We start from the raw sequence: 121,203 nt of genomic DNA, 5'->3' as shown, positions 1-121,203 counted from the left end.
GAATGTCTCACACACTTAAATTATCTCTTCCTCTATTACTGAATGAGAATGAGGAAAGGGAAAGGCTCTGCTGCTACTCAGGACACTACAGTACATGAACTGCCTCAGAACAACTCCCAAAGCTTCATTTAATTTAGGCTACAGAGGCCTAAGCCACAGATGACTTGCAAATAATTTGGAGTTTGGGTTTTAAAGAAGCTAAAGCTGATTATTGAACACACTGGGTGTCTCAGAGACCATAGATTTGGAGCTGGTGCTGCAATGTCTGTGTGGGTAATTAAGTTGACATGCATTATTTCCTCCTGTAGCTTGTTGAAATCAGAGCTAGAAAGCAATGGAAATTCTGCCCATCAATACAAGCTGGGCACTCTTACAGGGCAAGGAGGCAAAGGCTGGGGTAAAACAGCTACAGAAAGGAATGGAGAAAGGGGAAAAAAAAGAAAGAAATCCTGCAGCTGTGTCTAGTGAAGCCCTGGAATGCTGAGAACAAATTGATGACAAAAAATTGCATGGAAGAAAGGAAAGCCAAGCAAGACAGCCAAAAAACCCAGAAGAAATAAAACAGAAATAAGCAGAAAGGGATGTGTGGCTGTAAGATGAAAAGGTGGAACTTTTTTTTTTTTTACCATCTGAAAAGGCTTTAGGAAAGGAAAAGAGTCATATCACCTGGGAAAGTATGTTGGCTTGACTGGAAAGGCATCAGCTGAGCCCACTGCAGAACTTTGCTTTTGTTGTTTATTGCGCTGAGAGGTTTAAATTCAGCATCAGGGGTGGGATCCATAGAAATGTGGGTTCCTCACTTCCTCTGCCTGGCTTGTGCAAGACTCAAATGCTTCATTTAAGCTTGGGAAAGAGCAAACATTGTGAAAGGGAATAGAACAATTGTTGAGGGGAAGGTCTGAAAAAAGAACAAGAGGTGCTTGACTGGATTAAGAGTCTAAAAGAGAGGCTAAAAGCTGCATTTCTGGCTAAAAAGAGGAAAGGATTGGCATTAGAAATTTCTCAGGTATCATCTGTCCCTGAGTGCAGGCTTTAGATGAGAGCACCCATAAAAGAGCAGGGTGTATAACAGCTGGCAAAAATATAACATGCTTTTTATTTTGGACTCTTTCAGGGGGAAACCTCATTGATTTTAGGTGCTGGGGTGTGCTGCTGCTGACAGAGGCAGGGTGGGGTGCAGCACTTTGCCACTTCAGCCCTCCAGCTGTAGCTCTCAGGCCATTTTTTTTTGTTTGTTTTGCACTGGTTTAAGAGCAGCAAGAAATATGCATGGCTGGGCCAGCAGCACACCACGAGAGGGCAGAGCATGGCTGGAAATTCAGCTGCAGCTGGAAACCCAGTGCCACAGCCAGAGCAAACTCCTTGTCCTGCATTACAGGTGCACTACAGGACACCTGGAAGGTGGGAAAAGGGAGAAAAGGAGAGACATGTCTGATTGTGTGTGTCTGGTGGGCAAAACCCCCAGAGATTTCACCAGAATTGCAGCAAGTGGTGGAGAGAAATTGATTCTTGTGCTGTGGAACATAAACACACACATAACACAATATAACTCGTACATAACTCAACTCAGGCAAAACATAACTGGGAGAGTTAGACAAAAGGAGTGAAACACACTCACAGTGTAATTTGCACACAATGTAGAATCATGGAAATGTTTATGGTGGAAAAATCCTTTCGGGTCATCAAATCCACCCTCACAGCACTGGTGCTCCTCACACAGAGTCATTGGCATCTTAACCCCACTTCTTTCTCCTGCAGGAGCCAACCAGAACTGGGGGAACTGAAACTCCCTCTGATCCACGCTGCTGAATGCAGATCCCTGCTCAGACCTCAGTGCAATTTTGAAGGTACCAAATAAAAGTCCTACCTCCTTGCTGTGAGTGGCAAACTTTAAGCCCAGCTCCTCTGAGTTTATCATTTCAGTGCAATATTCAGTTATCCTGCACCAGGATATATCAGGAAAGGGGCACATGAACAATTCATCCCTGCTGCAAATTCCTCCTGTGACAGTGGTCCAACTCAGCAGTCAGCTCAGTATTCATGGAATCATTAACAGCATTTCCCAAGTGCTCTGGTGCCTCATAGCGATATTACCAAACCAAGCACTGCTAAAGCTTTTTTTTTTTTTTTTTTTTTTTTGCTTCAGTAGTACTATTAATCCATGGATAAAAAGTTTCTTGGACAGAAAAAAAAATTAAATAACACCTACCAAACTGACAAATATGAGTCAGTCCTTGACAGTGCTGTGTCATACAGCCCAGGGTGAATCCTGGAACATTTGTTCCCAGTCCAAAGCCACATGAGCAGAATGCCTGGCCTATTCCAATGGTTCATATGTGCCTTCCTAAAACTGGATTACAAAATATTTCACTTCAGCAGGTGGTGCTGCAGAGTAGTCCTGCCATTCTAACCATGCCTGAACTTTTGTATTGCTGCGTTTGAGAAGAACTGAATTTATGGATTTATATTGGGCTGCTCTCAATAATTTCCCTTTCTTCTGTACGTGCTACAGAAGTGAATGTTACCTAATGAACACCCCAGGAGGTTCCTCTTGCTCTGGAATTACAGGCTGGGGGGTGAAGGCAGCACAGCAGGAGCTGAGGCAGGTGTTTAAAATGGAGCAATTCAGCAAGAAACTAAACCCCTGAGCTTCTGAATCCAGGAGGTTCAAAGTATTCGGACTAGCAGAAGTGAATGGTTTGTGAGCATGATAAAACCTCAGGAGGCAGGAGCTGTAGGTGCCCAGCACTGCAGGAGGCAAGGTTTGCTGAAGTTAACAGCTTCCAGAGCCAGGAAATAGGGAATTTCAACCCTTACATTGAGGAACTGTTCTGCTGGAGAGCTGAAGAACTCAGGGCAGAGAGGGATGAAAGGCTCCAGGTGCAGCCCTGGTGAGGGTGAGCTGATTCACTTTAGGGAAACTGAGGTTTGTGCCAGAGTGATTTGGTCCTCCAGCTGCAAAGAGAACAAGCAAACATGAGATGTTTGCTCACTGTTCACTCCTGTCTCGGCAGGTATCTCAGACATTTTAGACTGTAAATCTTTAAAATTTGAAGGGCCTTTACCTGTGGGTGTTCAAAGATCTGTTACTGCTTCAAGGACTACTTTTTTAAAGATACATATATTCTTAATCTTTCATGTCTTCTGTATTTTCCTTACTTCCAGAGATGCTGCATCAAGGATTTCCCCACAGACAAACACACCCAGCTCATGGTTGTAGTCACCAACCCTGAAAGGAAGGCAGAAGATCTTGCAGCTACCCTCTTCTTCCTTGGGATTCAGAAGGCCTTAGGGACCCTGTTATCCCCATATTCTCCTCAAACCTCAAGGAAGCCTCTAAGAACAGCCCTGGGCTCTCTTTGCCTTCCCTTAAAGGCTGGCAAACCTCAGGAGGCAAACCAGCTTTTACACCTAAACTGATGTTCCCCTGGGAGTAAAATAGCACCAAAAGTTCCTTGTCTCATGAGATAACCTGGGGGATTTTTTTTTTTTTTTTTTTTTTTTTTTTTAATAAGGTCACTTAGGCAACCCAATCTGCCCCACATATGGCTCCAGGTGAGAAGACTGAATGACAGTGGAGAGAATCTGGTCAGGTTTGCATCCAGGCATGGGGAAAATTCCTCTCCTGCAAGGAACCAGCTCAGTGTTGGCTTTCTGGTTGCTTTAAAAGGACAAGGCAAAAGGGGATATGTGGAATGTAACTGATTAGAATAAGTAGCTTGAACAATATCCTGAGATTGTTTTGATACATGGAGCTGTTCACAAAGCCTTGTGAGGGTAGCCAAAAACTGGTTGTCATTAAGTCCAAGAACTAAGAAAATACAGATTTTTTATTTATTCACTTGAATTTTTAAAAAAATTATTTAAATTTATTTTGTATACTTTGATTTGTGCACATTGTTATTTAGCCCCATCCAGGCCTGGGTTTCCTAACATATTTATCCTGCTTTTCCCCAGAGCAACCAATTTCCACACACATGCTGCAGATTTTCTGCTTTGCCACTGAAACCATTTCCCAGAATAAGCTGGGCTGGTTCCTGGTTTTCCTTGAAGCATTTCCACACCAGCCCAGTTTTAATGAGCAGAGGAACATAAAGGGCTCAGGTTTGCAGGTCAGGTAGGTGCAAACACTTGCATAAGTGCTTTGGCACACATGCCAAAGTTTTTTTTCATGGAATCACAGAGTGGAAGGGACCAGAAAAACCATCAAGTTCCAAGCCCCCACCACGATCAGGGACACTGTCCTTGGAACATATGCATTTTAAAACCCATCAGGAAGAATATTGAAGTATAAATATGTTTTTTTTCCCCTGAACTACAATCTCTCAAAGTTACTCCATGTTAAGGATAAGGAAAATGCACACATTGAGATGCAAAGCCCTGAGAATATTATTCAAGAAAAGCATCTCTAGGTGAGTCACAATAGGAAATGCAGATGCCCAAAATGTACATGCAGTGCTGTTCATTGCAGTTCAGAAATCATTTTACATGTTTAAAGTCAATTTGAATATGACTGTAAGAGGCAGCAGCACCAATTCTCAGCATCTACAATTTTGGTTTTGTATTTTATTGAATATATTTGGGAAGAGAATTGCTTTCCCTTTGCTCCAGCATGAAAATGAACTGACACTCACCCTTGCACAGCAGAGCAGAAGCCTGTGTGTCACGAGTCTCATGTTGGGCAGGAGATGGTGCTACCACATTCTCATCAGCAGGGACATCCATCCCCTGTGCAGACAAACCCAGGTGTGCCCTTCAGGGAGTGTGGGACAATGCCAAAATCACCTGTGGAGGGGACAACACAAAGTTCCCCAAAGCACTGGGCCTCCTCTGGGTGCTTTTTGATGAAAAGACACTTCCTTTCTTCTCCAGGAGGGTGGGAGAGCACAAATCCTGCTTTGCAGGAGCAGCCAGTTCCCACTGGGGGAGGCTTTTCTCTGTGTTTGTTCCACCCAGGGCAGGTCACAGCTCAGCAGGTCCTGGGCAAGCAGATGTGCATCCAACACACCTGCCAGGAAACAACTGGAGGCTGGGAAGGAGCTTGGCCACTGCTGGAGGGGCATTTCTCACACCAGGAATTTGTTCTGACCAGCAAATCCAAGCTCCAAGCGTGGGTTGCTGTCTTGGCTGTGTGAGTCACAAGGCTGGAGTGGCCTAGTTTTAGTAAAAGAGGCACTTTGGGGTGAAATGTTCAATCTTCTCACTCTGGGAAGAAAACGTCTCATCAAAGTTTTATAGGGCCTGGGGATCTTGGTGTTTCATCCACACGGCCTTTCCAGATGCATAAATAAGAAAAGACTGGAATATCACAAATTGCTTGTCCAGAGGAAAAATGAAAAGTAGATTTAAAAAAAAAAAAAATCAAGCATTTACTCAAAATTTATCGACACTTACATACACATTTGGGAGTTTTATCCAACTTTTATCCAACATCAATACTGTTGCTCTTGCGGGGAATGAAAATAACTGGGAATTTCCTACATCACTCCTTTTTCCCTGGGGTACTTCATAAACTCAGGACCTTTGAGTTGAGCTCCTGAATGTGTTTCTGGGATAAGTGCTGTGGGCTGTCGGGGATAGGTAATCTCAGATGGGGTTTTAGGGACCCTTCTAAACTGAGCATCCATTTACATGGCAACCGTGCATTTAATGGGATGGGGGTTGATGACCCAAGTGGTCTTTTCTAGCTTCTTATTTAATAAAATTAGTAAAAGAAATGTTTGCTGTTCTGGGGCTCTTTTTAATTGCCAGAATGAAGCTCTAATATAATAAAGAGAATATTTTAATTGGTCATAATAATGTAAAGGAAGGTTTGATCTCTTTGTACCCATCATCCTCCACCCTAGTAAAAATAAAAGGTTTTTTCTTTACAAGAAAAAGAGACAAAAATTACTGTTTGTAGTGAGGGTTTTTTTCAGTCCAGCTATACAAAAAGTCCAGTTATACACTGCCCTATCCCTGGAAGTGTCAGGGGATGCTGGATGGGGTCCTAAGCACCTGATCTAGTGGGTGGTTTGCCTGCCTGTGGCAGGGAGTTGGAACAAGATGAGCATTAATGTCCCTCACAACCCAAACCATTCTGTGATTCCATAAAAAACGTAATTTTCCAAAATTACAAACTGTGTTTCAAGCTTTTCTTAAAAGGGCAAGAGCGATTTGGGCTGCCAAAGTACTCTAGGGTCTCTCAAAGACCACATTTATCCCTATGAATTCTTTTCCATCCTTCCCAAATATCCTTGGAATGATTCAGATTCTCATGGTCCTGCTTGTTGGGCTAACACAGAATGGTAGAAAGGCATCATTAGCTGCAGGGTTGTTAGCCCACTCCAGAGGACAAGAATAACCCAGGTCCTGGTTAGTAGGCCCCTTGGGGTGGATTAGAGTGAAACAACACTGAATGATCAGTGTTTGTAAATATACACATGGAGGGTTTATTGTACAAAAATTGGGTTGCACAGGAAAATGGGCACAGAGCTGTTTGGGTTGTCGTTATCCATAGGAATATGATGATATAAAAACATAAAAAATATCACTTGAGAAAATGTAGAAGAAGGAAAGGATGAGAATAGAATGATCTCACCACCTGTAAGCCTTGTGATGAGACTTGTTGCAATTTTGATGAGTGTTGGTCAAAGCCATGGCTGCAGTCTGGATCCATAAGGTGGTAGGAAAATCCCAAAGAAGCAGAGGGCAGAAAGCCCCAGGAGCAACTGATGCCTTGGGAAGGCTGAGCTGGAACAGAGACTGGACAGAGCTGGAGAATAAAGTAGAGATTTATTGAAAGGCCTTTACGGACACATTTTGAGCAGGACAAGAGCCTGACCAGGGCTACACCCAAGGTGGACCCAAAATGGTCACAAAAATGGCTGACCAGTCCCGAGGTTTCACACTTTTATAAGTTTTGCTCCATTTGCATATTGGGGTTTAATTGTCCCATTACAGCTTCAGGTCATGAAGTCCCATCCTTCTTGTTTTCTCTCTTCAGTCCACCATTGTTTGTGCTTTTGGGCTGAAAACTTGTAATCATTGCCCTTGGTCTTCAGCAGGAAAGGATTTGCTTTGTCACCTACTCTGTGAAGAGCTGTGTGACACTGAATGTGAGCTCAGAACTGCACCTCTGGGCAGCAAAGAACCTGAAATACATGAAAGCTCAAACTTAAGGCATCACATCCACTGGGTTTATATCACTCAGGTTAAATGGGAACGCCCAGGTACCCCCTCTGGGGCAGGAAGTTTCACCTAGACCATGGATGGACACTTCAGGAGTCTTTGACACCTTCTAAGGTGCCACAGCTGATACCACATCCTGCAGTTGAGTCAGTTGTGGCCCATCATGGCCCACCAGCAGAGGGGAGCACCTTCAGGAGGCCATGTGTGAATTTACCACAGCTGGGTTCACTGATAAGGACAAAGAATCAGTTCCTGCCTCCCAGGGTTCACCTCCTTCCTTATCTTGCTCATCACCAGCTCTAGTCAGACCTGGGCTGTGCTCCGCACCATTCTACAAAGGATGGGATTCACCCAAACCATCCTTAGGACATTCATTCTGTACAGGTAATACCCATAAATGTCAGTTTTACTGAGCACTCCTGCACAAGGTTCTTTGTTCTTGGACCATGGTGTGTCTACAAGGCAAAAGAAAATCTCTAAAAACCATTTGGTCACATAAGAAATTCTATACTTTCAGATCATTCCAGTTTAATTAAATGAAAAAAAAATTGTATAAAGCATGTGAACTGCCGCTAATGCCATATATTGAAAAATGCCAAGTCCAAACCCACGAAATATGAGATTAATTAAAATAAAGCGTCAGTGCTTTTTCTGAAACTTGCAATTCCCTGTTTCCTGCTTCATTTACATGTTTCTCTTCCCAGCCACATAGGCTAGAAATGAACCTCTTTTTAAAAGAAAGTTGAGACTCTTACACATTAAATAAGTTCAGCTGACAGAGCCCTAAAGAAAATATTCATTACCAGGTGAGTTGTAATAAAATCTCCCATGGCTGGCACAGCCTGTTCTCTGGGTGGCTCCTGGGAGTGCTGGGTGTTTCTTCTGGTCCCTGGCTGCTCTCCAGCCCTCTGCCAGGTCAAGGCAAACATTGGAAGCCGAGGCAGTGAACAAACTCCATGGATTGGCCTCGTTATTGCCTCATTATTTACCCCATTATTGCTGCAGGTGATTCGGTTACTCAGGTAGAGCTCCTGGAAAGCCAAGCATTTGCATTCATTTATTTTCACAAGGTTCTGCTCAGGCTTTGACCCTAAACCAACACATTTCTGTGCTTTCACCATGACAAACACTATATAAATAATAATAAAAAAATGCATTTTCTGTCCTAACACCTGAGACTCTCAGGAAATACCAAATCTATGCTGAGCTAAAGGAGGAGGAAGTGCCAACACAGGAAAATAGAGCAGGTCTTGAATCAATTAGCACCACATGGTTTTATTTAATGCATTTATTATGGTTTCTACTCAAAACCCAGCCTTTACCCAGTTATATAAAGCTATCATTTTCTGGATGGCAGGACTGGAACCGTCTTTATAAAATCTGGTATTATTTTGGTTCATTATTCCAAGGAAAATTACTCTTTACTTTTGCTAAGCTCAAGGAAGGAGAATGAGGCTGACACTGATGGTTTGGAAGAAAACAGGCAGGAGTTTTGTAAAATAGTGATTGTATGGGTGAAGTGAAATGTGCAGAGAGGTGAAATGTACAAATCCAGGTGCCATCACGTTGAGTTGGGCACCATTCCTGGAGAAAGTGGGACAAATACACAAATCAAGTGACTCTACAGCTCCTCAGGGAGCAGCACTGGCCAGGGGGCTTAAATCCATTAAATCTCAAACCTTAACTTCTATCATTTCTCCTTCCCAGTCCCTCAAGGCAACATCCTGGAGGGTGGTGGAGCTGGTGAGGGACGTGCTGAGAGTCTGGGAGGGAAATCCTGAGTTATCAACATTGACATTAAAGAGCTGATATCAGTGTGCAGCCACAGATTTGTGTCAGCTGGAGATCCAGGCTTGGGGATCCTAAGAATATGATAGAGCTCATTGTGTTCCTGCCCTTCTCATTTCCTCCAACTCTTCCTTATTTATCCCAACCTCTTGTTGCCACTTCTCCTCCCCTTTTAACACCAATTCCCATAATCAGTTGCATCATATTTATTTTGGGGTTTGTACTGTACATATAAGCTCAGAATATACATTTCCATATATTTTCTATATAAAATGCCGTATAATTCTCTAAACTTTGGCTTAAGTGAAGAATAAAAGGAATAAAATCAGATGGTTAGAAATTTTGAAGTTAGGTTTAAAAATTAAAGAGTACATATACTTTAAAAAACCAAAGAAATCAACATTTGAACACATCCTCCTGAAATCTCCTGTCTCCTTGCTCTGGTTTATGGCTGAACTGTCAAAACTCTCTACAAAATGATCTGTGGATTTACTCTTTTCGCAGAGCTTGCATTTTACAGCTAGAAACAAGCACAGGAACAGCAGTTTGTGTTCCTGTTGAATATAGGACTAGTTTCACTGATTTCCAAGGTGTTACCCAAGGAATATGTGACTTTTTTTTTTTTTTTTTTTTTTTTTTTTTTTTTTTTTTTTTTTTTTTTAAGAAAAAATGGAAAATTAAAATCTGAACTGAAATCTCTGTTCTAATGAAAAACACTTTAAGGCCTGATACCACTATTCCTCATGCGTGACAGTGCTATGGACTGAGACCTCATAACTGAGAAATTGTTTATTTAAATCACCACAAAATCACAAATAACTGCAAATAAAGTACTTGAAGTTTTCAACTGTTCAGGACCAGAAATACAACCACAATGGCCTGAGTTTTGAGTCCATGGTTTCACTCTAAGTTAGTTAAATAGAACATGAGCCAAACAGAACAGTGGGGTTTTGAGGGTATTTTCTTTAGGAATTCCTGCAGTAGTTACTGTGGAATAGCACATAATATAATCACAGCTTTCCAAGTATTAATTGTTCTAAAAATCAGGATAAAGATTATACCCCTGACACGCAGCCAACTTGGAAATTATCCTCTTATTAAAGCTCTAACCCAAGAAGAAAAACCTGTGACTCAGGACTCATGAGAACATTAAGAAATAATGTTCTTTTCTACTTTTTGTTCCCTCGTTCCTTCAGGGATAACAATAATAGCAAGAACAACAACACAGGTTCTACCATTTCTAAAACTGAAGATGTTTCCTTGGTTGCAACATAAAGACTTTGCTTGGCTTGCCTGGACTCCACGTGGAGCTTTATAATGAGCTTTTTTGTTAGTGCTTAAGGTTAATCATCTTAAATATTTTTTCAATCAGAAAATTGGACTAATTTTACTCCTTTTTGATGAAAATCCAGATGAAATCAGTGGCACATATATCACTGACTGCAGGACTGTAACACCACAGGATGGTGTGTCACACCATGGGTTTGTTCTCCACAGGCAGCAGCATCTTCTGCTGGGCACCTCAGAGACTGCAGGGTTTAAACTGAGGAAGGTTTTGGTTCCTTTTTTAGGAGAACCAACCATGATCAGGATTCAAACCTTAACAGACTGAGGAATGCCACTGAAACCTCTGGGCTGAACTTTCTTGTTTTTCTATATGTCACTTAAAGAACATATCTGGATGTGCTTTTTGTTACTGGGATAACCTCTGGAAAGCCTACACTGACTGCAAGCAACAAGCCATATTTTATTAATGTACCACAGGTTATTACCAAGAAATGCTAGCAAAATTCAGAAAAATCTGTTCTTATTTAAATAAAATAAACGAGCTGGGTTTGAGATTTGCAAAAGCTCTTTAATAATATTTCTGTCTCAGAATGTGCATGTTTTTCATGCTGATAGATATGAGGAATAACCTTATGGAAGTTGATGGAGAAAAATGAATGTAGGGGGAGAACTAAGGAAAGGAATCTGAAGCAGAAACCGCAGCCTCATGGTAAAGGAAAAAAGAAAGTGTCTGTTGTATCTTGTAAGTGAAATTTATCTGTTACACTGACATTTTGAGGCTGTAGTTGGAGGTCCTTTGAGAGTAAATATTATTACACAAAGAAAAAGAAATTGTAGGGTCCTGACAACAGACATTGCCAGCATTTTGATTCACTGCCTCAAGTAATTCTTGCATGTAAACAGAAGCCCCTCAAACCCACTCCCACACTCTGCTGAAAACATTCTGTGTTTTGTTTTGTCAGCTGGATGAAAAGCCATGCCACAGTTTGTTAAAAGAAAAAGCTTTTTATTTCACAAAACATACTCCTCAGGAGGCCACCAGAGACCAGCCTGTAGAGCAGAAAGTACAACAAACAGATCCAGGGTAATCCTTACCCTGAGAATACCAGGATAAGCAAAATACATTTTCTAGCATAAAAAATCTCTTCCTTCCTTGGACATATTGTGTGGTGAAGCCACCATGGATTTACCTTCTAAAATATGAAGAGGGATCTTCAATAAAAGAAAGTTTAATTATTGTTTACCCCCTTGAGTGTGTCCTGGGGGTGTTATTGATTCACTGTGTTTTTGTATCCACACCAAGAGTGAATTTGAATTCAGGGACATTCCCACACAAATATTCCTTTTGTGACAATTCTAGATACAGAATCACAGAGCGGTTTGAGTTGGAAGGGACCTCAAAGCCCATCCAGTCCCACCCCCTGCCATGGGCAGGGACACCTCCCACTGTCCCAGGCTGCTCCAAACCTCAATGTCCAGCCTGGCCTTGGACACTGCCAGGGATCCAGGGGCAGCCACCGCTTCCCTGGACACCCTATTCCATTGAAAAAAAACCTCTGCCATTAATGTACTGGTGACATTTTCCTGGTGAATTGTGATATCTTTGCTTTTAAACACTTCCTAGAGCACATATTTGTGTTCCCATCCTGGTTGGGATCTGCCAGACATATTTCAGCCTCATCCTTTACTGCTCAGTGGGGAGGGTAAAGAAAAGTCAGAAAATTCCAGCTCCTCCAAGAGAACAGTAAATAGGACACCCCAACGTGATTTACCCCGTTGGATCTTGGGAACATTTTGAATACTTCTGGCTTGGTGTCATCCCAAAAAGTTGAAACTGTTCAGACGCATTAATTAAAAAAAAAAAAAAATAGAGAACAATCCATTTCATTTCTAACTGGAGCAGATCAAAAAACACTCTGGCATCTATTTTTCTTGTCCAAGTCCCAGACAACATCCCTCAGCTTTTTATGTTCTTGGTTTTGTGAGACTGAAATCAGACAAAGAGTAAAAAGCAGCCAAATATGGAATAAACATTTTTCAGGGAAGGAGACTTTGAGAGTCAATCCATGATAAATTCCTGAATTACTGCATGCTTAAACTCAGATGACAATTTTGTTACACAGTAACTTTCTACAGATTTTTTTAACAAGTGACATATAAAGCAAATGAACATCAGCCTTTGAAAATTTTATCCAAATTCTATAATTTTTAAATATGTTTTTGATCCACTTTGAAAGTGGAATCATGTGAATAATCTCTCATTCAATTAAAATATTATTTTTATTAAAAATGGACGTTTCCATTTAATTGTTTTAGTTTTTTCTCTCTTTTTACAATTGGCTCAAAGCTTGTAAAGGCAACTCTGCTTGTGGGCTGCATGGGCTTTGTCCCAAGACAGAGTTCTGCCCACTTATTATTCCAGTAAAAAATTTATATTAAAATATAAGGTACAGACAGGCCAAAAGAACTTGATTTTGATGTTTCTGAAGAAAAAAAAAAAATCAGATGACAAGTCATCCAGGCTAAAGAACAATGACCAGACTGAAAGGAAAAGTTTCTCCCCATTTCACCTGGGTAAAAGCCAAAGTTGGTGAGGATTTGCATTCAGCAGCTTCAAAGCACTCTCATTTTGGTTGGGTTTTTTTGCATAAAGGTCAGAATGTTCTGCAGAGAGACTGAAGTCAGCATCTCACTGAGCCTTTTTCAGCAGCAGTCTTTGCCACCATCTACTGAGGGGGGTTTTCACTGCCAGGGAAAGCAGGAGATTGCAGTTCAAACACAGCACTCTCTGAAAAGGCAGCTGTGATTCCTCCCCTCAATTCTGAACCTGAGATTGATCCATTTTCCCTTCATTTGCCCAGTGGAAAAATTCTCCTGACTTCTGTAATTAAAGCATTTTAACCAGAGCACAGGAGAGAGAAGAAAACAGAGGCAGAGGAGGTAAAATACTTTGCCTAACCTTTATTCCTTAATTCAGATGGACACCCTGAGGAGAGCTCAGAGCCCCTTCCAGCACCTAAAGGGGCTGCAAAAGAGCTGGAGAGGGACTTTGGACAGAGGCCTGGAGGGACAGCACACAGGGAATGGCTTCCCACTGCCAGAGGGCAGGGCCAGATGGGATTTTGGGAAGAAATTCTTGGCTGTGAGGGTGGGGAGGCCCTGGCAGCTGTGGCTGCCCCTGGATCCCTGGAAGTGCCCAAGGCTGGGCTGGACGGGGCTTGGAGCAGCCTGGGCCAGTGGGAGGTGTCCCTGCCCATGGCTGGGGTTGAAACTAAATGACCTTTAAGGTCCCTTCCGACCCAAACTATTCTGTGATTATACAATTCTATATAATAATACAGATGATATAATTCTATATAATTCCCACCTTCTCACTACAGGTTTCAGCAAGATCCCAGCATTTCTCTCAAACCATATCAAAGCATCTTTCAACCCAACAATGTCAGCACAGAGAGCCCTCCTCTCCATCACTGTCACCTCCACAAAACTCCTGTGGTGGCACAAGTTGTGGGACAACCTCCTTGGTTTTATTCTGCACCTCTGTGACACTCAGGGGGACAAAAATTAACAAGCCAAAAGTCTGGGAATTCCTCTACGTGCACGTGGGGAAATCATCAGGTCTCAGATCAGCACCTCTGTCTCTTGGCATGGGAGGGGCATTTACTGGCATTTCTTGCCATTCCGTGGCATTTCTTGCCGTTTCTTGCCATTCCATGGCATTCCATGGCACAGCTGGCTGATAGTGATGACCAGAGCAGCACATGGTTGACAACGGATATAAAGAACTGTTCCCTGGACATTTCCAAACCTGTGCCACTTAGACAACAATTGCTATTTTCTTTCACACTGACTGATTCCAGAGAGTCCCTGGAGCCTGCTGGATCCTCAAGCTGGTGAGCTTATGATACTTTTAGTAATCAGCATTTATTTCCTTGTGGCTGGGCTGATGGACAGACTGACAGGATTTACCTTCAGGGCAGAAATTGCTCCAGAACTGTAACAGCAGCATGGAGGGATCCATGTGGAGAGGTGCTGGTTCTCAGTCTGGATGGGCAGGATGAGAAACTGAGCTAGAAACTAGAAACAAACCCAGTGTTTCTAATTTTATTTTATTTTATTTTATTTTATTTTATTTTATTTTATATATATATTTATTTTATTATTATTTTTTTTTTTCCCCCGGAAGCAAGATCTCTCAGCTGGGGGGTTTTGAAGGTGCTCAGAACAATCAATGGGATTATAATTTAATTTATTTCTTTTAGGTTCTGTATTTTGGGTGTTTTAATCAACTGGACCAGATTTCTGCCCACCACAGCCATGGTAATGGAGCTGCCATGACATGGCTCAGCAGTGACAGCCACTTTGGGACTCATGTCAGTGTCCTTTGGGGGCCTCCAAGCCACCACAGACATCTGGGGGATCAGGGGAACCCCCAGCCCAGCCACGGGGCCCCCATTTCAGACCTCACAAGAAGGGGGCTCATGAACACCCATCACAAGGTGTGAGGGTCACTGCTGTCATCTCCATCCCCTCTGTGTTTGTGCCCACCCCTGACGGCTGGAAGCAGAAAATTTCCTCTCCCCAGTTTGTTCCTTCTAATTGCCACCACTTTCAGCACGAGGGTTTTAGTGTTAATTTGATTCTTGCTTCAGCCTCACCGTTTTCTACTTATCCCCTTAATTCCCTATGCTTTCCATCCTAGCAGGGCTGTTGGATGCTTTGTTTCTGCTGGTAAATCTAAATTGTACTCCCTAACCCCATTTGTATGGAAGATTAGTAGCAAAGCAGGCTGAGGAGAGGGGGTAAGTCAATCAGTGAATTAACCTCCTGGTTGAATGCCACAACATGTAACAGGACAAATGCATCATGGTTTAGAAATGCAAATTTCAACAAGGAGGATTAGTGAAGTTTATAATGACCCAGAATGTTTGCCTTTAAAAAAACACGATGCCCCAGATGGATTCAGCCTCTGGATCTCCAGCAATGTGCCTGCCACGAGAAAAATGTGCTCCCATTGAGGAGTGGAGACTCCAGGCTCAGTATCGACTGAAATCCATCAGCATATTTCAGAGGCAGCAGAGGGTTTGTTTAGTGCACACAACTGGCTGAAAACAATATTTAGTTGCTTCCCAGGGCTGAGCCTGAGAGGTGTGTGGGCAAAACTGTGCATGGAAAGCCGGGCAAGGGGGAAAACCAAACCCTTCCTTCCAAGTCATAGAGAAGGAAATCACTCCTCAGCCTGAAGGAGCAGCTCTGGCACAGGAGATTTGCTCTTTTGTGTCTGCCTGTGGAATTGGGAAATCAGCCCTGGGACAGCTGGAGTCTGGGAAACTCCTCAGTTCTGCATCTGGGGGAGAGAAGCTGCTGACCCCTGGGGCACCTGGGGGAGCTTCTTGCTCATTAATGAAGGAAGAGCATCCTGTTCCTTTCCTTGCACTCTTGAAGAAGGGTCAGCTTAAGAGAATGATGAGCGAGGATCAAAGATTTGCTGTAAAGTCCCCATTTCCCTGTGGATTGGCCAGCTGGGGCCAGGAACTCTTTCTGAGGACACACAATTCCATATTTTCCATCATGGATTGTCTCCTGGCATCCCCTTTGGCAGGCTTACACCTTTCCTTTAGCTGTGTTTATACTGTCCCACAGGTCAATGAAACAAGAAATTAAGTTGAGGGAAAACCTCCAGCTGCAGAAAAAACCCTTAGGATTTGACTATTCATTGACTTATTTCTATTTTAAAATGAAAATTTTAGTCAATTAAATATTTCTGCAACTCAGAAAACATTGACTAAAATTATTCTTCTGGTCTGAGTGGAAATAAAGCACTTTATTAGAAAAGCTCTATTCAAGTTCTGCTTTAGGGTGTATCTACCTGTCCTATGTATGAGGAAAACTTCAGCCATCTATAGATATATTAGAGGTAAAATGTGGCAGAAAATACAAGCTAAAACTCATGGTTTAGATTTACACTGAGACACAGCATCAGGTGTTTTAATCTAAATTAAAGCTTTTGGAAAAACAGAGTAGAAGGGACAATGACTTTTCTATACTTTCAAAATAATTTCATTAATCAATTAATAATACAATTGAGATTATCTCAATAATTTAGCAAGTATTTATTTCCACTGCTTACAATATAGAATATAAAAATCTGGCATCTTTCTGAAGTCACATTTTCTTGTAGCAAATGCATCTGTAGTTCATACAGACTAAAGGAGCAGACCAAATTGAGATTAAAAACACGGAATAAAAAGTTAAGCTTGTTACTTAACAACTTCATAATAAAGGTCCTTGCTGCTCATATGACACTCACTATTAAATCTAAAATGTGTTTGAAATTGGGACCTTTCTCCTCACCTGGGAAGTGCTACAGCATGAAGATATTGAACTGAACTCTGTGGAGATACCCATGTTATGTACTCCAGTCTATTTTGCAGATAGACCCTGAAGAAAGAATTTCTCACTTAAAGGGAGACTAATTATATGACCTTTGCATTTTGAGGATCCATCTGGAGAATTTTAATCACTCAGACAGCATGAATGATTCAAGTCAGCTCTACTTACAATCAATTACAACACATAAGCAGTTTTATAATTTGCACAAGCCAGAAAAGAGGCACCTTGATAGCAAAAATGCTGTTTACATTCATACTATAATACATCTTTAGATATATCTTTTCCCTGATTGCAATCAGGAGATCAGGATACCAGCCCTGATCAATACACAGTAGCAGGGACAGTGTTTGGACAAGCTGGGGATTGAGAAGCAGTGCAACACATTTTCTAGTTCAAGAAGAAAAACTTCTATTGACTTTTGAAAGTAAACCCCCAAATATTAAGTGGGATATGATGCACTGTGCTCTTTTACACAGCAGTCCAGACCCATGAAACTCCCAGAGAGGCTTCGTGAGATCATCCTGATACACCCTCAGAAATAGGGTGCCTTTGGACAGAGAAACACAGCCAGTGGGAAAGGCAAAGGAGGAGATGGGATGCATAAAAGAGAGGCACTGAGCGGAGAAAGTGAGGATGGCAATAGAAAAGGAATGAAAGACATAAATACGAGTGTTCTGAAATGCTTGTGCTTCCTCAGCCCTGTGGAGGTTTTATATGTGCATTTCTCACAGTCATTTACAGCCATCAGACTCTGGAGAAAAGCTCCGCATGTTTTTCCTTGGACTCCACGGCTGAAGAGCCCAGTAAGATCACTTCTCCCCTTTCAAAATGTAGATTAGATCAGAGATAACTTGATTATCTCTGCAACTCGCAAAGAAGTTTTCAATGCAAACAAGAGGCTCTCAATCTTCACTTTGTAAGCGGAACAAATGTGAAGTTTCTCATTATAAGGCATCTCTTCTAGGCTTTAAATTATGTATTGCTTTTTAAAAGTTCTGCTTCGTTTCCTTTTCTTTGTAAAACTTACATTTTGCTATGGAACATCATACTGCTGATTTCCATTAAAGTTAGTGCATCAATATACCACTGAAGATGGTGGCTGAAGGGTTTACAGGTTTCACCAGTGCCTGTCACAGTTCTTTTCAATCATCTTTATCTTCTGACACCTCACATTTGATAGTATCCAGCTGCCTCAGCCACGTGGGCTGAGATTGACTGAATTTTAACTGTTAAGCTTATTAAAAGATATCACTGCTATGGCTACTGCTCAACAATGGGTTAGTGTGGGGTTTCTGTGCCATTGCTCTGTCAGTAAAATTGTTCCTTATTGAAACACTGCAAGTGAGGATGTGTAGAAGGCAAAGAGCCTTTTACAGCACCAGGAATGCAAAGAGGCTGCATTCTTTAACTGTGGAGCAGTTCAGTAATTTTCCCTAAAATACTAACTTGGCCTCCTTGTGTTTATAAAGATGAATAGATTTTACTGCTCAATATCAGAGAAGCAAATACTGACTCAGTAGTGACTCACAGATAAGAAAACATTGCAAAAGGACAAATCAAATCGATGGCATTATTGGGAGTATCTAAACTCTTGCCTTGCTATTGCACTAATGATGAGTATCAGTTTTAGCAAGCACAAGGCAGGTCTGTATCTCCAGGCTGAATGAACTGAATATTGCAATATGAAATTGAGCTCAGCTCAGAAATGAGCGTTATCTCACCTTTGGGGCACGGCAGATCCTTAAACCTGGGCTCATGTGGTGTCTTTGCTTCCCTGAGGAATCCAAGACCAAGGGGAATCTATTCCATGATTCCTCTTGGACCACAGGTCATGAATCAAATCAATAGCTCATCCTTGAGCTTCTAGTAGAAGATTTTATATATATACATGTATTACCAGCTGTTTTTTGCCAGAGGTCCTTTGTTGTTTTCTTAAATATTATTAGTTCAGCCATGGGAAAAAATATTAAGACTATATTTGGGAGATTTTATTTCAAGACTTCATTTTCACCGCAGTATCTGAAGTATCTGAAGCTGAGCAAAACCATTTCCCTTAATTGCAAACCCACATCAAGGTATTCCATCACACTTTGGAAAAAATGACCCGAGGCAGACAAAAAGTCTCTACCCCTCCATGATTTTTCTGTTTTCTGCTGAGAACATGAAGAGGCAGGACACAGATACCTACAGATGATCCCTGAAAATTCATGGATTCATGGATGTGATCTAAAAGATTATTTCTTCACCTGCCCAGTGTCCCCTTTGCTGTGAGAACTTTCCATAGCACATTACAAAGCTTTTTCCAGCTCTATTATGATGCTGGTGACCTGGAGTGGCTGTGGAGCCTGAACATCTTGGCCCTTGTGGAGTCTGTGGGGTGGAAGTCTCTGGAAATACCTGGTGCCAGGTATCTGCATAAATATGGAGACACCAGCAGCGAAAATTGGGTGGGATATTCCCCAGTACAGAGCACCAAACCTGTTCAAATTTCAGGAGATGAGCACTTCCCCTTACTGAACCTGATTTTGATTTGATCAGCCTCTGCAACCTAAACCTGAAACCAGAAATTCCTGTGATGGTCTTAGGGTGATCTATAATAGGAATAGAAAATAGCAACACAGAGTTGATGTGAAATGCATTATGGTTTTATTTCCAGAGACAGACTCTGCTATTAGATGACAACAGACATGAGTGAAGCCATAGGTGGTTAAAAGCGGCATTTATGGGATGGAAATCACCCAGGCCTTCTGCCCCTATTGCTGATCATGTGGGAAACACACTGGTAGGGCTGGCGGCCTTACAGAATTTTTACTTCTATATTCCTGTATGGGGGAAAATTAAATATTTTTTTGTTGTGAGAGCTGTAGAGAATGCTTGGATATATCCTCTAATTTCCTTCATCGATCAGTTCAGATTGTTTTTAAATGGGGATCATGGGGGAGCCATATGCTCAGAGACATTCTCTGTACATTGTTCAGTCAAACAGAACTGCACTTGCTCCTTAGCAGGGTAATTTTTCACTGAAATGCTGTTTCCTGATGGAGTGTCCCAGCAGTTGGTGGCCTGTTCATTGTGCAAGGGCCAAGCTCATATGGCAGAAGAGCTCTTCCCACTCCCTTCTAATTGCTGCAGACCTTTCCAAATGCAAACGATGCACACAGGTTTTGAGCAGTGACAAGTGAGCTGAGATCAAAGCAGAAGATTGTTGTGAGGTGCTGTATTACTTATCTGAAGGAAGTCTTTGCTTTGTCATAAGACTCATAAACGTGGCTGGACCTGCCTTTTGCTCCCAGAGGGACAATGGGTCCTTCTCACCCCTCTGAGTACTCAGCAAAGTCTGTGAGCTCCCCCCTACCTTTCCTTTTAATCTGTACGATTTTCTCAGTGGGATTCAAGATTTGCAGAATTCAGAATTTGAAGAAGATCCTGCCTCAGATCCCTTTGTGTGTGAAGAGCTGAATGGTTTCTTTTTTTTTTCCAAAAGGTGAGAAATTGCTGGCACTGAAATTCCCACAGTTGTTATGAGAGATAAATACTCACAAATGCCTCTTTTTTTCTTTTTATTTCCCCCTCAGCCTTTTATTGCTTATGAAGGAGACCCTGGAAATAAAAGGAGGGTCAATTAAGATGAGATAAAATGATTAAAATTAGATAAGGATGAAGTTTTTTCTAATGAAGGTGGTGTGGCTCTGGAACAGCTCTTTTTCAGGTCTCTACATGAGGCTCAGCCCAGTGCCTGGGGGCTAAAAGGTGGCATCACCTTCAAAGAAGAGGAGAAGGAGTAGTTTTTAAGGCTGATGGAAATGCCAGCACTAGGCATTGCATAAATATCACCTGCTGCCTTCTGAGTGTGTAAATCAAGACCGGATCCTTTCTGAGTAAGAGATAAAATGTTATAAAGTGTTGTACCTGCAAGAAAAAAAGGCAAGAACTCTTGTTTCTTTTGCTCTCTGCAGCCTGTAGTTACAGCTCCCAGCACAGGAGATATTTTATAGAACAACATCTGGTTAGAGAGTGCAAACAAACCAACAATTTACACAGGGGCATGTGAAAAGGTTTGACATATGGTATTTATTTATGAAATTCAAAGAGCTGCCTGTATTCAGTTTACATTCAAATATTCCCTATGTCCCACAAAGAGACCCCACGTGTAGGCTGAAATAATTTTGCTGTATTTACTCATGATGCTGAGCTAAGTAACCTCTAATTGGCAGACTCAGATTATACAGACATTAATCACGATTTTCCCCATAGAATGGATGGATACGGTAATGTTTTCTACAATAAATATCAGCAACAAATTCAGAACTGAGAAAAAAAATTCACTCAATAAAATGTGAAAATTCTGTGCACAGCATTTGCATCAAAACAAATTTCTAGAATACCAACGTATAAAATGCAAGAATTAAAATCATATTAACCACCCCAATCCTCAACTTTTAATATTTCTCACACAGGAATAAGAAATTGTAAATTTGGAATGGATTGTTATGATAATTCATTTTGATCTACTACATAATACCAGCTAGGAGTGTTTTATTAGGTTATTTCTACAGCAAAATTCACTTTTAAAGACATTCTCACTTTTCCATCACATCTGTCAGCAGTTGAGCTGTTCCAATAAAGTTTAGCCTTGCTGTTTAAATTCACAGCTCGTTTCTGTTCTGCTTTTAATTTGTTTTATCAGTTGGTTTCAGCTACTAGGGCTGACAATTCCATCATTTGCTGAGCCAAAAGAGCCCTCTGCTGTTGGAGACCTGCTTCCACCCAGGGGACTTCTAACCCACAGCCAAGAGTCCAGTTGCATAGTGCAGAAAAACAAGTTTTTAGGCTTTTGGAAGGCAGAATTTCTTATGCTGGCAACCTTCTCGTAGCTGTGTTCTGAAACATTTCTAGAAGCTGCCAAGAGGTGTGTGGGTTGGCATTGCAAACACTGGCATTTCAGCCGTGGTGGGATTCAAAAATACTTTCTCCCTGATCTCTCTTCCTCAAATTTTTGAAGTCTCAGATTTCACCTTGAACTCGTTATTTTTCAGAACAATATGGAGAAAAATGGCTCAAGTCGAAATGTTGTGTTTAGTGGGAACCAGGCAGTCACAAGGTTCTGGATTTGACACTCGAATAGAAGGCAAATTCTGTGGTGTGTTGGTTCTGTTTTGGACTGTGTGTCACAGCATCACCATTCAAAGCAGGAGAAAGACTTGAAGTTTTAAAAAATGTAAAATTACAGTGGCTGCAAATGCCACCAAAGCTAGAAACAGTCCAAAGGTCGAAGCTTTCTGACTGATTTCACTGCTCTCGTTAAAAATGGATGAAGGGACCTTTAAGAAAAGCTCTGCTAGTGCAAAGTGAAAGCAATGTGCTGGTGGAAACTCCAGGTTTATGTTCTGTGAGCATCAGCTGTGAGGGTCTTTTTCTATTTTGGCAGCTGCTCCCCTCATCCTGATGGACCTGGATTCCCTTGGGCTTTTCCTGGGGCTGCTGAATCTTGCAGAGCAACCCATGGTGAAGAACCAAGGATCCTTCCTGGCAGGCACAGGGAGTGTCGCTCACTAGCACCAGTGTTTAGGGGAACCTCAAGAAAGAAAAAGGAGTGGACAGGACAAGCTGGCTGCAGACACATCATTAAAGACAGTCCTTGGAGAGTAAATTCACTTTGTGGAAGCCAGGGCTGGGTGATCCATTCCAGCCAGAATGAAATGCTGATTTTGTCCTCACCAGATTTACAGCAATTTCCAGCTGCATGTGCTCCAGTCTGGCAGGATCAGTTCAAACCAGCAGGATCAGAGCACTCAGCTGTGGCAGCAGTGGTGGGGCTCAGCATGAGCCACCTTGGGGGCTGGATAAATGAACAGGGATGGTCCTGGCAGCTGCTTTTTTAATTAATTATAATGAGCATTTCTGTGCAACCTCTTAAATGGATCCATGGTAATGGAGATGATTTCAAAGACATGTTCAAGAAGCTGAAAGTAAAAAGGCTCCCCTGGGACAGAGGCTGACTTTGGCTCTGCCACTGTCACTGCAGAAATCTCTAAAGAGAGATTTCTAAAAATTTCTAATTTTTTTAGAAATCTCTTTAGAGATTTGTAAAACTCTCTAATTATTATTATTATTATTATTATTTTATTTTTTTATTTTTTTATTTTTTTTTAGATTTCTAAAACACTGTACAGTTTTTTAGTGATTTCTAAATCTCTAAAAAAATTCTAAAAATGGACTCTGCTTTAGAGGGCCTCCTGCACTAATTGTTGCCCAGTTGATGTGAACCTGGTCACCAGACCTCTCTCACCTTTTTCTGACGTTCAAAGGAGATTCCAGAGTCATAATCTCTTGGCCCAAGTCATCACAGCATGTGGTTTGCAGCCATGTAATTAATTTTATTAGTGCTCTGGATGTGGTTACCAAATCCCAGTTTGATTCTCTAATTAGCCTGTTTTGTAAATTAATGAGGTTTTTGTATCCATACTGTGAGGGTGTTTTCTATAATAAATTTTTGTTTCAACTGGCCTGGCTTGTTGGATTTTGACAGAGAATATGGAGGCTACAGAGATTTAAAATTACTGCTACAGATTTCCTTTCCCATATTCTTAATTTTATGAAATACAGATTATTGATGCTCTGGGTCAGGGACAGTCCATAGCTTGAACTGGTTTGTTAACAGCCAATACAGAATTTATGTGGGCAGATACATCATAAGTAGCTCAGTCACCACAAAACCTTATTAATTTTAAATTTGATTGCAATGGGTTATTATGTAGTGTTTATTATAGTTTTTGTTCTGATTTTGAGACAGATTTTGGCTCCATATTTGAACGCAGCTACTTGGTGTCTGCGCAATGATGCCCATGGATTTTAGGGAAAATCAGGATCAGTGAGGCAAATGTCCCTGGAAAGCTCCCGATCACCCCTGCCCACATGATGAACCCACAATAACATACAAAGAGAAGAAAGAAGAGTAAAAAAAGGAAAAAATAGATTATGAAATGTGGGAAATTATGCAAACCCAGAGGCCCTCAAGGTAAACAGGGAAACACCCTCTTGCAGCTCCTCTCCCAAGCAGATGCTCCCTGGGCTCACTCACTGCCTGTCTGGAGGACACAGCAACATTTATCTGAGCATCTAAAAATTCCATTTACAGCTTAAATTAACCCATCCTCCCTGGGCTTGTCACAGGACACATGCTGAGGGATCTAGGGACTCAAACAGGTCTGGGCACGAGGGAATGCTTTTAGAATTAATATCAATACAAGCCAGAAGCAAGAAACTCCCTGAGAGAGCATCTACCTGTACAGAGAGGGACATTCATACCCTCCTCCTAATTTAGGGTCATTATTTGTGAGCTCATTTGCATGCTATACTTAAAGGTCAGCTGGGCTGCTGCTGTTTATTTGCTATTATGATCTGCATTTATTTAGAGATGAAACAGGAGCAATTGGAGCTAAGCTGTTCTGACCACTGTCATGCAAATAGAAGTGGTAATCGTTAACTACCCAGAGCCACACAGAAAAAAGAGTTAATTAATTGTAGGCACACACACAGGTATCAACCTTTTATTTTAAAAAGCTGCATGATGACATGATGTCAACAGAGATTTTGAAGAGTTTCTGCTGCTTTTGTCCAAGAGCATTCAGCTCCCCAGAGCTTCTGGAAAGGGAGTTAAATATCCAATTATAACAATTTTTACCACCCAGATCATGAGCCTATTCTTCAGAATTAGCCTGAATTAATGAAAACTGTGGAGAAGGGAGAAGTTACACATCATTACCAACCGCAGGTTTTTCTGGACAAACCCAAGTCCCCAACCTCAGGTTTAAACCCTCATTAGCAGCATTTGCAGAGGAGTTCAGGCTGCTCTACATCAACCAGCACTGCTCCTGCTGCATTTCTTCCTGGTGCTTCCTGGGCAATCCTCTGACACCCCAAAGGACACAGGGATTCATGGCCAGCACCACCAAATCCAGCACTGACACAGCCAGCTACAAGAAGTCCACAAATGTGATCCTCTTGGGATCCCAGCTCTAAATTCAGGAACTGTGAAAAGTTTTTGGAAAAGTAACAAATCTTCTACCTTTCTTTAAAAGCATAGCCACATATCACACTTGCTATACGCAGAAATTGTTATTAGAGTATAACTCAAATTTTTGCACACTAGATTTCCCCATTAGGGAGATGTAATTTCAGTGAGAAGTATAGATTTATTTTTTTTGCCTCATTTTCTTTGGAAACTACCTTTTTATTTGAATCAACTATAAACATAATTGGCATTTTAGGTGTTCTTTATTTTCCCCCCCTTTTGTGGCAAAGGAAAACCACGATTATGCTTTATCACCAGTTTAACCAGGAAATTTGCAGAGATGAGACCTCAAAAGCTGCCTTAGCAGGGGGGAGGCTCTTACAATCCCTTTTGTAAACGTGCCTTTAAAACTTATTGAGAGCTTACAGGTTGTAGGTTCTCCAAGAAATTACAATACAGAGTAAGTGCATTGGAAAGAGTAAGAGTATTGGAAAGATGCCAAAGATTTTCCTGTTTTCTCCTTGTTATAGGATGGTTGAGCACCATTCACCATCAACTTACTGTTACTCTTAATATAAATGAAAAAAAAAACAAAACCAGTAAAACCACAATTATCTCTGTTCAATATACACATGCACATGAAAGAACAAGTGAATAATGCTGACAGGTCTCCTCAGCTGCATAAAAATGCACACCTTCCAAGGGGAATAAATGCAGGAAGTGAGTTACAGAGGGTTTAAGCAACATGGGCAGGTTCACACAGCAACTCTGCCAGAATTCAGAGCAACATTCTGCTCTGCTGTTCCTCAGATTTCTGTGCTCGTGGTTGGACCTTGTGTTGTTGTAGTGCAAATAAAGGAAAATGTTCAAGGAGCCTGGGGGGAGAGGGAGTAACTTATGGAAAAAGGAAAGTTTTCCTCTCTCTTGTGTCCTAAATCTGATGTTTAAGGAGTGAGGCATTGCTGCTTATCTGTTGAAAGATGAACTTGTGTTTTTTGTTCTCCAGAATTAATAGTTTCTAATAGTTTATAGAAGCACAATACTGTCTACTCTGAATCATAACTCATAATTCATAAATCACCCTGATCACAACAGTGCCGTTTTAAACCTTTCTTTGTAGCAGAGACATTTATTTTCTGACAAGGCACTGAAAGAGACTGACAGAGCAAGCAGAAATGTCTGTCTGTAAAGGCACTGTTGCTTCAATAGATGTCTGTTTGGGCTGATAATAAAACCCCCTGCGTTTATCCTGTTTTCTTAGAAAAACTGCCACGGAGAACACCAACACTGTAACAAATGGAACCAGGAGCCACCTGAAACCATGGCACAGGCATGGAGGCCCAAGCTACAAAACAACCGGGTCGTGTGGAAGGGAATGGAGATAAAACTCCAGGGAATCACTGACTGAGGTGTTCTGTAGGAAGCTTTTTGGGGCTCCTGGAGCTCGGAGCTGGCTGCAGGCCCCGGCACCGCAGGGCAGGCCTCTGTAAACACAATCTCATTAGAGCTTTCTGAGAGGGAAAACCGCTGGGAATTGGAGCTGGGAGCGATGTTTGCAGGCAGCAGATCTCACTTTCCCGGCTGGTGGAGGCAGGGATGAGGTTGGGGTGGAGTTTGAGGCCCGGCTCCTGGTGTTGTCCCGGCTGTGGCCGTGACAGGTGAGAGAAGGCCCCGCCATTCCTGCAGCAGGAAAAGCAGAAAACGGCAAAAAGAATCAAAATATAAGAAGTTTAAATCAATGACAATAGACACCCGCTTCCAATAATCTTAGAAATTGCAAGGATTTTTTTTTCTCCCTAGTTTAATGTTTATCTGTGGAATTTGGCTGTCTGTTTGGAATTTACTGTGGCTTGCTTTGCTTTTCGCTACCCTTGTGGCTTGTTTTAAGCTTCTGGTGTTTTCCAGGGTATTTTAAACATTGCCTTTTAAGTATTTTTTTCTTTTGTGGCAGCCTTAGACAAGTAGGCAGGAGGAATTTGCACATGGTTGGGTGAAAGAACAAGAAATAAATATTTTCCATTGCAATTACAAGGTTGGTCTCCTCCTGTAAATTATTTATGGAAAAATACACTTAATTCCATTACCCAGATTTTCCAAGATAAAGGAAGATGAAGCTAAGGTTGCTGTACTGTAATCCATTAGTCTGGTATGTGTGATGGATCACACTCAGAGGCAAACCATGTAGAAAATAGCTGTAAGTGATCCTCCAGCTGAACTTTCAGAGTTTATTTTCCACAACCAAGGTGTAGATACTTGTGGTAGAGCGGAAGAAAACTTTCTAGGCACATAACATCCTTTCTCCCTGCTGTGTTATTGGGAGGGAAGTTTCTTTTTCCCTTTGCCCTTAGGGTGACTTTAAGTGATTTAAACCAAACGTGCCTATAAAGCTCCATTCCAAGCTGCCTACATCTCTGGGAGCTCACTCGGGAAGAGCCTTTGGCATCCTGCCCTCCTGCCCAGCCTGTCAGCCTCAGGAGAGCTGTACAAATCACACACCAGAGATGTGGGTGCAGTAATTAAAGGAGGTTTATAAAAAAGACAAAAAGTGACTTTTTACAAGGAAAGGTAATGATAGGACAAGGGGGAATAGTTTCAAACTGTCAGAGGGAAGATTTAGATAAGATATTAGGAAGAAATTTTTCCCTGTGATAGTGGAGAGGCCCTGGCACAGAGAAGCTGTGGCTGCCCCTGGATCCTTGAAAGTGTCCAAAGCCAGGTTGGACACTGGGGCTTTGAGCAACCTGGGATAGTGGAAGGTGTCCTTGCCCATGGCAGGGGATGGAATGAGATGATTTTTAAGGTTTTTTCCAACCCAAACCATTCTGTGATTCTATGATTCTTCTCCAGGGACTAAATGCCTAGGGCTGCTCATCACACTGAGTTCACTTTTTCTTCAAATCTCCATTTCTTCTGTCCTAATTGAGTACCTTTGGATCTCCCTCTTCCACACCCTAAAAATGTTATTTTTACAAGAGAATTCCTGTGCTTGGTTTGGTCTGCAGCTATCTGCATGTTGAGAAATCAGCTAGCTAAAGAAAACAGCAAATTGTTAAATTCACCAACACAGTTTTCCATCCCTGGGGTTATTAACTTGGCTGTGTTTTTACTATTCAGCCAATTTTCATAACATGTGAAGGAAAATTATTTGCCATCTTGATTTTTCCATTCAGTTCAAATGAAATCCATCAGGAATTCCAGCATCACTAGGGATGAGGGCACTGCAGATGGACAAACTTTTGGGAAAATGAGCAAACAAACAGCTTGGTGACAGGGCAACACAATGGGGCAGGCATTTCCAAAGAAACTACTAAATAAATTATCTTCCATGGGGCTTGGGGGAGTAAAAATGAAAAAAAAAAAAAAAAAAAAGCTTCTGTAACAGTTTGGATTTGTTGGAGCTGGTCCAGATGCACAGGAAGAGTGTGGCATATTTGTTAAGACCAGTTTTCAAAGGACTGTTCACAAGTGACTTCTAAAATTTATAAAACATTTTGACCTCGTATGACTGTAATCTCATCTAAAAATACATGAAAAATACCCTTAAAACCTAAAGCTGTCACTGAGCATTAAATAACCAAAATTTGTGAGTCCATGATGGAGTTCTCTGGAGAAAGAGGAGCCACGTTTTCATTTTTCCTCATTTGCTGGCAAAGAGGCCTTTGGTAACAGTCTCTTCTGAGGCTCCAGATATTGGGAGTTTCTGCTGGGATTTTGTCTGAAGTGAATAAAATACAGATGATGAGTGCATTTTAAATGCTTGGTTATATTTAGAAAACACATCCTATTTATTAAGTTCCAAACCACCTGTGAAACGAGACAGGGAAGATAATTATGGGATGGTGTTGTACACAAACACCAGGCCAACCTCAGGCTCAGCTCTGCAGATGTCTCATTCCCCAGGCTGCCAGCCTTGATCTCATTCCCAAACCACTGCAAATCTGAAATCTCCCATGCTGTGGAGCCCTGAGCCTGTGGTCAGTGAGAACCAGAGAGGAGCCATAAAGCACAACACAATCCCAAGGTCTCTGTAGCAATATTTGCATGGAAATCTGGGAAAGTGGCACTGGGAGACTTCTTGACTCTATAATACCTCACCTTGGTATTATAGAGTATATTACCTCACCAGAAGCACCTTGGTCCTTGCTCAGCCTCTGGACTCAGCCTCTCCCCTGAACACACTATGCTAAATATAAAATACTATTATAAAATATCAAGAAGAGGAGGCTCTTCCCAAGGCAAATGTGTAGGGAGCATGGGAAGGAAAGAAAGAGAAGATCATAAGCAATGAAAGCACATAACAGCATTCCTAAAATGCCAGGGAAATGCTGAAATTGCTTCCTACCAGTTTTGTTATCAATCCAGCTATAGCAATAAAAAGGGAACAAGAAACTCCCTTGTCTAGGTGATGATCAAAGGAGCCAGCAGCTCTTCTTCCTATTAGTCACAAGTGGTTTCCTTTCAAAAATATTATCATTATTTCCGAGATAAAACCATTTAAGTCCTGATGGATGGTTCTGGAAATTACTCCCCACTCTGCTGACAAGCTTATCTGGCCTTAAGTGAGGCCGAGGTGTTTTGCTTGGACTGAGTTTGCCCTAACCAGTAGGAAGCAAACAAAACCATATCTGAACTGCACTATGGGGTGCATTTGGCTAAATTTCAATATTTCCAAAACCAAATTCAGTTACCTAAATGATAATGACACTCTGTAGGGTAAAACTGTTGGACTCAATAGTATCCCTAACACTGTTGATCCCATTAAGGAGTGGGATATACAATCACACTGTGAGAAATATACTCTGCCTTAGAGATGGTACAGTTTAAACATACAAAGAAGGTTAAAAAAAAGCATATGCTGATGTCCCAATAATCTCCTTCAACCTAAGATATTCTATGATTTTTGGAAACAAAATTACTTTGGATAAATTTTAAAATGCAAGCTAATTCTTATATCCTGCTTTTTTTGGCAGAATTTGTGCCAAGTCCTGTGTGGAAAAATATATTAATGCCTTTCAAACAGTGAAATTTTATAATTTATGTTATGCCACCTATTAGTAAGAATCTGCATAGCATTAAAACTTCAGTGTGCCTTTAAATCCTATTATTTCACCTCTCAAATAGCCTTGTCCAGCATGCTGGCACAAGCCCTTTTTTAATGGCTTAAAGTTAACTCCGAACAAGTTTATTACACAGCTGTAAAATCATATTGACATATCCGGTAATGTAAGTTTGACATGAATCTCTGTGTGACAAGTGAAAACTCATTTCATTGCTTTCCTTTCACATTATTTCTTCCATTTTCACTGTTTACTTAAGTGAATGCACTGTGCACGGTACCTTCAGTGTATTGTCAAAAATACATGATTATGGAGATGAAATTAGATCTTTATTGGCTTTAAATGTCACTAAATCAGTTTGGGTTTGGAATTAAGCTATACAGAGACATTGTTATCATATGAAAATGCTGCATTACATTAAATATTTCTTCACCCAAAGTAATCCTAGACATGAATCCTGCTTGTATCTGAAAGGAATAATTGCTGGCTCTTCTGTCTTTAAAACACAATCCTTAAATACAGAATTTTAAGGACTTCTCTCCAATGATGTGTTTGCCAGCTCTATCACATTGAGCACAACCAATATTTCTACATTTATGTGCCATCTTCAGTCCCCACTGGACTTTCATCCATGACTTCTCAGGCTGCACTTAGACTGTGGATATTGAAGAAACCCCAGGAAAAAATGACCTTTCAGACAAACTCCACACTCCATTTCCCTGCTGCTGCCTGGGATGTGTTAAACATGCTGCTCACACTCCACATGGCACATGTGCAGCAATTTCAGTCCAGGAAATACCAGACTGAAATGTGAGAGTCGTTACTTTTTGGGATTCAAATGTTGGCAGGTAGATGATGTCCACGGGGACTTGCTGGAAGTGGCTGTTTTCATCCAAGTGAACCAAAAAGGGACGTTCCAGATGGGCTGTGAGCACAGCGGGGGAATTTCATCCCATTTTCTCCAACTGTTCCATATAACCACTGTCATCCACTCATCTCTGTTGTCTCAGTGCTGTCTCGGTTTTACAGTTAAAATAAAATGTGCGCATTAAACTTGGCCCTTTTTGGACAATGCAGACAACTCTAAAGCATTGACTAGTACAGAGCTACAGTCTTTCCAATGCTGATAAAGTAACAAAATATGAATAGTATTAGAAGAAAATAAAATATTAGTTCTCCTTTTTGTAGGGCTAGCATTAGAGAACTTTTAATCCCAAGGCAGCCTCTCCAGTCCCTTTCCTAGTGATAATCCTGCTGGCTTTGGTCCAGCAGTGGCTGCCAAATGCCAGGGCAATGTGTTGTTAACACAAAATCTACAGACATTCTGGGGCATGAAGAAATGTAGTTCCCATAATAATAAAAAGAAACCCCAAAAAACTATTACATTCTTTGCAAAAATGCCAGAAATTCCTTTTTTCGGCTTTGTTTATGTCACTGGTTAACTTTGCCTTTCTTAAAATTCTGTTTCTTCTCATGTGTTCAGCACAAAAGGAAAGAAGTAAAGAAAACTCTGGGAAAGTGTAGGTAGAGAATTTTCATTTCTCCAGCAGAATGGGGCTGATGCAGATGGATCTGATCTAAATATCCCCAAATAATGATGATGGTGGGTGCAGTCTCTGCTTGGCATTCACAGCATTTGTACCATGAACTGATCCATCACTTTGAGGTGCTCAAAACAGGAAAATCCCACAATTCCATTTCTGGCTCGGAAAAGGGTTCATATAGTGAAAATGATATCACAGCACAGGGAAGTGTAAGAGAACAAGGAACTTTTGTTTCCATGGCAATCCGAGCTCCTTCTCCAGACACAAGCACAAAGGCAATATTCTCAATGATTATCTGAAGGTCATGTTGTTCTTAGGAGAAAAAGTTCGGGAGAATGCACTGGGATGAATTCCCCAGCCAGGATGCACACTGCATTTCTAACTAGCTCAAATAAACAACTGCTGAAGGAAATAATTGCCTTCATTACTGGCATCAGTTTATTTTCAAATCTGTTGGCCCAAAGGGAACAGCAGCCTGCTCAGGAGGATATTTTGTACCATTATTTGATATGTTCAGAGACAAATGTTGAGATCCTGGGTATATTTGGCATCCCTCACCTGGTAAAATAATTATATTCCCTTTAAAATTAAATGTTATCTTAAAACTGAGTAAAATTTCTCCGTGAGAGCTTGTTTACGTTCCCAGTCAGTTTTTCTTTGGTAAGAACCACTCTTTTAAGGATCTGCCTTATCAACAAGTGCAAAGAGGGCTTTAAATGCCAGGATATAGGGGCTGTGCAGGTGAGCAGAACCTTAGCACCTGTCTCTGTTACATGTGTAAGAAACAGGCATCAAAGAGCCACATAAATGTTCAATGCAGTTTCCTTTGTATTTCCCAGTGTCAGGTTTAGGTTTCCATTTCCTCTGAGATGGTTTGACCTTGTTGACAGCAGGGGTAAATGCTTTATGCAGCACAGAAAATGACTTTAGAAAAGCGTAATTCTCTTTTCTTGCTCCATTCTGTGCTTCATGATTTACTACAGAGCTGAAGTACAAAGGAACAGAAACTTCACTGGTGTTCAGGAGGAAAGCTATTTTTAGAGTAATTTTGTTGCCAAAGCATATAGAAACCTTATGTGCTACCTCAGAAAGTTACCCTGGAATGGCAAGGAAAACAGAGATGCCTGGTTTTTTGTCTTTTTTTCTTTTTTTTTCCAACCACGAAGCTTTGCTCCAACTAAAAAATGATTTTCCAAACGAGAAGTTGCAGGAGTCACTGAGCTGTTCGAAGTTGAATTAAACCTAAATGTGTGGTCACTGATTGTGTGGTATAAATACAAATTAAGATCCTCAGCAAGGACGGTGCTTACATGTTGTACCTTTACCTTCTCCTCAGTGAAATGCATTCCTGAATCTGCACCTTCCGGAGCCATTCATGTTGGAAAAGACCTCTAAGATCATTAAGCCCATCCATTCCCCCAGCACTGCCAATCCCACACATGTCCTCAAATGCCACATACACAAAGCTTTTAAGTCATTCCAGGGATGGGGACTCCACCACTGCTCTGGGCAGCCCTTTGCTCCAATGCTTCATCACCTTTTCCATGATGAAACCTCCCCTAATATCCACTCTACACCTCCCCTAGCAGGGAGAGTGCCAGGGGCAAGGAAGAGCTGGGACTGCCTCTTTTTCCAGAGGTGGTGTTGAAATTGGCTCAAAACACGTGGCTTGAGAAGTGTTAACCCGGCTTAGAGAGCAAACCATCACCTTCCAAATAAATCCTACCTGGGAACAGAGGTGGAAACCCCTCTTAGATCACAGAATGTTGTGTCTCACTGCAGCAGGACAAATGTTAAGGCCAAGTGTGGAATGACTTCTACACACTCACTGGCATCACTTCAGCGGGGGAGGGTGATACTAGTTACAGATGTTTTCTACAAAAAAATCTCAGTTTACTTTATCTCCTTCCACATCGGCAGGTTTTTACAAGCTATTGTGATACTTCCCAGGCAAAAGAAAAGGAACAGCCCTTAGGCCCAAAACATCTGAGCCCTCAGTGATCTTTATACTTCTGCACCACTCTTAGAAGAAAAACCTCCTTTCCTGTAAGTTGTTTCTAGAATGCTGAGAGATAAAAAAGCAGTAAAAAGGTTTTACGGTGAAGTAGATCAAAATTGTGCCTAGAGGCAGACTTTTGTGTGGGTTCAGCTGGCTGAATTCATGCACATCCCAAAAAGAGAGGTGGGTGTGGAAGGGGAAGCAGTGAATCCACACCCACACCCCCAGGAAGTATTAAAACCCTAAAAAAGAAATACAGGGGGGCTGGCTATTTGCACAGGTTGATACCCAGGAAGAGGTACTGATGACTGTTAGGATGAATTAATCGTTCTGAACAGTAATTACAGACAGAGAGAAAAGTGGGAGTTTGTGGTGACTGCAGGAGGAGCAGCAATGGGTTTAGTGCTGCCTGATGTCCTGCAAAGTTCTTCTCAGCAGAATGCAAAATTTCCCCAAATCACATTCCTGAGGTCTTTAATTAAATGCTCAATTTTATACTTTATGAAAATGCTTCTTGTTATGCTTGAAAATGTTAATACTCATCTCTGTGTCCATCTTTAAACACTACAGCGAGTTAAATAATAATTTTCAACTAAAGCTCCTTTAGCTACCAAAAAGCCAAGTCCTTAACGACGTCATGGAAAAGTTTATTTTTCTACTGCTTCTCTAGGTATGTGAGTGTTCATAAATGTTTTCAGAAGACTGGCTGTGCTGCAAATGGCAGCAAAATTAAACACATCTTCTGTAGCTTGTGCTCTGCCCTCAGAAATTAGGACCTAGGCAGGAGGGGACTGGGTACTCTGAAAAGGGAAAACAAAGTAAGGATATTTGTGAAATCACTAAGAGGGGATTTCCAGGATACTCAGCCTGCTCCCACGCTGCTCCCAGAGGCAGAGGTGACAGAACCATCTATTACAGATAGAAGGGGCTGAAAGTTTGATGGGAAGCAGCTTTTCATCAAATAAAGTTTATTTATGTAAATATGTATAGTTCAGCATAGCAGCAAAAAAGAAAAGTACATTTTATTCTAGTTTTAAAAAACAAAATTTCCTGTATTTTAAATAGAAAGATGCATAGTTTTCAGATTTGAAGGAAAAGTAAAAGTTCAGGATTAAAAGTACAGCTGCATTTTTATAAAAGGAAGGACAACAGACACAATATAAATCACTACATTCCTTTTGGGATAGCAACTAAGAAAGCAAGGATGATTATTGCTTATATGGGATGGGATCACCCACAACCTGGAAACCAAATATATCAAAAGATACAGGTATCAAGACATGAAATTATGCTTATTATGGTATTAAAATTATGAGAAACAGACCAAAAATGCGAGCACAAAGCCAGGATAAAGACTGGGACAACAGATGTAATGCTTTCTCCCAGCTGACTGGACCATGGCAAGAAATACAATATACATGATGAAAATATAAGCTGGCATTTTCAACACAGGAGTAAGAATTCATATTTCATGTGAGCCAACTGTTGCATATTTCCTTCAGCACCGAAGGTTATTTTAGAGGTATGAAAAAGATGAAGGGTAAGATTTTGCTCTCAGACAAATTGATTTCATTAACGACGCTGGCTTGCGTGTGTGCAGCACAAAACCTCCTGCTCTGCTGGGAAGATGTTTCAGGCAGAACAAATATCAGAATTATCCCAAAAAGAGTGAGAAAAAGGGCCACAGATGAACCATGCTCTTCCTGGTTTTCACCTGGGCTGAACCTAGGGAGCTGCCATGTACCCCAGGAGAAGCCTCTTGGAACTTGGCACATTATATGTGTTGAGTTGTATTAGTTATAGATAACTTGCTATAAGTTGCTATAATATAAGAAGCTACTCCAAAGTGTAAGTTTATCTAAAGCTACATGATTTAAACTGTATTATTTAAACAATAAACAATAACTTACTGTAAAGTAATAGAACTATATTTATAAAAATAGTTCAATATCTATAAACTAAAATATAGTTTTATGACTATAAACTAAGTTATAAAGAATTTTTGTTGCCATATGTATGCTAACTAATATAAACAGGGGAGGCTGAGATTGGTGCTGGAGATGGATCCTACTTTGTAAAAGTTAAAAGGGGGGGGAGGCATTATCACAAAAGGGAATAACTTCTATGGATTATTTGCCACTGTCCCACATCCCACGCATCCCCCTGCGTGCCCAGGCTGGCGGTGCCAGCGGATGACCCTGCCAGGCACGGGCTCTGCGTGCCCACCCCCTTCTCCCAGGGGAGGGAAACACTTCGGCCACGGGCTGGGAGGAGAAGGCTGCCTGCCAAGTTGACTTTTCTTGGAATAAGCGCTCTCTTGGATGAGCGGCGCGCAGGAGGAGTGAGGAGCCCGGGCACGGCGCGGAAACTGTCGCGTAACTGGGGCTGGGGGAGAGAGCGGCCCCGGAGCGGCGGGGCAGGGCAGGGCAGGGCAGGGCGGGGCAGGGCAGGGCAGGGCAGCGGCCCCTGGGATCGCACCTGCCGCGGGCCGGCTCTCCGTGTGTCCGAGTGTCCAAGTGTCCGTGTGTCCGAGTTTCAGTGTCCGAGTGTCCGTGTGTCTGAGTGTCCGAGTGTCCCTGTGTCCCACCGTCTGTCTGAGTGTCCCTGTGTCCCACCGTCTGTCTGAGTGTCCGTGTGCCCGAGTGTCCCCGTGTCCGTGTGCCCGAGTGTCTCCGTGTCCCTCTGTCCGAGTGTCCGTGTGTCCGGCTCTGCCCCTCCCCGCAGCCGCTCCTTGCCCGGAGCAGCGCCCGTCCCGGGCTCCTTCCCCCGCCGCTCCCGGGGCTCTTTTCCAGCTGCCCGCACTCTGTTCTCCCGCTCTCCAAGTAAAGTTCCGGCGCTCCTGCGAAAGGAGCGATGATCGCCCGTGGCCGTTCTCGGCTCTTTCTCGCTCTCTGCACCTTCGGGCTGGCGCTGCTGGGGGATGTGTCCCGCGCCGTCCCCATGGACGATCAGGATTATTACCTGCAGGAAATCACCAACAGGGATCATTATTACTCCTTTCCGTATCCCGGGGAAGAGTTCTTTCCTTTCACGGAGCAACCCGGAGAGGCAGGACCCATCCGTGCTGCAGAGACAGAGGAGCGCCCGGGGTTCAAACCGAGCAGGAAGGAGTTAAAACAGAAGAAAAACAACAAAAAAGGAAAATCCATTCTTGAAACGCCACCAGGTAACTTTCCACCTTCTCCTCCAGAGTCTGGAGCCTGTTGAATCTCACGCTGACTGACTTTTAGTATTAATGAATATCCAGTTAATGGCACTCTTGGTAATAATAACAATAAATGTGGTTGTGGTGATGATGACGACAACACATTAAAGTTTAATATCCCACAGAACAGACCTGCAGAACTTTTAGATACTTTGAAACAATCTCTGTACTTGAAAGGGAAAGAGTTAAGGAGTCGGAATGTATTAGTTCTGCTGTACTCTGGGCTAGTCTGTGGACTTCTCTTTCTTAATTATTCCTAATTACACTTGGCAACTGGCTTGCTGTGAAAGCTGCTGTTCTGTAAGCAGAAGAACAGAGACAGATTTCATAGTAAAAGGTGATTATTTATAGTGACAACTCACCTTATCCCTTGTCACTTTAATCTAAGAGAAGTTTCTGAATTAATTTCACTTCTAAACCTGTGAATTTCTCTGAGATTTCACTTTGAAGCCCTCCAGAGGAAGATATGTAAACAGAGATCTTTCCTGGAAAAGACTAAGCCCTAACAAGCTCAATTTAATTATTGACCAGTTAAGTAAAGAAATTAAATAGCAGCAAAAACACCTTATAACAAAACGGCCACCCTTAATTCCATTTTCTAAAGTGATCAGCTTTTACCACCCATTTGTTGCCATTAACACCTAATTGCACCACCCCAAAAGAGTAATTCCTTTATGTGTTCCCTGACTGTCTGGTATGTACTTTACTGGTTTAGGATACTTAGGAGTGAGTTTGGTGCGTGAAGTTTAGAGTTGTAAAATTTGGGGCCAAATCTCACTCCCCTACAGCTGAACTTCCCTTAACTTCAGGAGGAAACTGCATGTTAATGACTGGGGCATATGGCACAAAATCTGTGATTTAGAACCATCAGTACAGCAAAACAGGAGATCAGGGGTTGTAGAGTGGCTTTAGCTTTATCCAGTGACATCCAGCAGATAGCAAACAAAATATTTTAAATTTATTGTTAACACTAATAGAAATTAATTAGCATTTGTGCAGCAAAAATATGGGCGTTTATACTAATAAATAGTGATAAGAAAATGTAATTTCTAACATCTGGAAAACCATTTGTGGGCAGGCAGCGTGGCTTGTCAGGGTAACTCCAGGCAGAAGTCAAGGGTGGTGGCAGATCCACCTGGGGAGCAGAGACATGAGACATCCATGTCCCTGTCTCCTCGTGTTGGAAAAGCCCAGCTCTACAGAGATGGGGCAACTGAGAGGTGTTTCCAAAGATTTTATTCCATTATCAATCTCGTAGAAGAGTGAGATATAAGAGATGTAAAACTCAACGCCATTCTACAGAAGCCAACCTATTTCTCTGTTACAATACCTTATAAATGCTTTTCAGCCTATCAGCTTTTGTCACACGATGCTGCTAACACTTCTAACACCAATCACCTATTATTTTACCCTATGTGGCCTTGCTACAATGCATCTTCAACAGTTCTAATTCTCAAAAACTCTGCTTTGTTTGCGAAGCCATCGTTTGAAACTTGTTTCCAGTTCAGTTTCTCTCTCAACAACGTCTTCTCAATTCTATGGCCTTTCTAAGTCAGCACACCTTATTTCAGAGTTTGCATACAGATGTCCAAGACTATGTGAGCTTCCAGTCAGGCTTTGAGACTCCTCTGCATATCCATGTTTCACATCTCCTCCTCTTTCTTTTGAAATGCCTCTCAGTTGCCCCATCTCTGTAGAGCTGGGATTTTCCAACATCCCAGGGTCCAGCAGCTTCCCCAGGGGATGGCACTGCCTGGACCATCTCAAGGACTGCCCTATCATGTTTATTGTCACAGTATGGTCATTGCAGTCTATGTGAGATCATCTGAGAATGTTCTTGTTTCAATGTCTCATTTGTTTGGTTTTTTAAATTGAGGAAAGAGGGACTCTGCTTTCCACCTCCACTGACTGAATCAGGTGGATTACAACAGGACAAAGGGGAACCTCCCACTGCCAGAGGATAGGGTTAGATGGAAAATTGGGAAGGAATTGTTCCCTGTGATGGTGAGGAGGCCCTGGCACAGGGTGCCCAGAGCAGCTGTGGCTGCCCCTGGATCCCTGGCAGTGCCCCAGGCCAGGCTGGAGGGGCTTGGAGCATCCTGGGACAGTGGAAGGTGTCCCTGCCCATGGCAGGGCATGGCACTGGATGATGTTTTAAGATCCTTTCCAACCCAAACCATTCCATAGATTCATGACCACGGGAAACACTTGGATATGAAAGCTCTGTAATTAGGTTTTTGGTTCCTCATTGTGCTGGAGAAAATCGAGATTTCCATCCTATGGTGAGATGTTCTGTGATTCATCTCTGCTTTCATCTTTCCTGTTGGCTTTTTCCCAATCTTCCCAGCACTTGGGGATTCACACTTGCTCCAAACATGGCAGTGATGAGAAGAGAATCCAATCCATGAGGGCAAAGTTAATTTATCTTTATAAACAGGCATCTTTCTCATTCCCCACCTGCTGCAATGAGCACTGGGGGAGAGGCTCGTGATGCACCAACAAAAGCAGCTGGAAATGGTTCAGTCCCTCCTTCCACAGCAAGTTTAGATTCTTTGGACACAGCTGAACTTCCAAGCTTTCACCAGCCATGTGCAATAAGAGGTTTCAAAGCCTCTGAGCTTTTAAAGAAATAGCCAGAGGTACAACAAGCAACTGATCTTCCTCCACCAAACTCCTCCTCCTTGATCCAGGATATGGGTGATTGACATCAACTCAGCAAACTGGCTGCTGGACTTGTTTGTATGGGAAAATTCAAATATGGGATTTCCCTGGGAGCAGCTGAACAATTTTAACTGCAAGAGGCATAATAAGCCCTGAGGTGAACGCCCAGCGAGGAGAGCGGTCACCACTTGTCACAAATGTGAGTGAAAACAGGAGGGTTTCAGCAGGAAGTGTCAGGCAGTTTGAGCTGCAGTGTTAAAAGTTCTGGCTATAATACTGAAAATTTCTCTTTTCTCCTCACCCAGAGGCAGGCAAGGGCAAGGTCCTGCCGGGGCAGTAACTCTGATGCTTAGTGCCATTGTCCCCATGTCACCAGGGATCAGTTTGGAGTGAAGATCTGACAATCTGGCCCTCACAGAGATGTTTAAATACTAATGCATACCTGTATTTACTCACATTTGTATGTTAAGAGGTCAGCTAGAGATAATAATAGCAGCTGTCAAACAGATATCAATAATAATAACCATAAATCTGTCTGAGCAAGAATGTGTTGTGCTTACATGTACACAACTGTGTTCATGCATCTCTCCAGAAGTGGAATTAATTTATTGGACATGCAGTAAATACTGAAATTTGGGGTTTGTGATGCTCGCTGGCAGCCAGGACATGTGGGATTAATTAGTTGTAACAAACAATAGCCTGGCTGGGAGCTGGGATGGAGAAGGAGGAGGAATGGGAACGTGTGATGTGCCCTTTGGCTGAGCAGCTGGTCCTGATCAACCCCAGCTTTGAATCAGAGTGGAAATCAAAGGGAGCAGTCTCAAGGACATGGCACTAAACAGATGACACACACTCCATTTATTTCAGCTAATTACTGAAGGTGGCCAGAATATAGATGTTTGCAGCCTGTGAAATATTTATGTAGAAAGAAATCCAATTGATGCCAGAGTGTTTGTGATTTTTTGTTTAAAGTATTAGAAACAATATTTGCAAATAGTCAATTCAGGTAAAAGTTAAAAGTATCAATCTGCCTCTTTGCCTTTTAAATACCTGATAAATGAAGTGGTACTAGGTCATCCTTGGAAGGCAAACAGTTGGATTGACAGGTTTTGTGTATATAAACTGATTTCCATTCTCTAATCCCATCCTTGTTTGTATAGGCCTCTGTCCAAAGCCCATTCAAATCAGTGGAAAAAGTCTTGTTAACATCAATGTTTTTCTTTTATGAGCCTTTTAATAGAGTTTGATACATGGTACCTCAGCTACCATCTGTGGGACAGATCCCTTCAAGTCTGGAGTCTGAGTACAGGCAAAAATTTATCATCAAGAGATTTATGGGGTTGAGGTGCCCAGTGACCACCTCAGTGTAGCCCAAACCTGCCACAATGAGGCCTGTAATTATTTTGATTGACAAAACCTAATCTTGTAGTTCTTGTAGAGCCATACCTCAGTTCTGAATAAATTTAGAAAATAAAGGAATGATGTTTATTTGTATGGCAATGCTCAGAGTGGGGCTTGGAGCACATTTGTTCTGTATTTCACAGATCTCCCAGCGTTTGATCTCTGCACAACCCAACATTTGTCTGTGTTTAGCTGAAATCAGGATTTTCCTTTGTTTCATCTCATTTAGTGCTTTCCCCAGGCTTGATGAAACTTCTCAGATGCATCAGTATTTGCCCCATATTTGTTTATTCTTCTGCATTCTTGCCACCTGTTCAATAATGCAATTCTTAAGGGGTTTGATTTGTTATTTCTTTGTAATTCATGTAGTGCATGAGATGGGCCAGGTCTTTCCTGGGACATGTGTGTGAGGAGGAGTCAGGGAAGTCTGGATAGAGAGGATGAATTGGACAGTGCAGGTAAACATGGAAATAATCCAGCAGAGAGAATTTGAGTTTATAGAAATAAACTGATAGTACTTTAATTGAGATGTTTATCAAGATAATGAAAGCTTGGAGAGAGATCAGTGAGTGAATGAGGAGGGAAAGCTGAATCACAGGGATGTTATTCAGGAAAAACTGGAGATATTTTGGTGCGAAATGGGGGCGAAGCTCTGAAGAGTGTGTGAAGCTAAAAACATGACAGGTTTGGGGTGTTACTGGCATCTGTGTGGTGATTCTGTTCACTAGAAAGAAGAAATGACAGAGTGACACGTAAAGCATTGAACTGACAGCTGAAAGCACTTGAGACATGGTGACCAAGATACACCAGAACAGAATTTCTCATGTGCTGCTCTTTTCTAGTCCTTTGGTGTCCCATCTCTTAAACCTTCCTTCTCTGAGCAGCCCAAAGTGGAGCACTCCTGTGACCTAGAACACAGATTTTAATTCTAAAGCTTTTGCTTAAACTTATCATAATAGGAACTCTTCAGGAATGAACTTCCTGGCCCTAGGTGGATATCCCATGAATTTTAATATGACCTGTATTGCATCCTAATTGCCATGTGTGACAAGCAATGTGGCTTTTAATGAGCTTTCTTTCATCTACCAGCCTCTATTTTCTCTTCAGCACTTCTAAAATATGCAGAATAATGAAATGTTCGCTGTTCCATTTAAGAGCCCATCCTTTAAAGAATGTCACAACAAAAGAGGACAAGGGATGACTAAGAATGAACAATGAGCAATAGCCTCAAAATTGGCCAAACCTTCTTGATTAGCATCTTTCCTTACCCATGGCTTCAATGAATAATGTAACATGAGAAGGAAAAAAATGGGAATAAACACATTTGATTATGCCAGAGAAAACCACTTTCAAAGATAATTCTTCCAGCAGCCTTCTCTGAATTCAACCCCATGTTTCAGATGAGAAAAATATCTCTTTAAAAACATCTCTTTAAAAGGGGGATGATTTCACTGAATAGATTTTAATAGTCTCGACCTGAGCCTAGAGTTGTTCCTGAAATGCCAGCATATCATGAGACACTCATTAGCTGAATTCAGTCTTGGGGTTTAATGTTATTATCTGTTCAGTGAGCTGGCTAGACAGGTCAATCCCGTGGCTCACAACCAAATTTCACTTATTTCTTTTGGGCTTGGAATGAAGATTTCTGTCAGCTGCATGAGCTTCAAATCTGTCAGAAAGATGAAGTAGTGGAAGTAGATGTGGTGCGGAAGAAGTAATTTCCTGAATTTTCAATATCTTAGCTGGGATTTTTAAGTCTTGCCCAATTCACTGTCTGTGTAAAAAGCAAACTATCAAAGGACTGATGGTCTGAGTACAGAGTTGGGATTTAAGTGTCATATTCATGCAATGGTTGCTTGTGATTTTATTGTTATTATGCAAAGGATGCTCTGGATTTGGTCTTCTTGTCAGGTCTCTGGTGAGGTGATGTCTCATGGGACTATTTGGTCTATGTAAATATACATATGTGCCTTTAATGCTGGGTACACAAGGAAGATGGGAGCAAATAAAGCTCTGGTGTAGTTAAAATTACTTGCCTTTTAAAATACACTTTTAAATTCAGTGCTTGGAAAATGAAATGAGGATGTTCAGAGGAAATTGGCCAGCCCAAAGATGGGTCTCCACCACTGCTGCTGTCTGATTCTTTTCCTGATGAGGATTCCTGAGCCACCAATTCCTGCATCTTTCAGGGTCAGGCCTTGCTCCTCTGGAGTCTCTTCTGACTATTTCAGCTTCAAAAGTCGTTTGGTGGGGTGTTTGCATATCTAACCAAGCAATGAGAAACACCTACATTAAACCATTAGTAAAACACACTGCAGTGTAAATTCATTACTTCTGATGCAACCACATTTATAATTTCCTTGTGGCACAGCAAAAGGAGCATTTATGATTCCATTCCCCTGCTGTTTTAACATCCCAGTGTGGGCAGGAACAGGATATTCTGGCTGTCTGCTCTGTGCTGGGAGGGATGGAGCACTATCAGAGAGGAGCAAGTCATTTTATTCTTCATGCACTCGCCAGGCAGTGCTAAATCAACTTGGCAGGTGTAAAAGGAAAACTGTTTCTCTTTTCTACCCGTAGCTAAAAATGGCAACGAAACAAAGGTGAGAAAAACAAGGATAATGAAGAGATGCCAGATGGTGACTCAGGGAGTCAGAGTGCCTGTGAAGGCATCGGGGAGTGTGTGCAGATCACTTGGGGCATCCGCAGAGCACTTGGGTTTAGCTCTTAATCCCTCCAGCCCTGCTCGAATCGAATTACAAAGGATATTCTGGTGAGTCTGCTGATGGGTATCAAAGTTCTCTTTTGGACATGAAGTGCTTCCCTTCTGGTGGGGAAAGCTTTGCACCCTCTTCTTATGGGTTCAATGGAGACAAGGAAAGACAAGGGCTTCATTCCTTATTTTCTTGGTGATTTGCATCATTTTTGCAAACAAAAAAAGGCTTTAAAGTGACTTTCTGATTCTGGAGGGCTGGTTAAAGGAGCTGTCCTACAAATGGGAATCAGCTCCAATAGACTGTGAAGCATATTTTATAACAACACATTTCAAAGAATTACATGAGATAATACAACTTTGTCAGAAGTGGGGAAACCCATTTTACTCTTGGTTTAGGAAGAGTGAATAATTTCCTATTCTGACACACAAATGCCCCCCAAACCAGCACTGCCTGAGCTTTGTGAGGCTGCATTGCTGGGATTTGACATTGCAGAAAAAAAAAAAAAAAAGCTGGCAAGTTTCAGAGGACCACAGTGACTTCCAGTAGCTGTGACTCATGGCTGGGGCTGAGTTGATTCAGGAGTGAAAGTGCCCAGATATGGGATTAATCTTCTTTTTCTTTGTGGTTATTTACCTGTAACTTGTACAGGTCTGTAAATAACAGTAAATAGAGTTTTGCTCCTGCTTTCACAGAAGCATTAGCAGGATGCTGTAATTGCAGAAGTGCTGCTGCATCCAACATGCCGAGCAAGGAACACAGTGACAGAGTTGTGTACACAAGTTAAACAGAGATCACAGTTCCATGTCTTTTTACTTTCCCAGTGTACCTGCTCTGGAGCTTCTAGCTACTGACACAGAAAATATTACTTTCAAAGTTGGTAGTGGGGGTGATTAATTGAGCTTTTTTATAGGGAAGGTTAATTACTTACAGATTTATTTTGTGGTTTACTTTTTTTTTTTTTTTTTAATTAATTGCCAGACAGTCTTCTTATGTGCCTGTACATCAGCCTGGGGCTGCTGGTGAATTATTTGAGGTATGTACCTGGCAAAACTGTTCTCCTATAATCATTCCCAAAGACTGAGACCAACTGAGATCTTCTATGAAGTTGATAGTAAAGAATTATGTGTGTATCTATAGTTACAAACTTTAAAAATATGGGAATTTTGGAAGTTTTACAATGGGACTCAGTTGGGTAAAGCACCAGAGTCCTCTATTCATGTCTATTCTTAGTTAGAATTGTGTTTGTCATCACAGACTGGATGGGAAGTACCCTATCCCAGAGGACAGATCCAGTTTTATCCCAGAGTGTGTAGACTGCACTGTCTTTAAATTCCAACTAAAAATTCCAATGAGAACTCTGCCAAAAGTAAATCTGAGCTATATATGGTCTATATGGATGGCTGGTGGGGAGGCTGGAATTTCCCATGGTAAATCTGGAGTGGATTTGGATTAGTTACAGGATGGGGCTGACCCAAGAACATGGGAATGTGTCCCAGGTTTCAGTGCATGTCCCTGGAGCAGGAGGCTCTTCCCAGGTGAGGCCAGAGCTCTCACCCTGCTGGGGAGTAGAGGGATGGGGACAGGAGTAGCCAGACCCAGCACACACCCCAGCTAAGACAAAGAGAAAAGTGTCTGACAGCTCTCTAGGAGAATATTTTGTTCCTCAGGTTCCTCTGGATAATTTTGGATCCCAGCAGAGAACTGCAATCCAGAACTCCTGGAGGCTCCCCAGATGAGTGGCTCAGATCTAGACCAGCTCCTTTGCCTTTCATTAGATACATGGAAGTGAGCCCAAAAATCCTGATTCTATCTGGTAGTGGACCAAAGGATTGGGGAATCATATACAGAATCAGAAATGTGAGTGGACTCTGAGTGTTCTTCCAAAGACTTTTGAAAATGCTGACAAAGTAAGTCCAGGTACCGCAGAAGCCAAGAGATGCATGAAAGGCATGAGCCTCAGAGAAGAAAATGAATAAATTTCTCAGCTGCCAAACTGGCAGGAATGAGGGCTGAGGGATCTGAGCATGTGGAATACAAAATCCTGCAGACACATCTGATTTGTTCCATATTCCAAATATGTACTTGGCTTTTTTGGTGCTCGAATGCCAGTCAAATGGCAATCAGACATGTAGACCCCCTGCTGTCTTACAAGAGGAATAAAACTGGAAACTTTTAAAAATATGATTAAAAAGCATGCTAGTATGGAGTTAGTGCAGATAAAATGCCAAGGAGCTCTTTGAAAAAGTGGACAGAAAATAGCATGGAACTTTTCCTCTGTTACTCTTTCCATATTTCTGCTCATTAATCCTGAATCAGATTTTTTTCCTCTCCAATTAGGAAGTGGAAATACGAGGAGTTTTATGCTTAGGGAAGCTTGCCTTGAAGCTTTCCCTATTCTGTAGCTTTTCAAGTGCAGAATACCTGCAAATACTTAGCAAATACTTTTGGTTCCTGTGGATGGGAAGGAGGATGGATTCTCCAAGACAGCACTGGAGTTAGTAAGTCCCAAATCATGACCTGAACTTTTCACATTAACACATTGATGTTTTGCAGTTGAGGTGAATCTCTTGGTGACAATGTGGGCTCTTTTCTCCACGGAAAGGATGTCAAACCTCACTGGTAAAAATTAGAGTTTGTTTGAGTGCACTCCTGAGCATTCCTCCTTGGGTCCCCAGGCTGGGAAATGTGTTGCCTTCAGCCTGGAATTTTGGGCTTTCAGCCTGGAGCAGGCAGACGTGAATGCAGTCAGTTTTATACTCACTAATAACTCAGATTCCAATTCATTTGGAGCTCCTGACACACTTTGCCTTGAACCAGTGAGGCCTCCAGTGTGCTAAATGTGGAGCCTGTGATTATGAGCCTTCGCTGGACCACGGCTGAATTGTTAAACAAAGCAGAAAAGATGTTTGGACAGAATGAATTTTGGGAATCTTTCACAGGCTGCATAAGGCTGCCTGACCGTAGGAAGCTGGAATAGGGAGAAAGGAGCTCTGAACCCTCAGCCATTTGGCTTGGAGAGGTGCCCACCCTTGGAGATATTTGTCTGAACCTTGCTTGACCTGCTTTATCTCCTTTGCTCCACAGCTTGGAGCTGGAGCTTCACACCAACTTCCCAGCTTAAGCTCCAAACCTTCCCTGCAATCCTCTCAGAGATACCCAAAAGCATTGTCTTCCTCAATTTTAGCATTTTCCTTTCTGCAGCCAGGAAGCTCAGAGTCTCGAGAAAATGCTGAGTGTTCAGAATTTAAAAGGTAATAACCAAGCTTTCAAATCCGCAGATTCCTGGTGCTTGCTTGGGCTTGAGGCATTTAAAAATTTATTGAGTTATTTCCGTAGCTGACTCTTCCATGATTAGTTTGAAGGCAGGTAGAGAGGGGGAAGTTGAACAGAAGGACTCAGGTATGTCCAAATGTCATCTTCACAATGAAAGCTAAAAAGTCACCTGAGAGCTTAAATCCTTGGGAAGATCAGCAAAACCTCAGGGAATCACACCTGATGGAATGTGGGAAAAGAGGAGCCTGGCTGCAGAGGGGGCTTTCTGAGCTCCTTAAAAACTGTGCCTTTCTCTAAAACTATTTTGGGAAGGAACTGATTCCCTTTGCAAGCTGGGCTCTGTCCTTAGATTTTCCACATTTTCCAGGGATTCCTGCCTGCCCTGGGGTTTGTGTCCCCTGAGTGAGCACAAATTTGAGATCTCTTCCCAAGGGAAGCCCCTCTCATGCGCCCCTACAATTTCATTCCTCTTTTCTTCTTTCTTTATTTCTGGGGTTTGGGTTTTTTGGTTGTTGGTTTGAGGTTTTGGTTTGGTTTTTTTTTTAATAAAAGACTGTACTCACACTTCAGTCCAGGCCTGGAATTGATTTTCTTGGATCTCAGAGTTTTAGTTATTTTTTGACATGTTGCTTCTTGATGCTTTGAGCTCTTAACTCCTCTGCTCTCAGGGTACTTCTCAAGGGTGCAACAGCTTGGACATAGTGGGCTTTAAAGGCAACATGAAAGCTCTTTTATATGAGTTCCTAAATAATTTGCTTTTCTGCACTTCTGGATGTATCCATAAAACCTCTGGTTATTTTCTATGTGCACCTGGCCAATATTTTATCCCACCACTGAGGCAGTTTTCCACTGTTTGGGATTTAAATGTATGAGTTACTTCTAACAGTTCAGTGCTGTGTATCAAAGAATACTCAAGAATTCAAAGAATTCTGTGTATTCAAAGAATACACAGTCTATCAAATGAAAAATCAGTTAAATGAAGAAAAATAATTAAGTGAGAAGCAGACAATCCAACCAAACTTATTTTTTCTTTCTCTCTGCTCTAGAACTTACAAACTGATTCCTTTTTAAGGGTTGGGAAGATGTACAAAGTTTGAGTGCAGGGTTATTGTAACCACACAAATTTCCTCTGGAATCACTGTCTGGGCAACAGCTCCAGGTACTGCTGTGCCTTCTGAGAAGTGTTTGGGTTTATTAATTTCTCTTATTATTTCCTATAAAATAATAACAACAGATGTGATACTAGAAGAAAAAAAAAGTGTATAAATGCCTAAACCTTCTAGAGCAGACACACAGGTCTTCATAAAACTCAGACCTTACACTTTATAAAAGGTTTTTAAACCAAGCTGGATTGGCCTGAGGTATTTCCTGTCACAGGCTCCTTATATAGGTCGAGTATTTATCCCAGATGTGCAGCCTGGCAGAGGGCTGGGCAGGGAGGGAGGGCAGGGTGACAGCTCCAGAAGGGCTGGGGCTGGAGCAGAGCCTCCCTGAGATGCTCCCTCAGTGCTGCTGGAGGAGAAAGGGTGGGAATTCCAAGGGTTGAGGGTTGCCTTGGCAATCCCAGCCCATCTTTGAGGGTGTTGCTGGTGCATGGAGCTGTGTTTGCAGCCGTGTGTTCAAACCTTAATGTCACCACTGAGGAGCAGCTCGTTGTTGGGGAGATTTCAAATCAACAAGGATCAGCTTTTCCCAAGGCAGCAGAGCGAGGAGGACTGGGGATCTGGTCAGAAGGATGGTCCTCACCCAGGTCTCCCTGCAGATACAGACTGCTGCTAGTCTGCACTCTGTTGGCAATTTGAGTATTTTTAACTTCAGTAATAAAAATGTGAAAGATAACATCTCAACTCTCAGCTAAGATGATTAATGGCTCTCTGCTGCCTAAAGGCACAGCTCCTGCTGCTCCATCAACCTGGCTCTGGAGTTTTCTGGCTTGCACCAGGAGCTAAATCAGAAAGCTGAACAGGTAGAAAACAGCCTGTGAAACCCAAAACTGAAGAGCTGAGTGATTCTACCCACATCCGTGATTTACTCTCTGAGTTACATCATTGACGGAAGTTAATGCGTCTGTTTCAGAATCATTTTCAACTCATTTTCTGCCTTGTTGAGGAGTAAAAAAAAAATACAGTTTTGTCTGTGCTAGAGTTTAACTGGATTAAAATTTGAATAACATTAAGTGGAACTGACTGGGAAGCTGCTGATTTCAGTCCTTCTCAAGTGTAAATTTAGCACTTGGGAGTGGAGGTGGCTGTAGCAGTGGGGATAAAATCTAATGCCTCGTCACTGCTAATGAGAACTTCACACTTTCTCGGGTTTTTCCTGCTCCATGTGTGTGGGCTTCACCTCTGAGCTGGGGAGAGTGAGAAGGTGAAAGCTGGGTGATATCAGAGTAGTGCCATTTATTCCAGTGGAATTGGGTGTCTCCAGAGGATTTCTGAAGCTGTTCTTGTGTATCTCAGCCCCAGGTGAGAAATTCTGATTCTCAGCCCCTTTCCTGTGTCCTCCCACTTGGACACTTCCTTTGGACCACCTCAAATCCATGGTTTTTTTCCAAAAGCATGGCTGTGTTGCAAAATCCTCAAAACCCAGCCAGAATTCTCAGTAAATGTGTATGTCTGGGACCAGGAATCGTGGATACTTTCCAGTTTATTTATGTTTAAGAAAGTTCATGACTATGCTGTCACTCTGCCCAGGGAATGTTCTATACCAACCATGGATGTATTGGATATATTTAGTGCTGTATGAAATTCCTACTACAGCTCTCACGGAGGGGAATAAATGTACCACAAGCCAGTTTCAATACTCATACAACTTCTTATATATTTATCCCTTTTTTGGCAAAATGCACTCAAAATGGGTTGCTAATATGGTTAAACTTGAGCACTTCTAAGATGTCTCATTTATTGAGCCGGGGTTGTATCTTAAGATCAGAGTTATTTCTGTCTTGGTTTTATACTTGTTAATAGCATTCCAAGTTTTAATGTTTATTTTTGATGGCTACAATTAATGCTGTTAGTGTAGAATCTTTGCTCTTGCAGTACACCTCAGTGACCTGGTATTTTTAGCTATTTCTGGCACAAAGTTGTGTTTTTAATGGTAATTTTTGTCCTATACCCAGCCATTGTGCAAGTGGTCTGTCTAAGTTTTGTTCTCCATTTTTTTGGCTAAGTCTGTTTGTTTGGCTCTGGAAAAAAGAGGATGGTTCTCATTTTTGATGGCTGTACTCAGTTTTGTGGCTTCAGCTGGAATTACAGGAAGTCTTCACCCTGTGCTTCAGAAAAAAACATCAGAAGAGACATTTTGAAATTAACAGCACAGAATTCAGCCTTTGTCAAAGCTCATAATAAAAAGTTAAGAACTGATATGGTATTTTTCAGGCTGGGTACTTTTGGCCTCTGAATAAAATATATTTTCTTCAGAGTGATTAAATGAACTACTTTGTAGAGAGAGGGGAGATCTTTGCAGATGTGGATACAAATGGGAGGGTTCCTTGTGCCACATCACACATCCCATCCTCTGCCAGGCTGGTGGCAGCAGAAGGCAGATCAGGGAGTGGATGTGATGTCTGGAGTTTAGATGAACCTCTTGAGTCTGAAGGCTTGGCCAGGAAACTCTCAGGCACTTTGGAAACTCCTGCCTCCAGCTGTGCCAGGAATAATAGAAGCTCTTCCTGCTAAATGTTTTGTTGCATCTTGAGCCAGCCACAACCTGGGCTTGTGAGAGAGCAAAAAAGTGAAAAGCTAATGAGAGAAAATGAAAAAGTGTACTTTCAGAATCTCATTTGGTTTCGTGCCAGACCTGACCTTAAGAACCCAGAAAATTCTTCATTTATTCTTTATTTGTTTTTACACCTTCCAGAGCAATCACAAGTGTATGTTGCAGTGCTGAGATAAATATTTCCTCCTGAGAGAAGTCCCTGATGTTGAAGACCTCAGTGCAGCATTTCTGGCTTGTCCTAGAAAAATATACAGCTTCAATGCAACATTAGCCAATAATTAATGTGGTCTTAGGATAGGAAATGTTGGCATCTCCCTAATTCTTTATTTGACCTGTGGTCTGGGACTATAATTCAGTATTTTAATTTCTGTGCAGGGGATTTGTTGTAAGTGCACTTCGCTTGCTTTGGTCTCGCAGTGCTCTGGGAATGGGTTTTTCAGAAAAAGTAAATAAGAGCAAAACGTGTTTGAGGAACTTTCAGCTGCCTCAAGGTGCTGCTTGAAATGATCTGGGGTGTAGGGTGGTCTGAATTCCGTCCAGAAAAGAAACCTGTAATTGTTGTTAGCAACAATTCAGATATGAGCAGAGTCAGAAAACCACTCAGACTGAAATCCGTGGACGTTTTTCCAGGGAAAAGCTGGGCCATAGCAACTGTGGAGTGTGAGTCATGAACATCTGTGGGAATTTCACACTTCCATGATCACATCATCAAAACAGCAACATTTAGAGGCCAAATTTGCACACACCCCCCTGCCCAATGCCCTCATAAATAAGTATAAATTATTTATGTAATATATATATATAACAAATTGTTTAGAAAATGGAAAACTTTATTCTGTTTAACTCAGCCCCTGCAAAAGCTGTCCATCACAGAAAAGTAATCAAAAGATATTTTCAGCAAGAAGAAGGTTGTCAGAAATGTGCTTTTACTGTTATTTCACCTTGCAGGTGCATTGCAATATTAAAGTACTTTGAATACTTGTGACCTATGCATAACTTTAGCTGCAGAAATTAGACTGCCAAAGTTCCCATTAAGAGTTTCTGCTGTCAGAAGATGAATTATCAACCACATTTTTCATAGGAAAACCTCTAAATTTAGCTGCTAGGGCAAAATTTATAATATTGGCCTAATTAAGAAATTATTTTGCAAGATCATAAAGAATAGTAGGAATGGTATAATGAACAATAAAGTCTTAATTCCCGCAAAATACACACTTACTTACTTGTGTGCTTAATTTACCTGTATCTGTAGGTAAATTCACAGTTTTGCCTGTTAACTGCATGTTGAAGTGTTTTGTTTAAGCAAGACTTAAATCCTGTATCTCCCCTGGGATAGGAGATTGTCAGACTGCGCAAAGCTGATATTTCTCCATTTCCAGATCCCAGAATCTCTGCTCATGAGGAGTTAGAGCAGCACTTGTAGGAATTGAAGAGGATTGCAGGTGTGGTTCTTATGATAGGACTGAAGGGGAAACACGATGCTTCTCTCTGTCCTTCCATTTGAAAAGCTGAACATATTCCAAAATTGATGGAAAATTCTCTTCAAGTTAAAGAATTGTTTGTCTGCTTTGCCTTTGAAAGAGGAGGACAGAATGATTTCCTAAATGCATCTTTATTAGATACAACATCCATAAAGGCAATCTGGACTTATCTGGTATCCTTTATTTAGACTAGAAGGAAATAAAATAAAGGAATAATTTAAGCAATAGAGATGAACACAAGTGTTTTCCTTGCTAATACAGTTGTGTGCTACAGAGCAGCTAAAATTGCAGCACAGCAGCTGTAATTGTACTGCAGGAGTGAAGGAAACCACACTGGCTCTGCAAAAGGTGGGTTTTTTTCACCAGAGCTTCAATTGAAGATGCTGCAGCAGTAGGACAAAACCAGCATGAGGATGAAACTGCTTTCAAATATCCACACATGCTGAGATTGCAAATTGAGCCCCTGCTGGCTTGAGGAGGGAGCTCAGCTACACATTCAGGTGTTGTTCTTGCTGTAGGTAAACCTAGAATAAGAGGTAAATTCAGGTTTCAAGAGATGAGGTGGAGGCTGAGCTAATTCCTGAGTGTTTCTCCTGCTGATTTTTGGGGACAGGGGATTTTCCACAGTGCCCAGGCACCAGAAGTGTCTCGGTGCCCTGGCTGGGACTCCTGGGAGAAGAATAATTGACAATAATGGCCACTGCGATGTGGCCATTTAGCATTGCTGTAAGAAAGCTGCTCTGGAATGAAAACCTCACAAGAACACACTCCCACAGACAAATGTTACCAACTCTGAATCCAAGCCCTGTCTCTTTTTACAGCTTGGAGTTAATTCATTTCATCCAGACCTTTTATTAATGGCTGGTTTCTGAAGTGATTACCTATCCATGGCTGCAAATCACACACAAGATCATGCTTGAATATGGGCCAGGAAGGAAGAAATGTCCACAGCAGCCCCTTCCCTGCACCTTCAAACTTAATGTTTGTTTTTTGTCTCTCTCAACCAGAAATGCACTTTTTAAATAAGTTCTTATATGCCCAGGGTGTGGATTTCAATGTCTCAAAGCCACAGCTGAATTCCCTGTGTTTTCTAATGATTAAATTTTCAGCTGGTTAAAGAAACAACCAAATATCTGGGTCATTTCCAGCTGAATCCATTATGCAATAGTTTCACACAATTCTCTGGTCATTCCTGCTGTCCAATTTCTGTAGCTTTCCCCAAGGTTTTTTCAAACTGGCATAGAGAGTACAGAATCATTAAGACAGCTCTACTGATTGGGTGGCAATTTTCATCGTTTCACAAAATGTTTCTCCAAGTTAAATAAAATATATTAAAGCAATACTTTAAAAAGTAAAGTTTTTATGAATGCCATAAATCAGTTTCTTTTCCCATATGTTTTTCAGAACTAGGCTGTCCTAGTTATCTCCAGTAGCTTTAAGAAGCAGGGGACACACACCTCAACAAAATAATTTATCCAAAATTAAATTCACAGTATGACTCAGGTTTGTTTTGGTTTTTTTTTTTTTTTCCAGTAGTGGTATGGCAAATTCAGGTGGATTTTGTTTTATTATAATGAGTAAATTTGAGGTAATCAGAAGAGGCTGTATTGGAAAATTTGTTACCACCATTTCTGAACATAACAAATTGTTGTTCTGATCTACGTGCTCCTCTTTTTTTTTTTTTTCCTTTATTGATGTTGGAATTCATATATATGTGGAAAACATTTATATTCCTCAAGTGTTAATATTCAAATACTATGGCTATAAATAGAAGACATAATTTGATTTTAAAGCAAAATCAAAATTCTTCTTTTGTGGAAAACTGCATGAATTCCATACATCCAAGCTGCTGCAAACAATAGTCTTGATGATTCCAAGAATATAATCCTCATGCAGAGTTACACAGATGGAAATATCTAAAGGTCTTCAAATGTTAATCCTGCTGCTCTGCTCCCAGTTTGGGATGTCCACTGGACAAAGAGGAGCCAACAGTGGAAGAAAGTATTTTCATTAATTTTCAGTCAAGTATTGGAGCAAAATATTCAGATTTTTTCTTACCAATATAAAAAAAATCATTTGGTTAGTTAGTGAAGTCACAGCTTAAAGTCTAGAGAAAGCAGATGTTCTCCTGTTAATTTATATGGATAACTGTAAAAAATTCCAGGATAATGTTGAGTTGATGGTAAAGATCTTCATGATTTCACTTGGAATATTGTAATGCTTGAGCAGATTGGGAAGGAGAGTGTTGTGAAGAATGCATTGCAGGGTTTTCATCAGAGTTACCTGTTCTGCCTGTTGTAGTCTCTGCCTGCTCACACAGCCCAGACTTGGTTTCATTGACAGCTCCTGTTAAATTGAGCATTTCCTAATATTGCCCTGGTAATCTGATGCATCCACAGACAACACAAGTAATTCATCCTTGAAAAGTAAAGAGCAGTCAAGTGCCTTTCTCTGAGATCCACATGAACATTTATTATTAAACTTCAATTCCTCTAGACACAAACACCAAAATACTCTGGGAATTTTTTTCAGCCTGGAAATACCTATCTTGCAGCCTAAATGCACAGACAATTCAGGAATTCTGTTTTATAGTGAATTAATAATGTTTCATTCTGAATCAAACCAAACCTGGTTCTCATACCTGCATAGGCAGGTGAATGTCACTGCAGGGAACCTCAGCCTGCTCTGACAGGCAGCTGCCAGCTCAAAAATGCTGCATTTCCTACACGTTTCATCAAAATAGGATTTTGCACAACTAAGAGCAGTGGTGGATAGTGGCTGTACATCCTATGGAGCAGGGATGTGACACCTGGGGTAGTTCCATAAACCTTTGCTGCAGTTTGGCAGCAGAGAACAGGATGTGGAACACAGAAACTTTTCAACTTTTATTTTATAACTCCCAGCAGGAGCTGTAGATGGCTTCTTGCCTTTGGTAGGGGCAGCATAAACACTGAATTAAATGATATTTCATGAACTGAGCATGCAAAACCAGCTTGCTTTTATTTTTTCAGCTGGCCTTTGTTTTCAGCTCAGACCTGGCACAGGTAGTTCTGGGTAACTTTTGAGTGTGGGGAATGTTGATTGTTCACAGAGGAATATACACCAAAGTGCCAAAGCACTCTCAGGATTGCACCATGACATTGATTTCCAAACTTGCCTTAAGGACCAAACTTGTTAAAAAAGGCAGGCAGGCACTTCCCAACGATGTAATTTACTCCCAGTAGAGATCTGTCAGAGCCTGAGACTCCTTCCAGTTGGAGTATGATGAAAGATGCAACACTCTATAAGGAAATGAAATTAAAACAATCAGACAATCAAACCAAAATCCTCCCAGCTATTCCTTCCTCTGGCTTTCATTACACATCCTGTATCTTCTCTGTTTTGGATAATTGAATTGAAAGCTCTTTGAAATGAGGAGCTGTCTACATTTCAGCTCTTATGTAAGACTCAGAGCACTGTTGGTACTTTGGAAAATACATTCATTTTTAGCTTTTGTCTTTACTACTTCTGAAGGAGACATTTGGCCCTGGATTTGTGTGAGAGCTTCCTAAGGATGAACAAAGAACGAGCAGTGTGAATTGACAGCCTGTAACATTTTTCCTGAGGGATTTTAGTTTGTTGTGAGCTAAGGAGGAGTCTGGGAAATCTCACATCTTGCCAGTTTGTGCCTAATAATGCCAAACTTCACCTGGAAGTTAAATACAACCAGGATGAGACTCTTGGGTACATTCCCACTGTTCAGGGCAGAGTTCCCATCCCTGGAGGGATTTAACAGAGGTGTGGATGTGGCACAATATTGGGGACAATAGTGGTGAACATGGCAGTGCTGGGGGAGTGCTTGGACTTGATGATTTTCGAGAGCTTTCCCAACACAAATGATTCTTTCATACTTTGATAACCTCATGACATTTTGGTGAGTGGTTAAAAAGCCAAACATTTGTCTGCTAATCACAAACCAGATTTTCCCCAATCTCTTCTCTTCCAAAGCCAGAGCTCCAAGCACTGCTTTGCTAAAGTAATGGCATTTGCTTTTCTGTCCTCAAGGATGTGCAGAATTTGGGGCTTAGAGAGATAGTCCTTGGTTCAGAATTGCTCTGTTTGTGCTGAATCCCCACCTCTGCAGAGCTCAGCTCTCTCTGGGCTCCCAGACCTCTGGAACAGATGCTGTTGTGCAACAGGAGGGACTCTGAGGGAAGTTTCCAGAACAGATTTTAATTAGAAACATAACTTCATACAGTAGCTTGGAATGAATACAGGGAGGGGGAAAAAAACATTCCAAGCAAGAGATGAAAAAGAAAACACCAAAAAGAAAAAAAAAAAGGGTGTTATAGTGGTGTTTTGTACTGAAAAGCACTTGACAGGAAACACTGTGCATGTCCCTGAAAAACTGAAGCACGGAGCAAGAAGCAATAACTATCTGAACCCCTGGAAACGGTGTAAATCTGCATTGCCTCATTGATTTTCCTGGAGCTGCCATTTCTCATTGACCTCAGCACTGCTGTGCTCGTTTGTCCCAGGGAGGACCCCGGCCAGTTTGGCACTGCCGAAATCCAGAGACTTTGAATACTTGTTTGTTTGGTGTTGTTTTGGGGTTTTTTGTTTTGTTTTGTTTTGGTTTTGTTTTTTTTTTTCCTGTTTAATTAAAATTTAATCAATCTTTTGTTTTGTAGATTGCCCTCCACTTGGTCTGGAGACATTAAAAATTACTGACTTCCAGCTCCATGCCTCCACAGCAAAGCGCTACGGCCTCGGGGCGCACCGGGGAAGGCTCAATATTCAGGTAACATCAATTTTTTCTCCTGAGTGGGAGAATGGCTCCAGGTTGTGCTGCCAAATAAAGAGAACCAGGGGATAGTTATTGCTTCTGACTGCTTTGTCAGCTCATGTAATTCAAATGAAAGGGAAACACTGGGGTGGGAGAAGGGAGTAAGTTTGATGGATAACCTTTGGGTTTGTGGAGTTTTAGGAGAAACTCCAGACTTGGTGTGCGAATGCAGACAGACCTCTGTGAGCAAGCAAAGGTGGGGCAGCTCCCTTCCCAGCTCCACATCATCCCAGCTCCCTTCACTACCAGCCTGCAAGGAAGCTCTCACAGCAGGTTGCTTTTTTTCTTTGTTGTTTGCCTGTAGTTAATGACAGTGGTTAATTGAAAGTGTGGTTTCAAGTGAAACCCTTTCCCTAAGGCAGTATTTTTCAGAAGTAGTGATTATATCATACAAAAAATGCTTCAGTTCAGAACTCTCTAACATACAGTCCTGTTTAGGTTATTTTACTTAAAATTAAAAATGTGTTTAGGTGCTTTGCAGGACCAAATGCCATTTTCCCATTTCCCATGTTTCAGTTTCCCACTTCATTATTGGGGCTGTTCTCTGAATTACAGTCTGTCCAAACTAAAAATATTACTTTGCATGATAAAGCACAACACTTAGAGCCATAAACAGGATATCAGCACTGAGCCAACAGTGGAAGACCTCTGAAGTTTATTTAATTTGTTATCTTTGATTATTAGACCCACAAATGGAGATTTGTGTTTCTCCCCAGCTGAAGGGGTTTGATGCTTAGGGGGCTAAGGCTGGGACTAGGAGGGATGAGCTTCCTTCTGGAAGAGGGATCATCACTCTTGGTTCAAATCCCACTGTACAAACATCTCTGAGCTCTCTGGGGAAAATACCTGCATACCCCTCCTGTTTTTTTTTTTTTCAGTGTTTGTTTTAATGTATTAAAGTGTGTCAGAAAGCTCAGGAAACCACTTTGGAAAAGCCAAAGCACAGAGGTGGGAATGGGCTCTTCCTTTCCGATACACTGGGCATGTTCATGGGGTTGTGTGCAAGGTGAGGTCTCACCTGCAGCCTTCCTATTTATTATCTCTTGAGAGCCCAGTAAAGGTCCCTCTTTTTGAGGGTGTTTGCTTGTGTGTTTTGTGTCTTCTGCTAGGAAAAAGCTCCTCATGATCACAAAAATGGAATGCAGATGATATTCAGGGAGGTTCTAGAGGAATGCTCATTTATTTTATTACAGTCTTGTTTATATAATGGCATAAAACCAAGGACTGTGATGGAAGCCTCTGAATTCTGTGTTGGTTCTGGCTACTTATTTTTCATGCTGCTGTTGAAGTACAATTTATTTAATCACAAGACCACATTGGTTTAGACCAGGAGTCCTTCCAGTCCTGTCATCACCAGTAGTGTGTTAAAATAAATAGAGAGGTGATAAATAAATTTATAATATATATAAAATAAATAGAGTGTTACCAATGGCTGATGCTTCCACTAAATATAATCTCCAGGGAAGCCAAGGGCACAGTCTTTTACTGGGAAGCAAAATGGAAGAAAAATGCCACTCAGCTCTTCCCAGAATTTCCCAAAGCTTGGATTAGACCAATTTTTTTTCCCCTACTGAAACTATAGATACAGTAATTTCCTAAATGCCCTCACCCCACAGGGTTACTACAACTGTTAAAAAAATTGGACTTGCCTTTATTTTTCTATAAAAGCAAGGTTTTTTTCAGGCTTAGTTAAAAATGAACAGCACTAAAACTTTTCTAAACCTAGAATCTGCAGGTCCCTGTCACTGGGGTTTCAGTCTCCCTGTCACTGGGGTTTCAGTGCTCCATTTTACTCTGCACGAAGATTCCTGAGTTTCAGTCATATTTGGAGGGAATTTGCTTCTAGGCAGGGACAGGTACAGCAGGTGGCTGATGTGTCAGGTGGGTAATGAGGTCTCTGGTGATTTCTCTTTGCTGCTCAGCACAGGAGGTTGCAGCCTGCTGAGGAAAGGCAAAAGGCACTAAAAGGGATTTAAGCTGCTGTGTTTTCCTGCTGCTCAGAACTGTACATGAAGGAAAACACTTGGCCCAGCTCAGAAACACTGATGTGCCACTGGAATTCTGTCTACATGTTATGCTGTGGGTATGGTGACAAGAAATTCCATGGGCTGCTGCCCTTGCCCAGTGATCTGGATATCCCCACAGAGCTGTCACAGTGTTCATGGGACTGTGGTGTTTCTCCCCTAAAATAATACAAAGTCGTCTCTCTGCCCAAGCTCATCATCTGATGCAAAGTCAGCTGAGAAGCTCAGGGCTCTCCCCAGGTAACTGGCACTGCCTCAATTCACAGAGAATTTGCAGAGTAATTAAGTTTTTCAAAAGATTTTCAGGGTTTGTTTTGGTTTTTGGTGGTTTTTTTTTCCCTTTTTCCTGTTTAGATTATCTGAAGCACATGAAATGAATCAGTTGGTGTGTGCTTTATTCCAGAGAATTGGATAAGACTTTGCAGGATCTGCTTCTCTTGTGCCCTTGAATTGTGTGGGACCTGATTTTCCTCCCAGTCCTGCCTGAATGTGGGGATTAAGGTGGGATTTCTCCAGGGCAGGAGCCACATTAGTAGAGCCCTGTATTTTGGAGATCTAACTGCAATAGTGGCACAACCAGGAGTAATTTAACATCATCAAGAGGAATCATGGCATAAAATAATATTAGTTGACGCTCTCTGCCTTCAGGGATAAAATTCATTAGTATTTGTCACTCATACGATAATTAAGAGTGGTTGAAACGTGAATAATTTGTCAAACTGTTTCTTTCCCTTCCTCATTTTCCTGGTTGGAGGAATCCAAACACTGAAGATTGACCAAGTAAAGCAATCCCATGTCTGCAAAGACAGACATTTGTGTATGAAGGAGATCCCCCAGTGCCTGAAGGGCTCCAGGAGAGATTGGAGAGGGACTAGGGACAAGGGATGGAGAGACAGGACACAGGGAATGGCTTCCCATGGCCAGAGGGCAGGGATGGATGGGATTCTGGGCAGGATTTGTTTCCTGTTAGGATGGGCAGGCCCTGGCACAGGGTGCCCAGAGCAGCTGTGGCTGCCCCTGGGTCCCTGGCAGTGCCCAAGGCCAGGTTGGACATTGGGGCTTGGAGCAGCCTGGGACAGTGGGAGGTGTCCCTGCCCATGGCAGGGGTGGCACTGTATGAAATTCCCAACCCAAACCATCCTGTGCTTCCATGATTGTCTTTCCAGGTCTTTGTTCCCTTTGAAAAGCAGCATTATCAAATCACAAGAAAAAGATAAAATTATTGAAGATTTACTCTCAGTGTATTTCAGTTCTTCCCTACTGGCAATGGTTGCTATAAATACCTGTGATGAGTAATACTTTTTTTTTCCCCCTCCCAAACTTCCTATGGCAAAATAATTTTTTCATCCTCCTGTTGGGAATAGAAAAAGAATTTAAGCAGAGTTGGTTTGATATTTGGTGTATTTTTACTGCTGCTCCAGCTGATTTGTGGCAGAAGACTGGAATTTCTTTCTTTATTTGAATAAATTTTGGTAGTATCATCTTTCTCCTCATTATAGAATAAGGCTTTCAGAACACTGGCATTGTGAGCAAGTTTTTATTCTGCCTTGCACACATCTAATTTGGAAGAGAAACATGAATTAAAATGCAGAGTCATATTATCTTTAAAGGAATTTGTAACCTTCATCTTATTTTCTGGATACCTAATAAGCAGCTGACTTGGTTTAGCTGAATTAGAATTTCCAACTTTCACACTTGGGAATAACTTATTTATGAGTGGCAGAAAAAAGTCTCCTTTCCTCTATCCAAAAGTTGTTTTTTTTTCATAAGACACTGCATATTGAGAAATGTTTTTGCATTTGGCTGCAAGTAAAACACAAACTGGGTTAGACTTGGAGTTATTCTTGAATATTCTGTGAAGGGGAAAAGGTTTTGCTCAAAACTTAGCCCTGGCTTCCAATTTTCATTAGCTCCTTCAGTCTCCTGCTTATGAAGATAATTTAAGTACCCATGACATAACTTAAATCTGCTTTTTCTAGTAATTCAATATGGATTTTTAAAATTCAAGTAAATGCCTTACTGAGGAAAGGTATCTTGATCTGTATTATTTGATAGAGTACTTGGTGATAACTGTACTCCTCTCTGAGGAATGATCATTTTTTCAAAGAAATTTAATAGGAATTCTAATTACTAAATACTTGATTGAGTCTATAAGTTTTTATTTTATAGAAGCAGTTTTTTGAAGTGGCCACAGAGAAATAAAGCACCTTCATAAAAAGAATACAGACTTGAAGCTTGAGAAGAGAAATTGTGGCATAAATTTCTTGAGTTTTTTCCTTCAGAAACATTTCTAAAAAGAACTCATTGATTAAACTCCTCTTTTTCACATAGTATTTTGTGCTGATTGGACACAGACACCTGCTTCTTTTTACACAGTAAAACCCTTTAATTTTAGGTTCAGAGAAGCTGATAGCAGAAAATAAGAGAGCAGGGAGAAGTAGCAACATGGTTTCTTCTTTCTTTATTTTTTTTTTTAATGGTATCTTTGCCTCTATTTAAAGCTGTAGTATTTTAAGCTGTGGGTAACTAAGACTCCCCATATTTGATATGCAAATTTAGCTTAACTTTATTTAAACCCAGTTGAAACCATGGATACTCAAGAATGTAATTTAGGTGGGAGGGATTTTTTTAATTTTAATAAGCACTTTTTTTAAACACTTTTTTCTTCTGCTTTCCACTTCTCATTGCAATGTGAAGGAGAAGTCTATTCCCTGATGAGCATCACACCAGTGGGAAATACCCTCAGCTTAATGAGGACCAGGGATTGCGAGAGAGGGGGACTTGTTCTGCAGGAACTGGTGGAATTTCCCCAGTGTGAAGGGGATTAGCAGGATGCTGGTTCAAGGTGCTCTGTAGATCTTAACACTTCCTGGCAAGGTTTTAAAGCCTGAGGCTACTTCAAATTCCATCTTATTTTAAAATGCATTGAGACCTTTTCTTGTGAAGGGTTATAACTCAGGTCAGTGTTTGTATTCTCATGTTTTCCCATTATTCTGCTCTCCCTGAAGAATTTATCTCCCATTGTTAACAGGCTTTTTTTTTTTTTTTCCAGTGTTTTTCTCTTTGATTTTTATACAAACTTCTCCTTAGAATACTAGAGCTAGTGCATAGGAGTAGGGAGGTTAATTTAATTTTGGTAGATGTGGGAAAACAAATAACTTTTAAGCTGCCTTATCTTGGACCTGAATACCTGAGAAAATGAGAAGTTTTAGGGATTGAATCAGTGTCTTGTGTTTTGCAGCACTTCCTTCAGATGCCATCAGAGCCACACTGGGAAAAGGGATTAACCACTGCATCCCCTCTGAGTTAGAGCCACCCATTTGAGTAGAAAAATCTGTAAACCTCTTCCTTTTCATCTGGGAAATATTTAATGCTATCCATTCTTGGAATTGCATGGATGGCAATGATAAATGCACATAAACCACAGATGAAACACCACAAAAATACATGTAGCCTCAGAGGACCACATGGCAAAACTTCTGTGCTCTGTATGGCAGCATCCAGCTCAGTGCCAAACATTTCCTGGGCTTTAGAAGGAAAATAAATCTCTGAAGGCTTCAGATGCTATGTTTCATTAAATTCTAGTTCAGATTTATTTGGAAAACAGCTTACCCAAAATACCTTCAGCTATTTCTTTGAAAATGCTGGGAAGGCTGTTTGTGGTGGGTTTCCCAGCAGAAACTGGGATACAGATTGGTGTTCAGGTTGGGGAACAGCCAGACATTCCTGAATTTTTAACCTTTGCCACCCTTGCTATGAAAATTAATAATTCTGGTTCTGGTGGGAGGTAGTGTTACTGTTTCCTACTCTGCTTTGCTGCTTCCAGGGAAAATGAGATTTTCTAATCACTGCCCATTATTTACATGGGCTGGAGCAGGCTTTGTAGGACTTCCCAAACTCTGCAGACTGTGTGGATAATTTGTTCTGGATAGAGGCTCTGGGTCTGTGGCTCTATCAGGCCACAAGAACAGACTGAAGCTCTGTTTATATTTTCTGACTTAAACTTATATGTAAACATTCTTAGTTTTCAAAGGGACTTCCCAGAATTTCCTGCCTCGCCTTGAGTAAGGAAATATTTTGGTGAGGGCCTCAAGGGTCTTAAAAGTGGTGCCAGAGGAGTGAGGGGGATGAATGATGTGTTCCTTTCTTTTTCCCATGAAAGACCTTCAGTTTCTTAGCTCTGATTTATGGTCAGCTTTGCCTTCTTTTCAGGCAGGTGTTAACGAAAATGATTTTTATGATGGTGCTTGGTGTGCAGGAAGAAATGACCCCTACCAGTGGATTGAAGTAGATGCTCGAAGGCTGACAAAATTCACTGGAGTCATCACACAGGGAAGAAACTCCCTCTGGTCGTAAGTACACTCTGACTTTTCTCCGTGGGGTTCTGAGCTTTCAGACTGAGGAATTTGTGTCCTGATGTGCTTTGGTGCTTCAAGAAAAAAAAACCCAGAAAGATTGGAAATGTTGGGAGACGTCATGTAATTGAATGGGGAAACAGTAAAGGGCAAAGTCATTAAATATGGCAGAAAATAGAAGTTTAAGGGTAGCAAAATTCTGTGGTCATGATCTACATCTGGGCCTTTACACTCACCTTGGCATATTTGCTTGTGTTAAATTTCCTCATTCTTTTCCAATGTTTGACTTGAGTAGCTTAGGTTATGGTTTTGGTTACAGCTTTTTAATTTAGTTTAGAATAACCATGCCTCTTTGAGATGTCTTAATTCCAAGGTAATCACCAAGAAATTGCTGTAATTCAAAAATAACATGATTTTTATGTGAGCAGACAAAATAAACTTTAAAGTACCATACATATATATATATAAAATAGATATTATTACATATTAGACATGTAAATATTTATAAAATTATATATATTCATACTTAATTTTATTTAAATATACATATTTTATTTAAAATATGACATATTTAATATCATATTTAATGACATATCTGCATATAATTATTCAAATACATATATTGTAGATATATAAAAATATACTAGTTTTGAGCTTTCTGGCCACTGCTTGTGCTAGAGAATGTGCTTGTGGCACTGAGAAATAAGTGTTTTGCCCAGATTTGTCTGCATTTACTCCTCTGTCACTTTTGTGGACTGTGTATGAGGGATGCAGCAATCAGATGGGAAGAACAGGAACTGGAGGTGAGGATTTGGGGTTTTTCCTGCTCTTTACATGTTCTTTTGGCCTTTTAATTTGTCACTGAGTGTCACAGCTTGATGTGAACAGATAATTCCACTTGTGCTGCTGGACCTTTTGCACAAGTATGCAGGAGATGCACAACTACTCTGACAGATCCATTCTGCTCAGAACTCTGCCTTAGAAATTGAAGGTAAACCAGAAAAATGCCACTACATCTTAGAAAAAGAGTAATTTACTTTCTTAATTTCCTGTGGGATTTTAATGTGGTTGTGGGAGTAGGTGCTTATTTGGCAATAAGGTTTCTATATTTATCCCCCATTGTTCTGTGGCAGGTAGATAATTACTGTAGCAAAGCCTTACTCTTTTCTTTATTCATCCCCTTGACATTGCTGCTCCTCTCAACGCCAGGGCTGCACTGCTTCATCCTGTCATGCTGCTATTTTTAGCTCAGCTCTGTTAGGAGTTTACAGCAGATCTTGACACTCTATTTATAGATGGTATTCACAGTCATCTCGGGGTTTTGGGTTTTTTTTTTTTCAGAAACACGGAATCACAGAAAGGTTTGGGCTGGACCTTAAAGGTCATTGAGTTCTAACTCCCTTGCCATGGGCAGGGAATTTTGGTTTTGCCCTCTTTCCCCATTAAAAAATTGGTGGGCAGAGCCCTGAGGGTGTGCAGGAGGAGCAGGATTGGTGCTGGCGGAGCAGGTCCAGGCTCCTCCTGGATTACTACTCAGATTTGAGGAAAACCAGGCACATTCTTGCCTGATGGGAGCAAAGATGGTCTCAACAGGACCTGCTGCCTGTGGAGCAGGTTAATGTCTCCTGAAAACACCTCCTGCAGGGCTGAACTGTGCCCCAGGGAAGGAGCAGGGCTGTGGGGAGGAACTGTCCCAGTCAGGGACAGGAAAAGAGTGGGGTAGGATTTGTGTTGGGGTGGGAAGGTTCCTCTGTGCCTGTTCTGCTCAGAAAGCAAAGGAAACTCAGGATTTTCCTTCTCTCACCCTCAGCTGCTGACTGTGATGGGATCAAAAGGGATTGTTTGTGATATGAAAGCTTGTACCAAAAGATGCCCTTCTGTTACCTGAGGCACCTTCCCAGCTTTATGAGGCTGTGTGACAAGAAGAGAGTGCTTTCATGACTGATGAAAACATATGTTGGAGAATAATCTTATTGTAGGCATGGGAGCCGAAAAAACCACCTCTCTGATCTGTGTTGTATTAGAAGTGAAAGCCTGCCAGGCAGGGAAGCCGAGGTAGAGACTTTTATTTAGTCCAAAGCCTTGGAGACTTTCCCAGCTTTATATGTTAAAAATAATAATAAAAAAAGAGGCACTGAAGGAGAGCAGGCTTATATTAGATATCAGGAAGGAATTGTTCCCTGGGAGGGTGGGGAGGCCCTGGCACAGGATGCCCAGAGCAGCTGTGGCTGCCACTGGATCCCTGGCAGTGCCCAAGGCCAGGCTGGAGCACCCTGGGATAGTGGAAGGTGTCCCTGCAGAGAGTGGAACAGGATGATCTTTAAGATCTCTTCCTACCTAAAGCATTCTGTGATTCCATGACACTGGGATAAAGACCCAGTAAACCAACTCTTTTTATTGAACAAGAATCTTTTAACAAAATTTTAAAAAAATGTATTTCACTGGAAGATCTGCCTAGATCAGACTTGTACCTGTCCTGGTCCCTGTAGTTTGTTGCTGCCGACTTAATGAGGACATTCCAAATGCCAAGGGAGGGCAGGCAGGGACACCCTGCTGAATCCTTTACCAAACCTTCACTGCAAAACTGCAACACTTGGGTTCAGAGCAGTCTGGCCTTTGCTCTCATGTGTGTGAAGCTGCATCCAGAGCTCTTTTACTGGTGCTGGACTCATCCTTTTCCTCCTTTGGAGCAGCTCTGGCACCTGAGCCTGGTTGTTTTCATGACCACTCCAATCAGGCAGGATTTGCTCACATGCAGCTTTGCTCATTTTTGGGAGGCTTTCTATGCAATGATGAACTGGAGGCTACATTTCACACAATGCAAAGAGCACAAAAATGCTTGGGGTTTCCATTTCCTGTGCACTGGCAGGAGCTGCTTCCCCTTAGTCCTGCCTCTCCTGCTATTCCCTGTCTGTCTCCTCTGATGGATTTTGGCTCCTCTTGGTCATGCCAGGCTTGACACAGGAGAGCCTTGAGGAGGAAGAGGCTGAGTTGCAGAAGCAGCTCTTGAAAACACAAATGACCTGATGGGAGAGATGGGCCTGGCTTGTGATGAATACTTGGATTGTTCAATCACTTCCTTTTTAAGGAAAAGCACTTCTGAGTCAAATTTTTTTTGCTCATCTGTGAATTCTGTGATGGTCACTGGGAGTCAAATCTTTCTCCTCTCTTTTTTTAAGCCTGTAACAAGCAGAAACAGGCTTTGAACAAAAAGTCCTTGATTTGAGGTGTCCTTCCTTTTACCAATCAAAGCAAACACGTGGGCTTGGGGACCGTTGCTGTCCAGGTACCTCGGTCATTTCTGGGAAATCTGAAATCATGGAAAAGTGTTCTTTTGCCACCATAAATGGGCAAATCTGCTTAGATCATCCAGAAGATCTGCAGATGATGAATTTCACAGAAAAAGTGGAGCCCAGCTGTGAGAACCAGGACTTCTTTTTGATTTTTACAACGAAGATATCCAAAAAATCTGGAGTGCCACAAGTACTGGTTAACAGGAATAAAATCCAATGCCTTGAAAGTGAGCAGAATATCCATTGCTTTGGGGGAGAAATAATATATGTAATTGTTCATATTGCTGCCAATACATCTTCCAGTTTTGAGAACCAAATATCTTTAAACAACTGTTGAAGGCTGCAGAATGAGACACTGGAAGCATCACTGTGGAATTGTGCCATGGATTTAAAGCAATGATGTGGTAGTTTAAAATATGCACTCTCTTGACAGAGGGAATGAAACTATTAATCACTCTTAGCACTTTGGCAGGAATTTGAAAAACAGAGCAAACTTGTTTCCCACAAACCAAACTCTCTTCTGATAATTCAGCATCATCTTTTGTTATCAAGAGAAAACCCACATGTCAAAATAGAGTCAGTGTGTGCTGACAGTGATATGAAGCTTCAGGCTGTGTGAATGCAGAGGATGTTTTGGTTTTCAGGAGAGGATGTGATGTTGCAGTGAGTGAGATGTGTTTTCTAAAAATTAACCTTTCAGTCGTGGTAAATTGTGAACTATCACCGCAGGCCATGGAATGACAAAATGATAATAATAAGAAAGAGCATGGATGAAATGATCTGGGCAGAAAGTTGGAATTCTGCAGCAAAATTATGAAATTTTTAGAGAAAAATCAAAACAGACTTGCTCTCAAGTATGTTTTCTTTAAGGTCTTTCAGCTTCATGAAAATATTGAAGATTTTTTACTTTTACACAAGATATTTGTCTTCAGTAAAAAAAATGTTGGGGGGATGTCTTAATTTTTCAGGTCTGATTTGGGTAGAGGTTATTTCCTGTGTCTTCCAGAATTGCAACAGCTCTTAAAAGATTTGAGGAGACACGAAATCAATGGTGTTGCTGGCTGGAAGGAATGACTTTCATGTATTGCCTGGCTCTAAACTGACGCACTTTTAAGCTGGTGACTAATTTTCATTAGTGCTGAAGAAACATTTTAACTAGAAGCTGGTGCAGACACCATTGCACACTCCCTGCTGTGTCACTTGTTTGATTTCCCTGTGCTGCTCTGTAGGGACAGCAAATAATAAATATCCAGCAGATTGGATTCAGTGTCTGATTGTGCTTTTGCTACAGACAAGATTCTTGTAATTGAATAGGGGAATGATTTTGCAATTTTTTTTGGTAGTACCCCCTTGACCTCAGCCGTCCCTGTGTGCAGTGTAGCTCTTCATGATGCCCCAGCATCCCTTTTGACAAACTGTCCTGAGGGGATTGTAGGTCTGTAACAAGCTGGGTGCCTTCCAGAGATACAGTTGAGGATAAATTTAGGTCAGTGCAATTTGCCTGCTTGCTTCTAATTTTGGTGGTACAGCATTCTGCCCTTTAGTTACAAAATGGATGTGTTGCCCCACATTTCAACTTCTTGCTGCACTCATTGGCAGTTTCTCAGAAGCTCAGATTTGTTTTTTTGGCAGTCTCTATGGCAAGGGGGTAATTTCCTTGCTTGCAAGGCAGTAAAAATCAGAGTCACAGAATCAGTAAGGTTGGAAAATGCCTCTAAGATCCTCAAGTCCAACACTGCCAGGGTATTTCCAGCTATTCTTGCTACTAAGGTCATGGTCTCAGTAGTAGCACTGGCTTCCTGAAGAGATACTCTCGTGAGCATCTTCAGTATTCCAACAGTAACAGGGGAAAGAGCAGTGATAATCCTTCCAGTGACACTGTGGTAGCGTTCAACAAAGTGGAGTGGATATTCACAGGTATTTCGAGCTGTTACTACAATGTAAGAAAACAGGATTTTGCACTGTACACATGAAGGGTAGAAATTCAGCAGTGCAGTGCTGCTGGTGAGAGCAGAGGAGAATAAACCCTAAACCCTGCCCAGCTCACAAGTACAACAGACAGAGTTGGCACTGACTTTCAGAGCAGTTCCTCCTGTCCCCACGCAGAGGCTGTGAAAACACGCCCTGGTGAAATTCAGCAAGTTCAGTGGATATGTCTCGATGTTTTGTCCAAATCATGTAACAAAACAAGCAGCTGCTGTGTGCAGACTCAAGGAATTCTGGTGCATTAAATCAGTGCAAACTGTTATTTGCTCTGATTGGGTAATAGGACTGCAGGGATTATTGCAGCTTTCCCAAAGTCAGCCTCATGGAGTGAATCTTTCCAAATCCATAGAAATCGTATCAAGTGTATTGATGGGAGTTATAAAACAACCTGAACTCATTGCAGGAAAAGCTCCCTTGGGATAATAATGTCATCAGCTACATGTTAAATTAATGTTTATGATGGGTTTACCTAATAAGTTATATTTTCTCTTGACTGTGCCTTGGTGAATCCTTCTCATGGGCTTTCATAAACCAGCCTTTGGCAGCTGCACCTCCAGGGCTCTCCATCTGTTGGTTTCATTTCAGTCCCTGTGATGCCTTAAGTTTGAGTTTTCATGTTTTTCAGATTTTGTGCTGCCCAGGGCTGTAGTTCTGAGCTTCATATTGAGTGCCAGTCAGCTCTTCACAGAGCAGGGAGACAAATGAAATCCTTTTCCTGCTGGACACCAAGGACAATGGTTACAAGTATTCAGGCCCAAAAGCACAAACAAGGGTGGACTGAAGGGAGGAACAAGAAGGATGGGACCTCATAATCTGAAGCTGTAATTGGACAATTAAACCCCAATATGCAAATGGACCAAAAATTATAAAAGCAGGAGACCTCGTAACTGTCCATTTTGTGACCATTTTGGATCTACCTTGGGTCCTTAAAGGCCTTTTAATAAATATCTACTTTATTCTCCATCTCTGTCCAATCTCTGTTCCAGGTCAGCCTAATGGACAAGGCATCAGCTGTGCCCTGTTGATTTTCCAGCTGAGTTCTTGTCCCCTGCCAGGATTTTGTCACAGCCTTGGTCACTCTGATGAGCACTCCCCACCTCTCCTGAGCTCTGGGGAACTGCCTTGGTGACCAGCTCTGGTGATCCTGTGTGGGTGGAGTGCTGACAGCACACCCAGGGACAGATTTATGCTTTCACAAGTCTGTTTGACAACGATGTCAGAGCTGATGCTGTTCTGTTGTGGGTCTAATTTGTCACGGGGATCCTCTGCCTGAGCCTCTGTGACTCACTGGGAGGGAGCAGGTCACTGCCACCCCCAGGGACAGCTCCTGCCTGCCCACTCTGCACTCCCAAAGGCTGCTGAGGAGTGGACAGAGCCTGCCCTGCACACTGAGGCTCATTGGGGATGCTCAGAAAAGCTCAAAAGCTTTTTAACCTCCACAGAAGGGACTTGAAATCAAATGAGCTGAATCCTTTTGGAAAAGGCAACTTCCAGTGAATTTCAGCATCTGCTGCAGCAGATTACTCACACTTACTCATCACAGCCTGGACTGGTGTGTTTGGCACGTGCACCATGACTTGTTGCAGTGAGAATGGTGGGGTGAGGGTCAGGTTGGGGTCATCAGGCTCCCCCTCTACTTCTGCCCTTCCCAAACCAGTGTCCCTTCCACGCTTGGCCACCTCTCTGTGGGCTTCGAGAGACCCTTCAGCATTGCTGCAAATGTTCTCTCAGCTGTGGACACGAGTGGCAGTGTTAGTTTGCTGGTTACTCTCAGGGCCTTTCATTTTCTTGTATTTTAACATTCACAAAGTTCTTCTAAATGAATTTTAAATTTTCACGAATGAGGCATTGCCTGTGAAGTCTGAGTTTTTCTCCTCAAATACACGACTGATTTACAAAGGTAAGATAGGCACAAAAAAGAATAGAAAATGAAGAATGCCACAAAAAAGGGGTTCAGAAGGAAAGACATCACAGCTTGGTTGTGGTCAGCAGGTGCAGAGGATCTGGTGCAGAAAAAATTCAAACTCATGCAGATCTTATTGCAAAGAGTGGCCCAAAATGAGGGGTGTTAAGACCAAAATGTTTGGGGCAGAGGATGTCTCTGACCCTGGCACCTTCAGGCATTACTGGCTGAATTACAACAGCAAAAAAAAAAAACACCAAAAAAAACACAAAAAAAAACCCAAAAAAAACCCAACAACAACAACAACAACAACAACAACAAAAAAAAAAACCAACCAAACAAAAAAAACCCAAAAACAACCCACAAAAAAAAAAAAAACCAAAACCAAAACCAAAAAAAAAAACACAAAAAAAAAAAAAAAAAACACAAAAAAAAAAAAAACAAAAAAAAAACACCAAAACACCACCACCAAAAAAACCCCACAAAACCAACAAAACAACCCGATCAACAGCTGGCACCAGATTTTCTAGAAAGTCATAAAATTCTTGTAAAAACCTGGCTATAAGTTGCAGATGTTGAGATGGAAAGGTATTTGCAACCCCCAACTCCTGTTTATTGAGTCAAGCTTTGAAAAATCTGTGCTGAATTCAGTTCAAGCAAGTGAAATTCTGGCTCTGAGCTTTTCTTCATAGGGCCTCCAAAGAGATGGATTTCACAGCAGTACATTCATTTCAGTCAGCCAGAAGCAATTTTAAAAATTAAACATTCAAAGATTTCAATTATTAAAAAAAAATACCCTTGCTGGCTAGTCAATCTTCATCTCCTAAATCATATTTATTTTAATTAGTTTGCAAAACTTGCTGGGCTACCTGTGGTTAGCCTGGGCATTTTTTGACTTGGTTTATTGGGAAGCTGTTTGGCAGTGGGTGATTTAAAATTTTATCAGCATAAATATTATTATAGAATATTAATATTAATGGTTTTACATTTAATTGCATGAGAGTACAAATTAATTTTTCAAGTAGAAAGCTATTTAATTGCCAGCATGCTGATTCTGTTGCATGAGTATCATTTAGTATAAGGCTTGTCCAGCATTTTTTTGGTATAGAGATTTTGCTATATCAAGTATTTTGGTTTGTGAATTTATTAATTATTGCTGGGTAGACATTAATTTGCCTGGCTGGTTCTATTTTATATTAATTTTCAGGGTTTGTATTGCAGATAAATCAGGTTAGCCTGACAGCAGAAGAATAAAATGCTCAGTTGGAGCCAGGTCTGTTGTAGATGATGTTCATGGGAGCTCTGCTGGTGTTTGCTGGTCTCATTCCAAGAATGTCAGAGAATCATGGAATAGTTTCGGTTGGAAGGGACATTAAAAGTCATCCTGCTCCAATCCTGCTGCCATAGGCACCTTCCATTGTCCCAAGGTACTCCAAGCCCCGTCCAGCCTGGCCTTGGACATTTCCAGGGATCCAGGGGCAGCCACAGCTTCTCTGGGAAATCCATTCCAGTCCCTCCCCCCCTCCCAGGGAACAATTCCTGCCCAAAATCCCATCCATCCCTCCCCTCTGGCAGTGGGAAGCCATTCCTTGTGTCCTGTCCCTCCATCTCTTGTCCAAAGCCCCTCTCCAGCTCTCCTGGAGCCCCTTCAGGCACTGGAAGATGCTCTGAGGTCCAGTCCAGAGCCTTCTCTAGGCTGAACAACTCCAATTCTCTCCTTTCCAGACAGGAAGGTGCCCCATCCCTTCAATCTTCTTTGTGGCCCATCTCTGCCACTCTGGGCTTGGTCTTCACCAGCCCCTTAAATCACCTCTTTACCTCAAATCATCACATGGGGTTTCCTTGATATGGAAAAGCATCCTCAGAGATGAGGATCAAAGCGTTGGATTGATTTCACTTGTTGCCCATTCAGCTTTCCATGACTGAGAGGCTTGGCCTCAAAATATTACGTGTAGCAGATGCTGCTCAAACAGAATAAACCCAAACAGTCCCAATTCTCAGCTGATCCACTGCCTGCTGGAGCCTGGGCAGAAAAGCTTGGCATCCCTGCACTGCTTCCCATTCAGCACTCATTGTGTGCTCTCCTCAGCTGGGGTTCAGCCTTGGGTCCAACACACAGAAAGAAAAGTCAGGATATTGTATCAGGGAAGGCACAGCTGGAAGATGTTTGGTTGTTGTGATGCTGCCCATGCTCTTTTTGCCTATGCTCAGTTGCCTGATGCCATGGTTAGATAAGGAAAAGCTGATTATTGGGACAGGAACCTGCCAAAGCTGTAGGAGATCTGCTTTTAATTCTCTGCTTTGATTCAGGTTTACTCTCTCTGTCCCTGGGCAAGTTATTTAATCCCTCAGCTTTTCTTTTTGGATGAAAATGGAAAAGAAGGACATTTCCATGCATCACAAGAAATTGAATTTGAAATTGAAGGTGTTCAAATAAGCTTTGTCTAAGGCCAGTGCATTACAGATAAAAATCAAGTAATTAGTAATAATTCAAAAATCCACCACATTAAGTGAAATTGAATCATATTTTGATTTTTGCATTTACTATCTCTAAAAGGAATTGATTAATATTGTCAGTGGATGCTGAGATTTTTTCAGATAGGCTGCTTCTGAAGAGATAAGGCTGCCATAAATTTTCAAAGGGATTATTTAAAAAGGATGCACCCCAATCCCAAGGTTCCCTGTCAGACCTGCACCTCGTGCTCTTTTTCCTGCATGGAGGAAATCTGTGAGGCAGAAGTGGCACTTTGTGGCAGGGGGTGATGAGCTGGGGGTAACCTCAGGCACTGGTGGATTGTCAGGCAGTGGTTTCTGCATTGCCTTGCCCTCTGCCAAGGGCATAGTTAATGCACTCTTTTCTGAATGCTGGCCTAGGACTTCCCTGGAATTCTGTCTCCTCAGCTTTATAAACACAAAAAATGTCTGTATTTTTCTATTAGGAGTGCAAAGGTAGGTCCTGGGAGATTTTATAGAGTGAAACCAGAAGAGCTTCTCTAGAACAACAGCGGGGACATCTTGAGTCTTGGAAGAATTACAGCTTTCTTTCAGCCTTCTTTAGACAGCTTTATTGTTCAGTGCTGATGGGCCCCAAAACGATTGGATGTGACAGAAATCCCTGTCTGCAAATCCCAAACCCCAGGAGGTGGATCTTGGTGTCACCAGGTAATCACACAGATGAATTTCCCCAATACTTCTCCTGGCACAAGGCTTTGCTTCAGCTGCCGTGTTCCTCTGATGGATGACCACAAAAAACCCTTTAGATTTCTGTGCCTACATGAATAAACCAGGTGTTCATGGAACTCCTGGATCCTGGGAAGTGCTATTCCTGCTGTAAACAGGCAGGAGCATGTGTAACACACCCAGCTGCTTCCTGGGGTTAGCAGTCCTTCCATGCCACACATGGGTGGGAAAACTGCAGCTCTTGGGAAGGTTTAGTGAGTTGGATGCTCTTGTGCTGGAGCTGTAGAAGTGTCTGGGATTTGAGGATATTCAGCCAAAGCTCTGCCAGTTTTAGGCTTTGTGATTTTTTTTCCAGATCCTCTGACCACAAGAACACACACAGAGTTCCCCTTCCCCAGCATGGGGTTTTTAGGGAGAAAGTGTCATTTCTCAGGGGTGTCTGAATTTACAGGCACCTTCTTAATATTACCAGAAGCTGTTTTTATTATGGCATTGAGGGAAAAAGGGGGAAGGGTTTCAGCCCCAGGAGACAGCTTTGCATGTAGTGCCAGTGAGAGAAGGATCCAATTCCCTGTGATGTTTTTATTCTGCTTCTTCCTTATAGGCAAACACAGTTAATAGTGTATGGTGTGCACCTTCATATATTGCACTGATTTACCTCGTCATGACCCTCTGAGGTCTTTCTATCCTGCCAGTGTCCAAGACTGGATGCAGTCCATTAGGATTTTAATTGCGTTCTGCTTCTCCATAGCACGTTACTTGTTGCCACTCAAGATGGAAAATGTGCAGGGCTGCTTGTATATGTTTTCCTCTGGGAGAAGTTTGAACTTTTGTAATAGTAGGGAGTGCGAAAATCAAAATATGTTAAATAAAAATCTCAGCTTAGAAATACTACTGTGGCAGCAGCGTTTTCTCATGCCAGTAAAGCGAGGTTGTTCTTTTGAAACATCCTATACGTGCCTTTCTTACAAATTTCTTACAAAATCTGTTACAGTCTGTCCACGGTAGTTGTGGTTTTATCTGACTTTAGTGCTCTGTTTGAATTTCTTCTGTGGATGTTGAGCAATGAATATGGATGTGTTGTGTTTGCCCTCGTAATCTGATCTGTGCAGTTGAAGTGAGAAAAGTTCTGTAGTACTTCAGAAGCAATGATGTTATTTGGTTTGTGGCGTTGCCTCTTTTGGTCATTTAGCCTGATTTTGAGAGATGGCCAAGAATAGTAAAAAAAAACAATTATGCAAAGGCTATGCAAAACCCCCAACAAAATGAACAAGGAAATAAAATAAATAAAAAAACAGCAAAAAGCCCAATATAATTTTATGTGCACTGAATATGTAGACTACCACCAGCAGCCTCCTTCAAACCCAGGAGTTTTGCTCTCAAGCTTGTCTTTTTCTAGTAATTAAGAAGAAGCTATTATCCTCTTTTTTAGAGTTTTATTGTTGGCCATTTTATAGAATGATTTGAACTGGAGGGAACCTTAATGCTCATCTCATACCACCCCAGAGACAACTTCCACTTTCCCAGGCTGCTCCAAACCCCAGTGTCCAGCCTGGCCTTGGACACTTTCAGGGATCCAGGGGCAGCCACAGCTTCTCTGGGCACCCTGTGCCAGGGCCTGCCCACCTTCACAACCAAGAATTTCTTCCCAACATCTGATCCAAACCTATTTTCTTTCATCACCCATGTCCTGGCACCCCATGTCCTTGTCTCAAGTCCCTCTCCTTCCTTCTTGTTAGCTCCTTTACTTGACAGGAGTAAATCAGCCTTTCTTCAACTTAAGAATACAGAGAAGCTGAGGGAAGAAAGTTCTTATGCCAGAGTCAGGAGAAACTTATGCTGAACATGCTGAAGTCACTGTTTATTTTGTTGTGTGTCATTTATCATTTTACAGCCAAATTCTAGAGAAGTGCCAGCACGGCACTTCTGTGCTCTCCAGTAAATCTCCTACCCCAGGAGCCCTTCCACTGAAAGGCAGACAATTAGGATTTTCAGAGTGCTGCTAACTTGTTACAGTTGTTTACCAAATACTAAAGTTGTGTGCATTACAAGTGGTAGATGTACCCTTCTTTTCATTCCCATAACAAAAAGTTGTCTGCTTGGCAATAGTCAAGATTTTTCCATTTAATCTAACATGAATGGCAAAATCTATTCACTGAAGGAGGCTGGTGAAAGAGTTGCAAAGGACTGGTTTAGTGTCTAAAACAGAGCTGGGTTTGTTCAGTTGGGTTTTTTGGGTTTGTTTCAAAATCTCTCTCTCTCTCTTTTTTTTTTTTTTTTTTTTTTTTTCCACTTTTGGGAGCATTCGTATAGAATGTCCAGAAGCGATTTTCCAAATCCTGCTAAATATTTTCTTTGTCTTTAGGTGTGTAAAAAACCTCAGCTGTCTGTTTTGTACAAGGCTTGGTGAACTGTTGGTTTTACTCTTTACTCTTGTTTCATCCTTGTCCCTTTTTGGTCTTCACTAGAAGCCTGACTCTCTTTAGTGAGCACATAAAGGCTGGTTTGTCCCTTTAAACACAGGCACAGTGGGTTCAATGGGGGGGGGGGGGGGGGGGTGTGTGTTCAAAGGTAGTTTGCTATTATTAGTTGATTTTAAAAAGAAAAAACAAAGTTGTATTTGTATAGGAGCAGTACAAGGGAGAGTTCTTAGGTGTGTCTGTCCTTCCAGGTACTCCTGGTCTCCAATTTTTTATGCTCTGCTGCTTCTCCAATACCTGCCCTAAAGTCCCCTTTTGTTCTCTCCAGTGCCAAGAGCTTTCCTAACCCTCATTTCACTCCCAGCCATGGGGCTGGAGCTTAGCTAAGAACCTGTGCTGAAGAAGAGCAGCTCCAGAGACCTTCTGGTTGCACATAAATAGAGAATTTGATCATCCTGGACTGATTTCATGGTACAAATGTTCCTCCAAGCCACAACTCTCCTCCAAGTCCCTGCCTGCTGAAACCAGGTGTTAGGGGAGAAAAAATAAATCACTGCTGCTCTTTCTGAGTAACAAATGTGAGAGGAGAGCTGGGCATTCTCCAGCCTTCTCCATCCCTGTGCACACATTTCCACAGGTAATGCCCAGGCAGTGTGAAGCTCCATAGCTTTGATCCAGAATATAGGAAGCAGCATTTTACTTTTCCTCGTATTCTTCTTTAGGTGGATCCAGATGAGGCATGACTGAAGTATTTAACTTTTTTAGATGAAAAGGGATTTTGCTGTAAATGAGATAACATTAGAAAAATCAGCCTTTTGGGGATTGATCAGGATATTGTAGGAGTGCAGTAGTCCTGTGATCAATTGTCTCTCTGTCCCTATGTCTTGCTAATAAATACAAGAATAACTGCAGGCACCAGTTATTCTTCTATTGAAAGAAATGGAAATTTTGCTGTTTGAAATTCACAGATGTTTCATCCTTGAGGATTTATTACTTTTTTCCCCATCTTCTCTGATAATAACAGCAGAACTAATAAATGTTCTACCGCTGAAAAGATGATCTTTGAACACTGCATAAATCTGTTCTAGATAAGCCATTTATCCCAAACTCTGCATATCAAAGGAGAGGAGAACAGCACGTCTCTCACCTCCTGGAATCCCAGAATATTATCTCACCAGGATTTTGCTTCTATGTGCTAGGATTTTTGAATAGTCTGTTGAATCCAGACTGGCATGACTTTGCCAAATGGGATTTCCACTGCTAGCAGCCTTATAAGCTTGATTATATTAAATAATGTGCAGTCATTCTAAGTTATGAAGAATAACATATTTATTCTCTTTTTCAAGGAGTAACTGGGTGACTTCTTACAGAGTGTTGGTGAGCAATGACAGCCATGCATGGACTGCAGTCAGAAACGAATCTGGAGATGTGGTGAGTAGAATGAAACATGTTTTGTGGGGAAGAGCAGAGGTGGGAGCACAGGGGCTGGCCACAGGTTAGTCAGCATCTCTCAGGGGCCCCATGGATTTTAAGAGCAAATCCCCAGGTACAGAATTGTCCAGAGGAATGGGGGTATTGCCATCCTTGAAGAGCAGTTCTGGCCTTAGCCATCATCGGCCTGGACCTGAAAGCTGATTTTACATTTCTGTTTAGCAAAACCACTGAGAGACAGTCAGAAGCAATGACTTTGCCATTTCCCCCATTTGTCCTGCCCAGATTTTTGAAGGGAACAGCGAGAAAGAGATCCCAGTGCTGAACATGCTGCCGGTGCCGCTGGTGGCGCGTTACATCCGCATCAACCCCCGCTCCTGGTTTGAGGAGGGCAGCATCTGCATGAGGCTGGAGATCCTGGGCTGCCCCTTGCCAGGTAAGGAGAGCCTTTCTTAATTAATGTTGGCGTGGCTGCCTGTGGCAGGACTCAAAACATCTCATTTCTTTTTTATATCTTTGCTTTTGGTATGATATTTATCTTTAGTGAGTAGGGTTATGCAAAAAGAAACAGAAATATCTGCCCAAGCCCACAGACAGTATCAGGATAACTTTCGATATCAACTATCAACATAGTATCTCTCAGTGCCTTTATTAATAAAACAAGATTGTCTGGATGATCTAACAAGATTTTCTTTGTTGTTTGGGCTTAAATGCAGTGCAGTAAATCTTCCTGAGTACACATGCACAATGGAGACAACAGGATTATGTACTGGGATAGGCACTTGCAGGTGTCTCAAGCTTCTAAGGCAAGAAATAACAATTATATAGCCTGATTTTTAGTTTTTAATTTTTTTTTTAATATTATATAGGCCATAGGATTTCCCTTAAATATTTTGAAGGCAAATCCTGTTGCTGAATTAGAGCTTAGCTTGTAGGGAGGAGGGAGAGGAGTTTGGGCTGTAGGAAATTTCCAGGATATTTCAAGTGCTATTAAATCCAGCATCATCCCTGGCAGATCAGAAGTGAGGGGAAATTGTCCTATGCTATGCAAGGCCACTTAAAAAAAAGAAACCCAAACCCATTCAATACTGTGAATTCTGCCAAAGCCTTGATTCTGCCAGGCACATTGTGAGTAGTCTTGTGGTGGATTTATGTCTTCATTTCTGTGTGTACATGTATATAAATATTTTAAAAACCCTCTTTTCTCAAGTATTTTCTACTTATTCCACACCTCTCATCTTTGTTGTTGTTGTTGTTGTTGTTGTTGTTGTTGTTGTTGTTGTTTTCTTTGATCTCAAATTCTGGGACCATGGAGATTTTTTTTTTTCAGAGGTCTGTGAACAGTGTTTTCAGAAACACTAGAGCCAGAAAAAACCTGCCTTTCCAGAGACTTTCATCACTGCTTTTACTGTTCCTGCCTCTGTTCAGAACTTGCTGCCTCCAGTTCCTCTGGTGATGTAGGGTCTTCACATGCCAAGCAGACACAGCTTGATTTTTGTCCTTTGGATATTTAAACACTCAGGGGGGAAAAAAATAAGCAAAACTGTTTGGGTCATGGAAGGGATAATTCTCTGCCAAGGAGAAGTGTGGGGCAAGCATTGTCATAAAATTTAGTCTGTAGATGTGTTATTATGAAACACTGAAATTCAGCAGCACACAGACAGCTGCTGTCAGTGGGTAAAAAATACATCCTGGACTTGATGGCAGTGACCAAAGGTGCCCTGTGCATGTGAATTTCCCTGTTTTCGGGAGAGTTCTGGTTTCTTTTAGCTGTGGGTTTAGAACATTGCACCTCTGTGAGTTGCTTATTTCCCATTGTGATGGGCAATTCCACAGACAATATTTCCCCTCAGCTCTTGAAAGGACTCTCAGAGAGCAATGATTTATCCTGAATTCTTGTGTGGAACTGCTCTCTATAAACCAGGGTGTGAGGAAAGGAACCTTTTTTCAGCACCACGACTTTTTACTGACACACAGGACACACACAGAGGTCTCCAGGGAATGACAGAGATGGCACCCAAACTGTTTTGTAGGGCAATATGTAGGGAAATTCTCATGATCCCTTTCTGTCCCCTAAAACTGCATCTAAACAGGAAAAAGCAGAAATGTCAGTATTTGGAAAGGTGATTTTTATGAAGTACAGCAGTTTTTTACCCTGGATCCTTACTGGCTTTACACCCATCCAGGCCCAAATCCTGCTTGGCAGTGTTGCCATTTGTTACCCTTCAGCTTCACGGGTCTGTGTCAGTGGGTGAAGCTGGGAACACATCTCCACTTTCAGCACTGTCCTGCTGAGTGCTCTTCCAGCTTTTCACAGATCGTGGATTCACATGGAAACAGCATCAGTGCATCCCCCTGGTAGTCATTTATTGAGTTAATTGCCCGCAGTGGCTGATTCAGTATATTCCTGAAAGAAAATACCAGAATCATTCATTGAGAAACACAATGGGAATGGGGTGTGTTCATTCAAAATGTAATTGGACTGAAGAACTAATAGGTTTTGATAAGTGCTGACCCATCTTTTTTAGCTCAGAAAGAGCTGGCATTTCTTTCTCCTTGTTCATTTTGCTCATCGCACGCGAGGCGCCGGGGACAAAGCTGTTCCTCAGGTTCCAGAGGCCTTTCCATGCACGTTTCCTTCCTGTAGGATGAGACTTTTTTTTTGCAGCTCCCTCTGAGTGGGTTCCTCATTCTTTATTGTTGTTATTTTGCTCATTCTGAGTCAAATATCTGGATGGTTTGGCCGTGGGAGCAGCGACTTTGACACTGCTGCTCTAACACTCTGTATTGGCTGTGGGACTGGAAATCAATGGCTTCTCTTTCCTGACAGGGTTTTTTTTTCCATAAAAATGACCAAATTTCCTAAATTTACCAAAATCAGGAGATGGAGCTCTGTTAGTTCACATACCTCTAGCCTTTCCAAAGCCTGGGGCACGGAGAAATACCCCAACTAAAGGAGGGTGGAAGGAAAGAAACCCATTTTTTCATAACTCTCAATTTCTTTTCATTTTCAAAGAAGACTTTTCATGTCTTCTAGACTTGTAATTTCAGGGTTTATGCGTTTATTAATCTCTGCATATATTAAAACATTTGCATTCAGTCTGTGCTCTGTATCAGCTTTCCATCAAGCAGGCTCACAAGAGAGAGTAATAAAGGAATAACGAGAAAGGATAAAAGAAAACGAGAAAACCTGAATAAGATCAATATTCTAGAAGTTGTTAGCCCTGTCAGAATGAAATGGAAATGGTTAAAGGCAGCTAGAACCCATTCCTGTGGGTAGGGCTCTGTCCATAAAACCTGCTGCCTGTGGTAGATGCACTAAAAATTGGATAAATCATGATAAAACACTATTTGGACAACTGAAACAGAGAAGTTAGGCACTATTTTATAAGATAATTGTAATTTTTATCAGTGAAATGCTTCTATTTTATCCATAATGTACAGTTTTGTTGTAGCTTACGCTAGTTTGGACAAAAAAGCTTTTATAGACTGTTATAGTAACTCTAAAAAAAATTTAAAAAAAGAAATTAAAAAAAAAGCTGTGTTGTCCAACTATGTTAGTGCTATCTTTGGGCAACAGAAGGGATTTGCTCTTTCACCGAGAGAAAGACATTTAAACCACTAGCATTTAATTCCCTCTCCACTTTCCAAAAATGCTGGTATTTCCATAGAAGGAGACTGACACACACAATCTTTTGCACTTGCCTCAGAGGGCTGGATGTGCTTTCCTTGCCTTCTCTTTCTCAAACCAAAGGAAGGTCAAAACGAAATTGCATGTGATCAAAAGCACCCAGAGATTGGAGAAAGAAAATTAGTTGAGTTCTTCATACATTTATTGATTTTGTGGAGTATTCAAGGCAAGAGACAATTCTTTTAATGGAATGAATTTGTGATGAAATTTAAATTTTAATAGTTCTTATATAGGAAACTATCACTGGTACCATGATTATGTCATTACTTTGAACCCAAGATAAAAAATGAACTTTAACAGCTCTGTAAAGAAGTACTGTTTTGCAGTGGCTTCAGTCTTATTTTTACTGCTTGTCTCTTAGTGCCAGGTTACCTGGTCAAGTCTAGAGTTGTGTTCATTTGTTGATAAAAAATGTGACTTTCTACAAGTATCTTTCATTATAAGTGGTCACGTAAACAGCATCTACTTCTGAGCATAAAAGGAGAAAAAGAATAATTTTATAGTTGAAAAATATTCTTTCATTGATGTTTTCATGTGTGATGTTAATGCTCATGAGTAATGCTCATGAGGCTGCCATGAAATAGATCATCTGGAAGAAAACTTAGGATCACCTGATGTGGCTGCCAGCGGATTTATTTCAAGATTACACATGTGCTGTCTGTGAGATGTTCAATTTAGTGAAGACAAGTCAAATTCACTTAAGTTACACGGAAATTAAAAAAAACCCCAGTCATATGCGAAATAGCACATTGGAGTTTTGAAGGCAGTCTAAAGGATTTAAACCAGAATATTCTTTTTATCAAAAATTGTTCTGAATCACTGGGATTGCCTTCATCATGGCCTACATTTGGAGCACCACTTCTGAGAAACTGAAACCTGCTAAAGAAGCATCAGGGCTTCACTGGCTGAGGTGCTGTAAAGCTGTAATAAGTGAGAATCTCTTTTTTTTTCATCAAATGCTGAGCAGTTGGTCCTTTCTGGTACTTTTTCTGGGCAGTTTTCAGAGCCCTCATGCTGCAAAGTGGTTGGGAATTGATGCACTTGGGGTTCTGGGGTCCCCAGCACAGGAAGGACATGGAGCTGTTGGAGAACATCCAGAGGAGGCCTCAGAGATGATCAGAGGGATGGAGCAGCTCTCACATGAGGAAAGGCTGAGAGAATTGGGATTGTTCAGCCTGGAGAGGAGAAGGTGTTGGTGTGATGTAATTGTGGCCTTCCAGTGCCTGAGGGCAGCTACAGAAAAAATGGAGAGAGACTTTGGGCAAGGGCCTGGAGTGTCAGGACAAGGGGGAATGGATTCCCACTGCCAGAGGGCAGGGCTGGGTGGGATATTGGGAAAGAATTGTTCCCTGTGAGGGTGGGCAGGCCCTGGCACAGGGTGCCCAGAGCAGCTGTGGCTGCCCCTGGATCCCTGGCAGTGCCCAAGGCCAGGTTGGACATTGGGGCTTGGAGCAGCCTGGGACAGTGGGAGGTGTCCCTGCCATGGCAGGGGTGCATTGGATGGGCTTTAAGGTCCCTTCCAGCCCAGGGCATTCTGTGGTCCAATGAATCCATGATTTAACAGCTTTAACCACTTGTCCATCTTTACAAAGAAGGATGATGGGAACAAGGTGTCTCTACCAGCAAACCTCATTAACTCTACTGCTGATGCAAAGAGAGATTAGTGGTAGAAAAAGCAAATATGTCTCTCTATATAAATGGGAGTGCCACAGTTTTGCAGAACCTTTTCTCCTTGGAAGAAAGACAGACTTTCTCCAGAATTTCTGTGAATAAATCCGTATGTTTTTGTTACAAATCTTCTGTGGTTTGAATTCCTCAGCCTCTTATTCTCAGTTTTATTAAAAAAAAAATTGTCGAAGTGGACCCATCCAGCTGTGCACAAGCCTTGTTTGCCTTCGTGCATTTTTAGCTTTTAATGTTCTAATCTGTATTCTTGCTGCAGCAGAAATCCAGAGATCCAAGCAGGCTACAGCAGAGCCTGGCAAAATATGAGTGTTGATTCCCTAGGGAACTGTCAAATTGAGCTCTGTTGTTGAGGAAGGGCCAGAGATACAATCATTCTCACTGCACAATTTTTTTAAGTTTCCACCAACTCTACAGCATTCACAGTCATTCCCATGATATTAGTGTTTGATGTATGGAAAAAGAGCCAGGCTTTGAAAGGAATGGGATTAAAGTATCAGGGGGAAAAAATCGGTTGCTGTATATTTTGGCTCGTGGTGATACAGAAAACCTTCAACATCCTGGCAGTTTTATGATGTTTATTTTTATATTTTTATAACGTGGGGATATTTTTTCAATTATGAAGATATTCTGTGTGGCATTTAACACATTGTCTCTTTTAGGAAGAAGTGGGTTTTTTTTTCCTAAATTCCATTTCATATCCATCAGTACATTAATGAGTAATTTCTACAAATTAACATTGATTTTGATGAAACAAGTTTCTTTTTGGACATTTTTTCAGTCATATTTGTAGAACAGTCTTCAACTGACCTTCCAGCATCTCTGCTGTACATTAGGAAATGGAAGTGGAGACAAGGATGGGTCATGTTACTGTGAAGCTTAATGAAACTTGCATGTTTCATTTCATAAATAACTTAAATAGTGCAAAAGACTCAAAAATTTTTAGAATTTTATGGGAATATTTAGTGGTTTTAATGCCAGAGATATGAAACTTAAAAATGTTATAAAGTATTTTGCAGTGTTGTGAGTTTGCCATAATTTCATTAAGGATTTGTTCCTGTGGGATGTTAACTGCATATTTTTGCTACTCAGAATTGTTTTTTCCCCACCCACCCCAAAAATGTCACAGCTGACAGGTGATATTGTTTAAAATATTTTTTTTTTCTCTAGAGACATTGTCTTTTTGAATTGCAATAAGACAGGGTGATATTTAGACTTTTTCACATTTCTCTTTTCCCCCAATAATTTTAAACCAATGAAGATGATTTTGTGTGAAGGGAAACAATTTTTCATTGAAGCCTGACAGCCACTGGCTTGACAAATGATTACTCAAAATTCCAGACATCCCAGATGTGGCAAGTTAAGGAATGTGTCTGATGTTTTCCAAATAGACTTGTTTGTCTCTGAAAATAAATCATAGTAGATTAGGCTAGGAGCACATTTATCAGTAACTTCAAAGCTGACCCATTAACAGTCTTGGCCTGATTGTTGTTTTTTTTTTTTTTTTTTTCCAGGTGAAGGGCCTGGAATGTCAAGGAGACAAAATATTCTTTTCTGACCACATATCCTCCTTTGATACTTCAAAATAAACAAACTATAAATAGTATCCATAAATAAGCGAATATGTAAATTTTTAAGTAACAAGCACCTCTGACTTCCACAAGAACTCTTCTGGAAGATAATTAGGAATGTTTAATGTGCATGGTTTTTCCTTTCCATTTTTTGCAAGCAGTGCATAGACTTGGAAAATACTCACCAAGAAAACTAAAATTCCTTGCAAGAGTAAATTAATCAAGTGGACACAAAACATTTACCGTGGCTTTTTCCTCTAATTTGGTTTTTCTTCCACTCTTTTATCTTGTATCTGACTCATCATTTCTCAATGACTTTTCCCCTCCTCTGCAGCCTAAGGCTGCCCTTCTGCTTTTCTGTTGAAGTTTAGTTTTTTGTGCAGAGGAGCTGCTGTCTGGAAAGCTGATGCTTCTCTGCCTTTGTTTGGATCTGTATGAATTGATCTGTGCAGTGATTAGAAATATTTAAAATTGGTTGTTTCTCTGAGTTTTGCTTTTGAAAACCTTTTTAAGTACACGCACGACGGTGGAATTCAGATTTCCACGTTCCTTACATGCATTGTGCTAAAGCACTTTTATATTTGAAATCCTTAAGCACGTGAAAACTCTTCTGTTTCTTTTCTCAGACCCAAACAATTATTACCACAGAAGAAATGAAATGACAACCACTGATAATCTGGACTTTAAGCATCACAACTACAAGGAGATGAGGCAGGTAGGCAAAGAGGCTGGACTGTGATGGGGGATGGATGGGTCCAGGCTTCTCAGCCCTGTGGAATCTGAATTCCACTTCTACAAAATATTATTAAACTCTGTCTACAGTATGTTTTAAAAATCTTTTCCCTGTTTTAATCTATTAGAAGAAGCAGTCCAATAAAGTCCCAATTTGTACATAAACTAACCTGAAAGAGGTGACGCTATGTGGCAGAGGAAGTATTTTCATATAATGTGCCACTCTTTTTCTTCTATATGTATTTGAGACATGAATGACAGTGGTTTCTCCTTCTAGATTTTACTCTGGTTTAGCCATCAGTTTTCTCATATATTTCAGTGGGTTTGGATAATCAGAATAAACTCTAGAGTCAATTCCATATTCACAGTTGTGAAAATCACCAAAAATTCACCAGAAAAAAACCTCTGTTAGCATAATTTTAAATCTACCAGCCTTGTTAATCTTGTCCCCTTAACTTCAAACAGCCAGCCTTGTTCTTGGCTTTGTTATTGTTTTTAATCTTGCTTCATATCACCACAGACACAAGTGTGGGCTGTCCTGAAGAAATATTTCTACCCACTTTCTCTTCAAATATAAAGATAATATGTTTGGACTTGATGTGTGTGATTCACTTGCCGTGTGCTGGATTTTCAGTGTATTTATACTGCATGAATCACCACTGGGTTTTATTGAGCAATTGTGTACTGAGTCACACGTTTATTTTGGTAGAGATTTCATGGCCTATATTTCTTAGCCCAAAGATTAGACGAGTAGGAACTCAATTGGCATAATTACTGCCAGGAACAATAAAATAAAATGTATTTATGTTGTTGTTGCAGAAAGGCAGGTTGGTCAGGTTGGAAATATCTTGGGGAAGAAACCACAGCCTTAAACGAGAATGTTTTTGCACTCTTCATACAAATGGAAATTCCGTGACTGTAGTAGAGAATTGTGAACTGTGTGCTCTCCCAATTTTTGTTTTCTTCTGTATCAAAATAGTTAATTTTTTTAGAGCTCATTGGATTTTAATTGCTGGTGGGCAGAATATTGTGGATTGCATTGCAACAAGTCTTACATTCCCAAAACTATTCTCAAAACTTCAGTGCAAAATGGAATAATAACTGCCAGAGTCAGTTTCTTATTAAAAACAAACAAACAACAACAATCAAAAACATCCCCAACCCCCAAATACATTATTGTCACTTTGCATAGCTACTTCACCACCAACCATCTTAGAAAAATGCTGGTTTTGAAGTGATTTATTATCAGCACTGAAGGAGGAGGAGATGGTGTTCCTGGGCCATGTTTTGGAAGCATTACATTACATTGCAATAAGTCAAATATTTGTGAGAGGGAGGAATTTTCTCAGTGTCAGGTAGTTTTAATACAAGTCTATGGTTAGGAAGATGAAATTTACAGCTCCAGTTTTCTCCTTGTAAAAGAGCATTCAATATTTTTCTTCCAGTCAGTAGGAATGCTTGCTGTATCTTGTGTGCAGCATTGTTTTACAGCCCAAAATATTTATTATGTGTTCATCGCTATGTATGTATTTGTATATAGTTATGTGGCACAGGAAACTGGTACATCTTTGATGTGGGTATTTGAGTACAACCTTGTCTTTGAGATAACAAACCCAGATCAAAGGTGAAATATTGTGCCATTTGTAGGAAATGGGAATGAGAAGATCAAATATGTTTGTTGTCAGCATTGTATTTCCATGAACTCCATTGCATTACATGTTACCTAAAGAGTCACAGTAAATGTTACTACAAAGGCTGTAATGCAGGAAAAGTTCTTTGACTCAGAAAATAATCACATGTTGGCAATTAAAGAGATGATGGGGAGCTTACTGAGGCCAATACAAATATTTCCACTGAATGTAATATACTTTGAACTTGGTTCTGGGCCTTCTTCTCACTATTAGTGAGCATTTCCATATTTCCAACCACCTCTCTAAATTGATGTTCCTGGTGTCCTGTGAGCACTGCAGTGCCAGACACGTCAGAAAAGCTTCTGCATGTGGAAGTTTCAGAGTCAGGAGTTCCTCTGCTGGGTTTCAGAGGCAGCCCTGAGACAATGGGCTCACATTCCCTATTTCTCAGCTTGTGGAGCTACATGGCTGCAGCAAAACATCAGCCAGCTCAGTTTCCTTCAATATGAAGAAGGTGTGAGGAGAGAAATTAGTAAACACAGGTCTGAGTCAGTAACATTATTTATACAATATGGTTTTAGCCTTTAGCTAAAATAGAACTGCTTTTAATGCAATATCTCTACTTGCTGGCAGAGTGAAAAAAAATAATATTTCTATTGGAGAAAATGTGGCAACCTGCAAAATAAATGCATTTCTGTGCACTGACACCCTGGGTCACCTCGAGTCACCTATAGTACCTCACAAGTGTGGTTGTTTTAATTACTCTCCATTATTTTAATTACTCTCCATGGCAGAATGTCTTAAAAATGAGATAGCAGAGCTATAAATTCATGAACTAAACATAAAGCTTTTACAACTAAGAAGTAATCAGAGAAGCAAATGAAGAGTTTGTGCCACATCCAATTTAGAATGAACCAATTCATAGTGGATCTATTTTGATACTGCATTGTCTAAATATGTTCTCTTTTTTTCTCTTTCTTTTTATTGGCAGTTGATGAAAACTGTGAATAAAATGTGCCCAAATATCACAAGAATTTACAATATTGGAAAAAGCTACCAAGGACTGAAGCTCTACGCTGTTGAGATTTCTGACAACCCAGGAGAACACGAAGTTGGTTAGGATTTTAGTCTTAACTAAATCTGTTGAAAGGGTGTTGGGATTTGGCTTTTTTCCCCCTCCTCTTCCTCTGTATCTGCACTAATTACCACTGATGGAATTATATTCATGGCAGCAAAAATTTTAAATGTATGTGGGAGGAACCTCAGCGCTGTATTTCTAAATTGGGAAGAGGAGGGTGAGCACAAATAGAGGACATTTTGAATGTGAGATCAAATTCTTTAATGATCATTCTACACAGTAATAAAATAAAAGTGAATTTTAATACTAGAGGGTGGATTTTAGTAGTGGGATTGATGTAGCTATGGATAGAAAGTCACCTTTTTTATGTGGGATGAATGCATTGCAAGTAGGGACAGGCCAAATTTCCAATTAATTTTTCACTCATGAGGTCTGGGGTTCAATTTCCTATCATGATATAATTCTTCAGCATAGAAACTCATTCAGTCTTTGGTCCTTCTCACTGTGATAGTGCCTGGTACAGCTGTTGGAATAAAGGAATTTTGTGCTTTGCTCTATCCGTGATGACATCCCTGATAACGTGTTTAGATAGTTGCTAGGAAAATTCTTTTTTGGCTAAGTATTTTTATACGACTTTTAGACCTTCAAAACTGTTAAAATCTATCTCTAACAAGTTGAAGTTGTGAGTATAATTATAGATATGTTTAATCAAAAATGGGTTTCAGAGGTTTTACACAGTGGCTTTTGATATCACTAATACATAAGCCTGTTCTAAAATAGCAACAGAAAGCACTTTATTTCTCCAAAGTGACATTTCCACCTCTCATCTGTGCAGCTGAAACATTTCTCCAACTCTCCTGAAGTGAAATGCTGCTGATTGACATCAATGCCATTTGATAGAGATTTGATTTGCCGCTCTGATTACAACTCTGCTCTGTGGGTTGGATTTTTTTTCCACAGGGGAGCCAGAATTCCACTACATTGCAGGAGCTCATGGGAATGAAGTGCTTGGACGAGAGCTAATCCTTCTGCTGATGCAGTTTATGTGCCAGGAATACCTGGCTGGGAACCCACGCATTGTGCACCTCATCCAGGACACGAGGATCCACCTGCTGCCCTCAGTGAACCCTGATGGATATGACAAGGCCTACAAAGCGGTAATTAAGATTATGAACACATCAAGGAATTCTTTTCTTTCCAGTAGATGAATCAAAAATGCTCCTCTTGTCATTATTTTCTTCAAAGATCACAAGCGATCAAACTTTAAAAATGAAAAGATGGGCGCATCAAAGTAAGCGCAAACCATCTTGGGAAGAAGCTGAAACAGTATTTGATGTGATGTTGGCTAGCAGGAAAATGTACATGGAAAGGAGGGTCTCAAAGGCTGCCAGAACAAACCATCCCAGGGTGTACAGAGCCACGGGAACACCATTATGGAAAATGGAAAATTCATGCAGTCTGTTTCTCACGAGAAACCAAGCTCAGGACGTGAAAAGTTGCATTCCTCCACAGCTGAAGTGTAATAGTGTGCCTTTAAGGAGAGCACAATGTGTTGGGTATTGTAATAATTCAGTCTGGATTAAGACAGACAACCAGGAAAAATTGTAGGGGCTGGTCAAAAGTACTGGAAAACCTTCCAGAGCAGTCTGCAGAAGACTGGAACGGGAAAGTCAAAATCATAGTCATAGGAGGAAATGTGTGCTGTCTCCATTGAGTAATACATTTTGGCTAGCCTCAAGTAAAGTTTCGTGGGTTTTCCTTCACCTCATTCAAGATTTTATACAAAATTTTTAAAAAAGCACCCATTACTTAATTCAGTTAATTAAATAATTAATCTTCCATTTCTCTGTATAGAATTACCCCTGGCACATTCCCAAACATTCTGCAGGGGCTCACAGGTTGTGTTGTATTCTGAATGAACATTGATTTTTTTTTTTTTTTTTTTTTTTTTTTTTTTTTTTTTTTTTTTTTTTTAATCTAAGGGTTCAGAATTGGGGGGCTGGTCTTTAGGACGATGGACTCAGGATGGCATTGACATCAACAATAACTTCCCTGACTTAAACTCTCTGCTCTGGGAGTCAGAAGATCAGAAGAAGAGTAAAAGAAAAGTTCCAAACCATCACATCCCAATCCCTGACTGGTACCTGTCTGAAAATGCCACTGTGAGTAAGGCCAGGAGAGGGGACACAAAGGCTGGGATGTGCTGAAAGAGTGAGATTTACATTTCTCAAGAAATTAATAACCTGAGAGTGAAGCTCCACACCTGATCTAAGGCAATAATTCCCTTTATGTGAGCGGAAATAAAAATGCATCACAAAATGACCATTTTCCCCCAGGATTAGAGGCAGGTCTTGAGGAAGAAACTGTTTCCAAGAGGATTTTCTCTTCCTTCAGCTATTGCAAGAACCTGGAGGAGTGAATATCCAACTTTTAGGTAGCAGGATAGATGAGGAGAAGCACAGCATGACTTTGGCCACGTGGATCAAGCTTCTCCCAAGTTCTGTGCCATAGATGAGCTCTTTGAAAACTCGCTCACAGATTTGTCCTGGGATTTTCTAGCTTGCTCTTACTTGAAATGTATTCTTATCTCGATAACATAGCACAGATCAGGCATATGCAAACCCAGTGCTGCAACTTATGTTAAAGTCATTTATTGGATCGTAGTGCCAGAAATTTAACTTATTTTGGCCTGACCTTTTAAATATAATGGCAGCTATTAATAGCAGCTTCACTGTGGCAATTTTTAGTACTTCAGAATCACACAATCATGGAATGGATACAGTTTAAAGGGGCCTCTGGAGATCAGTCCAATTCCCTGCCAAGGCAGGGTCACCTGGAGCAGGTGACACAGGAACACATCCAGGTGGGTTTGGAATGTTTCCAGAGAGGAAGACTCCGTGACCTCCCTGTGCAGCTGTTCCAGTGCTCTGCCACCCTCATGGAAAAGTTCATCCTCATGTTGAGATGAAACTTCCTGAGGTGAAACTTCTTTTTAATTTATTGGCATTATTTCTATGATTTAAACCCCTTATTTTGGAAACAAAAAGAGGAGGAGCAGTGTCACCATCTGACACTTCTGTCACTTCCTGCTCTTGGCCTCACTCGACATAGATGTTCCTATTCCATAAATTACTGACATAAAGATTTTTCATTCCATAATGACATGAAGGTTTTGTTTGTTCTTGAGGGATGTCTGTGACCTCCCAAGGATGGCTGACAAGCACTATAATTTAAAGAAGAACTTCTCCTTGCCCACATCCCTTCTGCTGGCTCCTCACACTCAGGAACACTGAGCCTGGTCTGCCTTTGAAACAGAGTTTTGAAAAATAGAACTATGAAAGATGTATTGTAGTAGGACCCACGAGGGATAATTTTAGATGATTGGCTTTAAGGCTTTAACAGCATTGTGTGGCAAAAGCTGATAGGCCAAGAAATGCTTATAATGTATTGTAATTAGGAAATAGCTTGGCTTCTAATTGAGATGGCATAAATTATAACATCTGTATTGTCTCACCCTTCACATGAGACTGAAGATGAAATAAAAGTTTTTAAAATGCCTTGTCACAATAGGGTTATAAAGGTATATAAATAAAGATGCTTGACTCCAGTCAGAAGGCAGTAGAAATAAGAAGGTTTTATTTACAATTTATTCAGCTCTTTTATGACATGCTGCACTAAGAAGGTACCTTATTGGTCCATAGGACTGACACCTCTCCTATTAGCTAAGTAACAGAAATAGCAATTGTTGTTATAGGAAAGAAATATTGTTTACACAAGGTTGTTTTGGGAAAAAGAAAACTATTGAAAAGTTTCCCTTAAGAAGAGCTAGCAATTCTTAGACTTAGAAAATATCGGGTCCACAACACCTCTCAGTTGCCCCATCTCTGGGTCAGAAAAGGCCATAATCCAACACAGGCTGAATCAGAGCCTCCATGACATTTTCTCCCAGGTGGCGGTGGAGACGCGGGCCATCATCGCCTGGATGGAAAAAATCCCTTTCGTGCTGGGTGGCAACTTGCAGGGGGGAGAGCTGGTGGTGGCCTATCCCTACGACATGGTGAGGTCCATGTGGAAGACCCAGGATTACACACCCACCCCAGATGACCACGTGTTCCGCTGGCTGGCCTATTCCTACGCCTCCACGCACCGGCTGATGACGGATGCCAGGAGGAGAGCCTGCCACACCGAGGACTTCCAGAAGGAGGATGGCACTGTGAACGGAGCCTCCTGGCACACCGTGGCTGGAAGTAAGTGGTAGAAATGATGCCTTAAGTTTTAGCTTTCGTGTTTTTCACATTTTGTAGTGCATTAGTGTATAACCTGTGGAGGCCCAGGGGCCTGCCAGGGAGCCTGGGATCAGCCTGACTGAGAAAGGTCAGCAGGACTTCACCCCTGGTAAGCCAGGCCTTGGCTTCAAGCCTTGAGAAACATCCATCTAACACAGGCTGAGCCTGAGATCTCCTCCCAAGATCCTTTGGAGTTATTATGTTAACTAGTTCAAGTTCTTCTCCTCTATTGGTTACCTGTGTTCCATATATGCTATTGTTTCTAGAATGATTCACCCTCAAGACTATATATTGTTACCTCTCCCTTGTTGCTGGTCTTTGGAGTTTGTCCCTATACTGTATTCAGCTCCTGGGCATCATCTCTATTTTTATTTCTCATTAAATTAATTTTTTGTGGGCAGGGCAGGGGGTGGAACTCCATCCTTCCTGCTCCCTTTTTCTTACTTTGTGCTGCATTCACCCTGAAGTCAGGAGACTCAAAGATTTGTTGCAGCCACCCTCACTGCAACAATAACTCTGAACCTCATATAAAGTGTTAGCAAGTTCTCCTCACAGCTCAGTCAGACAAAACAATCCTTTTCCAGCCCCAGAACCAAGGGCACCATTGCGGCTTCAGGCCCAAATAGTGCAAACAACAGCAAATTGAGGGGAGCAAACTGGGAGGATGGGACTGCATCACCTGAAGCTGTAATTGGACAATTAACCCCAATATGGAAATGGAACAAAACTTTAAAAAGTATGAAAACTCATGACCCACTGTCCATCCTGGATAGAGCCATGGCTGGGCTCTTGTACTGCCCAAGGTGCATCCTTTGAAGGCCTTTTAATAAATACCTACTTTATTCCTTTAACACTGTCCAGCCTCTGTTCTAAGTAGCCTCTCAAGACATCCGAAACTTCAGTTAGTGTTACCTTGCTAATTAGGGTAAAGCCATCACTGCCTGGTGTACATTGCAGCAGCAGTGGTGGTAGAACATGTGTTTCCAGAGGAATATTTCCAGATGTCATTACTGTCGTTAGTACGTGATGACTGTGTCTTTTACAACCAAGTTTTCCAAAAATGCACATGTAGAACATTGGCTTTAAGAACTCTGGGCACTCAAGACAGTTTGCCAGGAAGAAACCAACCCAGTCCAAACCCCCACACAAGGTGACAAGAAGAAAACTGCTGCCAAGTGCCACAACCAGTGTCAGAGCTATAGCAGTGGCTTCAGGGAGTGATTCCAGTGGCTCTCAGAGAAGGAAATCCTGATTTCAGCCTCCCGCTGACTGAACTCAGCATCAGATCAGCCCCCACTCACAATCACTCGGAGTTGTAATGAAATGCCATAAAAAGCTACTGTTTGCCTGCTACTGTCCTGTTTCTAAAACACCTGGATGTCCTTACACTTAAACTTTTCATGGGCTCCACAGGCATTCCTGCTGCCAGGATAAATCACAGCCTGGATCAATCTCCACACACCCAAACCTGTCACCCTGTTAAGGAGCACAGAGGGGAAGCCATAGCCTGTGGTGTGGCCAAAACCTGGATTTCCAGGAAAGCCCAATTAGAAGCCCATTTTTAACAGCATTAGGCACGTTTGCCTCTCTGGATGTTCTCTTGGAGCAGGCTGGGAATCAGACACTCTGTTGATTCATCACAGTTCTGCTCAAAATCCTCGTGTTTTTCTAAGTGCATCAGTCAAACAACATATTCTCTGAAATTAGGAGATGAGACAGGCATCTGCCAGCAATGGGCTGACAACAGGAACAGCACTAACAGCAAACAGATGCAGGCCAGTGTCTCTGAAGCCCAGGTTTGGCTGAATCTGGCTCGTGTTTGGAACTTGCAGGTACTTCCACTGCATAAACATTTTGGGGTTTTGGACATGGCTTTTAGGGCTTTTATGTTGGCCCATGTGGAGGTAGTGCTGGCCAGCCTTTAAAGGCTACAGTTGAGAATCCGATTTTCAAATATTTTTTCAGGAGGTTAAAAAGTGTTGGGTGAATTTGGGGGTAAACCTTGAACTCTTAGGTCTGACAGTACATTCCCGTGCATTTCTGCAAATTCTAAAGCATTCTGAGAGCTTACTTGACCACTTAATCATCTAATTTATGAATTCAATTTTCCTAAGTGCAACAAGAAGCATCATTATGAATCGATCCAGAAAAGATGACATTGGTCTTGTCACTAACAGCTGTCACACTGTTAATTAAAGATGGACAATATAGATGCTGAATATTACCCTGATTTCTTAGGACCAATTACATTTTGGATTTGTTTCATCTGATTTTATTCCTTGATGATGTTTTAATTATGATTTATGTCCTGCTGTGTTACATTATGGTAAGACCTCCGACAAAGTGCTTGCAGAAGCTCTCCCACCCATCCTTTTGGATGTGGGTGGCATCTCCTTATTGTGCCACACTGGAAACTGCCTATCCCCTCTCTTCTCATCCATCTGCTTCCTTGCAGTGGTCCTGCACAGAAACTTTTCACTGGAAGTGGGATTTTTCTAATTTCATTTTGGTCCCTAGAGAAGCATTTGTACCATAGATACTCAACACCTCCTCATGCCTTTAAAACCCAGCCATGATATTTCCTGCTCATTATTTTGACTGCAGTGAATGCAAGTTCTTCAGCAATTTTACATATATAGTTTCTGCACTGGGTGAACTACACAGAGGCTAAAAAAGAGATTGATTTAATTTTATTTCCTGTGTTTTTGAGGCTGGATTTGCATGTTCAGGCACTAGGAAAGAGTCGCTCTTGGCAACACAAAGCCGTTTTCTTAAATACATGTATTAAAACTGAGCAATTACTGTGTATGGCAAAACATTTCACAGCAGATTAATCAGGATGTTATACAGTATGTGAGGGGAAAATAATTGTGACTGTTTCTCAAGTGGAGGGGAAGCACATTTATGCAGAGTAGCATATGCCACTGGCTGATGTTTAGGTTTTCCCCATCAACAAAAGTGAAAAGTTTAACATCTGTATTATATAATCCTCCTGCTCTGCTTCCAGAAGGCACTGAGGGCTCATTAAATACTTGACTACTGCTCTGTGGTAATTGAGCAGGAACAGGGGTTTTGGTTTAACTCTTCTTGGTCAGAAACACTCGGTGATTGCAACTCCTGCTAATCTTTGCCATTTAAAACATAACAATTAATGATTGTTAACAAACATACTTTAAAATCTTTTGTTATTAGAAATGCAGGTGGAACAAGGAATGAAGCTCAGAGAATTTCTTCCTCTAGTGTTCATGTTCTCTATCTTGTTATCTGTGTGAGAGTGGAGACCTAATAAACAGGGAAAATACTGGTGAGAAACAGGAGGGAAGAATGGAGAATGGAAATGTTGGAGCTCTGTATGTAAAGACAGTTCTCCTTAGTGCTCCAGACCTTTGTAAAGGTTACAGAGGTCTCTGAAATGCAGAATTAAACTGCAGGTCCTTGGAGACTGGAGGAACTGAGCTTGATTAGGACACATTTCTGATGGAAATCCTATTGCAGAGCAACAGTGCACTCCCAGTCTTCTGCAACACCATGATAGGGGGAAAAGAGATGCTTTTATTCCTTAAAAACTACAGACACCATCTGTAACATAAAATAATTAGTGCTACCTTGATTTTTCTGGCTTTTCTATCAGTTAGAGTACTCAGGGAGGCGAGCAGTCTGAGAAACTATTTCACCAACTGCTCTGATAAATCACTTTTAACGTAACAACCCCTGTGAGCACATTGCTCTGTGCCCTGGCATTCGGAGTTCTATCATTTGGGTAATGAGCTGCACCTCTCTCCAACCCAACACAGACAATTCCATTTCTACCCAGAGCACTCACGTGGGAGAGCTGCTCTGTGGGCAATGGCCAGGATTAGGGATGCTTAGTGCTTTCTTAAAACCAAAGCACAGATTTTTGTCATAGAGAGAGACCTTTCTCCTGGTTGTGTCCCCATCTTTTCCATCAGCAGAATCCCAGAACGGTTTGGGTTGGAAGGGACTTTAAAGCCCATTGAATTCCACCCCTGCTTGGTGCAACTTTCCACTATCCCAGGTTGCTCCAAGTGCTGTCCAACCTGGCTTTGAGCACTCTGGTGCTTTGTTACAAAACATTTGGCATTTCTAAAAAAACTTTTGCCCTTCCAATTCTGCAGGCTAAGCCAGCTGGATGAATATGCAACTTGCATTTCATAGAAGTTACATTAATTCACATAAAACCTGCGATCTGATCAATAGATTAAAAAGAATATGAAGTTGTTCCCTTTCTCCCCAATGTTGACAGGCATCAATGACTTCAGCTACCTGCACACAAACTGCTTTGAGCTCTCCATCTATGTTGGCTGTGACAAGTATCCTCACGAGAGCGAGCTGCCCGAGGAGTGGGAGAACAACCGTGAGTCCCTGATTGTGTTTATGGAACAGGTAATCACCAGGAGTGTGGTGAATCTCTCCTTTCAGACTGGGAGATTCGGGTTCCTGCTGTTTTTCTTGCATGACTAATTATGTGGTCATTGGTGTTTTTGATAGACACATCACTTCAGCCAGCCTGGTTTGACTTCAGGGAATAAAATAATGAAGTATCTGAAAATTTGATGATGAGTGCTGAGCTTGTGCTGCAGAGGGCTGCTGGAAAAAGAGCCCAATGTTGTGTCTGTTGATTCATCTGTTCTTTTCATCTGTGTCTTGAATTTGATGCCTCGAGAATCCTAACAAAATTCACAAGCTGATTCAGAAGTTAATGCCTGAAGGGCTGCTACAGGGTTAATAATGACATTCCACAATGTTGTGAGACATAAAGTAGGAATATAAAAATATAATTCACTTATGGAATTAATGATTCATTGCAAGTTCCTAGGAATACTACTGTTCATTGCTGTGCAATATTTACTTGCTTTTTTTATTGTTTTCACAGGTCCATCGTGGCATCAAAGGTATTGTGAAAGATGTGCATGGAAAGGGAATCCCAAATGCCGTTATTTCAGTGGAAGGTGTTAACCATGACATTCGCACAGGTAAAAAACCAAAAAAATCAAAACATTAGTGCAAAAGAATAGATTTGTGGTGTAAAAACAAACTCACTAAACCATGTTCCTAAGTACCACATCCACATGTTTTTCAATGCTAACTTTATGTATTTTTACCTCTTTACTGGTGTTCTGTATTCTTCATTTGCTGCCACTTCCATGTGCTTTGCCACTGAGGTTCAGAGTGACAGATCTGGACACATAAGCTGATTTCAGGCTATGGAATATCACAGAGTTTTGTGACTTTCAAATCTTTAATGTTTTCCACAAGTGGTGATCTGAGCCAGTAATGAATCTTGGAATATCTAACTTAGTTTATGATTAATTTCAGTGCTACTGGGTCTCCATTATAAAAGAAAGCATTGAATGACAGATACTTAATTAGGCAGTAATGATTCTGCCTTAAATATTTCAAAATGGGACCACTGGGAAATGACAGTGGGAACTAAAGTAATCAGCTGTTTTTTCTTGTCTTGGAAGCCTTGGCAGTGCTGAAAGTCTGCCATAAAGTGTGGGTTGTATTACTCTGTTAACAAAATTAATGTATTGCCCTGAGTTAATGCAATATGTGATTAATCTCCAGCTCTCTGTACTCTGGATTGTTGTGTGGAAAAAAAATAAAGTGAAATAAATGTGCAAGATCCCCAAATCCACCTTGTAACACTCAGAGAACCTTGCAGCTATTTACAACTTGACTTATTGCTGAGCCTCTATGGCTCAAGGCCATCTACACTTGTTAGTAAAAATAAAAGTACTTATTTCATTCCCTTTAATTTTTCTTTTTAATGAGACGTTTAAGCTCACACTCTGGAATCACTGTGGAGATGGGAACGTAAAAGTTCTATCTTGTTTCACATTATCCAGGTAACAATGCACGTCTCATTAGTCCCTGAAACCAGAGGATTTATGCTGGAGCCAAAAAGCTAAAATGATATGTATAACTCCAGAGAAAGAAGGCAAATTGTCAGCAGTCTTCTTTCATTTATACCTTTTAAAATGAAAAATGTGTCTATTTAAACCCCTGAGTTGCCTTGATGTAAAAATAGGCCAAGCAGGAGAAGAATTATTGCCACTATCTCTGTTCACATAAGTTTTGTTTCCAGTGAGTTGAGCTTTGCTGTTTCACTGATACATTAATGTGGTCAGCTGCCTCGTGGAGCCAGACAAAAGTTGCCTGTAAAAGCCCTCTAATAACATTTAAAAGTTTGAGAAAATTCCTTTTCTTCTTCCTGTGGACTGAAATAAAAGCACATTGGTTTGGCTTTCTCCTGGATACAATGTCCCTGATGGAAGGAGAGGGATGCTGACATTCAGCTAACACCATTAATGGGCTAATTGGAGGCATTGATTCCAAGAGCAAGAACTTTGTGAGGAATTATTCCATTTTCCCTCAATGCAGATGTAACTATTGATTAAGTCTGAGTGATTCCATGTTGTTACACTCAGATATGGGCTGGACTCTATGAGGAAGCCTCTGGAAAAAGGGTTCAGTTGGGTGAACAAATGCACCTTTCCCCCCACACGCCAAGGCAGCTTTGGGGGTTGCTTCTTGTAATTTGGGAAATGACAAAGTAAATACTGATGGAGAAATGTGCACTTTCTTCCTGGTGAAACTCTTCTGTGCCACAGCCAGACTTCAAAGGCAGATGTTTCTGTGTTTTTTGAACCAAAGCATAATTAATTTAATTTCACAAAGTGTCCAGAGAAATTTTTTATTAATATTTTGTTAAGTTTGCTGTGATTTCAGTATACTTTATGTACCAAACCCCAAGGATTTTGGAGTAGCATTTAGTAATATTTATTGTATTAAATATATTTATATATCAAATACTTATTTAATTAGTCTAAACTAAGCATTATTCTGGTATTGCAACTCTCCTGCCTCACTCCTGGCTGCCTGGTCCATACAGAAAATATGAGTTTAAGTTGTTACACGCTTTGGGTGTGCAGAACTATGGCCAGGTTTCCTGGAGAGTCTTTTGTTGGTAAAAAGAAATTAGAAAGATTTTTATAATGTATTTAAATCAGTGCAGTTTGGTACATTTAAATGTGAAAATTGCTTTTGCACTTTTACAATTACTTAATTGTAACTAAGGTCTGTCCTATCAGGCCCAAAGGACATTTCTCTTAATTGTAGAATTTATGGAGTAATCTGACATACTAAATTCATAGCAATGCTATATTTGTCCTTTAATGCATTGTTATTTTATCTAATCAGACACGGCAATCCTTTTCCAGCCCCAGTAGGTGGAAATGGATGCAGTCTGCCTCCAGCCTTCTCCCACTGGAACCTATTATTTCAGCAAACCTATTATTTACTAAATTTATCTGTGTTTTTAATTGTGTTTCTTTTTGCCATCTGTTCTGATTTTTTTTTTCTTTCTTTTTTTTTTTTTTTTTTTTTTTTTACCTACTGGATTTAATCTGATTTTCAAAAAAACCCCAACCTTTTAGCCTGGTATTAAATTCTGGGCACTGACAGCTGACAGGAATACTCCTGTCTGCTTGCTTCTAAATGGAAAGGAGGGAAAGTGCTTCCTGCTGAAGGCTTAATACCCAGCTTTGCCATAAATTCCCAGTGGGGTGTGAATGTGTAGGTTTATTCCTGGCCCTGTGTGGGGTTGTGATGAACTGACTGTTAAATGTGTCAGAAAAATGTGGGTCAGGTTTGCAGTCCTGGGGCTAAAGCCAGTCTGGGAGCAGGGTTGTGATCACAGCCACACATGGGGGGATCCAGAGCCCTGTGCCTGCCCTGTGGCATTTCCAGAGCATTTACAGCTGAAAATGAGCCCTTGGGGATAAATATGAGGAGTTTGGGCAGATTTATGGTTTGGCTTTTTGTTCAGCTTCCAGCAGATCCAGTGGTGAGGGAGAGCTGAATAAAGAGCTTCTCAGAGCCTTTCCTAAAAATGCCCAAGTCACGAGAACCAGAAAATTTGGGCCTTATGATCACCCCAAATGTGATCAAATCGACTTAACAACCCCCTGATCATGCTGGGATATAAGAGTGGACCTGATCAGGTACAGATCCGGCACACTCAGAGGCTGCACTATCAGGGTATAGTCAATATTGCCATGTATTAACATTTGCTGATTGCAAACACATTTTTTATTTTACCAAACCCTAAATTGAAACACTCCTTCTCTAAACAGAGGCTGATCAGCCCGATCCTACCCCAAATATAATATTTTTATGCAAATCATCTTCCATTTTTGCTACACTCTGCACTGCCAGTGAGCCGAGGCTGGTGTTAGTAAGGCTGTCAGGTCTCATCAGTGCTAAAACCCCCAACCCCTCTTCATGCAGGAGATGCTCCATTTCTATTTTTATATGGAATTGCATATTTGAATATGTACTTCCATTCACAGGGAGTTTCTCCAGGACAGAGTGCAAAACTAATTTTAGGTAATAGTTTTTTCTCCTTTTTCAATTCACAAGCTAAGAATACTTGGTGGTTAAAATCATATTTAAAAGAAGCCTAAAATGATCCTGATGCACATATGGGTACATAAAATGAGTATATCTGAGATCATTCATGGGGGAAAAGAAGAAACTAAAAACTCCTGATTCAATGAGGTTTTAAAATACATTTTTATGAGTAGTTTAGTTGATTACAGGAGCTTGGTTTGTGCATTTACATTGAACCAGGTGGTTTAAACATTCTGGTGAATTTACTTTGTAGGAAAATCAGTGTAATAAACCCCAATGTAAGAGTTTGTTGAAGGGAATATTTGATTACACCTCAAAGTGAGTTGATATTATGTATTCACACACTTTTCCTAGTAAGTAGCACTAAAATCTGTGTCCTGGCAGTCTGGTCAGGGTTGTGTGATGTGAATATTTCACTGGGGCTTCTCTGGATCCCTCAGTTAAGATTAGTTCGGGAAAGGTCTTTTCTACCCCATGGGAATCACCAGATTTTGTCTCAAGCCTTTCCAGCTGCCAAAAATCTACAGATAGATTGGAGCCTTTTTTCATCATTTGGAAAATATGATTGAGGTGTGTTTTTCTCTAGGGTTGGCAAGATGAGGAGGGGCACTTGTGGTGGGGGCAGCCCCTGGGACACCCTCCTGGTGTGAGGATGGAGGGTTCTACCTGTGGAGTCCCACAGCCAAGGACTTCTCCTGGGGCTGGGAGTTGGACTTGATGGTCCTTGTGGGTCCCTTCCAAATCAGCTTATCCCACGTGATCCTGTGTCCTCATTTAATGGACTCAGGTTGCCCCAGGAAGGTTTAGATGTGATGTTAGGATAAATTTCTTCATGGAAAGGGTTTTCAAGAACTGGAGCAGGCTGCCCAGGGATGTGGTGGAGTCCCCATCTTTGGAAGTGTTCAAAAAATTGTGGATATGGCACGTGAGGACATGGTTTAGCGATGGACACGATGGTGATAGTTGATGGTTGGGTTTGAAGATCACAGAAATGTTTCCCAACCTCAGCCATTCTGTGACTTTTTATAAACACCACTCTGCTCAAGGAGAAAGGACCAAAGTCCTGATAACCATCTTTTTTTATTATCGATGCCTTAATGAAGGGATGAGACCACTGTCGGGCTAAAAATGATTTATTGCTCAGATAAACATCTGCCTCAAAGGCCCTGAGATTTTAGAGGAGCAAGAAGTCAGCCATAGCTCAAAGTAGTCACAAGTTTCTTTGTTGCAAGGCAATATATAACATTCTAATCCAATGGAAAGTTGCCACAGAGTTTGTTTTTCTGGCCTATCACCTTTGCTTAATTTTGCTGCACTGCATATACTTCTATCCAACGGGCTGCTACTACACGTACACACATGTGCTTCTGCTATAACATCTAAACTCTTAGCTTGCTCCATACATTTACTGCACTATGAAACCCTTCACCATCTCACCTAATACAGTTTCTTACTTACTGAAGGCATATTCTTACTTACAGCTGTAGAAACCCAAGTTTATAATTTCTCTGATAAACGTCTGTGCACTCTTATTTTTACATCAACCCAAGCTCCTTCCAAGGCTGCAAACCAAACCCTTCAGTACCTGTGGAAGTTTCTATTTTTCCATTTCCCACATTTTTTTTCCCCCACCAGGAGCTGACGGGGATTACTGGCGCCTCCTCAACCCGGGCGAGTACGTGGTGGGCGTCAAGGCCGAGGGCTACACTGCCGCCACCAAGACCTGCGAGGTGGGCTACGACATGGGGGCCACCCGCTGCGACTTCACCATCTCCAAGACCAACCTGGCGAGGATCAAGGAGATCATGAGGAAGTTTGGGAAGCAGCCCCTGAGCCTGTCGGCGCGCCGGCTGCGGCAGCGGGCGCGGCGGTGGCAGCGGTGGTAGAGCTCGGCCCGCCGGCTCTGCTTCTCTCAGCCTGGCTGTAGTCGTAGTGAGAGTTTCATAGCCCATCTCTTCATGCCTTTTTCTCTGCACGAGGCCTTTCTGTTAGTGGAGCTGGATGGATGATGGGGTGGGGGGGTTTCTCATTTTTGGTGGGAAAAAATAATCAGAAATGAGGTTTGAATCGAACCAAAAGGAGCCCCCGGTGAAGAGGAGAGACAGGAAGGTGTTTTGAGTTGAGCTGGAATGAAATGTTTTGCTTGTTGGATTGTTTCATCCTTTGTCAGTCTGCTTTCTTTAAAAGTTGAAGAGAAAGGATAAAAAGCAACGGCAACAAAAAAAAGAGATACTTGTAAAGGAGGAGTGTTCTGAATGAAAAGCTGGAAAATGTATCTAAAGTATAAAATTTGTATATTTTTGCAACTCAGAAAAGTTTTGACACTCTATATGTTTTATTCTCATATGGGAGGAAAAGCTGAGAGGCGACAACTTCTGTTTAAAGTGATTAAAACTTGTGTCAAAATTTCTCTCTTTCTCTGAAAGTTCCCCTTTTGATAAGCACTGTATTTCAGGAGAAAAGCCTGCAGTGAATAACCCACCTTTGCTTTCCTGCTTGGGTTGTTTAGATTTAAGGATGCTTTGTGCTGCCAGAGTTTAATGCCAGGAGTGTTTACTTCTCTGGCTTTTTAAGGCTGCAGTTTCACTCCATGAACTAAACCTGATGAAAAGGTTTTGGGATCAGGACTACTCCAGCACTGTGTTGTGGCAGTTCTTCCCTGATGTGAGAGAAGGACCTGAACAAAGCTTTTCCTGAGGATACAGCCAGTTGTGTCATGGATGAGAGGAGAGGCTTAGTCACTGAGAGGTGCTTAATTGACAAATCCACTGATATCATCTTTTTTCTTAATTTTTGGCCTGACTTGAAGTGCCTTTTGTGCTCCTGCACATCTCCTGCCACTGCCCTCTGTGACATGCAAGGGGTTCTGTGTTCCTCTGCAGGCCTTCTCAACTTGCTGCTGCTTTTCTGGCCTTATGCCTCTTTGGGAGCAGGATTTGTGCTTTATTGTTGGCTTTTGAGTAATAAAATTGTACTGCAGGACAGGATTGAGGTTCAGGAAGAATGCAGAGCATGTCTAGGAAAGAATCAGAACCAGGCAAAGTGCCAGCTGATGAAAAGCAAACACTGCTCCATTAGCTGCAATGTTATGACCTAAATTATACCTAAAAATCCAAGGTCAGCTGCATGATTTTAGCCAGTCTGTGGCTAAATAAACATCTCTCAACACGCTGGGTAGCAGACTGCAGCATACTCTTCCAAATCCAATTCTGTTTTAAACATTTTGATTGCTATTTACAGTTTTTGCCAGTTTGATAGGATTCTTGGATAAGACATTCAGCAAAATATCATTGAAACTGAGGAGAAAATAAAGCATGAGCAGAAAAATTACTGTAAAAATACCATGTGCCATCTGTATTAATTATTTTTTATTGTCAAGGAGTGTAGGAAACACATGAAAGGTAAAAGACTGCAGATTGAAAAACATAATCATGAGCCCTTGCATAGTAAATAATCATATTCCTAAATTTCCTTAGGCAATTTCAGCCCATGCTTGTTCTGCAGATACCATTAAATAACAGCAAAGGCTCCAATAAAACAGAAGAGTGCACTTTTAATTCTCTGTGACTGAAATTATGGAACACCTCCAAGTCAGTATCACTTCAATTAAGTAATAGAAGTAAACAACTCATCCAGTCATTCCATCATGTGGAATTATGTTTTACTAATTTCACCCTCTTTACCACCCTTAGAGCATCCTGTATTCCATGTATTTTTGTATAGCAAATGTAACTGCTTTTGTTTGTCAAGAAGGGATTTTTTTTTTTCTTGAGAAATGAGAAGGGATTAATGATGTCTTTGTGCAGGTAACAAAGTGAAATCATTTTGGAATATGGAGTAATGACAGCAGACAATTTGTTTGCAGTTAAATTTGACTTGTTCACTGGCATATGCAGATTTTATGACCATCGTGATAGATCAAGAGCACACGAGATTTTTTGGGTCATGAGTGGAGTTTTTTGGGCGGATTCTCTCTGGAGTCCTACAAAGGCATCTTGCAGAGTGGTTGGAATGTACTGGCAAAAGTGGAACAAAATAGCCAAATTTAACTGGGATTGAAGGTGGAAACCACTGTTTTAGTCCTGCCAGGTAGGGTCTTTCTATCTTGAGATAATGGTGTGAGAGTTTGACTTCACAAACCTTGAGGTTCCTGTCCTTTGTTTCCAGAACTGAGGTTCTTTCTGTGAGAAATTATTTTTCATGTGATAACCAGAAATGGATTTGATGGGGAATTCTTGGACATCTGTGAGCTAAGACTGGATGGACTGTGATTGCTGAAGGCCTCAGGTGCTGGGGACAGTGGCTTTGGTGTTCTTTCCTGGCTGTCACTAGTGCTTACACGAGTTTGGGCACAGCAGAACTGGGACTAATGCAGGTGACCTGACTCCATTTTAGTCCAGGCATTCCTAAATAAATGGCCTAATAGCTGTCAAGTGGACTTGTCTGTGCAATTATTTTCTGATTGTCCAGCACTGGAAAACACTCAAAGCTCCAAGGAATTTTACCAGGAATATCAGATCTGTAAATATCTGGTGCTGAGATGTTTATGCCTGCCCTGATGTAATGATACCAAATTCATGTGTGCCCCATTTACTGCTGTAGTTATGCACTTAAAATGTTCCTTTCCTTTGAAACACACAACGCCATTATTTAACCTTCAGACATATCCAGACCACAAACCAGTAAATCTGGACCAACGTTTTCTATTTATCTGTCTTTATTCTCCCTCTTTGGAACAGGTAATTTTTTTCTAAAGTCTGTGCCTTAAATCTCTTTTCCTTTTAGTGTTGTAGGAGAACAGATAACCCTGCAGAGATGCCAAGAAATAAAACTTGAGGGTGGATTCAGCCCTCTGGTAATTACAGATCCATTTGAACAGCTTATAGCAGCTCTCTTATGTGAGAACTCTGCTAAAACTTGATCATCCCCAATATAAAAGGGAAAAATACAATCCCTTCCAAGTAATAAGAAATTCAGTTGCACAACCTCACCCACACAGGAAAGGTTAAGCAAATGAAAGGTTAAAACAGGAGATACTCCACGCTGCTTGATAATACCAACCATCAGTCATCTGCTCCCATGCAGAGCCCTGACAGTCATAAAACACAGTGGGAGCTGCCTGGCTTCTCCTTAGCTATCCCTGTCAGGTTATCCAGCTGTTCATTTTTATTGGTTTAATTATCATCTAGGTTTTTCTCATCTAGCCTGATGAGAACTACAAGTGCAGTACCCTCTCAAAGACAGCTCTCAGTACCTGCAAATCCCAGACTGGTTTGGATTGGAAGGATCTTAAAATCCATCTCATTCCACCCCCAGCCATGGGCAGGGACACTTTCCACTGTCCCAGGTTTCTCCAAGCCCTGTCCAAACTGGCTTTGGACATTTCTAGGGATGGGTGAATCAGGTTGGGAATCTACAGAAATGATATCTGCGTACCCACATTGGTATAAATGCAGTGTCATTTGGTAATCTCTGATCCAAGTTTTATTTGCTGGCAGCAGAAGAGTTTTAGGGATATCTGAGCATGGCTTTTACCAGGAGCTTGAGCTCTGTGTGGGTAAAACACTGATGAAAATGAATGTGAATGAAATCATTGTCTATGCCAGTTAGGAAATGCATTTTGTTCCATTGGATATTTTAAGCCTGTCACATATTTTCAGCTTCTGTCACCATCTACTTTCCCTTCACTTGTCCATGTATAGTTGTGGGGTTTTTCCTCTAACTTTCAGCTCATTATTTTCACAGAATTTGGGACATCTCCCCAAAGTGTGGATTTCAGCAGCTGAGTGACAGTGATCCAGCCAGATTTCCTCCTCTCTTTTATCATCACACTGTGGCAGGAGGCTGACCTTTATGAGAAACACCAAAACAGAGGTGAACTTGAAACAGAACACAAGTGGATTCACACCAATGCTTTCCACTAGTTAACCTTTAAAAACTGGCATCAGATACCTTTGCTGTAGGTCTGAAAAAGCCCAGCTTTGGAGCACTTTTTACCTTTTATTTTGTAACCAGGCTCTGAGCAAATTTAGGCAGCAGCCCTAAGCCTGAGGAGAAGTGTAAAAGCACGGACAAATTGTATGAATTGTGGTGGCATTACCTCCTGCAGCAGGATAAAGCTCTGTGCACACCTTCCATGCCTCCAGCCAGAGCCCAGGGAAGCTCTGCTGCTTCTCACTCACTGAGGACACAACTTTTCAAAGCCTTTTCCCTCTCCTGCTGCAGCAGTTTCACACATGGAGAAAGATTAGTGATTTTTGAACTTGATTTCATGGATATTTTAAGGACCACTTTTGCCTGTGCTGCTTTGTGTTATAGAGACAGATTTTTTAGCTCTTTCCAGTTCTTAATAAACAGCTATGAGTCCTTTTGGCTTCAGGTGATTAACTTCTAGAAGTTTTAGTGTTTTCTTCTGATATCTCTGTAATATTCCAAGTTTAAATCATATCCATACACTTAATCTTAAGTGTTTACTGTGATCTTTAATTCCTTTTTGAAGGCCATTAAACTTCAGATGACTTTTTTTGTATTTCACTGTAATGCTGTAAGTTTTTTCAGATGAAAAATTTACATTCGATGAAGCCATCAGAGTGAATGCAATCTTGTCATTAAATAACCATTCTCTGCCATCTTCCATTGATAAAATCAACATTTTGCAGCATCCATAGTCACTTTGTAGCTAGGTGAGATCTACAAATCCACCAAGTCCACACTGGGATTTGCAAGACAATTTGTTGATCACTTTTGTGGCTTTTCTGTCCTCTTAACCTGACAAGAGACTCAATTTGATTTTGATGGAGATTACAGTTTCCATTAAAATTTTAAACATTGCTCACATGCTCATGATCTTCTCTTTGGGCAGACAAAGGAAATTTTTATACATTTCACAAATTTCAGAGGGGCCATATTGACTCAACAATTTTTGGTGGGGCATTTCAACTTAATATGCAAATGAGCATTTTCATCAGTAAAAAATAACAATAATTGGATTTTTGACAGCTTGTAAAAACTCCAGGCAGTGAACACGAAGGTACTTTACAGGTGCATGTCTCTGATACTTAATCTGCCTTTTCAGGTGTTTGAGTGCCTTTGTTCACCTGCTGGAATGTCACACTCAGAGCTGTTAAATCCATCTTCCCCTTGCTGGTGTTCAGTGATTTCCACAGGCAGGATTAACCAATATCCCACAGTTTTCTGCTCTTTACTCAACTGATCTTCAGATCAGACCCCTTTGAAGCACTTGCCTCTCCCAGGGGAACGTCCAGCCTTCATCAGGGAAGGTCCTTGCAGCATGGCTGGAGTGCCAGCATCCCACCTGGAGAGAACACTTGGATTTTCACATCACAGCAGCACTTTTGAAACTGTTTTTTTTCTACCAAAACACTACAAAAGAGCATTGCCCTGTGTATTCTGATATACTGGTGGTGTTTAGGGAAAACAGTAACAATTCCCACCCATTATGATGCTAAGTAATCTCAACCACCTGATAGTTTAATTATTCTAGTCATTAACTCTCTCCCTTAATTTGCAGCAGCTGCTTTCTAAAATTCAATACATCACTTATGTCAACAGCACAATCATTCTTATTAACTCTGCTGTCCCAAAAGCAACAAAAAAGAGCATTCAGAGTAAACTGTCATTTAAAGATTAAATATTCATCCAAGCTTATTGTCAGCAAGTAAAAAATGAAAAATGGAATTACTTTTTGTGGTTTAGATGGGACAGAAATTCAATACCTGGGTTAATAAGGAGCAATGGCAGCACAATCTCAACCAGACCAGGGGGATTGAAATGTGAGATTTTACCACAAGGATCTGGGTCTGGTTCCATGGCCTCAGAGTGTAAGAAGTGTTAAAATCAGATTTCTATTTATCACAGCCCTGGAACTCACATGTGAATGGAATCATTCATTTGGGTTGGCCAAGCTCTGGCTCAACTCGGGGATCATCTCCTGACTCCAAGGTTGTCCTTACAAGCAGAACAGGTAAATTTACGGAATAACTGGGAGAGGAATGGGAAGTGGAGGGAAAAACAGATTCTGTTTCTATGATCTACCCTGTATTGGCCTTATTTTTCTATATTTGGCTAATGAAGGGCAGCTGGAGCCACTGTAATAAACATAATGATTTCTGGGAACATTCAAACCCCAATGATTGCACTGAAGGACCAAGACCATCCATCACCAGCTCCACCAGAGAGACATAAGCTGTTAAATCTCCTTATTCAGTTAATTTCTAAATGGCTTTGCTACTGTTGGTTGCTCTATGGCCATTTTTAAATACTAAAACAAATTCCTGGAGTGTTAGAACTTTGAGAGTTGTTCTTCAGAGATATTTATCTGCTTTTACTTGCACATTTTCTGTGACTTTTGCCCTAAAAAGGTCAAGGACAGTTTGATGTCTCTGAGTCTCTGTAAATTTGAGTACTGATGGTCCTGATACTGACACCCCCCTCAGTCAATGCACCCTCAGCACTGAGTGCAGAACGTGCCTGATTCGGAGAAAATTCAGCATTTTAAAATCAGTTTCTCACAAATGAAAGTGTCCATAGAAATTAATTGCTGATTTCCATCCCAGCTTCAGAAGTAATGTATCATCCTTAAAGCAGTCTCCAGAGGGTGCTTTTCAGATTATCACAGTCTTTAGATGTATTATTAAGACCTTGACTGCTGCATGATTGATTTAATAAAATATAAATAAACAGAGCTTCCCTAGAACTCGTCTTTTGCAGGGAACTTGGTAGATTTTTGGGAAATGAGACCAGGAAAAGTGTGAGATTGGAGTGGGAGAAACAGAACCTCTGTTACAGAGGGAAAACTGAAGGATGGAAAAGAAGATTCCAGTTGAAATATTCTACTTCCCTATTTTTCCTGAATAAATTTGCTTTTTCCTGAATTTTTAAATAGTCCTTGTTCCTGAAGCAGCCACTGAGGTGAACAACAAAGGACATCATGAGTGGTGGCAGTTCAAGATTGCCAGTCCAAGCCAGAGTTCAGAAGCAGATGGTGGCAAATTATATTTCAGCAAACACTGATAACAAGAAAATTACTCTGAAATTTGAGATCTGGCAGGAAGCTGAGTGGGTATTTTTCACACCAAAGGACCTCAAAGCTGATAAAAGGGTAGGAAATGGGATGGTCAGAGCAGCATTCCTTCAATGGGTTTGTGATTTGACAATCAACTGTTGATTGAGATGTTGAGGATGTTGAAATCACCCATTTCCAATTTAAAATACAATAAATGCCTTTTGGTAGAAAAAAAAAATATAAACTATGGAGCGGGAGGAAGGAGCAAATCAGGGTGCTAAAAATGAAGTAGAAATGAATCTCTGACCCACAGCAGCAGTGGGGTGTGTGTTGGTGTGGGCACACAAGAAATGAGGAGGGTGGGCAGCCCTCAGGGGGCACCAGCCCTGCAGAGCTGCCAGTTGTTCCACATTGCAAACCCCGAATTGTACAAATGCAGCCTTAATATAGCAACACTCAGAGCAGAGTGTGGGAGTCCCCAGTGTTTATCAGCTTCCCTGATTGCATCTCCTCGAATTTCAGTGAGCCTAAGAACTCAGGATGTGAAATAGTGGTTATAACATCCCTCCTACCATCCAAAAAAAAGAAAACAATCAAAACAAAAGCCTCACCCTGCTGATGAAACCCCAGAGTCTCCTGTGACTTGTGTATCTGAAAATGCTACCTTGAAATCTTTGGGAATTTGGCCACAGTTCGTGCCAGGTTGTAAAGAGACTTTAGAGAGAAAACAGCAGATTCTCATCTGCTTAAACCATACAAAGCCTGCTGATGCCACGATAAAACTGCCCAGCCCTTTGTCACTGCATTTGATAGACTTCCTTATCAGCATCCCAAAGTTTCCAAGAGTTGCTCTTTATCCGATTCCCACTGGGAAGGTGGGAGGATTTTCTGCATCGAAGTTCATGACCCACCCACACCTGGATGTTTATAAGAGCTCCAGCACATTGTGGGTGCTGCTGGAAACAAACTACTAATAAAAATGTAATTTGAGTTGTCTTCTTAAATTTATAGAGCCTTTCATGTAACAGAATTGGAAAATTCTGGAAAAGCCCTCTAAGATCCCTGAGTCCAACCATTCCTCCTGCCAAGACCATGTCTCCAAGTGCCACATCTACAGAGCTTTTAAATCCCTCCAGGGATGGGGACTCCAGCACTGCCCTGGGCAGCTATACCAGGCCTGGACAAACCTTTTCATGAAGGAATTTTCCCAAATATCCACCCTGAGCCTCCCCTGGCCCAGCCTGAGGCCGTTCCCTCTCCTCCTGTCCCTGTTCCCTGGGAGCAGAGCCCGACCCCCCCGGCTGTCCCCTCCTGTCAGGGACTTGTGCAGAGCCACAAGGTCCCCCCTGAGCCTCCTTTTCTCCAGGCTCAGCCCCTTTCCCAGCTCCCTCAGGAATTCTCCAGCCCCCTCCCAGCTCCATTCCCTGCCCTGGACATGCTCCAGCCCTTCTTGTCATGAAGGGCCCAGAACTGGACACAGGATTTGAGGTCCCTCAGCAGTGCCAGCACAGGGGACAGGCACTGCCCTGGTCCTGTGGCCGCAGCAGGGACAATAAATACATTTTTTTAACGGCTTAATACCTCAGTGCTCTGTCCAGAGAGCCAGTGGTTAGCACTGAGGCTGTTCCTGTGGCACTGCTGCTCAGGAAGGCTCTGTGCAGACATGAATTATTGATGATAACAACTCTGATAACCTCCTGAAGATCAGGCATTGCCACCAGCCCGAGGTGCTCCCTACAAAGTGCCCCTTGGCATTTCAGCCACTGTATGTCACATCAGCTCTCTCTAAACCACAGTGCTGGTGTCCCTCTGGCCCAAAATACCTGAAATATCTTCAATGGTTCAGCAGCTCTGTAAAGCCTTCAAACAGGCAGGGGGTAATTTGTAAGCAAACAGATCTAAATCCAATCAGCTGTTCACAACAAATGATTTGAACATCTCTGTGTGTGCAGTTAAAGCAGATCATCTTAATGTGAAAATGATGGCAAGTATGGAATCACTTTAATGGGATGATTAAGAGCTGTGGGCTCCTGGGGAAAGCAGTGCAGCAGTGTGTGCACCTGCATCCATTAAAAGGAGCCAAATATAGGGAATAACAAGCTGTAACTTGCCAGCCCATCTGTGGGGCATGGGAAGAGCTGGTGGGAACTGAGTGGACAGGGAAGAGAGAAAATACAGTGTAAGACAGCCTGGGATGGGGTAATGAAGCTCACATGGGGCCACACTGGATGTTTGCCTTCTAAAATCGATGGAGGTTTTGGAACACACATCGAATCTGGGTCATGGAGGAAGAAAAAATAAAATTAGAAAGGCACAGGTAGTATCTGTGTCACCTAATCAACTCAATCTACTCTGCTCATTTTTAGCAAAACAAGAATATGCCTCAGCCCCTGGGAAGAAGTCTGTGAATGCTGGCCAGAAAATAGAGAAGAAAACAATCCAAAGTAACTACAAGTTCTTCTGAGATGATCTCACTGCCCATGTATATTCATTGTTTGCTGCTAGGCAGAAATATTCTTTCAGTCCTCTTGACGTGGAAGAAGTGAAAATTATAATTACAAAATACTAATATCTTCTATAAAATTAATTGACCAATTTTTAGCAGGTAATAGATTTTATTGCCTTTGTAGTATTCCTTCAGAGGAATATGTTTGTAAAGCCCTTACATATTTATAGGTGCCACAAATATGGAAGTATATAAATAGGAAAAAATGCATAGATATATATTCCCTTCCTCTTCTTTCTTTCACATTGCAAAGAAGGGACAAAGTATGAGAAAAAAATATCTGTAACAAAGCAACCCAGGCTGCAATAGCTGTGTTAAGGCTGCCAAGGTCACAAGGGATGATGTTTTATGTGACAAATATCAGCACTAATGTGAGTTTATTGACAAGCTCAATGGCAGAGATGGCCAGGAGAGCGAGGTACAGGCCCTGCAGCACACAGAAACTGATAAAGTGATTTCTCAGCTAATGAAGGATGCTGGGGTGTCTCTCCTGGATTGGCTGTATGTCCTTGAATTATCAGGCAGCATTTCTTTACATGGAACATCTACCTGCTGCTAAACACACTATTATTTAGGGAATGGTGTGAGTTCATAATCATTTACATTTTTCTTTAGATTCAGATACCATCTGCTGCTCTGTTTGCTTTTGCCTAATGTCACAGTCATAAGCATGTAATTACCATACTCCTACTCATTTTTTTTCATGTTCTTATTCATTTCAAGCTTAATTTCAGTCAGTTTTTTTCCTTAGCTTTCTTAAACCCTGCAATTATTAGAAGACAGTTAATGGGATCAACAGCAATGTTTCATGCTGCAAGGATAAATTTTGAAATGGATTAAATGAGGACAGATGACAAAGCACTGAAAGCAATCTTTAGATCAGAAAAAAATGGAAGGAAAAAGTAGCCTTGTAAAAACTAACAAATAATGACTTTGTATGTATTAAAAAGTCTAAATCTTGGGGTTTTTCCTCCTAGTGGTAAAACAAGAATTTGCAACCCTGAGAAAGTGTAGGCCTTTGTAAAAATTAATGGAGGAAAGTGCAACCCTGGCTCTACTCTTCTGTCCACGTTCAGAAAAAACATGGATCAGTTCTGACCCTCAGAGTCCTGCCAGGTTTGTTGTTTGTTTCTAGGTTATTCTGTAGCTGAAGGGGGGTTACAAAAGTGAGGGAGAGGGACATTGCATATGGGCAGCTGTTGACAGGACAGGGGGCAATGGTTTTTTACTGACACCACCCCCACAGGGAACAATTCCTGCCCAATATCCCATCCAGCCCTGCCCTCTGGCAGTGAGAGCCATTCCCTGTGTCCTGTCCCTCCATCCCTTGTCCCCAGTCCCTCTCCAGCTCTCCTGGAGCCTCTTTAGGCCCTGGCAGGGGCTCTGAGCTCTCCTTGGAGCCTTCTCCACTCCAGGTGAGCACCCCCAGCTCTCCCAGCCTGTCCCAGAGCAGAGGGACTCCATCCCTCTGATCAAAATTGATATTTCTGTGATGTTTGCACAGCACATCCCACCCAGCACACCCCTCGTGAAAGGATCTGTGCAAGCACACAAGGGGATGGAACATCAGTTTGGGTCAGCTGCTTGTCATCAAATGTCCCAGAAACCACCAAATGACCCCCAACCTTTTCCTTTCAGAGGCCTTTTGAGCCCCTGGTGCTGTGCTGAGATTTGCTGTGCTGCTCCAGTGTCAGGGCCCAGAGTGGCTCAGGGACAAACCTGAGCTCTTCATTTTGTCCTGGGGCGTCTCCAGCTCTGGCTGCGCTCCTCTTGTTCCTATGGGGAACAACTGAGGGAGCTGGGGGTGTTTAGCCTGGAGAAAAGGAGACTCAGAGGTGACCTTATCATTCTCTACAACTCCCTGAAAGGTGGCTGTAGCCAGGTGGGGGTTGGTCTCTTCCTCCAGGCAGCAACTGACAGAACAAGAGGACACAGTCTCCAGGTGGACCGAGGGAAATACAGGTTGGATATCAGGAAAAAGTTTTTTACAGAAAGGGTAATAAAGTATTGGAATGGTCTACCTGGGGAGGTGGTGGAGTCACCATCCCTGGATGTGTTTAAACAAAGCCTGGATGTGGCACTCGGTGCCAGGGTTTAGTTGAGGTGTTGGGGTTGGGTTGGACTCGATGATCCTGAAGGTCTCTTCCAAACTAATGATTCTGATTCTGATTCTGAGTCTGATTCTGATTCTCTTCTACACTGCAGGTGCTAGTAAGTACAAAGGATTCAAATATATATTTGCATTGTTTGAGGTGCCTTGGCACACTGGGAACATGCCAATGTCTTGCTGCTTTCCTCCCAAAGCCAGGCCAGCAGAAGTTGCCACAAGGCTTTTAATTTGGTTCTAGCATGATGGTGGCAAAAGAAAAAAAGTGAAATAATGCTATGGATGGCAAGTCCTTTGAAACTACACTTCCTTGCATTTTCCAGGGTAATTATTCTGTCTCTGCTAAATCTCCAGGCGAAACTTTCCAGGAATTAATATTCCCTTGCCTTTGCCTTTGTACTGTGAAAGACAATATTTAGGTCCTTCCTAAGGGATGAGGAAAAAAAGTTGTAATAGAGACCAGAGCAAAATAAAACCTCCCACAGATTCAGAGAGGGAACAGCCTCCCAGAATCACTCAGATGGTGTTAGAAGCTTCCCTTTGCAAGTTTGTTTGAGTCTGGAGCCCAGGATGGAGCTGTGATTCTGGGAAATGCCTTTCCCCCCATGTGAGAACACGATTGTTGTGCTGAGGTTTGCACAGCCAGCTTCTCCTTTCAAAGGTAACAGTGAAATATTGAGTGAAATATTTGCATTTGGAGCCCGATTTTGTGCCTTGCTCTCAGTACAAATTAAAGGTGGCTACAGGCTGAATGTGAATAAATGATTTACCTCTCCCAGCCCTGCCAGCCTTTGCAAGAGCAGGGTGTTAATGTGTGGAGACTCGTGTTAATGTGTGCCCGGCAGGGAGGTGGGTCATGCACAGAGAAAAATGGGGGAAATAGTTATTTAAAATAATCAGGGGAAGTGGGAATAAAAGATGTAGCACAAAGTAATAGTGTTGGTTAAATCAGAAATTATTTGATGTCTGAGGATTTTCAGCTCTTCTGGGATCTCTTCTGCTTTTCTACGGTGGAGATTTAACACCTGCATAGGAAGCAAAAGAGCCCTTAAGAGGCCTAATCTGTGCACTGGAGTGGAATTTAGTCTTCAGCTCAAATCTCTGTCTGGGGATCCCAGGAAGAAGCCTGGAAATGCTGCAGATTCCAGTGAGTGGAAGGTGTCCCTGCCCCTGGCAGGGGGTGTGGAATGAGATAACCCTTAAGGTCCACTCCAATCCAAATTATTTCATGATTCTATGTTGTTAATAAAATTCATTATTAATAACTCAAGTATTAGTGGTTAATCCCTGTAAATCAGGAAAAGCCCATTTGAAGACCAAGAATTTGGATCTCACATGGACAATGTGAAAGACTCTGCTCTGTGAGGAGCAGAAGTTCTGCCCTGTACAGGTTTTGCCATTTGGGTGATGTTGAGGAAGAGTCTTCAACCCCAGATCTTTCTGTAGGAGCTCTGAATGGGGGAGGATGTTCAGGGAGCAGGTAATGGAAGCCCCTCAACCTTGATTTCACACCAACCCTGAAACCTGCCCAAGATGTCAGGGAATGACTAAACTTAAGTAGAATCATGTGTACTAAAGCTAAATATATATACAAGACTAGACATAAACCTTGTGTGTTCAGGTTCTCCAATTATTCCACTTGTGTTGCTCATATTGGGATGAAGTAAAATTCCATTGCAATGGACTTTGTAGCTGTTTTCCAAAAATTGGGAGGGACTGACCAGGTCATGTCATTGCAATGACACCACAGGCTTGACTTTTGCAACAATGAAGGGAAACAGACCTTTTTAAAACATTAATTTTATATGAAAAAATAGCTCATGCCAAGTCATTTATCATAATCACATTTCATCAACAGTAAAGTTAACAAAATCACAATATACAGATTTATTATGTATTTATTTGTATATGTCACTTTGTATTTATCATTAACTCTATGTAATAAAAATATATTACAACATTTGATATGTATCCACAAAGCACAAGCCATTGTAAACAGAACAGACAGCACAGGCCCCATTATTCAAAATCTGAACTCGGGACTAATATTTATTTTGTTGTCTTCCTTTAAACTGTAGACACTGAGGATTTTACGTGTCTGCCTTTACATTAATGGATTTGTTTCTCTGGAATATCTCTTGGGAGACTCTCAGAGTTTAGCTTACCTGGGACCCAAAAATCCATGTTAACTCATGGCACTCTCAAGTGTGTTGTCATTACAAAGAGGTCTGTGCATCCCTTTATCCATGCTTTTTATAATTTATATTCCCATTTTCCCCCAAAATAAATAGCCCCTGCAATTACACCCCATTGTTATACGAAAAAGTTAAATGCAATAAATTATAGTGGAATATTTATAATAATATAATCAAACATGCCCTATCTACAGCAGCTATTAATGTTATTTCATAACTATCTTCCTTCAGACTGGCTCTAGGTGATTTTAGAAATAGGAAACCATCTAGTTTCAATATTTGCAAAACAAAATAAATACTTTAAATACACAGACTGAACTTTTTATACCTCTCATGATATGAATGGTCCTTACCCAAGCAACCCCACTGTTCTTGCAGCAAGGAGTTGTAAAACCTAACAACTTATTAAAAAAAACCCAAATAATCTTCTAATAGTCTAATCTAAGGACAAATGTTTATATCCAGCTGTAACTGGAGGGATTGGTAGTAGGTTACATTCCTGCAAGAATTCAGAAGGGAAAAATTAGTGATTGCCAAATACATGGGAATTTTCATCCAAAAATAATCCTCAAAAATAAAAATGGTGTGAAAAAATTTTCTAAGGATTAGAAAAATGCCCTGTGTATAAATAAAGTTAATCAAGGCACCTCTTAGTTACCTATTTCTATTTTCCAAGGCAATATGTGATAATAGTTTTCAAATGTCTGATCTGGGAAGCCCTATGGTTTCTGCTATAAAAAGACCCATTCTTTAGTCTGGCTGATGCAGGTAGCTTTATTTTATTTGAATTAAGAACTTGTCCCCAGCCTTGTCACGTTTTCTGTGTGACCTGGGGGCACCGAGCATTTTACTGACTTTTTCCTCACAAAAGCCACTCGATTAAGGAGATTTCTTCCTTTGTGTTTTATTCCCTCTGTTGGCCATTGATCCCATTAGCAAAACAAGAGGAGAATTTACCTGTCTGTGCACAAGGGTGTAGTGGTCAGGAGGTAAATTAGAACACTTTGGCATCTGACTGGGTTTTTTAACGTTTTTGTCCAAGAGCTCAGAGTAACAGGAGTGCAACACAGAGCAGGACAGTGGGATGGGCAGACAGGGGAAGGCTGCAGTCGGTTCTGCACCGTGGACCTGCTGCATTCCCACTAATATCTCACTGGGATGCTCTGGCATTTCATTAAAGAGCACTGGATCCAAATCCCAGGGGAAGGGGGACTTCTGATTTTTTGCTCTTTGCATGACTTTTTTTAAAAAAGATTGTTTTAAAGCTCTAATTGTTGGACTACAGTGACTAGAAAACAGTTTCCTAATGCCAGAAAGATGGAGAGGAACTTTGGACGAGAGCAGGGGGTGACAGGACAAGAGGAAATGGATTCAAACTGACAGGGATTTAGATGAGATTTTGGGAAGGAATTGTTCCCTGTGAGGGTGGGCAGGCCCTGGCACAGGGTGCCCAGAGGAGCTCTGGCTGCCCCTGGATCCCTGGAAGTGTCCAAAGCCGGGCTGGATGGTGCTTGGAGCACCCTGGGGTAGGAAGGTGTCCCTGCCCATGGCTTGGATACTGGATGAGCTTTAAGCTCCCTTCCAGCCCCAAACCCCTCTATAATTCCATGACTCAGTAAAAATTCCAAATGGAAATCCTTTCCCTGACAAGACTTTGTGTGTAAATAATCAGCCATATGGACTGGGGTTTTTGGGTATATTAAACCATGTGAAACAGCATTTCTTCAACAACAAAAAAAGTTATTTTACTCCAGAATTGCCACCCCTGATGCTTTTGCTTCTTGGCACACACATTTCTGAAGGACACTTACAACCTGTAGGGCTAATCCTCCTCCTTAGAAATATAAATATATATGATAAACTACAGCAACTTCTCCAGTTCATTAGATCAGCAGTATTTGCTTAACAACTGACAATCCTAAATACATATTTACACCAAACACACCAGGAGTACAGGTAAGAAGTTGACATTTTACAAAAACTTGCAGCAGCTCTTTTCTCCATGTAAACATTCATACCCTCCCAACAGGGACAGCTGCCTTTTGGAACAGGATGGTTTTCCTAAAAAAAAAACCTTCACCCACTGAAAATTTTCACTATATTGAGTGCTGAAAGCATAAAAAGCAAATTAAAAATAAATAGATTTAAGGCTAGGATACCATTGTTGTCAGTTACTCAGGTCTGGGGAGGTTACAAAGACATAATCCCTGATTGTGCAGACACAAAAGCCTGTGCTCAGCCCTCACAATCCAGCAAAGCAAACACACAGTGGCTCTGGGGTCAGGATCCAACTGAGCTTTCTGTGCTGATCAGACTTTTAGAGTCAAGGAACAACCAGCTGACAGAGGTGTGAAGTGTTTGACTTTGCTTTTAAGCTTTGTTTAATCAGAAGAACACTGAGTGTGGGGAGAAGACAGATCTAACAGCAGTGAAAAGCAATTTCCAAAGGGTTGTCCAGAGATATTCACTCTACACATAAAAATGTATAGGACAGGGTATTCAGAGCCTACTTAATTTAGGATTAAGAGAGTGAGGAAGCTATGAAACCTTAGGAATTTAGGTCCAGAAAAATTCACATTCTGCAAGTGACCTAAACCTCTTGGACTTTAGGAATTAGACTTTCTGGTCATTCAAACAACGTGAGTAGTTTCCATATAAAACCCAACTGAAAACCCAAAGAAACTTCCCAAACCCAAAAGGATCCTTCTATGGCAGCTCTTGTAGCCCCAGTCCAATCTTTGACAGGATTTTCACCTTTTTCTTTGGAATGAGTGAATGCCTGAGAGCCTTGGAGAGCTCTTGGGGTGGGAACAGGGCACTGGGAAAAGCTCACTGCAGGCAAGGAATCCCAAATCATCACAGCAAAGCCAGTTTGTACTTCCCAGCCTCCCTGGCCCTCAGCCTCCCCTTCACATCCATTCCTGCCTCACTTTTGGAACCTCTTCAAGATGTTCTGATGCAGCTGGATTTTGGAGTTTAGTCTAAAATGTCTTCTCAAAGTTATTTTTGAAAAATACATCCTTGCCAGAAGATTTTACTGTTGACCTGAAGCAGACCAAGATCATTTCCTTGATGCTTTGGCAAAACCAAGAGGGTAAATTATTGCCAGAGATGCAGCTTTTGGGGACTTTTGGAGGCTTTTTGAGTTGTTTTCCGACCTCAGCTGGTCTGGAATGCTGTGATATGTGTGGCTACAGCTCCAGCAGTCATCAGGCTCCATAAGGATTTGTCTGGAGCATTTTTAATCTCTAGGGTTTGGTTGGGGGTTTTGGTTTTTTTTCAGATAAAAGGGAAATTCTAAAAATTCTAATTTAGGGCTACTGAAAAGAGGTTTTTAGGGTCATCTATTGAAAGTGTAAGAACAGGGATAGAACTTAGTTATGAGTTAGCCTGACATTGGAAGTGAGAATCTGCCCATTGGAGGAGCTCTCTAAATCCTGTTAACATCCTTCCACTTGTAAATACCATAAAAACAGGGCCCTACACATAGAGAGGAAATCTATAAACCCTGGATAAAGTAATCTAATGGACCCAACCCTCAGGTGAAACCAATATTACTTTGATATATGCCAAGAGAGGGCCTGGTACTTAATAATTGTTCAACAAACCCTTTTCAGTCTCTCACAGTTTTTGCCAACTGCAATTACCCAGATCTTCACATTCAAACTGGCTCAAGAGCACAACAGAAACCAGATCATAGCTCCCAGCCAGGGCTCTGAAATGATGCAAAAACCGTTAAAATGAACAAAGGAAAAAGCTCAGAATCCACAAAACAACCTCGTGGACGACATTCTCTTCATCATCTGCCAGTGCTCTGCCTGCCAAATTCACAAGATATGAAGGAAATGTTAATTGAACATGCGTGTGAGGAGTAGATATTGCATATGGGTCACAGATACAACAAACAGAAAACTGCATATTGCCTAAGCAGCTGCCCAGATTTTGCACATGCAGCTCCAGATTTTTGGGCACAGGTTGCAGCCAAACGTCACAAACTTCTTCAAAAATATTTAAGTAATGAGTGGAAATTCCCCCCACCCTCTCTTGCACACACATGTGTGTCAGACAAAAGAACAGTTCTGCTCCATGAGCAGAGATAATAAATAAATAAATAAATACTGTGCATTACATTTACCAGCATTATTTTAACTCACTGGAGTCAGAGTGTTGTATAGTACATATAATACTCAGCAGACAGATAGTTACTCATATCTACATTCATCACTGAGACACACATTTTGGAAAATTTTGCCAGTTGCCTATAAGAATTCAGCTGAAAATCTAGCACTTAACAAGCCACAGTATCATATTTCGAGTATCCTATAAAATGTCATCAGGAAATGCTGGGGTGGTATTTTTATTTCGTGTACTGAGGCAGTTTGTCAAGCACCAGCATTTACAACTCCTGCTTGCTTCAGATGGTCAAAATATGACAGAGAGCTGATGCAAGGAAGGGGAAATTATATCTATTCTCTGTTACAAGATTAATTATAGAAGAAAGGCACCATGAAAGAGAGACAAATTTTTAAACACATACAAGGGGAGAGATTTATTGCTCATGGTGGGATATAAATCAACCAGTGACTGACTGTGATACACAAGCATAATGAGACAAGTCCAGTGCTGTATTCTCCATCTTTTACTAGACATCCTAAATGGATTAGGGTTTTTTTCTCCTGGGAAATTAACTTACTCTCTTTGAATTTGAAGGTTTAAACGTTTCTGGAGCTGCCCTTATTGACATACAAACCTCCCATTGGCTTTGGCATCAGCTCCATGTGTAAGTTTACAACAGTTGTGGACTTTCCTGGTGCAATTTAGTACAAGTGGTCTTAGTCAAATATGCTCAATGTAGAGCTTTTTATCTTTTTAAACTCAGCAATAATCAACTTTCTAATGTCCTGTATTCTAATGCAACCCAATTATCAATATGTCTTGAATTTCTGAAGCAACAAGTATTGAACTGGGTGTTTTTATCTATTGCACCTGAGAAAATTATGTTAAGCCTAAGAAGCAAAATGATTAAGATGAGGTAGACTATTTAATCTGGCTAAGGGCTCATTTGCATGCAGGGTTTTAAAAGCTTTCTTAAATTTTGTGACTGTAATTATGTGTGGATTTTATTGTACTTATGGTAT

At 41.4% G+C, this 121,203-nt stretch overlaps 1 protein-coding gene across 1 annotated transcript; it reads left to right on the top strand.

Annotated features, from left to right (window-relative positions):
- Positions 1 to 36,080: 36,080 nt before the first annotated feature.
- Positions 36,081 to 102,118, top strand: CPXM2 (carboxypeptidase X, M14 family member 2; the record flags this gene model as incomplete). The annotated part of the gene is made up of 13 exons (XM_083866273.1): positions 36,081 to 36,418; positions 56,378 to 56,487; positions 62,769 to 62,908; positions 77,040 to 77,124; positions 77,410 to 77,560; positions 84,696 to 84,784; positions 87,424 to 87,547; positions 88,471 to 88,667; positions 89,493 to 89,672; positions 91,460 to 91,757; positions 96,061 to 96,200; positions 96,691 to 96,790; positions 101,868 to 102,118. The coding sequence occupies exons 1-13, from the start codon at positions 36,106 to 36,108 to the stop codon at positions 102,116 to 102,118; spliced, it is 2,178 nt and encodes a 725-aa protein (XP_083722399.1). The 5' UTR covers positions 36,081 to 36,105.
- Positions 102,119 to 121,203: the final 19,085 nt, after the last annotated feature.

The sequence above is a fragment of the Zosterops lateralis genome, assembly GCF_965231275.1.
Source record: "Zosterops lateralis genome assembly, chromosome: 8".
In the NCBI taxonomy this organism is placed as follows: domain Eukaryota; kingdom Metazoa; phylum Chordata; class Aves; order Passeriformes; family Zosteropidae; genus Zosterops; species Zosterops lateralis.
This window is presented reverse-complemented; position numbering and strand designations above follow the sequence as displayed.